At 38.2% G+C, this 143,524-nt stretch overlaps 14 protein-coding genes and 5 pseudogenes across 19 annotated transcripts in view; 13 read left to right on the top strand and 6 right to left on the bottom strand.

The window, feature by feature from the left end:
- LOC131786012 (unconventional myosin-X) overlaps positions 1-2,083 on the top strand; it is a 16,990-nt gene extending 14,907 nt beyond the window's left edge. For 2 of the 3 annotated variants that reach the window (XM_059102993.2, XM_066170870.1), the window contains exons 29-30: positions 655-719; positions 842-2,083. In XM_059102993.2, the coding sequence (XP_058958976.2) occupies positions 655-681 (27 nt within the window). In that variant the 3' untranslated portion in view covers positions 682-719; positions 842-2,083. The remainder of the gene's footprint in view (positions 1-654; positions 720-841) is intronic. The other variant, XM_059102992.2, reaches the window with a different exon arrangement.
- Positions 2,084-4,449: 2,366 nt separating this feature from the next.
- LOC131786010 (forkhead box protein L1) lies at positions 4,450-6,318 on the top strand. Its single transcript, XM_059102987.2, has one exon. The coding sequence runs from the start codon at positions 4,454-4,456 to the stop codon at positions 5,657-5,659; it is 1,206 nt and encodes a 401-aa protein (XP_058958970.2). The 5' UTR covers positions 4,450-4,453; the 3' UTR covers positions 5,660-6,318.
- Positions 6,319-17,720: 11,402 nt separating this feature from the next.
- Positions 17,721-19,456, bottom strand: LOC131786008 (forkhead box protein C2-like). Its single transcript, XM_059102986.2, has one exon. It carries the CDS (start codon positions 19,360-19,362, stop codon positions 18,556-18,558), a length of 807 nt encoding a protein of 268 aa, XP_058958969.1. The 5' UTR covers positions 19,363-19,456; the 3' UTR covers positions 17,721-18,555.
- Positions 19,457-23,036: 3,580 nt separating this feature from the next.
- LOC131786014 (uncharacterized) lies at positions 23,037-24,457 on the top strand. Its single transcript, XM_059102996.2, has 2 exons — positions 23,037-23,169; positions 23,649-24,457. The coding sequence occupies exons 1-2, from the start codon at positions 23,045-23,047 to the stop codon at positions 23,938-23,940; spliced, it is 417 nt and encodes a 138-aa protein (XP_058958979.2). The 5' UTR covers positions 23,037-23,044; the 3' UTR covers positions 23,941-24,457.
- A 1,781-nt stretch (positions 24,458-26,238) lies between these two features.
- On the top strand, positions 26,239-46,102 carry LOC131785993 (small G protein signaling modulator 3). Its single transcript, XM_059102964.2, has 31 exons — positions 26,239-26,397; positions 31,738-31,928; positions 32,473-32,536; positions 32,911-33,044; positions 33,214-33,291; positions 33,446-33,505; positions 33,800-33,856; positions 34,150-34,284; positions 34,597-34,713; positions 35,286-35,426; positions 35,711-35,794; positions 35,963-36,058; positions 36,540-36,671; positions 36,776-36,830; positions 37,265-37,315; positions 37,644-37,714; positions 38,022-38,089; positions 38,318-38,405; positions 38,712-38,766; positions 39,159-39,208; positions 39,298-39,356; positions 39,519-39,612; positions 40,117-40,187; positions 40,664-40,712; positions 40,793-40,849; positions 41,314-41,342; positions 41,498-41,560; positions 41,685-41,744; positions 42,158-42,221; positions 43,451-43,487; positions 44,415-46,102. The coding sequence occupies exons 1-31, from the start codon at positions 26,322-26,324 to the stop codon at positions 44,486-44,488; spliced, it is 2,460 nt and encodes an 819-aa protein (XP_058958947.1). The 5' UTR covers positions 26,239-26,321; the 3' UTR covers positions 44,489-46,102.
- Positions 46,103-47,163: 1,061 nt separating this feature from the next.
- Positions 47,164-59,198, top strand: LOC131786019 (gamma-aminobutyric acid receptor subunit gamma-3-like). Of its 3 annotated transcripts, none has more exons than XM_066171311.1 (10): positions 47,164-47,236; positions 52,751-52,890; positions 53,319-53,431; positions 54,154-54,221; positions 54,737-54,960; positions 55,190-55,272; positions 55,805-55,933; positions 56,468-56,682; positions 57,381-57,554; positions 57,778-59,198. In XM_066171311.1, exons 2-10 carry the CDS (start codon positions 52,826-52,828, stop codon positions 58,207-58,209), a joined length of 1,503 nt encoding a protein of 500 aa, XP_066027408.1. In that variant the 5' UTR covers positions 47,164-47,236; positions 52,751-52,825; the 3' UTR covers positions 58,210-59,198. The 3 variants fall into 3 exon arrangements, with proteins under 3 accessions (XP_066027408.1, XP_058958983.2, XP_066027409.1); XM_059103000.2 differs by lacking the exon at positions 47,164-47,236 and adding an exon at positions 49,703-49,813; XM_066171312.1 differs by lacking the exon at positions 47,164-47,236 and adding an exon at positions 51,488-51,512.
- Positions 59,199-60,258: 1,060 nt separating this feature from the next.
- On the top strand, positions 60,259-66,927 carry LOC131785998 (gamma-aminobutyric acid receptor subunit gamma-2). 2 transcript variants are annotated; one of them, XM_066171440.1, is made up of 10 exons: positions 60,259-60,356; positions 61,657-61,858; positions 62,307-62,386; positions 62,729-62,796; positions 63,202-63,422; positions 64,060-64,142; positions 64,780-64,908; positions 65,317-65,531; positions 66,087-66,236; positions 66,551-66,927. In XM_066171440.1, the coding sequence occupies exons 2-10, from the start codon at positions 61,806-61,808 to the stop codon at positions 66,920-66,922; spliced, it is 1,371 nt and encodes a 456-aa protein (XP_066027537.1). In that variant the 5' UTR covers positions 60,259-60,356; positions 61,657-61,805; the 3' UTR covers positions 66,923-66,927. The 2 variants fall into 2 exon arrangements, with proteins under 2 accessions (XP_066027537.1, XP_058958957.2); XM_059102974.2 differs by having other exon boundaries at positions 60,294-60,555.
- Positions 66,928-67,772: 845 nt separating this feature from the next.
- On the bottom strand, positions 67,773-70,144 carry LOC131785997 (uncharacterized). The gene has a single exon (XM_059102973.2). It carries the CDS (start codon positions 70,054-70,056, stop codon positions 68,446-68,448), a length of 1,611 nt encoding a protein of 536 aa, XP_058958956.2. The 5' UTR covers positions 70,057-70,144; the 3' UTR covers positions 67,773-68,445.
- Positions 70,145-76,120: 5,976 nt separating this feature from the next.
- Positions 76,121-78,781, top strand: LOC131788292 (uncharacterized; annotated as a pseudogene).
- A 2,453-nt stretch (positions 78,782-81,234) lies between these two features.
- LOC131788281 (uncharacterized) lies at positions 81,235-84,353 on the bottom strand. The gene has a single exon (XM_059105366.2). It carries the CDS (start codon positions 84,275-84,277, stop codon positions 82,667-82,669), a length of 1,611 nt encoding a protein of 536 aa, XP_058961349.2. The 5' UTR covers positions 84,278-84,353; the 3' UTR covers positions 81,235-82,666.
- A 6,042-nt stretch (positions 84,354-90,395) lies between these two features.
- Positions 90,396-92,000, top strand: LOC131788275 (uncharacterized; annotated as a pseudogene).
- Positions 92,001-96,337: 4,337 nt separating this feature from the next.
- LOC131788285 (uncharacterized) lies at positions 96,338-97,948 on the bottom strand (annotated as a pseudogene).
- A 7,055-nt stretch (positions 97,949-105,003) lies between these two features.
- Positions 105,004-111,130, top strand: LOC131788286 (uncharacterized). Its single transcript, XM_066171104.1, has 2 exons — positions 105,004-106,411; positions 110,359-111,130. The coding sequence occupies exons 1-2, from the start codon at positions 105,004-105,006 to the stop codon at positions 110,553-110,555; spliced, it is 1,605 nt and encodes a 534-aa protein (XP_066027201.1). The 3' UTR covers positions 110,556-111,130.
- A 3,405-nt stretch (positions 111,131-114,535) lies between these two features.
- Positions 114,536-116,140, top strand: LOC131788290 (uncharacterized; annotated as a pseudogene).
- A 2,098-nt stretch (positions 116,141-118,238) lies between these two features.
- LOC131788277 (uncharacterized) lies at positions 118,239-119,322 on the bottom strand (annotated as a pseudogene).
- Positions 119,323-121,545: 2,223 nt separating this feature from the next.
- On the top strand, positions 121,546-123,514 carry LOC131788284 (uncharacterized). The gene has a single exon (XM_059105370.2). It carries the CDS (start codon positions 121,583-121,585, stop codon positions 123,185-123,187), a length of 1,605 nt encoding a protein of 534 aa, XP_058961353.2. The 5' UTR covers positions 121,546-121,582; the 3' UTR covers positions 123,188-123,514.
- A 3,874-nt stretch (positions 123,515-127,388) lies between these two features.
- Positions 127,389-128,977, top strand: LOC131785171 (uncharacterized). Its single transcript, XM_066171227.1, has one exon. The coding sequence runs from the start codon at positions 127,562-127,564 to the stop codon at positions 128,975-128,977; it is 1,416 nt and encodes a 471-aa protein (XP_066027324.1). The 5' UTR covers positions 127,389-127,561.
- A 4,970-nt stretch (positions 128,978-133,947) lies between these two features.
- Positions 133,948-135,528, bottom strand: LOC131771868 (uncharacterized). Its single transcript, XM_059087736.2, has one exon. The coding sequence runs from the start codon at positions 135,526-135,528 to the stop codon at positions 133,948-133,950; it is 1,581 nt and encodes a 526-aa protein (XP_058943719.2).
- Positions 135,529-143,148: 7,620 nt separating this feature from the next.
- Positions 143,149-143,524, top strand: part of LOC131788287 (uncharacterized) — a 1,957-nt gene continuing 1,581 nt past the window's right edge. The window contains exon 1 of the mRNA XM_066171324.1: positions 143,149-143,524. This exon is cut by the window's right edge and continues 1,581 nt beyond it. Within this exon, the coding sequence (XP_066027421.1) occupies positions 143,342-143,524 (183 nt within the window). The 5' untranslated portion in view covers positions 143,149-143,341.

Genomic DNA, 143,524 nt, shown 5'->3' with positions numbered 1-143,524 from the left:
AATTTAACTCTTTCGTTATCCGTATTTTGCCTGCACTGTTATTTGTTTTGACACCTGAGTTGATTAAGACCTACTGGATATGTAGTTCTAACACTGACGCTAATATAACATGATTTTAAAATAGTGTTCAGCTTTGATGTGGGATCGAGCGTCTTTGGATAAGGTTTACAGATAGGACATTTATCGATCAAATGAAGATTAATTTAAAATAAAGAACTCAAAGGGGCATATGATTGGCAGGGAGGATGGCGTGAGATCCTTGGACCAATCAGTCTTAAGTTGAGGCAAACCACTGCTCTATTTAAACCAATCAAATGTAACGGAACATTGACCCTGAGCAAAGCTTGTTCCCACATTGCTGTGATCGTTTTCCGAACACAGTTCGAAAGTAAAGTTTGCGTGTCGTAGGTTCTGGGATTTTCCCCTTCAATTAGGGACAAATTAAAATTTTTTCTAAACTGATAGCACCTTATTAATAGAAATGTTTACTTGGGTCGAATAATTTACCTTTCTTCCCTAGAATTATAGTCGAATCATTCATGTTAAAGCAGTCAAATTCCCTCGATATTTCACCCAGGAATGATAGATAAGAATATTTTGACTCTTTTATTCGAGCTTTGAGGAACGAGTGACTCAAAGGGTAATTTTTTTTAGAATTCTCCGAACCCTTCACCGAGGTGACCAGGATACAGTGATAAGTTAAGACAAGTTAAGTTATGGTAAGTTTTTATTAACCTATTTTACTCCGCAAATACTACCGTATATTTTTTGACTCAGTGATAATCGCTGGAGTAAGTCTTTAAAAAAAAAAAGTTTTTCCGTTTTGTTTTGTCGTCTACAGGAAATGTGATTGAAGCTTGTTGGAGAGGGTTTAGCTTATTACGTCAGCTATCCGTTCTAATCTTAGAAAGCAGATAGGACTATGGCCCTCATAAGCAGAACACCGCAAAGTTACGAGCTTGAACTCTATTGAATAAAAGGAAACGCATCACTCGCAAAAACCTTGTCTTTTGAAAGCGCGTGAAGTAACACACGTGATGTGCACGTGGACATCGGCATTGTGTCGGGAGTTATTTACAATTGGCTAGTGCTGAAGATGGTTAATCTGTGTACCTATCTATCAGTTGAAAATCAACAGTTACAATGATGCAAGTACAGAAGTGGACATAGTGCAGCATTTCTTGTCAGATAAAATTTACGATAGCATCTTGCTGAAGATTTATATATGTATATAGGGTGACAATGTATTTTAAGCTCTGTGAGTTTTTACAACCATGGTGTAAACCTTGACGAATGATTTTGTGGAATGATTTTTCTTCCTAAGTGAAAATACTGTTGAAAAATAGGAATATTTTTGTAACGTATGAACAAAGCATTTAAAGCTACCTGTTGTATGGTTCTTTTCTGAGTGACTACGTGGGCGCGTGGACGTGTGGCGGTGTATCTGCCGACTCGCGTGGTTACGTGGTAGTTAACGAGTTACGTGGGAGTTTGTTGACTCCTTGTATTCAAATCTGTTTTTCCCGCACAAAACGCCAAGAGACTAGAAATCTTTCATTCGCGAAACGTCGTGTCGAAGAACACCAACTGAACTGAAGTTTGTTTAATTTTAGGGTGTCTTAGACAGATATCAGTTTTAAGCCCGGTAGCGATTAACCCCTTTACTCTTAATACCATTTCTCCTCACTGTTTTCCGTACGTTTCTTGTAGTAAGGCCTGAGAAATTGGTATTTGATCAAACACTTATTTCCTACTGATGTTTATATTTGTTCTCATCGCCTTTCTTTTTCGGTAATGTGTCGATATTGTGGGTAGAAACTTCTCAGTTTTTACTGCTGCGAATAATTTCAGCCAGTGGTAGTCTCTTTTTCGGTTTTGATAGCCTAAGAATTGACCATGCCCACTTTGAAATGTACTCGTGGCCTGTTATTCTCGCTTTCTCAAACAACTTGAAAATCTGTCATTTCTTGGAACTGGTGAGATTTATTGCGTAAGGTCGGTGCAGTTAGCTTGTGTTTAAGCTAATCACTTTTATTCTGATGTCAGTTTTGCGGAAATTCTATAGGATTTGTAAAGACAAAGTTGCAGACAGTTTTTCAGTTCACCTTTTGCTCTCCGGAGTTACGTCTTTGGAGTGAAAGTTTGCTTATTCTTGTGGTAATCCAGAAGCAAAAGCATATCAGGGGAAAACATTCCGAAACTATTAAAGTTATTAACTCCAAATGAAATGTTTCTCTGGTTGGAGACGAGTTAGTTCGTCTTAATTGGCGTGTAAACTCGCGGTGGGTTGGTAGTTTCACTTCGATAGCGGTTATCTGATTAAAAGTCGAGAAAGACGGTAAAAATGTTGAAGCACGGTTTAAATCTAATGATAAAATTTCAGTTGTTTATAGAAGATACCGCATTGTTTACAGATGGAAGCCATATTTTTGTATTTTCGTGCGGTTATCGTTCATATTATGGATAGTAGAAGTTTCGAGCCTTGATGTTAGAGAAGAAGAAACTTTTTCAGAAAAAAATTGGCTTCAGGCATAACTATTGAATACTGATAGCACTTTACAATTTCCCTTACTATGTTTTTCCTTCTTTGTCCTTCCTGGTGCCAAGTTCATCCCAGCAGGTGAATCATATTGATTTCACTCCCATATCTTTTCAACTCTTTGAGGACTAATTGTTTATAATGTTCAATTGCAGTTCTCGCATTGTGCTCTTTAAAGGCATCGTGATTTCTTTAAGCAGGCTTTAAGCTGCAAAGTCCACTGACATGTTGCTTGCGACTGAATAGAGCGAACGAGTACTTCTCAGTTAAGGAAGAAAATTGTATTGAGAGCCTTTAGTCAATTGTCAAATTCTTCTATCGCTTTTTCTGTACATCATCTTCCTTGGTGCTCTTAAGTGGGGTTCATTTTAAAGCTCTACGGGAGAGAAAAACTCTTCCAAGGAAAAATTCAAAAATAAGAGAAATGGACTCTGATCTCCGAGAGTGTTCTCAACTTGTGTTGCTAAATATTGCTAATCGTTTATGACACAACGTTACACCTGACTTCATTTTTAAATACCCACTAGCCATTCGGCTTAAAAATGCCTTTGTTTGCCATAAATTGCCCCATAAACAAAGAAATCACCATCTAATAGCGATAATTTCCCCTCCGGCTTAAGAAAGGCGCGCCTATTTTGTTTTGGGAACGAGAAGAATAGGCAAATGATCAAGCACAGTCCAGCTGAGATGTAACCTTTCAACTCTCTGTTGCGTTAGGTAATGTTTTCAGTTTTTCTTCTTCATCCATCTGAAAATAGCAGCGGTAAAGATTTCATCGCGGCTTGAATCCTGAGCGGGGACATTTTTTGAGGGGCTGGAATTTTAATTTTGTTTCTAAATTTCGAGTTTACCAGCTTCCTTGTCTTTTTAATATTTTGTTCTTTTTACCTTTTTATTCTTAAAGCTTGTCAGCAAACTATGTCCCCGATGCGGCCTCTCACTAAACTTTTCACCTCTTATATTGTAAATTACAAACACTGATTCCCGTTGAGAAAATGCATTAACGTTCAACTTTCAGTTTTTTTTTTTGCCCAGCAACGACAGGACGAGAAAATTAGCCGACAGTCCTAAAAAAAATCGATAAAATCAAAATCTTGTTATTATTGTTACTCTTCTTTAGTGGTGCGAAGGTTAACCGCTGTCATCCTTTTGAGACCAAAGCATTACGAAAGTAATTCTTTCACGTCTTGAAGAAATACTGTACTGAATTGATAAAGAGCTGCTCTTTGGGTTCTTAAACAAAAAAAAATATATTACCTTCAAGCTGCTTTTTTAGAGTCAATTGACATAGTCAAACACAAAAAGCCTTGTTTTGTTACTCTATACCATGGTTATTAATAAATGAAAGAAAAAACCTGGCGTCCCAAAGTCTCGTGAGCCGGCGCAAAAACAATCAGCTTGCCATTAAACTGTCCTTAGTTAACCCGTGAAAGCTTTCTTAACTTCAAACAAACCTAAACTGCTTTTCCAAACTGCATTAAACGCTGTGATGCCCCGGAAATACTGGGTCAGTTTGTCCTTAGCTCATGAATAAAATTCATTGGCTGACAGTAATCGAAAGACGCTGTTGTTCGAGATTGTTCCATTCCAAACGTGGCGTAAACAATCAAATGATAGTGTGGGTAAGTCATAAAGGCGTTGTTCTCGATTTTCTAAGTAAATATTTGCAGAAGCGATGCATGTGTCTTGTGACGCCGTGAAATGTTGTCTAATGAGTCATTAGTGCGTGAGATGAGTTTTCTGCCAAGCAACCTGTTTCCGCTCTAATCGGCCAATGTGTGGTCTAAATGCGGTTATGGATTGTTTGTAAATAAATAATTTGACACAAAAGCTCTACTTATCTTATAAACAAACAGTGCCGGTGGTCCATAAATAAAAGTCACAACCCCGTGCGACTTTTTCCCAGTGCCTCCAATGTTTCAAGCAGTCCTGACTGCTGCTCAAGATCTCCAGGCTTATCACTCCGTCCTTAAAGATCGCAAAGTGAACTCAAACGAGATGTTTCCGTCGCACCGTAGTTGTTACCCTACGCCGTACATGTGTCAGCCATCTTTTCACCCAGCTTTACCGAGCTATACTTCAGCATTTTATCCTCAATGGGGTCGAGCTGGCTTCGCTCTGAACTGCCATGGCGGAGGAATATTCTTCCGTGAACAAGAGCCACTCCCAAAACCTCCTTACTCATATGTGGCTCTCATCTCCATGGCCATCAAACAAGCGCCAAACGAAAAAATTACACTCAGTGGAATTTATCAGTTTATCACGGAGAACTTTCCGTATTATCGCCTTAACAAACGAGGCTGGCAAAATAGCATTCGACACAACTTGTCGTTAAACAAATGCTTCGTGAAAATACCTCGCGAGCGCTCCGATCCCGGAAAAGGATGCTACTGGAGTTTGGATCCGTCTTACGAGGAAATGTTCGAGGAAGGAAATTTCCGAAGAAGGCGAAGGAGACAGAGAAATTACCGCGGAAAGGAAGATGAAGATGACGAAGGAGATGAAGACAATGGAATTTCGACAGAGTTGGAGGCATGCTCAAAGGAGAACGACAGTTTGCAAGGACACGCCGCTAAAAACCCTCTAAAGCAAGATAGACGAGCCGTAAAGACGACTGCTCAAGACTTAATTCATTCACCTTCGGCAAAAAGTCCTTGTATGGAGGATTCTTCCACAGGCGATCAAAGCGAAGCGCAGAGAAACATACCTGTAAATCAGGTGAAGCAAGAGCCTTGGGCAATAGAGCCAATTCACCCTTTTAGTATTGCAAACATATTAGGGAATAAGCAAGCGAAAGAGAGGAGGGAACAGATAATGAACGAAACCACCTCGATAAACGAGAACACTGTCGGAGCGCAGACGGTTTCAGATTTGGTTAAGATTTCATCTTCACGCGTAGACGGGAATTTTCCTGCTCCAAGATTCAGCGTTCCCACAGACTACAGCAGTCCTGTGAAGGGATTCTGTAACAATTGCACAGCTTTAACCTGTAACAGCACAGGAATAAACTCTCATTCTCTCAACGTTTACAGTTCAGTTTGGACTGTTCCTGGTTCGCCGCGTTCGAGCGGATTGTGTAGTCAGTGTACCTGCCTGAACTGCCGCACTCTTGGTTACTAACACACGGTGACTATCTTAAGCATGTGTGAACCGACATGAACAAGAGCTGGACAGTTTTAGATTTTTTCTTGATTTGTGGTTATAAACGGTTTTAAAGCGATAGTGCACGAACGCGAGGCTAACAGGATCACGTCTGATCAGCCCTAGTTACTAAGCGTGGCTAATTGCAACTAAACGAAAAGTTACCGTTTGTGCCATTTTGCTGATAATTGGACAAATCTGTTGCCCACAACATTTAAAACTCGTAGATCACCCGAAAGATTTGTAACTAAACTTCCCAGGTATTGCGTCTTGAAGCGAAATTTGGGAAACACATAACTGCGGATGAATCTTCCTTGAAAATATGTTTTGATCAGAAAAATCGCATCAGTTCAAAATCGTAATAAAGTGATAAAATCTGAGACATTGATTTATCTTTTTATTTAATGGGTATTCTCCGCTCTTGAGTACTTAAATAACATACAGGAAAGCCCAAAAAATTACGGATGACAGAAAGATTTTGTACATCGATCGTTACAGGATGCTCTGTTCTAATTCAGGACGAGCAGGCGAAACACGAATTTGGCAAAGGATTAGGTATTCACTCGAAAAGTTTGCGGTAATTTTTTTTTCAAATTTGCTGAAAAACTATTCGAGGCGTGCCTTGAGACCTTTTACCCCAGGCGACCACAGTGGGTTACAGCTTTTCTATTAATAATATCTACCAATCCTTTCAAACGTATTTGTCTGTATTGCGCGATTTAGCTACTGAATAAACATTTTTCTTTCCTATTTGCGAACCTTTCGTGTGCGCTGTAAATATTGATACGATGAAGGATAAACAAATAACTTTCCCTGTTGTCAAGAAATATTGTTGAAGGGTAGTCAATTTAAGTAAATACGCCGACGACTCTCCTATTTTATTCTGACACTAGAAAAGAAAAACTTCAACAGATTTTAGCTTTACAAACACTAGTCCCGAGAAACACATTTCATTCATTATACATGCGGGCAGGGATCATTTGATGTTTACTCCTGACACTTCCGGTTCGCAGAATTGTTATTTCAGGGACTAAATTAGCGACTGAAATTGTCGTTTTACTGTTTATCCATCTTATTTCTCAAACACAGGTAAATAACTAAGTGGTTTCACGAAAAAAGGCTTTTTTCGATTTTTCCCATGCCACTCGATATGCAACCTAACTTGACACAGTCGTTTCGTAAACATTTTTAATTCACGTAACTATTGGAGAAAAGACAGCATTTAGCAAAGCGGTTTAGCTCGGTTTATAAAGACAGTAACCTTATTATAGATCTTGTTATTCTAGCTGCAGGTTGCTTTTACTAGCTTGGTCTTCTCTCTATGACAAACGCGGGTCCTCGGGGTCGTAGTGGTAAAAAAAAAAGATTTCACAGCAGGGATGAAGCCTGGAATAAAATGCGTTAGATGAGATTGTCGGCTGTGCCTTCAGAGGCCTTTGTTCATCCACTACACCTGTTTTCGAGGTATTTTATCAAAAATGTAAACCAAGAATCGAAGGCAGACAAAAGGGAACGTTTAAACATCGTGGTATGTCAAATTGACCTCATTAATTCTTAAACAAAACTATAGCAACTAATGGAAAAACTAAATCTTCAACAATCCGCTTATCGGACTAAAATCCTTGTGAAAACAAAGAATAAACTGTGTATTATCTGGGGGTTTGTAATAACATTATAACAGATTCATGAGACTACAGTGATCAGCAAGAGTTTCCTTAACGATAGCTTCTCATGGAAATGCAGCCGAGAAAAAATCTTTGACAAGCTTTTTTTTCTTTAACTTCGGCTGTTTGCCGCTCAAGCTTGCTTTGTCATCTTTCCCGAGGTCAAACAGAACTCTAGGCGTTTGTATATACTGTATTGTTTTTAATGTGTTTGTGGAAGAGTTATTTAAGATGTAAGCTTCTTAGAGATTACGAAATATTGTCTGAATTCAATTTTCCGTTTTTCAAATTTTATTTCAACCAATGTCACTGTCATTCTTTGTTCATAACTGGCGTGTCTAAGGGACAGTTGTTGATTTTTTTTCATGTTCTTGAGGGTTTGCGGCATTATCAGCAGTGATATGAACAAGATTCATGTTATTCACCGATGACAAAAAGAAACTTAACAGGGCGAGGGAAGAACGAAATCACGGCCGGCCGCCTCTCTCCTGAATCTCACAACACCGTTGCCTTTGGATTATCTGCGAGAGGGTTTTTTGTTTGACTCTTGATTCAAAAAGAATAGGAATAATTTGAAGTAGAATAATTCGCCATAGAGCTTCGCCCACAAGAGAAAAAAGTGACAGAGAGAGAGAGATATTGAGGTGAGAGGAAAGCACCCTGAATCATACTGAGAAGATGTCCGTTAAAACGCATTGATAGGAATTTTCTGAATTAACTACGCGTAATTGAATCATCGAAACAGAGAGTACGAAACTGGGAAGCTGGCAATGTTTCCCTTCAGCTCTAAATGAAACATTGAAAAAAATACACATCTGATGGCCGCGTTTAGAAATGAATATATATTGTTGTTTACTGGTTGTGGCAGTAATTCCGTTCGAGCCTGAACGGCAGATGAAAAAATCTTGTTGTTGCATCACAATTTTAATTGTATCAAATTTTCTGAAGAAGCCAAGATTCTCAATATCCAACATTTTTAAAACAACTGCGGTTTGAGGCAATCTTAAGTTGCACCCAAAATATGAAAAAGAGATCTCAAGTAAAGTACTGTTCTTCTTCAAGGAAGGTCTGAACTGCTCAAATGAGTCAATCGAGGATGCTTCGCCTCACAGCAGGCTTCACAGATTTTCCTTTCTCTTTCAGTGTAAGAGTTCCTGATCAACCTACATGAAACGTTCGCCCGTAAATCAGTGAGACAAAAACACGATCATAGAATAATCTATCTTAAGGAAACTTGTTTCTATTATTTTGCTTGACAAGATTTTCTGGTAAAGCTATTTAATACTAATGAAATACAACTATTTTCTACCATCCTGAACGGTTGCAGCGGTGACATCGGCCTTCTTCAGAGTCAAGTTGGCCTAGAAGCAATTTGTTTAAGCAACAAAACGGCGAATTTTTTTCACTCTTACCTCTGGAAAGGAATCAGTGTCCTCATAAACTCAGTTCGGCGTAAATTTCATGCAAATTCGTCGCTGAATTTTGTCCTACCTCAAAACTGATCCAACAGTTAAATGCAATCTGCGGACACAAAGGTTTCCGAATTTCCTTTACGAGTTAAGTTTCAAATTGCCAACGACGCTGTTATTTTTCCGTTTTCCTCGAATTTTCCGCTAGCTGGGTTACCGCAAAAAGTATCAATCTTTGAAAGTGAGCCAGTTGAATTTAAAGACTAAAAAAAATTAGCGAAAGAGCTACAATGTACGTAAAACTTGGTAGGAAAGTTGTTCAGCCAAGGGTACATGTTTACCGGTAATCATTGTAATTATCAGAGCTGAGTAACTTCGTAAATGAGTTTGTTCAATAAACTTGTGGTCTTATCATAGTTATACAGCAGAGCCAACTATATTTATTCTCCAAATACGCCGTTCAAATACATCTGTCCAACTCTATGTGCACATTTCTTCCGCTCTGTTTTGCGTTTGCTTTGGCGAGTGTAATGTGCGTGGTTTTTCGTGGCACATCTATAAGCGTGCCGGAAAGTCTTATTCTTGTATACGTTTCACTTTGTTCATTGATGCTTTCACGTATTAGTTTGTGGCTGAGACCACCCGTACATGAAGCTGGCGAAGAATCGATCAGTGAGCATTTACCAAGGGTCAAATAGGCCTTCCAATGGGTCAGGAAACTAGAAACACGGAATTTTCCTATCAAAAGAAAGCGATTAGAATGTGCCGCAAAAAAATCGAAGCTAACATTACTTTACTTTTGATGGAAAGGGACACCAACGCTTTCTGTGACGTATACCACATTCTAGTATTTTGTTAAGCATATCGATGTAAAAACTCCTGATTTTTTACTAAACGAGTTAGAGTTAATTACGCCAATGTAAATTTACCAAACAAAGTGTTATCAGAGCAATGAAGTTGGCGCAGTTTTTCAAAGGGCTTATATGAACATGAAAAATAAAAGGGCAACTTGTAGCGAGGGCGACATTTGCACAACCCTCAGAAAATGGCATTGATTTTATTCCGTCGGTTAGATATGGCGACACAAATATCGTTTTGATCATCGATCTACAACGATGAGGATTTAAAACTGCAGCAGTAATGCAAATAGTGAAAGGGTGAGGATTGTGTGCAGTCATAACTTCGAAATCGCGTAGCCTTTGTTTTAAATACGGATGTTTCTCCGCCCGCGACCGTTCGTCTCCCCATATATCGAAAACATTCAGCTTAGCCACAGATTGGTGTGTATTTTGCTATTGTACAGGGTGATCGGCTTGTAAGAACTTGCTGCGATCCCGGTACTAAGGTGGGGTTAGATTGTTTAACATAAACTGAACATGTTGGCTATAGCAATTTATTCTAGCGGAGATTTTTATTGGCGTACGTAAACCTATGCTTGAATTTACGAGTGACTGGGTTGTTTACATTGTAAACGGACGGAGACTTCTTTCAAATGTAGTCGACCCAATGTTTACAGAGAAACGGGCGTGGTTATGACTAATAACTCAATGGAACGGATCGTCCATAAAAACGAGATGTCTTGTTGAAAATGACGGTATGCAATACTTCAATCAATATTTTACTTGATGCCTTTATTTGCAAAAACTACATGGGCAATTTAGTTTTACATCCTCTTTAACATGCTGTTAGAATCTCCTCAAGACTCTTGGACGTAGAGGTTTACTTTAACAATTAAATAATCATTTCCATGGTTGTAAGAGAATGAAAAATCTTTCAGACGAGTTTTCAGCTTCTAGGCAAAACACGCGCGAATTATCACGTTAGACAAGCCACGCGTAACTCACGTGGGAGTATTAGGAACCGTTGTCCAGTTAAAGTTAGGGGGGGACCTTAATCATGCAATCACAAAAAATGGAACATTTCTGTACTATTTCACCTATTCAATGACTAATTCGATTTAATATACAATTTTTCCTACTTCCATCTTTGCTTGTTTGAGTCAGGTCCAAGAATTGCATGAGATAAATTTGCACACGTGGAAGCCATTTCACACCCACGTGGTAGATGAAAGCCAACAAAATTTCACAGCGGCACGCGATCTTTTCTTTTTTGCGAAGAACATCGCTTTAGCTTGATGATAGGAAAAAACACTCAAGATGTTTTCGATATCTTTTGTTTTCCAATACCATGAAAAAGACAATATAGGCAAGTTCCTATTATGAGTTCTTCCTGAAAGGTCGCCATTATGTCTCGAGCTTTTTTCAAAAAAAAAATACGAGAAAAAGCATTAGTCACGTTTATTCTCTTTTTGCTATTATACCAGATTCCTTTGTGAAATGATCACTTCACTTGACGCCACTATACGCTTACAAAGTCCATGGACAATTGCCAATCTGGCTTATTGTTGTAAATCTGTAGGAAGTTACGTTCCTGTGGTTATTTGAGCCGGAACAAAAGCTCTGTATGGTTCGACTCCACCTTGGCGCTTCGCAATCTATTCCTTCTGTCAAATTGGTGCCATCTGTGGGATTCGTCCCCTTCAAACTCATGCTCCTCTCAGCAGGACTCTCCATGTATTCTTCAAACATATCTACTCCAAAGATTTCATGTTATTTCATTTAAGCCGAGCTTAATCGTCGAAAATTTAGATAACTGCCTTTTCTTTTTAACTGTCAAAATGAGTAATGTTTTTCCTTGAGATTTGTTTTTCGTTATTTTATCTAGTACAGCCGATAATCCTTAAACAATTTTCGTGTTTTCTTTTACTCCATTATATTCCCAAGGTGATATAATTATTAGGAACTGCCTGTTGTGTTCAATTTTAATCAAACGAAAATGATTTCTTTGTATCAACTGTAAATGTTGATCTACGTCTTGAAAGTAGAAATAAAAGAAATATTTCCGCGTTTGAATTTAATCTGGAATTCTAATGAACGCTCCGATGTTTTGTATGATAACAGGACAAACTTGGGAGCAATGACGAAAAATAAATGGGTGCACTACATCGCATTATATTGCATGAATATAGCAACTCTCACTATTCTGAGGAAATTCTTTTTGCTTCTGATAAAAAAATAAAAGATTCTAGATAAAATAATGCTGAAAGGAAGCGTTGTTGTAACTTTTAAGTCTATGGATATTATCTGGTATTGTTGCCATTTGGAAGAAACCTAATAAACAGCAGTTTCTCGAGTTATTTTCAAGTATTTTCGAAAACGGAATTTTGGGGTTTTTTCTAAAATTTTCATATAAACCTGTCAGAAGTGAAAGAAATATGAATACTAGTGATTTTTGAAGAAAGGAACGTATATCTCATGACCTGTTACTTGTCGGTCAGACACGCAGTTAAGTCTTGAACTATTGCCAAACCAATTTAATTTTGAACCACTGAAGTTGTTTACGTAGAGATATGAAAGTATTTCAGGATTTTTAGTTTATACTGGATAAACCGCAAGGTAAACATATCTGGCTGCTAGCAAAAGCCCGTTAAGTTACTCCTCATGGGGAAAATAAGAGGATTAAAACAGGCGAGATGATCCCTTATTGACAGATTAAACGCTGTCTCTTCATTTCAAAATGAAGAAGTTAAGAAGGAAGGAAGGAAGGCAAGAGGTCTCGAATACTTTGAAAAAAAAAAAAAATGCTGTATCAAGCATTTGCAGGGTTAATCCGCTTCCTTCAACACTGACAGTGCTACCCTCATTCTACTCAGTTGGAAAGTTTCCTAATCGATTCCTGAACCTCCTATAGATTTGTTTACGATGTTTTTCGATGGTTTTGTCCTGAAGCGCCCTAGTTTTCCGCCAACACAGCAGAAAGAACAAACCTCCTCCTCGTGGTCAAAATATGAGCACGTTTTCACCGGCGAGACAATCGCTCTTCCTTTTTCTGTTGTGAAAACTACACCTTTCGCCTGATTAAGAAATTTCAATTCGACTTGGAATTAAGTGAAGGGAAAAAAAATCCTTCCAAATCATGGCGAATGGTGGACTTCAAACGCTATCCATCAGATGGTGTTTTTCGCGTTTGCAATGTATAATTCAATCAAATCAAGATCGTCTAGGTTACATATGTGTGAGCTCTCCACTTCATTGCGTTTTTTCATGCATCACATTGTAAATACGCATCTCGCTTTTTCGTTGTTTTCTACTGAAAATTCCTTTTTTTTTCTCCTGTTTTCCATAGTTCCACAGCCATAGCTTTTGCCAGTAATTTGGCAGTAAAGAATCCTAGGATTGTTTTGATTTTTAGTCAAGAATTACGAATTAAATTAAAAACGCATTGAGTCCAAGTGTCTTTTAAGGAAGAGCAGACACTCTTATTTAATTCTAATTTGGCCGTCTGATACGCGTATGTAATTATAAGGCGGTCGTGGTATTCAAGACATCCTATAGACCGTTCACCGAATTATTTCGCTTTGTCACGAAGAACCTTGCAATTCATTTGCTTTATTTGTCGGTAAAATGAGTTAATTCCTTTAGCCTCTTTTTTGTGAGTTCCGCGCCTAGCTTGCGATATTCGGTTTCACTAACCTCAGAATTCAAGAAAAAACTTAATATTGCATTCTTTCGTTTAGAGAGAAAGTAGACAAAATCGATTTAAAACTATATTAGACATTGATATGCTAGCTGTGAATTATGTTATTACCAAACTTGTTTTTATAGATTTCGCAGACAGTTACATTCTTTGAGTCTCAAAGGGCAGCATCACACTCTTACAAACACGGCCTTACTTCTGGCATGAATGAATAAAACTAAAACAATGTTTTGAATATCTGTCTTAAAAAGCTCTCGCGGTAGTTTGATTAGTTTAAGACACAATTCGAAACTTTATCGACATTGGCATCACACCCTTAACGAATCATCTGTTATAAATCCGTCCGGCGAGATCGAGTGCTTTTCTCACGCAGGAAAAGATTACTGTACTTAACAAGTGTTTTAAAACAGTTTATGCTCACGGTAATTCCGCCAAAAACGCAACCCTTAAAGGTATTAGGCGTATGTAGTTGCATTCAATATTGTTTTTGTCCTTCTCGGGGCGACATGAAGAGGCTAATACCCGTGTAAAGAGGTTGGGTCTTTATCTTTCAAACCAGCTTGTCCCATGTGCTGTCTGAACTGCTTTTTTTGAGAAGTCTCGCTTGATGAAACAAACGCTATTGGATTTCAGGATATCGACACATTTTGTCTGTATTTCAACCCTTCTCGTTAACCAGAGGTCACTCAATATATTGAAAATTCCATCGTGGCTAATTAAGACGTTTAAAAAGATACTCGAAGGCTCTCAATTTTGTGACCCTTTGCGCGGCTACGTCTAAAATCTAAACATATTTTAGTTGGCAAGCTCTTCCCACCAGTGAAACATGTCCTCATCAAACTCTTAACCGAAAAAAAAAAGGTATATAGAATTAATTCTACCAAATTGGGCCAAGAGGCTTTGCAGTCATTAAAAAAGAAAACCTCTGAAATAATTCCGACTTTCGCTCACGACAATTTGGACGATAAACATTTTTATTGGAAAAAAAAACGTCAAATTGGGAGCATACCATAGAAAATGCTGGGTTTCGTGGCAAAAAGGAAAAGGAAAGCTCCTTTAAACCGAGACAATGTAAACTGATTTCCTCAATATCAGAAATGTTAAATCATAATCACTGACCCCGTTTTCGTTGTCTATACACCCCCAGATGGGTATTATAATTCGTTTTCTTTGGCTCTTTTTCCATCGCTTTACTTAACCCCGAACCAGGCATTTTAAGTTATCATCTATGCTTTGTCAAAAGAGGCCCGCCGTACAAATCGAATTTGGAATAATTTGGAACAAGTCTACGTTTTGAACAATGATCGTGAAACACCAATGGGTCTTGAAAGGAGTTCTGTGATGCATTCTGAGCACTTTGAGGGATATTTAGTCTTAGAACTTTTAGTAAATCAGCGATGAGAATTACTTGGCAATATCAGTGTATTTTGTATTACCGCAAGTTGCAGGCGACCTTGAACACCTTTAATGTGGAAGCTTTGAACCGTTTTATGCCATTTACTGGTGAGGAATGTTCACTGGAAACCTTCCTCCCCAGGCCTTTTTATGCGCACATGAATAGTTTGAGGAGATTATCAGTTTATATTCTCTTGAAAAATTTCCAAGTGTTCTTGTCAAGGGAACGTATTATTTGTCTAATTTTATTTTCAAAATGTTTTTCCTAAATTTGTTTATGAATTTTTATCTGTGCGCCTGAAGAAAAAAACATTCATTTCTATTAAATAAAATACTCGTGACTTTAAAGGATTACTCAAAACTACTTAGGTTACTCGAAGAAAAAAAAAATATAAGATCATTGACATTATTAATTGATGGAATTTTTTTAAGTACAATGACCGACAAAATTACGAGCAGTGTGTGGTAAATTTTCAAATGCCGGAAAACGAATGGCACGCGAGCTTTCAGCTTATCTCGTTGCTGAGTAGATACGAATTTTATGGCATAGTCATCTATCACTGAAGAATCTTTTTCCAAGCTTGGGGACTGCAGACTAATTTTATTCCTAGGGGGGAAAATCTTTCTATAACCAGTCAAAATCGTTTGCGGATTGAGACTGGGACAAACAGATTACTTTTTTTTTTCAATAAATAGAACTCGAGATCAAAAATTAATGAAGCACGAGAAAGATTTAGTGTAAGCGCTTTATTAAACAATTGTTTGGTTCACGATAATAAAGCATTATTGCCCAGGCGACTAAGAGAATGCAGCTAGAAAGTCGTTTGTAATCTTCTTCAAAAGCATGAGAATATACACAGTTAATAATTTCTTGCTGGCAAGTAAATATACATTCAGGTTATACTCCACCGCAATCAAAAGCCACAGCGCTTTTTACAACCTGAATTGTTTGGTTATTTTTAAAAAAATAAAATGGATAAAGTCATCCCCTAAGTATATTATATAAATTAACAAACGCCAATAAAAATTTAGAGTCGGAACTCTTACAGATTTAATGAAGGCTGAAATTTTCATATGGCCACTCTACCTGACTGTCTCCAATCGAGAAAGACGTGTTGCTTCGGGGCTTAAAATAGTTGTAGCCGACATGGCCTTGATTTGTTTATCGATCGCTGTCGTTCAGTTTTTTTTTTTTCGACACCCATTTGACACTTTATTCATTACAGCAATGCCTACTAGGTAATTAGCAGAATTTAACTACTCTTCCATATCGCTGAGCTCAAAAGAAGCAGCAAGTCTTTCTATCGGGCATTAGATTTCTTGTCAAAAGAGGTACGTGAGTTGTCACATACACAATTTGAGATGTCAGTGTTTCGGCTCCAATGAACTGAAAAGTGCAGACTCCCTCAGCAAGCAAAGTTTTCCTGATTGTCATATAATCCTACCGAACAAAATGTCTTTCAAAATTTCGTGTTCATTTGTGGTTGGAGACCCTTTTTTCGGGTCAACAGAGATTGAGAAAATACCATATACTTTTATTTAAAAGCTGTACTCAGTTCACTGATAACGAGTGAAAACACAAGAAAATTGACGACAAAGAGTCTCATTTACGGAAGGAATTTTGAGAACATATCTTTAACTGATAGCACAGCGACTGTTTTGATTTCGTCCAAAATTGTTTCTCCGATCAGATGATTCCGATAAGGTTCGTAATGACGGAAATTGCCTAATTTTGTAGACGCATCTGGGAAGATAACTGCTTTTCCAGTTAGCGGCACGTCTCCGATCATTTTACTATATAAACAGTAATTTCCTCGGTTAAATAACATTGTTTACTAATTTGGCTTGGTATAACCTCACAGATTCTTGATGCTTTGCGGTCAAACTGATTCAATGAGTTATTTTTCATTTTCCGAGAGGAAATCTTTGCGAAGACTAAATTCTCCCAAATGGAAGTGTGAAAAATGTATAGCAATAGCCAGAAGATTTTTGATGTTGAGCTTACCTTGAGTTGTGACGGAGGTTTGATGATGTAGCGGGTTTCCTTTCAAAGCGTAGCCTAATGGAGCACCAAGTCAAAACAAGATAACAAGCTGAGTAAAATACTCCAAGTCCTCTATCAAACTCTAACTCTTGCTTGATAATTTGTTAGGATTTCGTGATAAAGTAAGCGCTTTCAGTTTAAAAAAAAAAAAATTGGATATATGTTATTATGATAACAAACTGGGATGCACTTAGAAAACAAGTCCTCTAAATTTGCTCCCGTGTTTGAGGAAATGTATCGGGATAGTTCTTTTTAAAAGCCACCTGATATTTGCTAAATATCAAATATTGTTGAACGTGACTGATTGAAATCAGTACAGTTTTCGAGCTTGTTCATGAAGGCCTTTTTTTTACCAATCATTTAATAAAACCAGATAGACGACACAATTCAGTGTTGAGTTTTGATTCTTTTATCTCAGGAAAACCGGCTGGAGATATTCAGCTCTTCCTTACAGCCTGACTCGTGGTTGTACAAATAAACTACGCAGCACGCTTATATAAACTTCATAGGCACGCTATCAAATAAACGTGGAAACCTTTCAGAGATAGGATTTGATAAATGTCAAAATAACCTCGCGTATACTGAGTAATTTCAGTAAGCCAAAATCCTACATACTGCTACGGATTGACGTTTGGTTTATAAGTATTTAACAAGAGATCGCGGTGTACAGGCGGAAGATTATCTCAGTTCTAGATAGCTGCTAATCCATGTCAGTCTCATCCTGCTCTCCTCAAAGGAATTGGTTTTGTTTTTGGATTATCATACGACGACAGATTTTTCTAGTTCTTACAATATTTTTGATACAATTTTTGATACAGAAAAGAGAAGTTATGACTGCACCAACTGAATCAACTGAGAACACTAAAAGAAAGGAAACATCAAAGATTTAGGTTTAGTTAGAATTGAAGATTTGTAAGCGATAGAGGGTTAGATTTGTCTCAAATACAATAGAAAAAAAATTACGCCATAAACAGACAGAAGTTTTTTTGCTATATATTTTTATTCGCTTGTTTATCATTTTACAGTACAGTGTAACGTAAACAACGAGTGTGTTTTGAAAATGTCTCCAGCGTGTGGTTGAATTTTGGTTTTGTTATGTCGCAATTTGCTCATGTATCGACATGTAGACATCTTGCTACAAATACGTTTTCGCCCTGGATCTCTTATGGTCTTAAGACCTTCTTAGTTGTTCGCTGGCTTGTTTACTTTTTCTTTTGGCAACCCATTATAGATAACTCATGAACAACGATTTGATCATAAAATATTTTGTCAACTTGACTTGAGAGAGAACGGTGTTGTCGAAACTATTATCAAGTGAACAACTTCCCATTTCACTGAGACTCTCGAAAACACTAGTACCTTGATGACAACTACTTGCCCGCAAACAAAACCGAAATCTCCTTTGATTGCCACAACTCCTACACATTAAATATAAACCAGGGACAACGGATATGAGACATTTTTTTTCCCTGATTTCTGCTTTGAAATAAAATGTTGTCTCGGCAGTCTGTACAGAGGCGAAAACATCAATACATTTCATTTGATTGACTTGAATTACAAACAACCGCGACGCGGCTTAAAAAGCTGGTTTAATTTTGATTTTGCAATTCTAGATGATAACACTTTTTCTGACCGAGATCAATTTAAATAGCCAGTGTTTGTTCGATTTTTCTTGACATCAGTTTCTGAAAGGTTATTCATTCAAACTCAAATTTTGGGTTTCTCGTAGAAACGTAATATTGAAACATTTCTACTTGTACTTCTGCTGTTCATTGTCTCTTAGAAGGAACTCTACAGTTCTACTTTTCAAGCTAATATATATGACAATCATCGATCACCAAGGAGTCTTTCGATGCTAAACTTCAAACCACAAGTTGAAGAGTCATCACATTTTGCATCCATAGCCATATTTTGTTCGTCAGGAAAGGTCGAGTGTCTTTGGTTTTGTAGTTGCGAAAAACAACGCTGTTTTTCGAACGAACTTTCATGACAAAGTTCATTGTCAGAAGTCTCCAATTTCTTGTCTTCTCTGTCGCGATCGTAACTCGAACTTGCACTGTTGACGGTTTTCTCGCTTTGCTCTTCTGTCTCTTCGACGTGCTCTTCTCTAGGAGAACTCGGGGAAGTGTCTTCTTCTCGTTGTCTCGCACTGACTATTTGTTTCGGCCTTCGTTTTCGCCTCCAAAATCGCCCCTCTTCAAACATCTCCTCAAAGGACGAATCCAGAGTCCAGTAGCAGCCTTTTCCAGGATCCGATTTGTCGCGGGGAACTTTCACAAAGCACTTGTTCAACGAGAGATTGTGCCGAATACTATTTTGCCAACCTCTTCTGCTCTGCTGGTAGTACGGAAAGTTCATCATAATAAACTGGTAAATCCCGCTTAGTGTCACTTTTTTCTCCGGCGAGTTCTTGATGGCCATGGATATGAGAGCAACGTAAGAGTATGGTGGTTTGGGGAGCATTTCCGCGCAACCATAAATCCCGAATCCTGAACCATAGCTCGAGTAGCTGCAACCTGAATTGTAATAGCAACAAGAACACAGGCCTTCGATCCCTTGTTGTCGAAATCTCTGCGTTGGTAGAGAGAGTTGTGTGTACGGTGAAAATCTCATTGCGGCGAATGTGTTGTACATGTTGGATTGTGTCCGATGAGCAGTGGGCTCACTGCTTATAAAGCCTTTGTTTGTAGTCGACGTAACGCCAATGCTCACCGTGGCATTCTCAGCCAACTTCAAAGCGGATATGGGTTTGGAGACGCCCTAGACCACCCAGGCTTGGATTGATTGTCCTGAGACTGGTGTCTCACTGTTTGTTTACAGTACAAGTTTAAGTGTTTTTGAGACCACACAGCTAAGTATTACTATTGTTTTAAACATGGACGGCAGTTTGAGCTCGGATTAGTGAATTTCTGATTATTTTGCTCGAATTCCAACAACTCATAGTGCTTAGAGTTTTATTTGAAAATTACGATTTCAGATAATGCAAATTATTGACATGCGATAACTTACGACGTTCAGAATAGAAAGGAAGAAACGTATGCGCGTTTGGAAGCGATCATCTGTTCGAAAACCCATTGCTCCATTATCTCTCGCCAGCAGATGGATAAATATTTACACGGGAAGTTTGTTTTAAGTCATTTGTAAGCATTTAAATTCCGTGTTTAGTTTGGCGCCGTCAAAAATGTAAACTGTAGTAAATCTTCTTAGGGCAATCACTAGATCCATGTCTAACCGTGTGAAGATTTTGACCTATTTATTACGCAACAAAATACCACAATCTTTTTTTCCTGCCATTGTTCTTTTTCGTTCTCGTCAGATTCTTTTGGTAGAAATGAGAAGTTAGGAAATGAAATCGACAATTAAATTAGCCCAATTTGCCATATTGTGATCTGTCTGATAGTATCAGTGGCCTTGTGGCGCCGCGGAGTATGCTAAAACACAGAGACATTTTTCGATGGTCACAAAGGCCTATGTTAGATGAGATTAGAATATTGCTATGTGTATTAGTTTAAGATCTTATTGAAGCTCTGATTATGATCCTGATAAGTCGGAAGTTAATATGGCTTTTGAAGGCGAGCCGAGTGTAGATTGCCAATGTTCTGGTTCTCGTCTTTCAAAAAAATCTTTCCTGTTATTTGGAGGTCAGGTCCACCAAAAAAAAAACATTACGTTTGTTTTTTCAACTGGATTGTATTGAAAACCGAGGAAAAGTGGACCGTGGGAACGAGGATGAGTTTAAAAAAAATCGCCTATGCTGAAAAGTAAAAAACTAGCCGGTGCGAGTCTTCAGTCAACACGTTTTCAAATCTTGCCTCGGATCTGGAGTAACACCGAATTGAAAAGCGTATAATTATTCATTTTCTGTCTAGTTGAACAGCTTTTTCGTGCTGATAATTAAGAAATTTGTTTTCATAAACTCGATTTTCTTTTTTGAGGTCACGCAAAAACACGACCTTTTCGAAGTCAAGTGTTTTAATTCAACAATAAATAAACTGTCGGCAACTTTGGTTTGACTTCGGTGAGGACAGCTTTTATTGAGCTTAACAGATCGGAGAACTTCAAACGACCTTTTTGCGCCATAAATAGGATTGATTGGATCTAGTGAAGAATAATTAATTGTAAGAGAGTGAGTAATGATCGTTGAGTTTGTTTTGATTTCTTAATGTCCTCAAAACGTGTTTGAACGTGTGAAAGATGATATACCGCTTGACGCCTTTTTTACAGGCGAGTTACTTGACACTTAAAATGAACTGGTAGAAATTGTTCTTTCTAAGTTTTCGCAGTTGTTTTACTCCGTTATTTTGTTCAACCAAATTTAGTGACTTTTTGTGTTACTTTTCATTAATATTCTGTGGTACATTTTTCAAACGACGGATACACTTTGCTAAATGTTAAAATTGTTCATAAAATAAGGTCACTTAAAAGTATCCTCAGAAAGGCCTATCTCATGTGCGCACCAAAAACAGCCCTCTTTGGCCCCTTCAGGCCCTTACTCAGTGATTGCGTGTGAAAAAACGGGCGAACGACAAACAGCCATCATGGTTATCAGGGGAACGACTACGGTTTACTTTTGTTCTTTGCCTGATTCCCGCCATTTTACATGAACCCGTTTTGGGCTCGTCTGCATATGCTCCCTTTGAGACTGTAGAAAAAGAGAGTAAGACTGGGGAAAGACTTGCGAAGCTAGTGCGACAGTCTGCGCGATTCGGCTGGAATTCACTCTTCTTTCTCTACGTGCCTCACATGTGGGCTTCACGGGCTTTTGGAAAAAAAGAACTCGTTCCCAGTAGCAGTCCAGTCATGCCCTTTTATGGGCAGAGGGAAATGATACGTTTACCTCGAAATGACTGAAAAAAAAATTTGGTTGTGTCATTCTAAAGCTGAAACAGAGTGATACTAAAGCTAAAGGAGGTAAGTATTGTTTTTTAAGCACGTCGATTGGCTGGTTCGGAAGTTGCGCATACGTAGTTACTGCTTATTGTTCATCTAGGAGTAGAAAGAGAGGCTCTACTACTGTGAATATATGAAAGACATATATTTGAACTGCGGATAAAGACGTGAATATGAAAGCAATCTTCGCAGTAATCAACACCACTTGAGTAGTTGTGAAAATAAGCCACTGATTTAGTTCACGAATTCTCCGTGGAAACAGCCCAACGATTACCTTGCATGTGAGATGTTTTTATTTTTCTTGTGCCTAGTTTTCTGCTTGGAGGTAACCAATCCGAAACCATGGCAGACTGCTGTTAACGAAAACGTTAAATAACCCAATTTGTTTCGGTAAACATGATTATTCTTCGTTTAGATCCCGTGCAGGCCTAAATTTTTTTTGAGGCCTTATTTTCACTACTGCTCAAGTAATGTTCATTACTGCGAAGATCGCTTTCATATTCAAGAGACTCTACTGTGCAACACTGAGAATGATCCAAACCCGATTGGAAGAAGAGAATGGTAAGGTGAAATGGTTATAAAAACTTTTTGGTATCGAGAAGTTCTTTTGTGAGAACAATTCAGCATTGCTCAATTGAAGGTTGCCACTCACTCTTCTGTCAGGTCTTTGAAATTTCGGAATTTTCTAAGACCTGACACTTAGGGCGTCCATTGCAGTTAGCCTGCATTTTTAGTTTTTGGCTCACATTCTTGTCCCCACTTGGTCTGTCTTTGTCCTGATACTGAACGAACAAAACTGTCAGTGGACTAGATGCCTTTTAAAAGGTTTCATTTTGATTCGTTTTTCTAATAGTTTATCTTGCAATTCTTCAGGTCGTAGAGGCTAATCCCAGCAGCGATTAGTTGTAACCAACTGAGCGCCTATCACAGGCCACTTAGACAGAGGAACAAGTCGGTAGGTTGGAGAGGAGTGGCCGGCTAAAGGCGTAAGGAGATGCAGAATGAGGGAAAAAGGATGGAAGCATGGGGAAAAACTAGAAGGAAAAATAAATGATGAGAGAAATGTTAAACGGGAACATGAGCAAGTACATTCAATGGTTTGCTACTCTGTCTACTGTTCGGTCAACAGTGCCTTGACTCTACCCTTAATTGGTTCCATTCAGCGGGCGAAATTAGAGGAATTCAGCGAAAGAACGCTGAAATCTAGCATTCCCTCTCCGTTCAGGCTCTCTCAGCATGGAGCTCTCGTTACACCCTGGTTATAATTCATCGCTACCAATTGTGTGAATTATTTTGCACAGAGCTTAAAAAGACAGCGAGGGAACCGAACCATCCATACGCGGTTTGCCTTGGAGCCTGGGGACAGATTTCTATAGAGGCTATATTTCGTTTAAGGTTACATGACCAATGTTAGGAAAGTGAAATCATGGCGGCTCTGGCGAGGTGTTCGTTTGGAAGGTTGCAGACAAAATGTTCCTTGATCTCGAGTTTAAGGTGTTCAAATTTACCAAAACGCTCTCAGATGGTTAAGCCAATCCTATCCCTTGGAAGGTGTGTTCCATCTTTTTTTATAAGATTGTTGATATTAACGAAATGGGATGACTATGCTGTATTATGTAATATTATTGGGGTGTTTGGGACGAAATGCGCATTTTTATCTCGTTTCTTCTTTGAATTCCGTTTCTGTTGTCTCTCGAAATGTTTGGCCTTGTAGAACCTTCGTATTGAATCTACGTGGAAGCTATTTTGAAGCATAGGCAATCACTATCCTTGTAATTCTCAACGTAAGAAGACATCTTATATTGTAATTACGCAGGATTACGCGAAGCATGAGCCGTAATTTTTTTAAATTTGGCCTGATAATAGAAATTTTGTTTGGCAAGATAATTTATTATGTATAGCTAATGGCTACCCCGCCTCTGTAGTTATCTGGATATTTCCATCACGTCTCTGTCTTTAACTCTCTAGTTACTTGAATTCCACTCTGTATGAGTTTACTTCATATCGGGTTGTTTGGTGTTTTTTTACAGCTTACAAGTGGCACATAGGGCATATTGTAGCCCTGCTAAGGAAACTTCAGATGAAGATTTAAAAAACCAGCCAATACGTTTTTCTACTTCAAGGGCACGGAGTATAACAGTTGGTCAAACACTAGGAGAAAGAAAAAAGAGCACATCTATGGTGACAGTCTATGTGAGTCTTACAATCATGGTCATATTGACGTACATTATCTTCTTCCTGCCACCCTCTAAACAAGATGAAGAAGTATTGGATGTTCTAAATGCCAGCATGGTGGCAAATGAGCAGGACAAAGGACAGTGATGTGTAAGACTAACATGGCAGGAACAATTTCAGAGCAAAATGCCTGCAATCCCTGGCAAATATGTTTCAAAGAAAGGTTCCCTTGGCATTGGAAATATAAATTTGTGGCAGATAAGGTCACTCTCTGAGAATTCCATTCCAATGTTCTTTTTTCAGATGGTCTGGAAAATAAGTCATTATTAACCTTAACCAGAGTTGAAATGTTCCTCTGGATCATGCAAGAGCCTCCAGGGCATTTGAGAATTTACACAATATGGAACAATAAACATATTGAAACGTTGTTGTTTGTAGAGAGAGGTTTTCTTGTCTCTCCCGGCTGATGTAATACATTTCATTGTTGTCTAGTGTTGAGAATTTGGTTTTACATTTATGCACCACTCCTAGTTGATGGTTTTCTAAATTTTCTTCACTTGTATTGCTCAGCCAAAGAAAAGGTTGCTATAAGAATCCAAACACACCTGAGTGGAATGGATAGCTCAAGCTTAAATTTGGTAGTAATAAATAATGTGCTGTCAAATCTGGTTTAACTCACCAAGAAAATACAGTAATAGTATTCAATTCCCAATTTAATTAAATACAAAACAGTATAGCTACTGTAGTTACATTTTCAACTCATATGACCTAAAGCTTTGCTGTCCCATTTATAAAAAATCGTCTATAGTACATCAGGCTCTTTTTATAATTTTTCTTAAAAATGAATTTTAAAATATTTATCTTGCATTGTTCTTTCAGTTAAAGGATTGTTTTCCAGAACACCATTATGTATGTAGAATAGAAACATCCTTAAAGATATTACATAACTCTCTCACTCTCATGTAACATGTAAATTCTCCTTATAATATCCATACATGAGCCAGCAAATGGGTAATGAGAATTATCAAATGTATCAGGCAGAGTTTGTTATCTTGATCTAACACCAAATTCTCATAACTCATTAAAACTCAAAGAAGTGGGTAGCAGCTGGAGGGGAGAATTGGCAATCAGATCTTGGGAGAGTTAAGGGATTATGGTAAATTGAGGTGAAAATGTCAACATAAATAAGGACATTTATACTAAAATAAATTGTTAGGATAACTGTTTCCTTTTTCAAACAGAGAAAAAAAAAAAAACGAGAAGCAACAAATAAATTATTTAAAAGATTTATGAATGAAAAAAGTTATTTTACACAATGGCATTTAAGGGCAAAGTGTAGTAAAAGTGTAGTAATAATTTGGAGCCAACCCTCTAGTTTTGGGTTATTTTAAAAGGATTTACAATAGAGCTGAAATTAATCTGCAAGGAATTGAGACTCAGCCTCGTAACTGTCTGGTTAATATACCAAATGGTTAGGGCAGGATTTTTACTGAATGGCGGGTGTGAGATGAAATCTGCAACAAGGTAAGAATTTACTGCCCATAACAACAAATGACTTTTTATGTTTAAAACTAAACTGAGTAGAACAGGGCAATTAAGTGATGTTAAATGAGTTGATAATGTTTATTGGCCACCATAAAGAGTTGAAAGCTGAATTTTTTAGCGTTAGCCCTTCGCTCTGACAAAGGGCTAGCACTCGAAACGTCAGCTTTTAAACTCTTTACAATGGCCAATTTACATTATCTACTCAGTTGATACCAATACTAAATTACTCTGTTCTACACTCCCACAGACACTGCACCACAGTTTCTTTATAAACTTGCCCCTTTATTCAACTGAGTATAATCTTGTAGTGACCAGGTGTATTGCAATTTTGAAGATTATGCTATATTTCGTTTATCATTGTTTATTTTTATGTAGAGTTTTTTCACCTTTAGAGTATGTTCTGAATATTTTCTCTTAAGCTAGAATCCCAAAAAGCAATGGAGAGTAACTGCAAGAAGGATCATCGCTTTCACACATTTTGAAGTTAGATTTATTTCTCCATATTTACCAAGAAAAGAAACTTAGATCTAACATGAGATATTTCATCAATGCGATTTTAGGAAATGTTGCATGACAAAGATCGCAGAAGAGATTATATTGCACCTGCCTGTTAACAATTTCCTCTTTTTTAGCACTAAACATATATTTTTAATTAGATCAAATCTTCTGAAAGAAAATTGTCTTCCATCTCGGAAAGATTGAACTAGTTTTTCTTAAATTTGAAAGGTTATTTTAAACCGGCATTTCACTGATCTATTACCGCTCGTGATTTTGTGTGTGCGTTGATCACTTTCGAACTTAGAATAGACAGAAGCCACGTAAACAGCGAGATGAAGTTGTTTTCTCCTGACGCAAAGCTGATTGGCTGAATCTACTGACGTCATGTTGGTGTTCCATTTAGCGCCGCCATTTTGAACATGGTAGTGTTTTGGTCCTGTGAGAGTTGTCATAATCCTGTCTTTTTCCGCGGTTTTACTTGAAATATGGAGTTGACCAGGCAGGTTTTTAGTAGCAGCGACAGGAAGTCGACCGATGGATACAGCATGTACAACATAAAAGGTAGGTGGGCAAGACTTGTTTGTATTCTGTAACGGTCGTAGCTTCCTTCAAATTCCAAGCGATACCTTTGTTCACTCGATCATATGGAGCGATAAATAAATTATGACTAAGCCAAGCGAAGATCAAAAAATCTTTCCAGGCGTGAAGTATGAATTTTACGAACTTTCCTAGATCGATAATATTGTAAAAATGCAGCTAAGGAGATAAATTATTGCGTAGACTGCTTGGGTGATTTTAATATTGACACTCGTTTGACAACACACACAGATTTAGCCGGACATTCGTTGTTGCCAGAGGCACCGTCAGTAATTGTTCTGTTTCACGAGAGTATTGTATTTTTTCAATAGCGGTTTCCTCAAAGTTAGGTTGTTTTGTTGTTCAACGGATTTGACTCTCGCAACAAGGAAGTACATACATGCACGTACTAAAGCACTGAGGTTTATCTCTTATTAAATTATAACTCTATTAACTAAATATTCAGTCGCTAGTTGAGAGCTCGTGTACATGAAGGAGGCAATCTAATATTTCACTCACTGATTGAGTCATGTTATTGAAATAAAAAATAGTTTTCAATCTTTTTTAAATCGGAAACACGTGTACACCAATTCTTAGCTCAATTATCCAACTTTCAGAATCAGTAGATATCAGTTAATGTAATTAACCACACAAATATTTGTTGAGGATTCACAAAAGAATTACTATGCCTCTCCAGTAACTTCTAACTACTAATGTAAATGCAATATCACACATTCTTAAGGATAGCACTTGACTGTCCAACGCGCCCAAAATATTGTCCCTCCTGACATTACATTTTCTTGTGTTATTATTGTACGATTTCACGATATGTATTAAAGTTAACATGGCAACCAGATGGATAATAAGACATGGTTTGATGCTACTCTGGTGTAAAGATTTAGTGAGTGTAATTGAATAGTTACAATTCATAGACCCAATGTTTCGACACTCCTGTTTAGTGCTGTCATGACTGTGATCATGAGTATATTGGACAGACCAAATGTCAGTTTGGTACACATTTGAAAGAGCGTAAAAAAGTGGTTTCCTTTTGCAAAAAAGAAAATACAGCTTTATCGGAGCACATATGCCCAACCAACCATACAATGGGGTGGGATAAGTCTAAAATTATCACCACTAACAGCGCCTTTGTTTGGAAGTGTGGCATATCAACTCCACCCACGCTCCTTTAAATCGTGATGATGGCAGCTTACTTCCTGACACCCATTTACACTTCATTGAAAAAAGGGCAGCTAATTAGTGAGTATAGAAAAGGACCTCTTGATGTAGCGTTTAGTTCATGAAATGTTTTTTTTTGTGAAGCAGACTAGAGTTTTTGGGGTTGATTAATAACAAAAATTTTGTTGTAATCATTTGTATAAATGTAAATGGAGCATCTGGATGCCTTGGTTATTAAATTTCACTAAATATACAAATATAAATTCATAGTAGAGCTGAACCCAGTGAGGGCTGGCACAATATACATGCAGCTGCTATACACTTGAAAACAATCACAAAGAATGTTACTCTTTTATTTGAAATATATCCTATCCAAAAGAAGAGCTTATTATGTAATAAAAAAAAAAAAAAAAAAGTCAAAGCAGTCATAGTTGGCCCCTTTACCTTTGTCTTGCTATGCCACGAGATACACATGACTTTTACATTCTTTTTCTATCCACTGCAATTTGTTGGGAGAGTTCTCACCCCTTTTACTCCCCAACACTTGTATGCAAGTTCTCTTTACTGTTCTCTACATCCATTTCCCATGATATTTACTCGAAAACTGCTTCTAATATGATTCTCAATCTGAAATTTGAATACTGTATGTACAATATTTGTTGTGATAGAAAGGTAAAGAAAAGGCTAGTGTGGACAACTTCTTATGTAATTAATCAGCTTTAAATACTAATAACTTTTCAAAACCCTTTGGTCTGAGACTGTCATCTTTCCATGTAGAGAGCAGATCAATTGAGATTCTTTAAATTCAATTCAGGTGTTTACAATTGCTAAATTTATTAGTTCTTGAAGAAATTGTTTAAATTTGTTTTTTTTTTTAATTGTTATGTTATATAGAGTAGTACCAGAACTTAGTTTGAGTTATATATTGTAGGAAACTGTTTTTTGTTTCCTAGCTTATGGATCTTATTTCAAACGAAATTTGTGTTGACTTGATATACTTAGATAAGTTGAAATACTGAAGGATATGTCTGTTGTTATAAATGAAAATCTCAATATCATTTTTCTCATCACTGGGTTTTCCTCTATGACACCCACAGACATTTCATAGGTATACAAAGTTGTTGATCCTTTTGGAGGCTGGTATAAATTTCACTCCTAGCAATGTTTTAAAATGTTGTTTTATTGAGAGTCTTGTAGATATGATCCTAGTTTAGTCTTCCTTCTAAAAGACCAAATGCTATTGTGTTATCTATGATTAGCATGTGGCTGGTTTTAATTTATTCACAATAATTTGCCCTTGGCCAGCAGTGTAACTGACAAATTCAAATGAAGCCATAGTGACTTTAAGTGTTGACTGAATTCTGTTTTTCTATATTGGAAAAGCTACAAGATCTGAAAATCCTGTTGTTGTTGATTGATATTTTCCATGTTAAAATTATTGCAACCATTCAACACGTGCTGTTTTGAGTATGATCTGCATTTAGATTTGAATGCAGTGCTTGCGAAAAGACGACGTAAGTAAACATACACATATCAGGATTGAATTTTAATGATATTTGGATTACCAGTTTTTAATTTTCTTTTTGATAAAAACTGTTTGATACAAATGCAAGCTTCTCTGAAAAATCCTTGATCTATGTGTTTTAATAACTGATAAATCTTAAGTCTGTGAGTAATAATAAATATTATTTTTCTCATTTTAGAAGTGAAAAAAATGTTTCAAAAGGATAGTGTTTAAGTTTATATGCTGTCAAATCAGGGGATGCATGGATTTTAATAGCATTGGTTGAAATATTTGATATAAATTCATGGGTGAATTATAAAAGAAAAAATTGTTGCTAACTTCCTTTAAGCCAGGGTAACACTCCTGCCAGTGGATCATTTGTGTATATATTAATTTGTTTGATTGTATTTTATTTAATATTTCATCTGTGAGTGAATTTAAGCTGCATTTTAAAATTGTGTGAGTTTTTAGATCGTACTTGAATTATAGGATTATAGGAGATGCTCTAAACATTTATGCTTTAAATGGTATAAAAATTGTTTGCCATAGTAACCAAAATTATTTCCTAGAATGCTTTTGTTTGGAAAACTTACCAGTTTATTGAGCACTGGCTATGGTTATATTTATTGTGTGGCTTTCTTTTCATCAAATAGGATTTAGGCACAACTATGTTCAAAGACTACTTAACTGAGATACAAAAAGATCAGCAGCGTTTTATTGGAAAGTTCTCTAAGTTTTTCTCGTACAGGTATCATAATTCATGGTTTCATAAATTAGAACTCTTTGCAGGGATCTACTGAACATGTATTTCATTGTGTGGGGGTCTCTGCATTTAGTACACTTCGAAAGTGTCTTCTAAGAGTGCGGTCTTATGTTTCAATGTTTCAGGAATGTCTATGAACTGAACATTTCATAGCTGCTCAAGGAAATAATATATTTTCTCTTCGTGGTACCTTTAGCTCCCTCTTGAGCCAATCAATCCGAGTTATAGGAAATTGTGGTAAAGGTAAAGAATCCGATCCCACCGACACATCACCGACACATCACCGACACACCACAGACACATCTTGTAAGTTAGAAGGATAAATGGTGGCCAAGATGACTGCTGACCATTGGCTGACGCGTGGGTTGAATTCTTTACCTTTACTGAAATTGTTTTTATTTTTTATTAATTTTATTAATTGTTTTCTGTGACTGAGTGTGGAATGCTTTGCTTTCTGTTAGTGTCCGTTTGGTGACAAAAATCTATTCCAAAGTCTCCACTTGGCAGACGGTTGAACACAATATGAATTGAAAATTAATTAAACTTGTGACTGAAATTGACTTGGAATCTTTTGTTGTAAGTTGCCTTTTATGGAAGTATTAGATAATTTTGCATTACCAGTTTTACAGTGTAGCCATTTTGTGAACTAAAACATTGTGTCTGCACATTGTTTGTCAATGATGGTGAAAAATCTGAAGAACAAAAGCTTGGTTTGTTTTGACAACAAATAGCAGCTGAGAGATGTTCCTTTTCTGTTTAAATAAAACAACACTATCAGGTATTGCCTTATCAATGATTTGAAAGATTAAAAGAGCAAATTGATAAGTAAAATAATAGCACAGTTTTGCTTTCCCTCAGTTCAGGAAAATAATTGTGTTTTATGAGAGATTTATGGATATTTTTTATCAGTTGCATGAATATGTGATGGTGAATGAACATGTAGGTCTCAGAATAATGCTCTTTAGTGTTCAATCATGGCTGGTCAATGTATATTTAGTTTTTGTCCCAGCTGGTTGGGAATCATTGCCTGGAGATCTGCAATCAAAGTTGAGATCTATGCGGCAAGCTGTAAGGGGAATTTTGAAATCTGTATGAAAAACATTCTCGGTAAGCATATATTAAACAAGTAATAATAATATCAAATACATACCTAAATCAATTTGTTTCCTCCAGATTTTACTGCTCCATTAGAAAGAATATGTTAATTTTTGTGAAGTGAAGGCTGGGATCAAAAGTTTAGATGGATGAATGCCAGAAAATACTAGAATTTGTCAAAGACTATGTACAAGTAAAATTTTTATTTAATAATGATTTACCTTCAAAAAGGTTTTAGGAATTAAGAATTTGCTCTTACACATGTTAACTTAATTAAGATGCACACATACAAAGTGTGACTTAGGAGGACAGTACAAAATTGATTTTTGTTAATTGTTGTTGTGTATTTTAATTAGACCATTATCAAAAGGGGAGATGATTGAATTTTTGTTGTCGTGAAAGACTTGTAATGGAACAGTGACATTCCTTGAATTTGCATTATAGCTCAGCAAGTAACCTTGAATTCAAACTCAGCTGCTGGAGTGTACCTTGTAATCTAGTTGTGTATGCTGATTATTTAAGTGGATGCAGTTAAGCACTAAACTGCTATGTTGAAAATGCCCTAAAAAAATTGGTTCAGTTGTCAGATTTGGGTTCATGGAGAGACGAAGCACTTGGAAAGCTAGAGTTTCTCTGACCTGTGTCTGGAGCAACTCTTGTTATCTCTCATGTTTTTATGAACCAATTTTTTTTAAAGGTAACCCCCTCCCCTCCCCCCCCAAAAAAAAAAAAAAAAAAAAAAAAAAAGACCTGAACTTCAGTGTATCCATTGTATTTTTGTACCTAGCTCCCACCCTGAGTGAAGATGAAGATGATGATGCTGTCCATGATAACACCCTTGCTTGGGATGACTCCTCCATCCATGTTGCCACTGGTGGTACTCCAATTACAGGCTCTTTTGTGCCAGCTATTGGTGGTCCATTCTCTGCTCTCACACCGAGTATGTGGCCACAGGACCTACTGTCAAGAATTCAGCAGGTAATTGTATCTCACAACTGCAACTGCAACTGCAACTGCAACTGCAACTTTCCTCTAAAACAAAAAATATGATTATTCTTATTAAATTAACTAGGTTCACATGATGAAAGTGTAATGCTTAAGGTGTTGCTGTCACTTTCTCTCTTTAATCAGCTCTTTTCTTCAACTCAACTGGAACATAAATTGATGATGGTGAACAGTTTAAACAAGAAATTATTACAAAAAAAAAGGATCCTTGCAAAAACATCAGATATAATTTTTTCCGCTTACGGAAGTACTTATTCAAAGCATGAAAGTTTTCATAAATCTTCCTATACTGATATATAGTTGTATTGATCCTGTAACATGCTACTGTGTAAGTGAATGGTACTTTACCTTTTTTTTAATATGATCAACCCATTTTTTCTCATTACCTTAAGTTTTCCAGGCTTAATGGTGCAGGTCATATTGAGAGGGTTCCAAAGCAGAAGTAACATCTTTTTTATATCATCTTGGTGTTTTGTTTTTGTTTTTGTTTTTGTTTTTTTTTTGGTGTACCTTACAGACAGAAGATGCAGGAGGTCGTCCAACTGGACATTATGATGAATTTGGGTTTATGGTTGATGGAGGTAAATTCTTCTAGTGGCATCATGGTTTACTTCTTTGTTCTTTAAAGCTCAGGGACAGAAGGAGACAAGTGGTTGGGACTTGCACTACTTAGGAAAAGATGACAGCCTCAATTTGCTTGTTTTAATATTGAATTTTTATGAAATTCTGTAACTCTACTGCAAGGTTTTGCTCTAAAAAAATTAACACTAGTTTAGATTAATGTAGTTATTGATGTGGCTTGTCTGAATGATATGGATGCAATAAAAATTGAACAGTTTGTTGCAGAAACCTGGTTTGCCAACATATGGCCCCACATTTAATGTCCAGGCAATCAATAATATATTTTTATTTGAAACATTGTGTTGATCATTTTTGATATAATGCTTTATTACAGATTTAGAATTTGAACACAAAGATCCAGATCCAGGTAGTTTTGTGACAAGTGAGGATGAGGGACTTAGACTTAAATGGACAGCTTTCTTGGAGTTCACACAAAATCAAGATGTTGGTGAAATGACTTGGGACAAGGTAAATGTTAATCAAATCTCATGTGGATTATTTAATTCTAATTATTAGACAATCATCTTTGTTGGTTGTATAAATTTAAAATGCATTCATAATGAAATTAGCACACATATGCTTCAATTTTTTTTTTCATCCTTGCACTTGTTATTTTCTCACTGTGAATTTTTACTAGGTTTCTCCAAGTTTTCCTCATTCAGACAAGTTACGAGAGCTTGTTTATCTTGGAATTCCCCACAGCATGAGAGCTCCAGTAAGTAAAAACTGAAAAATTAAAATTTGTATGCATTATAACTCTTCCATTGATTAACCAACTTCAGTTGTACAAGTCATTCACAGAAGTTGAAGATGAGTAAGTGGAATCTCTACTAATGTTGATAACATCAGTCACTGGTACTCTTTTCTAGATCTGGATGAGAATATCTGGAGCCTTACAGAAGAAAATTAGCAGTGATTTTACTTACAAGGTGAGTTTCTGAATTACCTGTTCTATATTTTTTTGTAAATTAAACTGTTTAAAGAATTCTTGATCTGTTGCTAAGTTGTTATAACATGCAGGTATGAACCTTCCCCATGTATCATTTACAGGTACATTGCATAGTAAACAATTTAGAATTCACAACTCATTGTACCTTTGCATGTACAAGTATATAATGTGCAGTGTATTGTTTAGTTTGTTTTTTTTCTTTTGTAAATATTTGCTACCATATTTGTAAGTTGCACAGTGCATGGTTGACTCTCTTTTTCCTGGATTCTCTCAGCAAATTGTAAGGGCAAGTGCAGATGAAAATTCTTTGACAGCCAAACAAATTGAAAAGGTGAGCTAGTGTGTTATATTTGACTTTCCTTTTTATCCCAGGTGTGAACTTTGAAGACAGTAATGGCCCTATACACTGTTTGTACATTGTACAAAAGCATAGTCCACTCTTGTCATTTTGTAGAATTAAGATGGCCCAATACATACTTGTGAGTTAATGAATACTATACATGTATGTTGATTACTAGAAGTATTATTCAGAACAAATTATTTGATCTAATCATCAAATAGGATATAAAATGTAACTTTTTATCTATTTTAAAAGTTAGTAAAGTTTAAATTGTGTCTGTGCAGGACTTGCTGCGAACCATGCCAAACAATGCATGTTTTTCAACACCAACCAGTACAGGACTTCTACGGCTCAGAAGGATTCTTAGGTCCCTGGCTTGGTTATACACTGACATTGGCTATTGTCAAGGAATGGGCATGGTAAGTTTTAGTTTGGCTGTCAAATATCTTCCTGCATGTACAATGTACTAGTTGCTATGATATGCATGTATTATAAGATAATTTTCCTAAGCAGCAAACCTAATGCTGTGGTCCTGTTTTGAAAACACCACAAATGCAGCATGATCCCCACACGATAAGCACCTTCCAACATTTCTTGACCACGCAAGTTATTTTTTGTTTCTGGAAATGGTAATTGGATAGTGGGATCATCACTGAAAAGGACTGTTGTTGGCAATATTCACTTTAACTTGCTATATATATATTTTTTGATGTACCTTTCTTTCTTTCTAGATTGTTGCATCCCTGTTACTCTTTGTGGAGGAAGAAGATGCCTTTTGGTTGATGTGCACTATAGTTGAGGATCTTGTACCTACATCGTATTATTCAAGCACTTTAATTGGCGTACAGGTGAAAATCTCTTTGAGAGAGCCATTATAAAATTGTAATACAATGTAAATCAAATTTAAGTGTAGCTTTGTCCAGATTATTAAGGACAAACTTTTGAAGGGCTTTTATCATTTAAAATACTGATTATGAAAGGCACTAGGGAACTATAAAATTATATCAAAATGATACCTGTAGTAAAATATTGGCCATTCAGAACAAACAGGAATATCACCAGCAGTCAATATGAACCAAAAGGAAATAAAGGAATGAACCTGCCTCAGGAAAAAAATGATTGACCTAGATTAGTTATTCATCAGATTGGTTGAGGAGTTGGCCAAGGTTTTCTTAAGGTTTTCTTCTGTTAAGTCAGTATGCACATACCACATGTAAATAAAACCTATGTAATCTCAGGTTTCTGACAATGGTCAGTTGAAAATTTCTCTAAGGCTCAAAAGTGACTTCATATTATCAAGGCTGGTATTGTGCACATAGTAAATTATTGCTACCATAAGTTTTGTCTTAACTATAAGAGTTGCAGAGCTGTAAGTTTGGGAATTAAACACAAGTCCTACAATTGTTATTAATGTATCTAGGCTGATCAGAGAGTTCTGCGGCAGCTGATTGTCAGTTACCTTCCACCAATGGATGAACAGTTAAAGGAGCACGACATTGAGTTGTCACTGATTACACTTCACTGGTTCTTGACAGCATTTGCTAGTGTTGTACACACTAAGGTACAGAAATGATATCATTAATCATTAAAAAATAGATGGCTATAAATAACCACTTCACCATTAAACTCCCATCAGTGACCAAGACATTAAATTGTTGATGTTGTGAAGTACTATTGTGCCATCCAGTTGTCTTGTTAAGTTACAATATAGGTCTCATTTTCCAAAAATTAAAAATTAAATGGTACATAGCTACATACAAGGTAATTATTATTGATAGTTGGATACATGTACAGCTGCAATTAGTTAATTGTTTGTTTATTTTTGCATCACCCATTTAATTGCAGATCCTGTTAAGGGTTTGGGATATTTTCTTGTATGAAGGCTCAGTGACATTGTTCAGAATCACTCTTGGTATGCTGAAAATGAAGGTATGATCTAACTCTAGACCAAAGTTGAATTTACTATGTTACTGTGCATGTAAGTCTGGTAAGGAATGAGAGATTTTAATGCAATTTCTGATCTGCTGTAAAAAAATAATTACTTCAGGTGCACTTAAAATCGAGTTTTAATGTCTTGATTAAATTATGTTTGTACAGGAAGATATCATTTTAAAGCTGGACAACTCAGCGCAGATCTTCAACACACTCTCTGATATACCAGGTGATGTCAAGGATGCAGATGAACTGTTAGAGGTACATGTGCTTGATTTCTGTTTCTAACGTCAAACTCGACAACAACATACGTGTGTGGCTCTATCATCTTGACCCTTTACACCCTAACATCAGTATGCATATTCTCCATACTGTTCTCTGTACATTTCCTAAGGTACTGACCAGGAGAACTTGCCTAAAAATCAAAGGCTTTATTAGGTGATCATTTCTTTTATTCTCGTGACCGTTTTGTGTCATTCAGGGGTGATATTGTAAAGAGAAATTAGATGCTGGTCACTCTCAGTTTGCCTTGTTTTAGTGGCCTAGTAGGCGCTCGTTCTAATTGATCTAGGCCGGCACCCGAGCGATGAGTCACGGGCGAGGGATGTGTCTTAGCCTATTTCGTGCGTGTGACTTGATTTCTCACTGAGTGCCTGATACGCTGGTTTTTAGTTTGCACATGATACGAAATGTTATTTTCACTTTGTATTATAAAAAGTAAGTCGTTGTTTTAAATTTTTAGGCAGCAAACAAAGCTTCTGCCTCGCTGACAGATGTCATCCTAGAGACACACAGAAAAAAGCACATGGCTTTCCTCATGGCTGACCTTGGGGTTCTGATGGATAAGGAGTCTGGAAAACAAATGTCCAGAGATGTAAGACAAGTTGTTTTAGTGGTGTAAGACATTGGATTGAAGTAGAATAACGTTGCAATTATGTTCACCCAGACAACAAACTGTATATTTTTCTTTATTTGCAGCGGCTTCAAAAACGCACCATAGCTCCGCCAAGAACTTTCTTTAGTCTGCTCTTTGGTGAGTTAACAAAGAGACAAAGGTTTGCCACTGTATATTTACGCTACGACTTGTATGTATTTTTGATGGGATGAGTCAGGAAATTTTGAAAATGAGTCTTGTCAGTGGCAGCCATGATTGGTGTCATGAGAACTTGTGAACTGCTGAAACATTATCGCAAAGTGTTTGAAGTAAGAAGGCTGAAAACCCAAGCATAGTTGAACCAGGATTGAAAGAATTATCACTCATCTAGAGAGGAGAGTACATGTTATTGTGATAATTTATTAGAGCGCGACGGACATATCAAGACTGTCGCGAAGCAAAATCATTGCAGTCCTAGTGAATTATGGACACTCAGTTCAAAACTACTTTATGAAACAAAACTTCTGTTTTCATATACCAAAACTGATATCTTTCTTAACTTAATGGAGCGTTCATTTTCGTGTTCCTTTCAGGAAGAGGTGGTGGTGTTAGCTTGCAGAAGGCTAAAAATATCAGACAGACAGGTAAGTAACTTCAAACAACCGAAACAGGAGACTCAGACTGTTAGATATGTTGCAACCATAAGTTGGTGATTTATTGTAGGATAATGACGGTAGTAAGTAAATCTTTGAAAGCTGACGTTTCAAAAGTAAGCTCTTTGCGAGAGCAAATTGTTATAATGCAGGTGGTGAGAGAGCCTTTTGTGGCTTGTTTTCATGTCTCATTTGAGACGTCTTTTGAAATCCTTCGCCTGATTTTAATTGGATGTATCTCACATCACCCTTCGTGTTATGCGAAATATATGAGGCAACCATTCGCTGATTTTTATGCGAAGCTGTTTTGTCTTTGCAGAATTAGTAGCAGATTTGAGAGAAGCTATTCTCCAAATAGCCAGACATTTCGATGCTATTGATCCCAAGAAGGTGAGGACTTTATGTTAGAATTCCTCTCGTTCAAGGCCGAAGAATTCAAGATTCACTCAGCGCGCAAAGAGATTTTCAGATTCAATCTCAGTTTTTCATGGAGCGTCTAAAGTAATCCGCGATTGCATTGGTTTTGTTTTTCTTGTCCTTTTGATTGGTTTAGAGGACTTACGCCACCTTTTCAGCCAATACCAATTGTGAACTGGTGAATTTCTTTTTTTTTCCCGTGGGGGGAGGGGGAGGGGGAGGGGGTTGAGGCGGTTTCGCTTCCATCTTCTCAACTTGGATTGTTTGTGATTGCTTCCAGGGCCTGGAAGTTGACTATTCAATGGAAAGTCACGCAAGAGACCATGAGAGGTTCATCAACGTAGCGAGGTATTCATAGCAATGTAGTGTCTTAACCATATTTGGGTAAAAGTCACGTGATATGGTTTTGTTAAAGATTGGTTACGAAACGATTAGAAAGAGTTGTAACCCGGAGTGTGTGATAAAGAATAGAAGGAAAGGTATATTGGCGACACAGATAAGATACTTTGGAAGAGATTTCTTTGTAAGTAGGGTGTCAAGGTATGGTAACATTCTTTGCACTTTTTTTTGTCGAAGGAATCGGCGCAGAAGAGCGAAAGCTCTATTGGACTTTGAAAGACATGATGACGACGAATTGGGATTCCGGAAAAATGACATCGTTACGGTACGTAGTGACACAACAATAAAATTTTTCCATAAGCTATATCCGATGATGTAAGAGGTGACTGTTCCTGGAAAAGGTGTTGTTATGCCCCTTTCCGCCAGGGGTCCATGGTTATGCTCCCATAGAAAAAAAATGAAATCTAGGAGTTTGGAAATGTAATTTCCAGTGTTCTGCGCATCAAAAGAGCGCTTGCAGACTAAACAGTTAGGTGTGAGAGGCCTTGGCAGTGGTTTGACTGCTACTTTAATAAAAAACCTTGCTTTACGCTGGATCGCTATTAAAATTGTTATCTTTTTTTCATTTTAGATAATTTCACAGAAAGACGAACACTGTTGGGTTGGTGAATTGAATGGTCTGAGAGGTGAGGCAAATGGTTGTGCAATTATACAAACAGAATGAAATCATTATTACAGTGGGGGATGGATTGCGAGAAGCTTTCTTCCTGCAAGTTCCAGTACAGCTAGACAGTGAGAGTGTCTTTTCGACCCTTTCACTCTTAAGATCTCAATATACATTCTCATCTCTGTCTTCAATACATTCCTTGTGATTGTAGCTGTGAGAATTTGTTGTCCAATCAAACAATATTTCCCTGTTGATAGTTTACTATATGTACTATCTTCTCATCACTTGTCTGGTTGATAATGTATCAAATATTTAAATATCGTCAAATATTTATCGCAGTTTGTTAAAAGTGTGTCAAGAAATACTGTATGTGCATTTGTGGATCCCCTGTCATATCTTTTGCTATTTCAGGTTGGTTCCCTGCCAAATTTGTTGAGATTTTGGACGAAAGAAGTAAAGAGGTAGGTGTCTTGATCTTTAGGTAAAGTTTAAACGTTGATAATTTTCCTCGAAGGTTTCAACTTTTTTCTTTCTCTATCTACCGATGTAGTACTCAACTGCCGGAGACGATTCGGTGTCTGAAACTGTAACAGATCTCGTCAGAGGCGGGTAAGTAAGTCATAAAAGGAAACGCCAAACTATTTCCAACTGCATGCATAAAAATTAGCCGTCTGTAACAAACGCAACTGAATGACACAATCAGGTAATCCTTACATACAATAAATCGATTCCGGAATTTCCAATACAATATTTTCTCTTCATACATGGCAGGTTATGTCCCGCAATGAAGTCGATATTCCTGCACGGCATGAGGAAGCCGTCCATTCTTGGGGGACCGTGTCATCCATGGCTCTTTGTTGAAGAGGTGAGTGGTGCCTTGACTCAGCTCCCTTTCTCTGCTTAGTCTTAGAATAACTTCCCCGCCTTTGTATGTTTTTTTTTCATGGGGATGGTGCCCTGATAAAGAGCGTTTGGATGTAGTGTCATGAACGGAAATTCTAAATGGTGTCAATGGCCAATTAGAGAAAGTAGGTTTAGTTTTGCACCTAATTTATTTAGATGGTGGCGGGAGTTCCTACTAATTCACAGAGTGAAGTAATGCAAAAGTAGTCCAATCACCCAAATGGTAATTCTTACGAGCTTCGAGAGTTTTTTTACCGTCAGGATTTGCGGTATATTTACAATACCCAAGAAATTCTTTGAGACTTGTTCCTGAGGAGTACAGATGGGAAAATGTGACAAAGTTTTGCCTCTCTGATACCTCGCCAAATGCCGAAGTTTTGCTGCGGTTATTTTGCGTTCTGGTGTTCACTAATTTTCTTTAAGATAATTTTGTATGGCCAAGCTAATCTTGTTATTTTTATATCAGGCCAGCCAGCGTGAAGTAGACCGAGATTTCCAATCTGTGTACTCCCGACTGGTGTTGTGTAAGACATTTAGGTTGGTGGAGAATGCTTGGAATGCTGCTTTTTGCCTTCACCCTTGAACCCCTAAGAGTGACTAGCATCCAATTTCTCCTTGTAATATCACTCCTGAATCACACATTTATGTTGCAAGAAGAAAGGAAATGATCCTCAACTAAAGGAACTGTACGTTTTTATGCAAATTCTCCTTGTCAGCACCTCAGGAAATGTGTGGTGAACAGTAAGGAGAATCTGCATGCTGATGTTAGGCTGTAAAGGGTTAATAATCAAATAAAGTTACGGATATTTTATCGAAAAGATAAACCCTAAATTGACTATCTTACTCTATATAAAAGAAGCATTGATGTACTTAGATTTTTTCATCTTCCACTATAAGTACATTGTCACAAATGCGATCACAATGCGGGTGATGAAAAACGTCAGTGTAAACACGAAGATCATGTAGTCCTGTTTTCTCGCTTTGAATAGTGTACTTGTTATATCTTATGGCAGATTAGACGAAGATGGAAAGGTTCTTTCACCTGAGGAAATTCTATACAGGGTAAGTGCTGATCGATACTTTATTATTTATTTTATGATCACTGTATGAACGATTATATGTTCTTTTTCATTGCAACGTAGGCTGTGCAGTCAATAAATATGAGTCATGATGCAGCAAATTCACAGATGGACATTAAGGTAGAGCAGTTTTGTTTTGAAATGCTCTATTAAAGATTAAAATGTTTCTTGTGCCTATAAAGGTACTGAAAACACGAGAACAGGATTTAGGTAGAATTCCTTAGATCACGCCGGAGCCACAGTTAAGGGCTCGAGCTACGGTCGACTCGATTGAAACAGAGCAAACGTTGTGGCTTTTTTCTTTTCTGTCAAGATTGTGAAAAAAAAAAAGAAAAAATATTAGTTTATTAATCGCGTTTCAGAACGTGGTATCTTTGCGCGCATGATCGGCGCAACTCAATAGAAAACTTGCTCGTAGTCTGTAAACTTTGCATAGAGCGTTTTATTAAACAGAATTAAACTAAAAAATGCTTCTCTCGTAGGTTTGTTTCACAATCCTTACTTGACAAACTAAGAAGGCCCTGAGTATTTTTATTGTTGAACTCACCTACATGTAGTTTTTTTCTCCTTTATTCTTATTGCAGTTCCGGTCTCTAATCTGCTATGGTCTGAAGTGAGTAATTCTTTCAACAATTATAATTTCCCTTTGGTTGTATTCCTCCTCCGCAGAACAGCTGTCGAGGAAATAGTTCAAATATTTTGTTTAAATAATTTATGAGGTGTTATGAAGACGGTGATATGAATTCAGTGTTTTTCTATTTATAACAGCGAACAATGTCTTCACCTGTGGCTAGAGACGCTGTGTGCCTGTGAAGAGGTCGTTGGAAAGTGGTACGTAAACTGCCTCTTAGTAACAGCCTGAATTTTTGGTTATCTTTAGGTGACAGTCATTGTTGTCACGCTCTTTGGTCAACGTTTTTGGTATCGTATTAACGTTTTTACCTTTTTTTTCCAGGTACCATCCTTGGTCATTTCTTCGGAGTCCAGGCTGGGTGCAAATCAAATGCGAACTAAGGTAATAGTAAATGATACTTTTATACGAGAAGTTATGACACCCTTTATTTTTTTCCACTCTCTGACCTTTAAACCTACCAACTAATCTGTATCGAGTATGTAGGCTCCAAGTATTACAAGTCTACAACACGTAGCATATTACTCGCGTTTATTCTCTCTCACAGTTAGTACGTGCGTTATTATTGGTCAAATTTCACTCTAAAACTTGCTAAATTTAAAAGTTTATTTGAATTGAAACCTTCCCCTCCCCCCTTTAGTTGAACCTTGAGATACAATGAATATGTTACTAACCTTGTTTTCTCGTTTTATCCGATCGCATTTATGACCCTCAACTCCTACGAGATCTAAAAGGAACATATCCGCACACTTTTCGTTACTGAGTGGTAATGAGTAGATTTGTTTTGTTTTCTTCAGAACACTTGCATCCTTCGCATTCAATCTGAATATTGATTGGGAGCTTACTAGTGAACGTAAAACTGTAAGTACTGTTTCCCTCTTGTTCCTTTTTTAGAACGTTTGTCAATTCAGTAGTCAAGTAATTCGGGATTATGCCGGTTCACTTCACACCGCGTTGGAATTTGCATCAAAAGCTTGTACCACCCTCACCACTGAGATTAAAAACTAAACCATTCTCTACTGGGCCGCATGTTTGCTTTGTGTTCATATCCATAAGTGCTTCTGCTGTTACTTATCGTCTAACCTTGCGCCTTAAAATCCTTTTACATCCTAGTGATTGTATTAACCTTTTAACTCTCATGAGTGACCAAGACAGAATTTCTCTTACAATATCAATATAATATCGAACAGACAAGTGACGAGAATAAAGAAAATCTTAATTAGGGGATTATTAGTTCTTCTAATACCAAATTCTCCAAATTAACATCACAAGAACTATATGGCAGACAGTAAGGAGAATTACTGATGAGATCTTGGGAATTAAATGATTAATACTGTTCGATGTGTTGATTATATTTCACATTGTGATTTAGGTGAGATAATTTTCTTCTAAACCACGCAGTTTCTCGTAGTTTTTAGAGTCACAGAGTTTCCTATCGATCTTTTCTTGCAATTGTTGCAACTTTTGTTTCTGCTAACTTCAGTTTGGGACCCGATTTTATTTGTGTTTGTCTTCGTCTGCATGCCAGTGGTCACTAGAACTCGATGTCACTAAAACTAAATGTGGATTGGTGGACCCTCTCTTTCACCTTGTAGGGTAACAAGTTAGCATCGTACCTTTAAGAGCTTTTGTTGCAAGGGGAGAGAAGGTGGGGGGTGGGGGGTGGGGGGGGGGGAGAGGGGTTGAGGGCGAGGAGGTAGGGAACTCCCACAAAAGAAGGTGAAGGGGATTTTCGTACTTTTCAGGGATTTTTGATTGGGGACTTTAGTCAGTGCCTCAGGTGTTATGGTACCCCATAGGATATTATGCCGGACAAAATATCCACAAGAATTGCATGTCGCTCTGGAATTGGTACCTCTTTGAATATGTAGGACTTCCCTTACAACAGCACGATTTACTGCTTCACTAAAAATTACAAAGTCCTTAAGGGGCATGTACAATTGAGTTATCCCTCTCCTTGTGGCGCCTGTATCACCGTGCGATAGGGATTTCCGAAGAAATTAATATTATGGCAATCCTTTGGTTTACCTAATGAAACTATTGCTTTGAACCTCAAGGATACATGTATTAAACTGTGTGTTTCATACCAGGTTGTGGAGGGGTACGCGCAGCAAAAGAAATTGCAGGTTAGATGTTTTGGTTCTGATTGACGATGTCTTGGTGTTGCCTATTTGACGTGGTTCCTTTCAATATGATGTATGGGAACACTGGCTTCATCTGTCTGCAGACATGCTCTTTTTCCTAATTAGGACCAAATTTGGTCCGCCTCGGGTCCACGCCATGTTTTTATCATGGCTCTTACAATCCCTGCTCTTTTTCCTTTTAACTTGGACTTTCCTCTTTATTGTAATCGCTGAGTTTGCCATTCAAGTCATTTTCATTGTTGTTTGTATGCTTAGTGACCTCTACTTTTACTACTTTAATAGCTAGGCTCTTGTGCTAGAGAGAGTTGGGACTGATTTATGCAATTAAATTAGTTGATGTTATTTCTGTGTGGGATTCATTATGCGTTTAGAGGCGAGCATAACAACTTGAAGGCTCTACCTTCTATTTGAAGGCACGATATCGGCAAAAGGTACCCTTTAGATTGTGATCATGTGATCGACCAGAACCTTCATTCCAATTGTTTTTCTTTTTTCCAACGATTCTAATCATGTTTTCTCACAAAGTGCTTTTCTCTTTTTCATTTCTCTTTGTTTCGATGCATCGGGAATCTGTAGGAGGTGAGTACTTTTCCTTATTCTGCCTTTAAGATTGAATTTCATCCTGTATTTCGTGAAAAGGTCTGTTGTGGAAGGGGAGCGGAAGTGATCAAAACAGCAAACTGGGAAACAATGACGGAAGTAGAAATAAAGCAAAACAAAAGTAAAACAATCATGTTGTGTGGTCCTGAGGTTAGAGAACGAATGAACGCTCAGGTTGTCAAAGTCTCGGTCACTGTCAATGACAACAGCCATTTTCAGTAATACTCTCAACCGGACGATTTTTATACATTTAACCGGGGCCTGTCACTCACGGGTTTAAACATTTTATTGATATGTAATACTTGCCCGCAGGTAACCCAGCCCATGAAGGATGGAGTACGAGACATGTTGGTTAAACATCATTTGTTTAGCTGGGATCTTTGAAGGTGTTCGCCAAGTACATCAGCAGAAAATAAGTCTCGCGCCAGGAGAACGTGTTCAAGCGAAGTTAGTTACTCAAAATGTTTTTCTTTTGTGATTGTGGCTCAGATTTTACGGACTAAGGCATGGTATTTATTTTACAAGCAAGTTGTGAATTGTTTCTTTTGTTGTACATAGTCTGCTTGTGTTAACCCTTTAAGTTCATAGATCTGATGAGCAATTCTCATTTTTAATTGCCTTAAATTTTGTTATCAGTTCAGAGAATTTGGTGTTATATTATGGCAACATACATACGTTTGCCGAATCTCATCGCCTGTTCAGGTTGATAATGAATTGGTATCGTGAGAAGAAATTGTATATTGATCACTTTTGTGAGTTAATGGGTAAACAACACTAGAGAATTAACAGGATAGCTCAGTCATGTTCAAATATAAGGTCATTATACTCGCTTCGATGGCGCTCTCTTGGCAAGAGATGAATGAAGTAAGCCTGATGGTTAAAGAACTGTCCCGCTCTATTCTGGTGGGAAGGTGGTGTTAGTTGTGACACGGTCGCAAAAATTGTTTAAGTTAAAAAAACACACAAGAGAAAATATTGTAAAAGATGTTTGTAAATTAAGGCTATAGTATACACACTCTCATTTAAATGAGTTTGAAGGTTACGTGTTACAAGATGCGTTTCGTGACGACCTTAATGAAGCTCCTAGAGCGCTGCATAATAGTGATGTTAATTTTATTTATGGCACCAGTAATCTTAGGAAAAACTATCAAAGGAGATTTATTGTTATATAGTTTTGGACGGCTTCGGCGTACTTCAATGCTCTCGTATAGTGGGCGGAAGCCTTTTGCGTACAAGAGTGCTGGTTGCATATTTGCTTCAGTTTAATTGCACCTAAAAAGGTGTCGAAGTAACACAGTAAGTTTTGTTATTTTGAATCCATGAAATCGCAGGATGGTATTCAAAGTTTCGTAACTTAATTCAAAGGAAATTGGATTCCCGGTGGTTATGAAATTGATATTCTTAGCGTGAATGCTGAGGTGATAAATTCTCGTTTGAGGATCAAATCTTCTGTTGAATTACGACAGAGCGTATGTGATATTAACGGTGCAGTTTGAATGTCACAACGTGCTCTCATCAAGGGGGCATATTTTTTGATTACATTTTTATGTTAATGTAAACGAAAGAAGTAAGGTTGAAAGGAAGTTAATTATTAAAACCAGTGGTTGATAGCCTGTAAATGTCAGAGAACTGGTCACTTAATTATCTGCTTCAAAGTTCGGGTTTTACCTGCAGGAAATTTACCCACTGTTTTAATTTGCCTGCCTTTGACAAATAGGTTTGTGTCTCCGGTCCATGTGTAATCTCGAGGTAAAGTTCTGAAACTGCTGGAATATTAGACAAACAACACAGTTGACTAGAATCCGTTCTTAGTGCTTATTTTTTTAATAATTAGTAATCCAACAACATAACGACGAATCTCTAAGGAACTACGGTTAGCATTCTCTTTTTTGAGACTTTATTTATGTGTGATATTCAGTATTTTGCGTACGTGTGAAGGGACCACCATTTATCGCCTGGGGGGAAGGGGGGGAAAAATTGACAGCCAATGAGGCAGGTGCGGGGTGGCTCTTAAGAATATTACGGAGCCTTGTCGGGGGGGAGGGGGGGACCAGTCGTCGCTAACAGAGCATAAAGGAAGATCTATAGAAAATTGACAGCCAATGAGGCAGGTGGGGGTGGCTCTTAAGAATATTAAAGAGCCTTGTCGGGGGGGGGGGGGGGGAAGGAGAAATCAGGTAAATATTACCGTGACAAAACCGAAATCCTACGAGCCCCCACCCCCCTCCCCGGCGACAAATAATGAGCGGCCTCTAACCAGAATAGTATGAAACCCGTCTACTGTACTGAGTATATTCAAGTAAATATTAGTATGAGATCTGAAAAAGAAATCTAGGTAATTTGATGACGAAGAATGATAAGAAAAGCAATTATTTTGAATTATAGAAATAACTTTATTTAACTGCAATGCTAAGTAATTAAGTAATTCTTTAGAGACACATTGTGTTAGGATGTGGAATCCCATTAAAGGAACGTCGAACGGTTACATGTTTTACTGTGATGATTTTAGTGTGTGAATGTCAGGTACACGGAATCATTGTTGCTACTTGAAATCCTAAGAATACTGTTTGTTTGGCAACCAGAATGGCTGTGTAGCTAAAAGAACAGGCGTAATTTTCTTTTGTTTCCTCCAATAGCGTAGCTCCGTCTTTCAGTGTGTAAACCACATAAGACCAACAAAACCTTTATTCCCCCTGACGAAGGGCTCACGCTCGAAACGTCAGATTTAGAAACTCTTTACGGCTGCCAATTTACAATCAAATCGTCTTGTCATACCTCCTCCCTCCCCCTACTACGTACTCGTTTCTTACTCACGGACATTTCGTAAGATTGGGAAACTATTTCTTGTTTCTTAAGATGCCATGAAGACTTTGACTACACAGAAATCGATTGTATGGTCAGAATTGAAATATGTTTGAGTAACGACTTTAAAAGCGTTGTTCGTTTCTATAACAACAAATGCATGGATGCAGCGTAACATACAAGTAAAGTCCTGATGTGTCTATTTGTGACTTTCTTAACAATAACAGATGAAAACACCTGGTAAACGAATGTCGATTGTCGCGTTCAACAAGGCGGTAAAAGGTAAAGCGAGTAACATACAAATAAAATTAACTTGTTTCCTTGCGTAAGGTAAGTGTGATATTTTTAAGATAACAGTCTATTGTTTATGCTTGTGACTTTTTTCACAGTAGCAGTCTGATAGCATCATTTCCCTTAGGATCAGAATAGGCAAAAATTATGTAGTTGTGTTCTGTTTCCTCTGGTGGTCGCATGTGTATTTTGATCCGATCAAAGTATATATGAAGAGGGCAAAGCTAGCTACAATACGAATACGAACTGATCAAAATGAGCATTCATCCTTGCATTGAGTGTGATCATGAAGTTAGACCACGTCAACAAGCCCTACAGTGCGACGGTTACGGTCGATCATATGGCCTTTCTGACCATATGATCGATTTCTGTGTAGTCAAAGTCTCCATGGCTTGGTTAGAAACCAAGAAAAAGTTTCTCAAGCTCACGAAATGTCCGTGTACGTACCAAACGAACAACGCTTCATTTTTTTGTTTTAAACGGAGAACGCTTTCCTTTGTTGTTAGAAACGAAGCACGCTTTTAGAATCGTTACTCAAACATATTTCAATTCCGAACACATGACCGATTTCTGTGTAGTCAAGTCTTCATGGTATTGTTAGAAACCAAGAAAAAGTTTCTCAAGCTTACGAAACGTCTGTGAGTAAGAAACGATTACATACCAAACGAACAACGCTTTATTTTGTTGTTGGAAAGAATTTAAACTTTAAGAATCTTCAGGGTATTGTCGGAAACAAAGAGCGCTGTAGTGATAAACATTTCTCAACGTTATTGCCTATTAACAGTCTGAAATTCAGATCTTTTTAGTATTTGTTTCTTCAGGCGACTTGACTTTTTTTTCGGGCGACATTACTAAAATTTCGGGCAACATGACTTAGGTTTCGGGCGACATGACTTCGGGCGAGATGACTGTCAGGCGACTTGACTGTAAACCTAAGCAAATACGAGGGAGGGCGCGGCGAAACAAAAGATTTAAGGGGCAGAACAATGGCTAAGCACGTGCGTTTTAAAACTTTGTACATTTCTTAGCCTTCCTCTACAAAACAACAACGTGAAATCACCAAGTTTTCCAAGTTTAGGACAGAGACTCAGACGGCGAATTATTTAAGGTTCTATCAGGAACTCCACAATGCGCTCCCGTGTTATGCTGTAGTTTAGGTGTGATGCCAAGAGAAGGCAAGTACATCTTGCCATTCGAGAAATTCTAAACAAAAGAGTTAATTCATTTTTCAATAGACCTTTTCCTCAACGTTGCCGTACTTACTGCCTAAAGTTTCTGTTGTATTTTTGACAGTACTGAACACAAAGCTGTAAGCTGCACGGGTTTACGTTATAGTTACCCAACATTGCGTAGCTTCATCATTAAGAAAAATCGATGGCGATGATCGAGATTACAACTGCACATGAAATGTATGAGCCTAAGAGATAGAATAGTTTATGTTGTCAGATGTTTCTTACCGGGATCCTTCAAGGCCTAGGAAAAATTATGCTGAAAAACGACATTTTCTGTCTAAAGCCGTGACCTGAGGGCTATTTGGGCTAAAAGACATATCAAAAAGGCTCTCAAATCAATTAAACTTGGTAAAGAATTAGACATTTTTACATGGAATCTGCATTAATAGTAATTTCTCAAAGGCAATCAATCAAGAGTGACGCCTTAGAATTTTTACACTTTTTAAGTTACGCCTTACCTTCTATTCAATTTCTGGTGTTAAGAAAGTTGTTCGTTTGCATTTAAAAAACACTTTGCTTTTAGAATGCCCTCCACATATGTTTATGAAACTGTCTAGATATTCGGCGTCATTTGAGAAAAAAAAAAAGAAGCAAAACAATTGGATAACCCCGTACACAAGGAGCAGTATCGACGTTTTTATCAATGCCTTTGTCGCCACGGACATGTTGGTCAGAAGTTATGTATAAATAGGATGTCTGACTGAAATCGTTTACAAACATAACGGTGTTATTTTAAATAATTTATCAGCGCAAAGGATGACAACCATGAATAAATAATTGCCAAGCAGTAACTTGAAAATTTTAAAACCACGATTTGAAATGGTAAGATTACAAAAAACACTTTAAAGGTTGACAGTTCCTCTGCACAAATTACACTCATAGCAGTTGATACATCGTTTTTCACTAGAGAGACGTCGATGAAACACAAACTGTCAGAGGCGTGAAAAATAATTCGAACTGTCATTGTAATGTTACAGGTGAATCCACTTAGATTCAAGTCGATATGAAATAAGTAGGCGTGATATTAATTTTAACTTAGGAGTAAGAATTTCGAGTACTTAACTACATCTTAATTTTCGTGCAATGGACTTCATATATAATTTTTTTGGTGTTAATGAAGGCTATGTAACTTTTCTCTTTATTCACATATGTGCTTTTCGTGGCTTAAGTTTCCATTTGAGTGTTTTGCTAGCATTTTATTTAATTGTATTAAAGTATAAAACATGTGTTAACGAGGTCATAATTTGCATCACAAACCCATCCTGAGACCACCTGAAATTCCGTAATTTGTATCCATGAGTTCACATTCAGGTAACATCGCGTATTTTCCAAAGAACTGGTTGCTGACTTCAGAATATCGCGTTTAATTTTATAGACTTGCCAGGTAGGTTAAGCCATCATGATTCTTTTAAGCGATTGAAGTTCCATCTGATAGAATTGTCTCCAGTCAGAATCGAAAGTAAATCGAACTTAGCAGTGTCGATGTCATTTCAGTTGAAATTGATATTAAGCCTCTAGTGGAAGGAGTACTGTTAACTGAACCTGTGGAAAATCAATAGGCAAGTGAAAACGCACTGTATATTAACTAAGGAAAAACAGACTCTCGAAAAAAAGGAAGAAAAAAAATCTTTATATTTTCCATACTCGAATATTTATTAAACAGCAACTCACGCCCTTATTACATTAAGTTTCGAGGGGCGACGTACCAAGGAAATACAACAAAGCTTTTGAATACTGCTCGAAGTATACTCTTCAATCCAAATCTGCCTGTCAGTTCAATAATAAAGCTGTGCTGTACTTTTATCAATCTCCCATGTTCTGTAAAACCCTTTTCCTAGAAGAGTTAAGCTCCTGCTTTAACGCGACTAAGGTGCCATCGTCTTAGAAAAGTTTTCCGTCAAAAAGTTTTCATCCACCCAAGTTATGCCATGAGAAATGATTACGTGTTATGATATAACAGACCCTGCTCCTTCGCAACAACTTTTTATTTAATATGTTGAAACATTAACGGGAGAATTTACTTTAATGTGCTTCAACATGAGATGGGCCTTAAACTAAACTTCAGTTAACAAAGGTTTCAAACAATGTTATCTTTGATAAATTTATTTTCGTGCTATGGCTTCAGGCAAAAAAAAACGCTTTTTTATAATCAGGATTATAATTTCACCTTAAGATACATGTAATTTCATTACTTTTTTTAATTACAACCCATTTTGGCAACTGAAAAGTTTTCTCCTTCGAAGGAAGTCGGTCAGCCAATTTTTTTGTTTTTTTGTTTACGTCATCAACAACTCATTCCGAATTGGATTCAATTTCTCTCTGAGCCGAGGAAATAGGGAGGGCATATGCTGAGTGCTTAAGAGAAACGCAACATGGTTTTTGTAATTATAACGATGATTGCTAGATAAAACGGATCGTGTATCACGGACAGAAAATCTCCAAACTCTATTCACTTCGTTACGTTGAACTTTTTATCGTATGGTAATTATCAGTTATACAATTTCCCTCCGTTTTCCATGAAAGAGGTCATAAATCAACTTTCACTATAACATGTTTAGGTTATTGAATCGGCAAAAAAAACGGCCCTTAATCAAACTAAAAGAGAAGAAAAAATATGAGCCTTGTCCTGGGCCAGTCCAAACTGATCATGCTTTTTTCATGAAAATAATCGAGACACGTGCAATTTCATTTTGTTACGGATGGATTTTTTTAGTAGCATCAACACTTTTCTGGTTTCGTGTGGTAGGCAATCAAACGATGTATTCGCAAACAGTTTAAATGCTGCGCTTATCACGTTATGCCAGAGTAAAGGTTAATGTGGCAAGCCAATATATATGTGCAGATAGACAAACGAATTGGGGTTAACAAAATGTCAAACTGCGTACTGGGCAGAATTAACACACGTCGAGGAAAGAATTTCACGACATGATTCCCATTTTCATATGGAAACAAGTTGAGCAAGCGCGAAATGAGGTTTTTGATGAATGTTGTGAGGCAATTAATAATTAATGGGATTTCATGGAAATTGTGATAACATCTATTGCTTCTTACATTAACAGTTTTTCTTACCTCATAAAGACAAGGTAACGTCTTTTGTGTGGTATTTGCCAAAGTTTTCAGAAATGACTAATTGCTTTCTAGAGTTCGGTGTACATTCAAGAAGGTTGTTCGATTTCAGTACCGAAATGGTTTCCTCGCATTATCAGGCAAGTTTAAACTTTTTTCGATAAGTTAACTAACAAATAACCCAGCAAATAGGCCGTCGCTTGTATTTTGAAAGAAAGAAGCAACTAGATCTTGAAAATGCCGAGCTTTAGCTGATTTAGAGCATTTGTCCTTTTGTCCTTTTTTGTTCCTTTGAAAACGAGCTTGTGGGCTGCGACGCTGCGACAGAAGCGAAAAAAATATTCCGCTAGGGCTTGTCTTTCCTCAAGAGGAAAATATTTTACCACGATAAAAAGCAAAACTAACGGTGTTTGGTTTTACATTTTATTAGAAACAAAAGCATTGTGTTCCATATTCTAGAAGAGAATTCGAGAAACTACTCGTTGCTACAAACAGTACATTTTTTAATACAAATTGACCAAACAGCGTGACATGAATTGAAATTAAAATCGAGAACAGAGCACAAGGTCTGAGTCATAAAACACAACAGCGATGAAAAATGACATTTTAAATTTGAGCAATACGTAACATTCAAGGTTCTATTTTCGTGCTGATATATACTTACTGCATATCTGATAATTGCAGTAAGTATTTCACAATAATGGGAGTTATACCTGTAGGCCATTAAAATCCAAGTTTTATTTCGTAATTCTCCTCTCCAGGTGCATTACATTTCGTAATAAACTAGTTAAGAGAAATTTGGTGATATCTCAAGAAATTGCTGCATAGTTGATGACTTTTTCCCTTCTCCTCATCAGTTTGTTGGAAAATGCACTAAGAACAAGTTACGAGTCAATCTCTTGGAGAGCTAAACGATTAATTGTTACCTTACACCTGTCTCAATGCTTGGCAGCATCAGTCTTGATTGAAAGCTCGCTATACTGCATTAGACGGAACATTTATAGTTCTCATTCATCGACGGACAGATCAAAATTAAACTTTGAATTAGGTTTTAAGTTTTACTTTTCCATATATGCAAATCTGGGGTTATATCACTGATTTGCATGTAATGCAGTGATGTAAATGATTAAGCCTCGATTGCAGAAACAACTATTCATTGTCTGGCGTTAGCTCATGAATTTCAATATTTATACTCGTAGCTTTTTTAAACTTTATTTAGAACTGAAAGCAGTATGACCTTTCTCTTTTTTAACAGAAATAGAGAATATTAGTGCTGGAGAGGAAGAACTGCGTAGTTATCCTTGAAAACTAAACGATACAAAAGAGAATCATGGCCCCGTGTTGGATTAGAAATGTCGTTATTTTCTCCGTAATTGCTGTTAATGTTGCTGGACGGTAAGACATCTGTCTAATATGAATAATATATGAGTATTGTGAGTGTCGGAAATAGACAGTCCGAATTTTGTTTTACTCCGTCTCGTTTTTTGTTTTACTCCGTCTCGTTAACTTTGCCAAGTGACTACTCTAGATACAATGTCAAGAGAGGAAACACACCAGACAAAAGAATCTCAAATAGTGACCGACAGTCCCAGTTTGTAGATTGGCTCCTCGTGATATTTTCCCTTCTATGATTGGCTGTTGTGATGAATTTGGTTTTACGACACTAAATCAAAGTACGCTGAAAAAAAAAATGAGGTTTCAAAGTAGTAGCGCGTGCGATTACTGGTTTCACAAAGAGGGGCTGAACTTCACAAGACCATACGTCACTTTTACCAATCTTATTGCATGATTATCATTACGTTTTTGCCTTTAATGGATTGTAGTGAGGAAAATAAATCTGAGCCAGCGTTGAATGGAACAGGAAATATTCCCATAAGTTTGGTGGAATATCTAACTACAAAGTACGACAAGACAGTCAGGCCAAATGCTACATCAGGTGATTACTCAGTGACAAAGTCACTCGATTATGAGAACACATTTTACTTGATAATGAACTTGATAAGCTACAGTAAAATTCACATTTGAAAATGGAAAAACACGGACAAATCCCTTTTCACACAATGTTGTATCACAAACTAGTGTATGCTACGTTTTAAGATTAATTGTATTTTGCCGGGTTACTACATAAGAGGATGAAGCTCAACCTTTTCTGTTACTCTATCTTTGAAGGGGAAGTGAGGGTGGGAGGGGGGAGGGGAGATGGAGTGATTGGGGAAGGAGGAATGGTTAAGGAGGGTGGGGGGAAAGGAATGAGGGGGGGAAATGGGGAAGGGAGAGTGTGGGGGGGTGGGGAAGGGAGAAGAGGGAAAGGGGAACCCCTCCCCGATAAGCTGGTTTTACTATTTTGACCTAAAAAGGAAATGAATGCGGTCAATTGATTAAGAGTTCAGGTGATGGGCTGTTGTATAAATGTCATTTCCAAGAAATGTCTTGGAAATGAATAAGGTGAGCCTGGATATTTCCACATCGTGAACTTCATCAGAGAATGAAAAGATGGTGTTAAATAAGAAGAGTGTACGACGCTTCGAGCGCTGTTCCCTCTGATTCAGAACCATCCGCTTTTGTTTATTTCTTGTAATCATTTGACAGATTTCCCAATATGTAAAATGAAACAATAAATCAAAACATATTGTTTTACAAGCAATTTATTATTTGTAGGTAAACCTACTGAGGTTTTCTTAGATATTTATGTGGAGTCGTTTGGAAACATAAAAGAAGTAAACATGGTAAGATCATTATTCAACAATTATCCTTAAAATTGGAGTTGATTTTTTTTCCTCAAACCACTAAACAATGCTAAGGTTTGACTTTATATTAAATGTGCTTTTTGCTTGTTTTGTTTTCACGTTCCATGAGCCTCAGGTTTAGTCGAGCCCTCTTGAGGGGAATGGCGCCTAGTTTAAATTAAAAGTGAAATACCGAGCACAACATTTATTATCCTTCTTCATCACGCCGTTCGTTAAAACACTCTTTCGTCATTGGTGATGGCAACATTAATATTGAACCTGCTCGACGCTCCACCTCTCCACGACTATTATCAGTTATCACCTGTGGGGGGAGGGGGGGGAAGGGGGGGAGTTCGACAGAATTTGGTTGTGTCACTGTAAAATTTACCCAATTCCCTCGTAAGGTTCTGTACTATTCTAACGATCCCTCCCTTCCCTCCCTCCCCCCCCCCCCCTCCCCATGATGAATAATTACTGATCCCTAAACATTTTCCCTTCAATTCTCTGTTTTTTAGGAATTTCCAGGTTTTATGTATTTCCGTCAGATGTGGTTCGAGGATCGTATCGCTAAGTTCATAACCTCTGACAATCAGGTGCTGCAACGAGACTATATTTCTCGCCTATGGTTACCAGACTCCTACTGCTACAACGCAAAAACCTCGGACCTGATGCTGCCCGACACTGAGGTTCATAGCGTCATCAGAATCGATCGGAGAGGCTTCATTATGTACAGCAGAAGGTAAGTGCACTGTAAATGATAATGAGCGAGAACTGAGTTTCGAAGCGGTTACACACTCAGAAAGGATCATTCATCAAATATCTTAGGGGTTCTATCGCTCAGATGATATTTAAGATCAAATTTATCCGTAAAATAAGAAATAATTTGTTACATGCTTTTATACGTCAACACGATGAAAAGCAACATACATTTAGTCCTCATATCAGAGATCTTTTTTTTTTCCTTTTAGTACACACATTATCGCTTCATGTGAAATGGATTTGCATGATTTTCCTATGGACACACAGCAGTGTAAATTATCATTTGGAAGCTGTGAGTATTTATTTTTCTTGATTTTGTTTGTTATTGTTTGTTTTTTGGTAGCATTCATTCTGTGTTTAGTGGGAAGATCCTTCGCCCTGACGAAAGGCTAACGCTCGCACGTCAGCCTTATAATCTCTTATGATGACCAATTTTATTTATTTATCAAGCCAGTTAACCCTTTAAACTCTAAGAGTGACCAGCATCTAATTTCTCTTTACAGTAATATGGCTGAATCAATCCTTAAGATCATGAGAATAAAGGAAATGATCGCCACCCAAAGGAGCTTTGATTGTTCAACAAATTCTCCTTGTCAGTACTAAAGGAAACGTATATAGAAGAGTATGGAGAATGTTGATACTGATGTTAGGGTGTAAAGGGTTAATAAAACCAAATTATACATGAAGAAATGCCGAGGGAAAGTTTCCTACTATATTATTCAGTTGACTTTCCGAAATGTCCACGAATAGAAGTCGATCCTCTCGTGTTTTTTTGTTCTTTACTTTGTTTTTGTTTTTGTTTTTTAATTTTTACCTGTCATTAGATGGCCATACAGACGATGATATTCTCTTAAAATGGAGGAACCCCACGATTTCAATTGCTAACAAAGAAATGGCACAATTTTCCGTCGGTGACCCGACGTTGTCCACTGAAGTCAACGAGTTTTCCACCGGTAAGAGTGCGAGATAAATATGATTAGCATGCATATCCAACTGAACCTGCTTGACTGTAACTTACGTCGGCTCGAACACGAGGCGAACTCTCACTGACAATGATTAGGTGGTCCAAGGAACTTTCAGAATTTCAAGGAATGGTTAATGAAGTCCCTTCAATTGATATCCTGAGGACATGTTGCCTTTGTGGTAAAGACACTGAATCTAGTACACGAATTTAGACACATATCCTTTAAATTTCTTCAAATTCAATTGGTAATTTTTTCTGGCGCAAGGAGGCATTCGAGGTTAATCCTAAGTGTTTGTTGCTTCTGTGATTTCTTTCATCTGAGTCAAAACCACTCCTTACTAGGGGTGGAAAGGGGGAGGTAGGAAGGAAGATGGGGGAGGGGGAAAGGGGGGCTCGCTTTTGAGGCAATCTGTCTCTTTGAATAGTTAGACACAGGCAGGGTCCGATCAAACGATGTGTCGAGAAGTGACTGGCTGCCCTTTCTCAAAACAGTCCTGACTCCTCGTCTTTCATTTTTCCTAAGGGAACTTCACAGTGTTAACAGTGACATTTCCATTCAAGAGACGCATGGGTTATTACATTATTCAGGTGTACATCCCTTGTATATTTCTGGTCATGCTCAGTTGGATCGTGTTCTGGATGAGGCCTGATGACAGCGCTAGTAGACTGACTGTGGGTATCACCACTATCCTGACCATCGTGTTTTTGCTCGGCTATACCAACGGAATGCTTCCCAAGGTAAGGGAGCAGTCTTTATTTACCACTAGGAGTTTGGGGCGATCAAAAGGACATTCTTCTGGAAAGAGGTTGGGTTATGGTATTTCGGTGGTGGTGAATGCAATTTGACATCCCCTTGCATTATCATATACTATCAAGCCAAACGTTGCAAGGAATGACACGCCTGTCACCTAGTACTGACGTATTTGTATATCCATCTGATGATGGATTTACAAAGATGAGAATGTTAGGGAGAAGGGGAATTTCTAAGCATGCATATCGTGGAATTTAAATGAATAATGGATACAGACTTTTATTCGGGCCTGCTTAAATCGGAATCATAGGGTGTGAATCTGTCCCGTACAGTGTGCGGTTAGACGGCAACTGTCATTACTGAGAATAATTGTTGCTGTTTAAGCACTTCGTTTGTTATTAATAAGTATCAGATCATTTCCAAAACAAGATGTTAATTATGTTCCGCCGATTTTCTTACTGCCAATGCCTGAAACGATGTATCAAAATAAATACATATAATTAATCTTATTTTAATTGAAAAATACTAATCTCAACACAATGTACCACGTGAGAGAAAACAGTTGAAATTTAGCTGCAATTACACCTAGCCATTCATAGAAACTTATAGATGTATGCAGTTCATACTGGCTGTGTGGATTAGCGACTTCTGCTACGACAACGTTCCTGTAATATTTTTGTCACAGGTCAGCTATGTCAAAGGAATGGACTGGTACCTGATGGTGTGTTTCACGATCATTTTTCTGAGTCTGTTGGAATGCATCGTCGTGGACAGGTTGTGGAGGGCAAATGCCAGGAAAATAGAAGACGAGCAAAAAAACAGAAGGACGAGGAATTCTGGGGACAAGGAACCAAGGAAGGTAAAAAATAATCGAGGAGGGGGATTAAGCTTTGTTAATGAGTTCTTAATTTTTGCTGAGTTTGTGAGGTACTCCAACGTAGTATATAGTACTGAAATCTGATTTGTTATGCCTCATATTACCCCGTATACTAGTATGCTACGCCGTTCATATTGTGCTATGATTAGATTTTTTTTCCAATTTCCCACCTGGTATAGTTCTAATTGCATTTTCTCCCGAATAGAATTCGGTGAAGGACAAAGGAGGGTTAAACTGCCGTTACGTGTCTGGTGTGCAAATTCTGAGGCCACGAAAAGCAGATACTGGCACACAGACAAACAACGAGGGAGGAAATCGCCTGAATCACTGGGAATCAAATGAACATAATGAACTTTTTCATATGATAAGAGATGAATACAGGCACTTGAGTCTTGGGGAGATGCGCCCGCCTTTGCCCGACGAAGCTTGGGTCGAAATGGATAAGGAAAACACACAGGCGCATTACGACACAGTTGTTCGCTGCTTCTTCAACAAAAGAAACTCTCGCCCAATGGAACTCTCGGCTAAGGTGGACAAAGCAAGCCGCGTCTTATTTCCTTTAACGTTTTTGCTGTATAACGTTGCATATTGGGTGACTTACTTTCACGGCACTAATGTTTTACCCTACAGAATATAAAATACCGGAGTTTAAGTCACAGGTTCAAATCCTGTCGAAGGAGTTCTGATTTTTTGCGGGCGTTTTCGACTCAGTTTATATTCGCATACTACATTAGTATGATAATTACAATATTTGACAAAATCGTAATTTTTCTCCCGCACCGAAACCTACCTTTTTTTTTTTTTTTTTTCGAAATAACACTCTTTCTGTCGATTGAATGTAAATCACTTTCGATGTCGGCAGAAGACTTTTAACCCTTCCATGGCCAAGATCTGAAAGCTAATTATCTTTACTAGAGAACATACTCTTTTTTGTAGCCTTTCTTAAGACAATATCTGAACAATTTCCCCCGTAGTTAACATTTCTCTAAATTCTCATTACGTGTCCTCTACACAATGTATTAAAATTGTAAATGGATCATATCTACGCATACTGATCATTGGTTTGAGTGAAAGAGTGAAAGCAAGCTGTTAATATAAACACAATAATAATGTTAGGATTTTCTGAACCTCTGAAGTATATGCGTGCCTTACGAAAGAAATAAAGAGTATGCCATTTAGGTTATTCACAAGAGTAAGCATAATTTATTGTGCGTGTAAACCTTTTATCTCTGTCTATATTGAATTCAATTCACTATTCGCCTATTATAATCTTGATGCTTTGAGCTAAGGCGGAGTAAAGACTCTGCCTCAATGATAATCCTTGTGTCAAGTATAGTCAAGTATTTGTTCAAAAAGGCTGAATGTTTCTAGATCTCTCTTTCTAACTTAACTAGCCCAAGGTTGCTTTCTTTGTTTCATTGTTCTCTCAAAAGTTGTTGGAGACCTTTGTTTATAAATGTTGTGTAATTTTACGTTAGACTAATGTAATTATTTCTCCCACGATAATTTTTTCTTGGGCCTGTCAAATTACTGCTATTTTTTTAAAATATTTGTAAGTCTTGTGTGTTGCAGTATTTAGCCTGGCAACTCGATAAAATGAGTTATTCTTCCATGTTGCCATTTTAAGTTGACTGAAAAAATAAAGTATATCCTTTTAGTTCAAACATCAAGCTTGAGTGAAAGTGGTTCGTATTTTCGTTCATACATTTCCCAAGGAAAGTCGGGTGTTCTTGCAGTTTTGTCTATACCGAGATATTGAAAAGTTTTTCAACTCGAAACTTCTCCCAGGATTAACACTTTTAGGAAGTGTGCTGTCTCCGCTCTAAGACCTCCAGGAATCATCATGATGAGTTCATATACGTGTTTTCTGCTTTGTTCAGCGGAACTACAATGACGCAAACCCGCTTTTGACCCAGATGGGATTTCAAACTCTCCCGTTATTAAAGCAATGGCAAGAGTGAGAAACCTTTTTTTATAAGTATTCCGCCAAGGGATAGGGTAATTGATAGTATATGAATAAGTAGTCTGCTTTATTCATTGACTTGCGTCGTAGAAGTTCATATTTATTTAGAACCTCGCGTGACTTGAAGATCCTTCCAAGTTATTTAATGCACGTGCTGCGTGTGCGTTAACGGAAAGCATGCTGCCACAGCATGTTCGTAAAATAAAAGGGATTATCTAAAGCTCTCAGCTGATGATAATAAAGAGTAACAGGCGCACACAACAATAATATTTAACTACAATGGGAGTGATACCTAGTTTGCCAATGGAGCACAGGTGATAATGAACCAAGTAACCTAGGGTTCAATACAATGGCTTCCCACCTGACAGCAACCGTTCAGATGTTTCCCTGTGGCCAATCACCATCAAGAATTTTGAAAACAATATAGAAATTACCTACAGAGCCCCCTGGTGTTACTTAAGAAGCTTTTAAAACACGGATATCTGCTCTTGCAAAGACAAATATTTTCTAAGTTACCACCAACAAATTGTTTTTAATGTTACCAAATAGCTATCAAAAATTATGTCGCTCTGTTTCGTGAAATTTAGGTATGTCATTACCTTTGTCGCAAAGCCTTGTGTATAATTTTACATTAGCGAGAAATAAAACAAATTTGAAGTCTATTGTTCAATCGCAAGCTCAAAGTTTATCACAAACGACTTAGTTATGCCGCGCTATCAGGAGCGAACACCTGCTCAGGCGTCCTACGGGAAAGCTCTAATCTGGAAGATCGTTTCATACATAAATCCACGATACTTCAAACTTCTAGCAGCACTGGAGTGGTAAATCAATTCATTGCATTGAGTATTACAAAGACCTTTTAGAGAACTATCTCTGTAAAGATCAATCGGTTTCCCGCGTAGTTGATACTTTTTTTTTCACCTCTTTGTGGAATATTATTATTCCATATTACCTTACCAAAACTAAGAGTTATTGGAACGAAGGTGTCTCTAAACTGTATTTCGTCACTGTTTTAACACGGTAAGTACTTTTATGGGTGTGTGTGATAAACAGGTTTTGAGTCAGTTTGTCCGTAGAAAAGTAAAGGTTTGGTTGAGAGCGACATAAACAAGACGAGCCTACAGCCATCTCAGAATAATTTTTATTATAATACGGAATATCGCATTTACTTTCAAACCTCTGGAATATGTAAACAGACTCTTCTACGCTGTTTGCTTTACAAACTTTTTTTCCCACAGAACTGGTATAGAGGTGTTCGGTAGTGACATTGAATCTTCGTTTATTTTCAATGATCTGAACTTTAACCAAAGTTTTTGAAGAGTCGAATTTGCATTTCATCAATTCATCAATTCTTTCACTGTACATATTTTTCTAGAAAATTCTTTCAATTCAACTTCGCGTTTTTAGAATGACAAAACTACTCAGTAAGATATTTTAAGGAAAATACCTCTGTAAAGAGTAAAAATGCGCTTGTGTGACATACCGGGATAGTCTTGTGGACGAAGAGAATATTTTCAATTGACAAAAAAGCTGCAAAAATCATAACCATTTGAAACAAAAGCTAGGAAGAAACGACGAGACGTGCTTGATGTTAATTATTAAGCTGGGTTAATAACTTTGAAAGCAAGCTGAAAAATAACATCTATTGTATATTCCATCACAAAACATGTCGGCTGACGAGGAACAATAATCAAGATAAATTATCAATTTGACCTGTGAATCAAGGCTGCATCGACTCAGGGAAGAACCATTGGAAATGAGAAAGATTAAATTCTACCTACAGTGTTGGCAATGATAGAGGCTTTCATTTAGGGTGTTTCCATGGAAACAAATCAAAGTACTCAGTACAAAGTTGATTAGGACAAAAAAAAAAAAAAACGATGAGAGCTGACGAAAGTAACTCTACAAGTGAACGACCAAAGGTGCGGGAAAGCGTGAGTGACCAAGTCATCTGATTGGCTGGGACGGGGTGATGCGTATACGTACTTTCCACAACCAATTATCGAGAATAGGAACGCAATACCAAGACAGTCTCATGGACAACTTTCCACACCCAGCTTTGAATTACTCGAATAATCAATATCTTTGAAAAGATTTCCCTTTCCTCTCATTTTTTTGTAGCAAGAGGCTGTACTCTTCTCAAACCGCTGGAACCATTTGCATACATATGGCGGGCAAGATATAAGGAGACCTAGATTGAGAATACTCTCTGACTTTATCGTTCCTTACTCTTATATAAACAAAAAGGTTGTTGGCGGACCCTTGCTGGGATGGCGTTGCTCCTTTTGATTGTGTATCAAACATTCCTTCTTACTGTAACCAGGTAACGTCTTATTTAAAATTTTTCCTCAAGTCTAAACTGCTAGTCTTAACATCTATAGAATAATCAATTTAAATGATAATTGACAAAAGTCAACCTTAGTGTTGAAAAACTAAATACTGATTCTTGCACCAAAACGTTACATCTAATAACTGAATTCCTACGTAAATGATAACTAATGAATATGATCAATCCAAATCAAGACTGGCCAATATTTATGTTGTGTTGGTATCTGGTTAATTTGCTTGTCTCCTATGATGGTTTCAAAGTAGAAGGAATCTTGTGTAGTTCATAAATTAAAGTTACTCATGAGGTCCTTGACAAGAATCATGGTCGAGACGGCACGCAGGTAGTGCACACAAGGACATTCTTTGTTTAATTTCCAGCTTGATATAATATTTGATATTGTAATTATCTGTGACCACTCGCTTACTTGCTCTCGTCATTTCAGTGCGGGTTCATCACTCCAAGTGCTTAAAGAACATTTGACCAACTCCGGTTACGACAGAGGATCACATCCCAACGATGGAGGTATGACCTGTAGTTTAAAAATGACCATCAGTTGGTCAGATAATCGATTATTGATGGCAAATCAATGCTTAATTTTGTAACTTTCATTTCCCTTGCGTGTGAAACGCCTTGAAAACGATCCATACCCAGTACACATCGATACCAAATCCTGCCGGACCCATTCGCACCCACATTGAGTGTCGTTAAGCTTCTTCCAACGCTATCACTAAGACCAATCATAACAAAGGAACTGAGAGCAAAAATAAAAAAAAAACAGCCAGTTGAAATCGTAGGGAAAATATTTGACAAAATTAACAATTCATATACCCGAAATTAACCATTTCGTTTGTGGCGCTTTTTTAGTTAATTACACGTTGATATTGGTGGATCTTTATGTGGAATCGTTTGGGAAAATAGAAGAGGTCAACATGGTAGGATATTTTCAACTATTACTAATGTTTGCAGTCAAACATTTTCTGCAATTAAAATTAGGGAAGGCAAGTTCATTAATTTTTATCTTAAACTGCAAGTTACAAAGCAGCTCATGATTAACAGACGGTAGGGTGGAAAAATAAATCCAGCGATTTAATCTCAGTCGATGGCATGAATTTAAGAATCAAATCAAGGAATAATTTTCAGTTTCGTTTCCTGGATTCTTGAGACAAATACAAGGTTATTCAGTGTAATTTAGTGAATGTCACAGGTATACTCGAAAAAAAAAAAAGAGAACTCCGTGCGCAGGCAATAGCTCCGTTAAGTACTTCAAATGCTCTACCACTGTGCTATAGGAGACTTGTGGTAGGATAAGTCGTAAAGATTTCTCTTATCCCGTACAGGAACTAGATGCGTACATGTACTTTCGTCAGGAATGGTACGACCCTCGATTAGCAAACGTCGTGAACAAAACTGTGCATCTGGCTAGAGATGACATCAACTTAATATGGAGGCCTGATACTTTTTCATATAATTCTCGCGCAACAGATCTGGATAAAGAAGACAAAAGCTTACATTCCTCTATGAATGTGGAACCCTCTGGGCGCGTATTCTACTCAAGAAAGTAAGTTTGCTGTTCACAAGAATATCATTTGCTTGCAGATAAAACTTCTACGGCTACCACCCGCTAATTCGACTTAAATATGAATTCTTCATTAATATCTGATGAAGACTGAAAGTCACTTGGGAAAGGCAACGGTTAAGTGTCAGACTCAGAACCAAGAGATCCTGAGAGATATTACTTCTTTAATTTTCCCTAAAGGGTATGTGTCGCCCGACAGGGTTTGATACTCGGGGTCTTGGGTATAAAACGAGGCAGATTAGTCCTCAGTATAGAGTGTGAGCGTTGGCGATTCATGTGCTGCATCTGTGGTATCAGCTTTATGGCAAGTTTATCCTTCTGACTCCCAGTAGTGATTAACATTTAACTTCTCCCTATGAAATACACACATTATCCAACAAACGGGTAATAAGTTTACTCCAGCTTATCGGGTAAAATTTTTCAACTTGATCCAGCACCAAATTCTCATAACTTATTTACGATGAAATGTGCAGCAGCCAGAAGTGAAACCCGAAGTAGTTTCCCTTATGGTCCCCATGAAAGTTTTTGGGACTAATTTTATCCCAAAATTGTCTAATAAACACTTGATCTTGACTGAATCTCAAGTGTTCTATTATAGTTTTATATTGTTTATCTTTAGTACTCACTTAGTGTCCGCCTGTAATATGGATCTTCACAACTTTCCAATCGACACACAGAACTGTTCGCTCACATTTGGGAGCTGTAAGTACATAGTGGGAGATGTTACATGCATATTGGCAATAATTTTCACCATTTACTCTCTTCTTGAATCCATTAAAGGAAAAAAAAGGAAAAAAAATCATTCTTAGCTTAAATACTGTTACATGCACTCATTTCTTTAAAATCTTGGATGCCTGAAACTGAAAGTTTCTGAGTGCATGTCAAGCGACTTTTATATAGTAGAGCAGGGTGCAGAGGCGGATAAGTAAATCAAGGAGAAGGCAAATAAACGATCAAATTAGTTGAAAAAGTGTGAGCGTATGAACCACAATCAAGGTGGTGTTCAACAACGTAAAGTCAGAAAATAAAGTGCGAAGCGCGTCAGGAGGAAATAAGGTCTGATAAAAAGGGCAGCGGGAATTAAATTAGTACACTGATAAAAACATTGCGATCTGTAGGTATGACAATCGATGTACACTACAGTTGTAGCCTCATCGCAACTTAGCCGCTGAAGTGTTTTATATAGAGTAAGATGCAGCGTTTCAATTAAGGGTTTTCTCATAGTTTTCCAAGTAGTCCGTAACTAGGCACTGGTCATGGTACATTTGATTGATCATTGTTTAGGCAGACGAAGAATGTTCAATCCTCCTTAATACACATTGTGCTGTATTTGTCTCAGACGGGTTTTCTACGCGCGATGTTGATTACATGTGGAAGCGAGACCTTATCACTGTCGAACAAACTACGATGGCGCAGTTTTCAATCATATCTGCAAAACCCTCACGCCGAGTTGGAGTATACATCGGAGGTAAATTATTTATGACAAGATTTAGCAAGATTTAGAAAGCTTCCGCGCCCTGAAAGACGAACTGTAATTAAGTTACTAAACTAATTTTGACAAGTAGCTTTCAAGGTTATAAGTCTTTGTGTGGTTATTTAAGGAGACATACGGTATATTTACAGGTAATTCTCTTGTGATAGTAGATGGCCTGTCGAAAGTTTTCTTTCGTATCCATTTTCAGTTTTGTTGCAACAGATTTCATTTAGATCATCACTGCAGAGCTATATCATATGAATGAGAACAGGAAAAAGTCTAGGCGACAAAGAGTTGTTAAATTGAAGTTGAGTCTTCTACAAAACTAACGTGGTCGTCCTCACCTAGTGTAATGCAACTACATATGCAATGATGACAAATTTTCTTGGCTATCATACACAGGTAACTATACCATCGTAGGAGCATACTTCTTGCTGCAAAGGCGTCTGGGATATTACATGATCCAGCTGTACCTTCCATGCATCTTCCTCGTTATGCTGAGCTGGATCGTGTTCTGGATGAGTCCTGATAATGGAGGTGACAGGCTCACTGTCGGCATCACTTGCATTCTCACAATTGTTTTCTTATTGGGTTACATTAACGGCATGCTGCCTAAGGTTAGAGAACTCTCATGACTAAAACATGACATGCATTTAACAGACGGTGGTATGCAGGGATTCGCGAAAATTCGTTATGGTTTAGGCTGTCAACAGTCAAGAAAACCATCATAAGAAAGACACGTTTTCTTTTCCAAAAATAGTTATAAAAATTTCACTCTCTGCAAAAATTAGACGTAGGCCGTATAAATATTGGCCGTATGTATTTAAAATTAATTTAGAAAAGAATAAATGTATTTTTGCCCTTGTTGACAACCAAGGCTCGTTGCAAACCCTTCTGCTATTTACTAGTGAGGAACTCTATATCGTAGCGTTACCAAAAATGCAACACCCGTGCCTCTCCCACCCCAAAATACTTATATCTGTGGATAACACTTCACAATATGTAATAAAAGTGTATCTCTGGTTCAGTGTCACGTTTGCGTAACTCACGCCAAACAAAATAAAAAAAAAACAAGAAAATTGGATACAATTCTATAAAGTTATATAGAGATATTTACATTGCATAACTTTCAGAGAATTATTTGATACCCGATACATGTAACTTCATTGCAGGTGAGCTATGTGAAAGGAGTGGACTGGTATTTAATGACGTCATTCCTTTTTATCTTTCTGTCCCTGGTTGAGTGTGTACTGGTAGAGAGACTCGCAAATGAAAAGCAAAATAAAGAAAACAGGGAGGAAGGAATACACAACGAAGGACTGGTAATGAGGTTTCCACTTTTTTTTCCAGATGTGAAATTATCTCCTTTTGACCTAGAGAGACTAAACAGCCTCCCTCCTTAAAAAGATATTGCACTGACAGTGCGTGGGATATTTAGATTGAGATTAATATCAGTATCTGAGAAACTGCGCACTTACCCCTCCCCCAAGTCCAACAGCTGTCAACTGATAGCAAGTTAAAGTTAATGTTAGGCCAGGGGAAGGGTAGATACTGACATTGATCCGAGGTTTCAATCCCCGTATGGTCGTGACAGTGAATCAAATCGGAAAGATAATTTTTTTTAATTATTTTGTAGAACACTTCTCGACTATCCTTGAGCAAACTGGACCTACGTCATCGCAGGAGCTCCAAAACTTTGAACATATCAGGTGATTCCGTCAAATCCCCAGCTAAGGGAAGAGTTCATGTCCTACCAGTGACAGCCACAGCCCCTCATAACGACACTGGCCCGAATGACGAGACATCAGAGCTATCGCAGAAGAATGGCAGTTTCTTAGAGTGTCTTGAAGGAAACCCAAAGTCACCCAGAACTAAATGTGGGATGAAAAAAAGAACTCTCCCAGAAAAAATAGATTTTGCGTGTCGACTTCTGTTTCCTCTTTCATATGCCCTGTACAATTTGGGCTACTGGTATGTTTATTTGCAGGGCATTGATATAATAACATAAGATTTTCGCCTTTAATCATAAAACAAATAATAATATCTACCCCATCCTATAAATGGAGGTTATCACACAATTCTCTAGATTTGTTGCGTGATGAATCAGGGTATGACTGCCTAAACAAGTTTTTGTTCCTGTTGTGGTATAATTAGTTTTTTTTCAAAGTTATATATCTTCTCGTATTTAAATATTAAATACTTTCCCAGGAAGTACCTGTAACGGAGGTAATTGGTGTACATAGAATCCTTTTCCTGTGTATATGCTAAGTAAGTTGTAAAAAGTTATATTACGCGCGCGTATTAATTGCTTCTAACTTATGATCTATCGGAGGACAGACGCATAGGTGACGTCACCATCAAACAATATAACATATTGCTGTGGGTCTCTCCAGTAACAGATCTCAGATTACTTCAAAATGTGGCGCAGCTGAGCCATCAAAACAGTTTTTTTTCTTTATCATATAAAGCAAACATGTTCCATGTTGTCGTGCGTTTGTTCAGTAATAGATCACATATGGCGTCAAAATGTGGTAAGAACAAAAAGTAGCACAATACTAAGGGTAGCCGAGCGCGTCAGTGATGTTCTCACCAAATTTTGAATCTCCTGCGGCAACATTGAATCTATTTATTGGATAGAAACCAGACTGAGCATTTAGAATTCAGTAAACCAACAACGTAAAAATACTGTACAACAAACTTCTAACGCAAATGTCTGCGCAACCATTGCACTGAGAAACAAATCTAAACCAGTATATAAATTACAGAGTTAACTGTAAATTTATAGTAACCTACAAGCATTGTCCATGTAATTTAAGTTAACGAATTTATATGAAGTGTTTAAGTCTAAGTTATTTTGGTTTTCACCTCGTGACCATTAAAGCTATAGGGTATTGCAACTTTCAGTTTGTAAAAGTATCCACATGCTCTGTATTTTTAGGAGTTATTCTAAAGAATTTCTACCGACATGATTCAAAGAATTCGAAGACAAGTTTCAAGCTATAAATGCGTAGCAGTCTTATGTTATATGTCTCTAAGATACGAAATCGAACCTTTGCACTCTTTTTAAAATAATGTGCATGCGTATATCATTGAACCCAAAGAAGTGCTAAGCAGACCCATACGAGCGCGATACTGGTGTTCTGTTCGGTTTGCGTCATGCTCAAACAAAAGATTGTCATTGACTGTTTCATTACGGCAATGTTCGTAGCCCATAAGAGCTGTGATTAATTCAATTTGTAGGCTGAAGCTCTCCATATTTAATTGCCTCAAAGCGCTAGATCGAATGGCGTTTATTTTAGTGACACACAATCTCTGCTATTCTTTCCAATGAAATCCTCGCAGGTCTTTTAGAAATAATCATCGTGGTCAGAGTTTCCTTTCTCTGTACAAGCAGACGGAACATGGATTCTTTCTTCATAAAGTTCGTTTCCGCTACGAACCGAATAATGTAAGGCGGTATCGAAGAGAAGCTTACAAGACCGTCACCCGTGGAAAGGCTGAACGGACGCCAGCGTAATGATTTCCAAGTCTCTAAGCGAAGGGCATTTTGCACGGGTGGCTTTGAAACTCATAAAAGCGCCCATGTACAATTTCCAAGAGGTTGGGTGTCGTCCAAATTGCCAATGGAACGAGATTTGCTATAGCAACCAAAATGTGTCTTTTCCATCTTTTTCGCCAAACGGCCATAACTGCGATGTTCTGATAATGAGTCTCGATGGCCAATGATGCGCCGGTGAAAAACCATTCAATAACCAGTGCAACTGAGGTATGAATTGCAAATTTATGCAGCAGCTTTAAAAGTGGAATATTTTGTAAGTAAATATATTGATACAAGTACAAAACACTGTTAACAGAAACAATAGCAGTTGATTCATAAAGCATGCTTAAAATAGCGACATCAGCCATTAGTCGCTCACGCCGAGGAGTGCGGAAACTTCCCCAAGGAGCTGATTGTCTTTCTAAAATTACATGACAAACGTGATCAATGATAACCATGGTGCTTCTCTCTATGACTTCTGCAGCGCCGTGGACTATTCCAAGGATAGCTATGGATTTAAGGCTGTCAAGCTCTGCTTGCAACACTCGAAACATAACTGCTGTTCCAAAATACAACGGCGCTAACAAGACGAACGAACGTCCTGGATGAGTTATGCGCCATAACCGCTGAACGCATATTCGAGAGATCACCTTAAGAACGACCCCGATGAGAGGCGAGAAGATTGCTATAAGTAGCTTTCCTTTCCCATCTTGCCTGCTGTACATTGGGTAAATATAAGACGCTACGAAGATGCCGATTGCGAAAGGGAAACAACTTGGCGTCAGCATTTTGAAAAATAAATTCAGCCTTTTTGATAGCGAGCGAAACGCATTTGTTAAGACATAAATTTGCCAACATATACTGGAGAGGAAAAGTACGTTCAATGGAATCTTTTTTAACACAGAAAGTTTAGAATGAGATATTCCAAGAAGTTGAAGCGCCACGCGATAAAGTGTATCCAAAGAAAACAGGAGAAAAGCTGCTAAGAACAGTTTCCCCTTCAACCCCATGATCTGATATGGTCGAAAAAGTAAAAGCACACCTCCAAAGAACCACAAGTACAGGAAAACACAACTTGTGATGTCAGACAATGTTCTGATCCATTGTACTTTCTCAGGAATTGTCTCCTTGTCATGAAATTGACAGTTGTATATGGTTTGATAGCAGACGTAGGTTATCATTATATATAGGACACCGATAATAGCAGCAGTCAACAATGAAATCAAAGCACCGGTACACAGTGCTTTCCACACTGTGGAAAGAGCGGATGGTCTGAGCCGCTTCCAAGCCATTGCTCGATCTTCATCTTGTTGGCCGCCTAACGTCTCTTCATTTTCCTCTGGTGCACACGCGTTTATACATCTCACATTAAGACTTGATGAAGGAAGATAAGAAAAAGCTGTATTCCTTCTATCGCTGTATTCTTGAAATATAAACTCATCTACGGGATGATAATACCATTCTCGACCGGTGCTTTCTAAAGGATCGTAGCCAAACATCTCCGGTGTCAATACAGGTTCTTCTGGATTGTAATGCTCTGACACACCACGAGTGAAACTGAACACAATGTGACCAAACACCTCTATCAGTGTATTGCTGCTCATTATTCACCCGTCAAATGACCGACTTTAACTGCACAGTCTATAACTTAGATACAAAATGCAATCTTTCCCAATAGCTGCTATCTTTTAGGTAAATATATACTTGGAAAGTGAAAGTACATCCGTATTGAAAGTGCTTACGAGGCAAACTCAAGCTGAGTAAATTTTTGTATACCCAGCGTTTTCAGCGAACTCAGTGCACTTAATGTCCATTTTTTCCGCGTTTAATGCTCAGTCGAGTGAAAAGGGAAAAATTTCAAAACAAGGGGTACGAGTAAAACTGAACACAACGTGACCAAACACCTCTATCAGTGTATTGCTGCTCATTATTCACCCGTCAAATGACCGACTTTAACTGCACAGGTTAAAATTTAGATACAAAACGCAATCTTTCCCAATATCTGCGATCTTTTAGGTGGATATATACTTAGGAAGTGAAAGTACATCCATACTGAAAGTGCTTACGAAGCAAACTCTCAGCGTTTTCAGCGAATTTAATACAGTTAATATCCATTTTTTATGCCTTTGATGCTCAGTCGAGTGAAAAGGAATAAGTTTCAAAACAAGGGGTACGAGTAAAACTGAACACAACGTGACCAAACACCTCTATCAGTGTATTGCTGCTCATTATTCACCCGTCAAATGACCGACTTTAACTGCACAGGTTAAAATTTAGATACAAAACGCAATCTCAAACTCTCAGCGTTTTCAGCGAACTCATTGCAGTTAATATCCATTTTTTCTGCCTTTGATGCTCAGTCGAGTGAAAAGGAAAAAGTTTCGAGACAGAGTGGCTGAAAGTGGTTTAGGTCGTTCTAAACCTGTCAAATTATAACCAAACGACGAAAAAGCTACACTTGCATTGCATAGCGACAAATAGTCTGTGAGTGAGACAGCGCCTAGAATTACGTGAAGGTGCACACTTGCATACACAGGAAACATAAAATGTATTGATTGAGGATGGCGCGAGCGCAGACTTTCTCTGATTCTTTGAATGAAATGAAAGCAGGAACATGCAGTTTTTGTTTAGGCAACAGAACAAACTGGAAGAGAATAAATTTGCCCACGTTGTTAAACACGTAGTCAATTTTCAAAAGCCCTTACGGCCACTTCGCTTGGAAGCACAGCTTATGACACGAACCAACTCATAAAACAAGTAACTAAATGTTTTTGTATGTAATTGAATTGTATGGCAGTCTGTACACAGGCAGGTTTAACAACTATGACAATAACTCTTGGAAAGAATAAGTAGTGAAAAAAACATATATCTATTCATATCTTGATATTTCTGCGTCTCTGAATTCTCAAGAGCTAGATTTAAAGAGGACGACTCGTTGAAGAGAAAGTGTGTCCCCTTTTACTAGTCTTTCTATACAGTGCATGTATGGAAAACGGAAGGAGAAACTATCACGCCTCTAAACCCTGCCAAGTACTGCGGATCATTGCAAACCGTATTCATGGATAAAAGCTCGTAGAGAAGCAATTGATCGAAAGCTCATTTTCGATTCGGGTTTTTTGCCTGAGGGTTTTTCCATTAAACAGTTACACAAAAGAACTGCGTGCTCGTTGGGAAAAGGTATCGAACTGTTTAATTGCCATTGAAAATTATACAACTATTATCAAACAAATGAAGTCCTGTCATCGTGAGAGCATCTACATCTGAAAGGATGTTTTGAAATAAGTGGTTAAAGATTGTCGCGTAAGTTTCGAAAATACTGTCAACTTACTCTACGTATAATTTCATATCGAGCTAATCTCTGATGTCTCACATCCGTAGAACACGATTTTATCTACATACAGGGCACTCCAAATACACTTTCTTGAAAAGTTTAGAATGATAAATTTACTACAATTCCGGTATCTATATCTATATCTATATCGGAATTAAGTATTAGGACCTACCATTTTTTTATTAAGAAGAAAGGCGCATGCATGAGCGAATCATCCGTGTAAACGGAAAACGATGGCATTCTTGCAAGCTCTTTTTTTTAACCGTGCCAAGCAACTCGCAGGCTCGCCTGTTAGAGTTTCCTCGCTGTCTAAATGCTTTCCGTCGTCGCCTGGCGCAAATATACCTAGGATTCAGAAAAGAATGAAAGACTTCTTGCCTTCCACAAGCTGAGCGGATCAATTTTGTTTTCAATCCTTTCTGTCACGTTTCGGTGAATGCAACAAGTCAACAATCTTGAGCAATACACGCCATTAACCCAAGGAAGGCTGAAAGCCTGTCAGGATTAAGTTTTTAGAAGTTCTGCTTGCGAAGGGCATTTTTCACGGATGACCTTTATACTAATCAAAGCGCCCATCTACAACTTCCAAGAGATTTGCTGTCGTCTAGGGAGCCATTGGAACCAGATCTGCCATCGCAAACAAAATGTGTCTTTTCCATCTTTTGCGCCAAAAGGCCATAACTGCGATATTCTGAAAGCGAGCCTCGATGGCTAAGGATGCGCCGGGGAAACACCATTCAATAACCAGCAGAACTGTGGTATGTGAAAAGTCTTGGCTGGAATGACGCGGTGTTTCGTCTCGGCCAAGAGACTCATAAGATACCTTTCGTAAAGAGAACTCGTCGAGCATCACGCTCAAAGTCCCATTCGCGAAGTCAAGATGTTAGCAGTCTGGCCCTCAATCGCAGAAGGATTTGCAGCCGCGTGTTCACGAGTTACAATATATACAATGAAAAATTGTCAAACGGGAACGGTACTTTGAGCGCGATGCTCGACGGGTTCGCTTTGTATTTACGGAAGGTATCTGATGAGTCTCTTGGCCGAGACAAAACGCCGCGTCATGCCAGGTACTAATTTTGCACAAGTATTTGACAATTTTTCATTGTATAAACTGTGGTATGAACTGCAAATTCCTGAAGCAGCTTTAAAAGTGGAATGTTTTGTAAATAAGTAGACTGATATAAATACGCCGTTAACAGACATCATAGCAGTTGATTCCCATTGAACATGCCTAAAATGGTAATATCAGCATTAGTCTCTCACGGCAAGGAGTGCGTAGACTTCCCCGAGGAGCTGATTTTCTTTCAAGATCACATGACAAATATGAACCAATGAAGACCGTGGTGTTTCGTTCTACACTTGAACTTCTACCGCGCCCTGGATTACTCCAAGAACAGCAATGAATTCGAGGCTATCAAGTTCTGCCTGCATTACTTGGAACACGATCGCTGATCCAAAATACAACGGCACTAACAAGATGTACGAGTATCCCGGATGAGTAATTTTCTTCAAGCGTTGAGTGCAAAGTCGTAAGACTACCTTAAAGATAACTCCAAAGAGAGGTGAAAAGAGTGCAATAAGGAGTTTTCTATTTTCAGTTTGTTTGTTCTACATTGGATAAATAAACGATGTCATAAAGATGGCATTAAAGAAAGGATGCGGTAGGGTGTTATAAATAAAAACTCGCTCTACTCGACAGGTTCCGGAAGTGATTTGTTAAAAGATAAACTCTGCAATATATGCTAACTAGAAATATAACATAGAGAGGAATCTTCTGAATCACAAAAAACTTGGAATTAGATATTCCAAAGACTTGAAGGACAACACGATACACTGTATCCACACAGGAAAAGACAAAAGCAACTAGAATGAGTTTTCTATTCACGCCCTTTAACTGGAACGGTCGAAAAATGCTCTGTCACGCCGCTTGTGAAGCTGAATAAATCACGGGAAAAAACTCCAATCAGCAAACTTTTTCCTTTATCCGCGTTAGAGAGTCTTGAGATCTTCGATACCAAATGAACGTGTTTCGAATAAGCTACAGGTTTTTTTTGCATAATGTTTTGAAAGTGGAAATGCCAACAAAGGAGAAACAATACTCCGGCCATCTGCATGTTAGAAAAGGTATTGACTTCTTCACTTGTTCTCTGAAAATTGAAGAAAAAAAAATGAAATGCTGACGTCAATGATATAAATTTTATATATTTCTATCGTTTGAAATTTAAACAAATCCTTATAGAGAGGTACTCATTGCTATATCAGGCGTAACGTAATATTTTGTTTTCCCCGAGGTTTAGCTCATCGTTTTTTAATATCCATCACTGATTGTGGTTCTGAAAGTGGAAATACTACACCTTATTGAACAAATGAAGTACTCAGGAATCAGTTCTACGTCAGTTTTAAGCTGGGAAGGTTGTCCTTAACTTCTTCAATGACTTCAAGATACGGTCCGTAGAATCAGTCTCGTAAAATGTCTGTTCGAATCCTTTCATCTTCACGGAGCTTCACTTAAAACAGATTCCCATTTGTCCACGATTGAAAACGGTTAGAGAGTTTTTGCCAAATAGGCTCGAAAGCCAAATGATATCAAATTACCGTGACTCTTTTGCGTGGATAAAAAACTTCCTTAGCAGAAACATCGTGTCGAAAATAGGCTTTAGGTTAATATTTTGAAGCAAATTAAATACCTCTTACTGACCGAGTTAGAGATCCGTACTTAAAGCTATGCAACATTTTTTTTCTCTGGATGTATATATAGACCAAGTGCTGAAAGGCATGGACTGTCTATTTGCCGTGGAAAATTAGAAAACTATAAGCAAACGCAGACATTATTTATTAAGGAAGCGAAGTCCTGTCATCATGAAAGCACATAAAGAGATATTTTGATATATCAAGTGGTTACTTTTTGAACAAAGCTGAAAGAAATATGACTAGGGTCTTAATAGGCTCTATGAATTGTAAAATTTTGGCTATGCTGGCTCAATCAGTATTGGATATTGATGCACAATGCATAAATAAAATATTATATCTCGACATATTACCAAAGAGAGCGATCATTATTGAAAAAACCTTATGGCAGCTTATTCAGAAATAATAAATGGACATTGGGAAGCTTCAATTAAAGTTGGCCGATCGTTTTTATTTTGAATTACTTCGTAAATGTTCACTGAACATCACTAAAGCAGTGAAATCTTGTTACCCTGGAATGCAATGGAAGTTTTTAACTCCGCCCCAAGATTCCACCAACAATTCTCCTACTTACTTTATCAAGCTTTCAGCTCTGACAATTTTTTGTTGAATCAAACAAGTTCCTTCATTAACATTCTTCAAATTATTGACCGAAAGCTTATTTTCGATACGGTCTTTGCGCCAACAACCTACACAAAAGCATTAAGAGCTCATTTGGCAAATACTGTCGGGTCGTTTCAATCATCGTGGACAAATGGAAAACGATTTGCATGTAAGCACCGTGCAACGAGGAAGTAAAGTTTGGTCATACACGACAATTATCTCTTTGCCAAAGAAATCAGTATTTTTTGAGACTGGTTGTTAAAGAATAGGTCTTTGATGAAATGTTTGCCTTAAAGAAGAAAGTTCTAAAGCTAAAATTGGCGTAGATGGGATTAATATTTTATTTGTTCAATGAGGTGTAGTAATTTACTTTCAGAGCAACACTCAATCATAGCTATTAAAGAACAATTTCTTATTTTGCGCCCAATTTCAGAGAAAACAAAAGAATACGTCCTGCTTGATACAATACCGAGTGAAATGTCCATTGCTGAAATTACGTCTCACAATCTCTAGAAAAACATCAATATTTATCACTGACTAATCGTTGTCATGTCACATCTTGAATTTTCACGCAGCACAGTATAGAGTTGGATTCTTCTGGTCGACACTTGGCCTGTTTCCGCGGAACAGAAATGAAGCTTTTATACCAGATCCTCTGACAGGGCTAAATGGCTTTTGCTTTGTTAGCACTCTCACTAAAATTTCATACTTCAGAAACTTGAGCTTATTCGAAACATGTTCATTAGATGCCAAAGAGCTGAAGTATTCACTCTGACTACCTCTTTATAAGGATATATTTAAAATTCAAACGATAGAAATACATATAATTAATAATATCGAACATCAACATATTTTTCCTCAGATTTTCAGTGAACAAGTGGAGTATTGAATACTTTCGCTAACATTCAGATGGCCGAAGTATTGTTTCTGCTTTGTTAGCACTTTCACTTTAAAAACATCATAGTAAAAAACCTGCAGCTTATTCGAAACATGTTCATTCGGTATCGAAGATCCCAAGTGTTCACTCGAAGACTGTAGTGCGGATAATGAATAACAGTTTGTTGATTGAATTTTTTGCCCGTGTTTTATTCAGCTTCACACGCGGCGTGACAGAGCATTACGACCCTGATGAGCCTGAAGTGGAGATCTTTGGATATGACGATAGCTTAAGCAGTGAGGGTCGAGAGTGGAATTGTCAGCCCGTTGATAAACCTATTTATCAGGAATATTCACCGCCATCGGACGACGATTATGATCTCTTGTCAATAGGGAACTCTCGAGTTAGATGTCGGGTCATTGACACGAGCTCACCAGAGGAATATGAAGACGAACAGCAAGATGAAAATGACGAAATGGCTTGGAAGCGATTCAGACCATCCGTTCTTCGCACAGTTTGTCAATCAATGTACATCGGTGCATTAATTTCACTTTTAACACCTGCCATCATTGGCCTTTTTTACATCATGATCTGTTACGTCTCTTACGAAACGATAGGCAACTGCCAACTTCACCAAGGGGAGACAATCCCAGTTAAAATACAGTGGATCAGAACATTGTCTGACGTGATAGGTGTTGCCTTTCTTTACATGTGGTTCTTTGTCGGAATGCTTTTTCTTTTTCGACCGTATCAGTTAAAGGGCGTGAAAAGAAAACTTATTCTTGTTGCTTTTGTCTTTTTTGTATGGATACAGTGTATCGTGTTGTCCTTCAAGTCTTTGGAAAATCTCATTCCAAGCTTTCTGTGACTCAGAGGATTCCTCTTAACATTCTTTTTCTAATAAGCGCATGTTGCCAAGTTTATCCCCTAACATATCACTTCCGGAACCTGTCGAGTAGAACGAGTTTATTTATAAAATTGACTACACCAGGCTGTTTCACTTTTTTTATTGGCATCTTTATAGCATCGCTTATTTATCCAATGTACAACAAGCAAAATGAACATGGAAAACTCCTTATTGCACTCTTCTCACCTCTCTTTGGAGTTATCTTTAAGGTAATCTTACGACTTTGCACTCAACGCTTGAAGAAAATTGCTCATCCAGGATATTCGTACATCCTGTTAGTGCCGTTGTATTTTGGATCAGCGATCATGTTTCGAGTAATGCAGGCAGAACTTGAAAACATCAAACTCATCGCTGTTCTTGGAATAATCCACGGCGCGGTAGAAGTTTTAGAACGAAGCACCATGGTCTTCATTGATCATATTTGTCATGTGATGTTGAAAAGAAGATCAGCTCCATGGGGAAGTTTTCGCACTCCTCGCCGTGAGAGACTGATGGTTGATATTGTCATTTTAGGCATATTATGTGAATCAAATGCTATTGTGTGTGTTAACGGATTGTTGTACGTATACCGATTCATTTACTTACAAAACATTTCATTGTTGAAGCTGCTTCAGGAATTTGCAATTCATACGTCAGTTCCGCTGGTTATTGAATGGTTTTTAACCGGCGTTTCCTTGGCCATCGAGACTCACTTTCAGAATATGGCAGTTATGGCTGTTTGGCGCAAAAGATGGAAAAGACACATATTGGTTGCGATAACTAACCTGGTTCCACTGGCTATTTGGACGACAGCAAATCTCTGGGAAGTTGTGCGTGGGCGCTTTGACAAGTCTAAAGATCACCCTTGCAAAATGCCCTTCACCTAGAGAACTACCGAAAACTAAATGCCGGCAGTCTTTCAGCCTTTCTTGTGTCAACTGACTTGTGGTGGTGCTAGAGATTGATGACATATTACACTTACCAGTTATTATTATCCAACTGCACAAAGTAGAGTACAAATATCCTACGATATTGTTCCGTTATTTGTACAGTTGGTTATTATAAAAACCAGTCGGCTGGGCGCGCCACGCTTCTCTATCCGCTTTGCTTTTCCCGCCTTATGAGAAATGAGCAGAAAGACTTAGCAGAAAAAAATAGCAGTTGCATAGATAATGAATAACTTATTAGATGTTTTGGTGTGTAATATCGATGAGCATTTTTACTCGTTGTACTTTTGTTTTACGTGTCAGCGGTACTACACACCAAAGCGTCTGTTAAGATATATGTATTAGTACTAACATGATCCCGAGTCCAATTCGGAGTTAATAAGCACGAGTAAATTGCAAGCGAAATCATGTTATTACTTGTTAATAATGTACGTGAACAAACATCACAGAAAGTCAAGACACACAAAATTTTCAAAGCGTGCGGGCGCTGTTTGTAATGTGCACTCGTTTTATAAGGATCTTACCTTGAAGCTTTCAAGAACATCACCTTTCTTGTCGGTATAAAAAAATGCCTCATATCTCCTTTAACATGGACATGCCATGTACATACGGTCATTGAAGTACATTTATAGTTCTAAACTTTTCCAGACAGAGCATTTGGACCGGACTGTGTCTAAGTGAAATAATTTACTGTCCAGCAGTCACGCACTCAACAAGATGATTGGTAGATTGGAAAAACAGAGTTAACTCTCACGAGACTCTTCAAATCAATCTACTGAACTTCACGCTTGAGTACAAAGGCACTCAAGCACGAATTCAACGCTTCAGAGTTTTAAGATCAAAAATAATTTTTATTACGATTCACTATCAGTAAAAGCGACCTTCAATATTCCGCTAAAAATAGACGTAAACCAATCTGTTCTAAAGTTTTAAGCTATGCGCTTAATTAGATGCAATATTGGTAAACTTTTGCCCTTTAACTTGAAGTTCAACTGCTAGTGCGTAACTGAAACGTCCCATTCTTCATCCTGAGGGGTGGGGTGAGGGTTAAGAAACGAGGTTGCTTGCAATATTGACTATTATGTCTCACTTTCCAATTTTATTTACTTAATGACTGAGTGGAAGAGCCAGACGGGAGAATATTTGACTCGAGATCATGACCGAGAGCCAAACAATTTCCTGTCTTTAATATTATGTAAAAAAATTGATTAAGTAATAATTTTATCATACATTTTTTGAAACAATCTGCCAAGGAAGACACTTCTCTGTGAGTTTGCAAAAGTTTGAGAAACTCAACATAGTAACCCAATATCTGCTGCAGATATTGGGTTATCATGTCAACTTCACACGCCTATGTATAATGACTGAATTCTCTCAAACAAATCAGAGTTTTCATAGTTACTGTAATATATAATAATATTCCTTATCATTTTGTTTGTGTCAGAGAAGCATTGATAGTTTTATATTAACAGAGATTTACATCGGCGATATAAACGTTTGAACGTCCACAAAGATCAACAATTACTTTGCAAAAACTCGTTCTGTAACTATGGAATTTTACACTCGACAAAATTAAGCCAACTAAGAACTGACTTTTACATATGATCCACCTCAGGTGGTAAACAGATATCATGTTTCATTCATTTTTGAACAAGGTTTGTTCTTGTCACTTCGTAGTTTCATTTCATTAACCGTAATGAAGCAGATTCTATTTGTTTACCAAGGGTTAGACATACAATTATGTAGATATTGTTGTAAGAGTGCATTTTTTTTGCTGATGGTTTGTATTTTTTTGTTAAATATTAGATTTCGAGGTTTTCTGTGTTGTGAATATCTGTAAACATTGTTTAATTAAGAATGACAAACATGATCCAGCTGTACCTTTCATTTACCTTCCTCGTTATGCCGAGCTGGATTGTGTTGAAAGGCTCACTGTCGGCATCACTTGCATTCTCACAGTTGTTTTCTTATTGGGTTACATCAACGGCATGCTGCCTAAGGTCAGAGAACTCTCATGACTAAAACATGACATGCATTTAACAGACGGTGGTATGCAGGGATTCGTGAAAATTCGTTATGGTTTAGGCTATCAACAGTCAAGAAAACCATCACAAGAAGGACACCTTTTTAAAAAAAAAAATAGTTAAACAAATTTCGCTCTCTGCAAAAATTAGACGTACGCCGTATAAATATTGGCCGTACATATCTAAAATTAATTTAGAAAAGAATAAATGTATTTTTGCCCTTGTTGATAACCAAGGCTCGTTGCAAACCCATTTACTAGTGAGGAACTTTAAATCATGGCGTTACCAAAAATGCAACATCCGTGCCTCTCACACCCCAAAATACTTCTATCTGTGGATAATACTTCTCAACAATATATAATCAAAGTGTATTTCTGGCTCAGTGTCACGTTTGCGTAACTCACGCCAAACAAAATAAAAAAAAAACAGGAAAATTGGATTAAGTTCTATAAATTTATATAGAGATATTTATATCGTATAACTTTGAGCGTTATTTGATACCCGATACATGTAACTTCATTGCAGGTGAGCTATGTGAAAGGAGTGGACTGGTTTCTAATGACGTTATTTCTTTTTATCTTTCTGTCCCTGGTTGAGTGTGTACTGGCAGATAGACTCGCAAATGAGAAGCAAAATGAAGAAAACAAGGAGGAAGGAATACACAACAAAGGACTGGTAATGAGGTTTCCACTTTTTTTCCAATTGTGAAATTATCTCCTTTTGACCTAGAGAGACTAAACAGCCTCCCTCCTTAAAAAGATATTGCAGGGACAGTGCGTGGTTTTTTTAGATTGAGATTAATATCAGTATCTGAGAAACTGCGCAGTTACCCCTCCCCAAGTCCAACAACAGTCAACTGATAGCAAGTTAAAGTTAATGTTAGGCCAGGGGAAGGGTAGATACTGACATTGATCCGAGGTTTCAATCCCCGTATGGTCGTGACAGTGAATCAAATCGAAAAGATAATTTTTTTTAATTATTTTGTAGAACACTTCTCGATTATCCTTGAGCAAACTGGACCTACGTCATCGCAGGAGCTCCAAACCTTTGAACATATCAGGTGATTCCGTCAAATCCCTAGCTAAGGGAAGAGTTCATGTCCTACTAGTGACAGCCACAGCCCCTCATAACGACACTGGCCCGAATGACGAGACATCAGAGCTATCGCAGAAGAATGGCAGTTTCTTACAGTGTCTTGAAGGAAACCCAAAGTCACCCAGAACTAAATGTGGGATGAAAAAAAGAACTCTCCCTGAAAAAATTGATTTTGCGTGTCGAATTCTGTTTCCTCTTTCATATGCCCTGTACAATTTGGGCTACTGGTATGTTTATTTGCAGGGCATTGATATAATAACATAAGATTTTCGCCTTTAATCATAAAACTTCAAATAATCATATCTATCCCATCCTATAAATGGAGGTTGTCACATAATTCTCTAGATTTGTTGCGTGATGAATCAGGGTATGACTGCCTAAACAAGTTTTTGTTCCTGTTATTGTATAATTAGTTTTTTCTTCAAAGTTATATATCTACTCGTACTTAAATATTAAATACTTTCCCAGGAAGTACCTGAGAGGGTGGTAATTGGTGTACATAAAATCCTTTTCCTGTGTATATGCTAAGTACGTTGTAAAAAGTTATATTACGCGCGCGTTTTAATTGCCTCTTACTTATGATCTATCGGAGGACAGACGCATGGGTAACGTCACCATCAAACAGTTTTGCTTCTCTATTGTTTAGAACAAACATATACCATATTGATGTGGGTCTGTCCAGTAACAGATCACAGATTACGTCAAAATGTGGCGCAGCTGAGTCATCAAAACGGTTTGGCTTCTTTATCATATAAAGCAAACATGTTCCATGTTGTCGTGCGTTTGTTCAGTAATAGATCACATATGGCGTCAAAATGTGATAAAAACAAATTTTGAATCTCCTGCGGCAACATTGAATCTATTTATTGGATAGAAACCAGACTGAGCATTAAGAATTCAGTAAACCAACAACGTAAAAATACTGTACAACAAACTTCTAACGCAAATGTCTGTGCAACCATTATGCTGAGAAACAACCAGTATATAAATTACAGAGTTAACTGTATGTTGGATGACTTACTAATTGGTTAAGTATAGTAACCGACAAGCATTGTCCATGTAATTTTAGTTAACCAATTTACATGGAGTGTTTAAGTCTAAGTTATTTTGGTTTTCACCTCGTGACCATTAAAGCTATAGGGTATTGCAACTTTCAGTTTGTTAAGGTATCCATATGCTCTGTATTTTTATGAGTTTTTCTAAAGAATTTCTACCTACATGATTCAAAGAATTCGAAGGCAAGTTTCAAGCTATAAATGCGTAGCAGTCTTATCTTATATGTCTCTAAGATACCAAATCGAGCCTTTGCACTATTTTTCAAATAATGTGCATGCGTATGTCATTGAACCCAAACCCAAAGAGGTGCTAAGCAGACCCATACGAGCTCAAACAAAATATTGTCACTGACTGTTTCATTACGGCAATGTTCGTAGCCCATAAGAGCTGTGATTAATTCAATTTGTAGGCTGAAGCTCTCCATATTTAATTGCCTCAAAGCGCTAGATCGAATGGCGTTTATTTTAGTGACACACAATCTCTGCTATTCTTTCCAATGAAATCTTCATCCTCGCAGGTCTTTTAGAAATAATCATTGTGGTCAGAGTTTCCTTTCTCTGTACAAGCAGACGGAACATGGATTCTTTCTTCATAAAATTTCGTTTCCGCTACGAACCGAATAATATAAGGCGGTATCGAAGAGAAGCTTACAAGACCGTCACCCGTGGAAAGGCTGAACGGACGCCAGCGAAATGATTTCCAAGTCTCTAAGCGAAGGGCATTTTGCACGGGTGGCTTTGAAACTCATAAAAGCGCCCATGTACAATTTCCAAGAGGTTGGGTGTCGTCCAAATTGCCAATGGAACGAGATTTGCTATAGCAACCAAAATGTGTCTTTTCCATCTTTTTCGCCAAACGGCCATAACTGCGATGTTCTGATAACGAGTCTCGATGGCCAATGATGCGCCGGTGAAAAACCATTCAATAACCAGTGCAACTGAGGTATGAATTGCAAATTTCTGCAGCAGCTTTAAAAGTGGAATATTTTGTAAGTAAATATATTGATACAAGTACAAAACACTGTTAACAGAAACAATAGCAGTTGATTCATAAAGCATGCTTAAAATAGCGACATCAGCCATTAGTCGCTCACGCCGAGGAGTGCGGAAACTTCCCCAAGGAGCTGATTTTCTTTCTAAAATTACATAACAAACGTGATCAATGATAACCATGGTGCTTCTCTCTATGACTTCTGCAGCGCCGTGGACTATTCCAAGGATAGCTATGGATTTAAGGCTGTCAAGCTCTGCTTGCAACACTCGAAACATAACTGCTGTTCCAAAATACAACGGCGCTAACAAGACGAACGAACGTCCTGGATGAGTTATACGCCATAACCGCTGAACGCATATTCGAGAGATCGCCTTAAGAACGACCCCGATGAGAGGCGAGAAGATTGCTATAAGTAGCTTTCCTTTCCCATCTTGCTTGCTGTACATCGGGTAAATATAAGACGCTACGAAGATGCCGATTGCGAAAGGGAAAAAACTTGGCATTAGAATTTTGAAAAATAAATTCAGCCTTTTTGATAGCGAGCGAAACGCATTTGTTAAGAGATAAATTTGCCAACATATACTGGAGAGGAAAAGTACGTTCAATGGAATCTTTTTTAACACAGAAAGTTTAGAATGAGATATTTTAAGAAGTTGAAGCGCCACGCGATAAAGTGTATCCAAATAAAACAGGAGGAAAGCTACTAAGAACAGTTTCCCCTTCAACCCCATTATCTGATATGGTCGAAAAAGTAAAAGCACACCTCCAAAGAACCACAAGTACAAGAAAACACAACCTGTGATGTCAGACAATGTTCTGATCCATTGTACTTTCTCAGGAATTGTCTCCGTGTCATGAAATTGACAGTTGTATATGGTTTGATAGCAGACGTAGGTTATCATTATATATAGGACACCGAGAATAGCAGCAGTCAACAATGAAATCAAAGCACCGGTACACAGTGCTTTCCACACTGTGGAAAGAGTGGAGGGTCTGAGCCGCTTCCAAGCCATTGCTCGATCTTCATCTTGTTGGCTGCCTAACGTCTCTTCATTTTCCTCTGGTGCACACGCGTTTATACATCTCACATTAAGACTTGATGAAGGAAGATAAGAAAAAGCTGTATCCCTTCTATCGCTGTATTCTTGAAATATAAACTCATCTACGGGATGATAATACCATTCTCGACCGGTGCTTTCTAAAGGATCGTAGCCAAACGTCTCCGGTGTCAATACAGGTTCTTCTGGATTGTAATGCTCTGACACACCACGAGTGAAACTGAACACAATGTGACCAAACACCTCTATCAGTGTATTGCTGCTCATTATTCACCCGTCAAATGACCGACTTTAACTGCACAGTTTATAACTTAGATACAAAATGCAATCTTTCCCAATAGCTGCTATCTTTTAGGTAAATATATACTTGGAAAGTGAAAGTACATCCGTATTGAAAGTGCTTACGAGGCAAACTCTAGCTGAGTAAATTTTTGTATACTCAGCGTTTTCAGCGAACTCAATACAGTTAATATCCATTTTTTCTGCCTTTGATGCTCAGTCGAGTGAAAAGGAAAAAGTTTCGAAACAATGGGTACGAGTAAAACTGAACACAACGTGACCAAACACCTCTATCAGTGTATTGCTGCTCATTATTCACCCGTCAAATGACCGACTTTAACTGCACAGGTTAAAGTTTCGATACAAAACGCAATCTTTCCCAACAGCTGCGATCTTTTAGGTGGATATATACTTGGGAAGTGAAAGTACATCCATACTGAAGTGCTTACGAAGCAAACTCAAAGCGTTTTCAGCGAACTCAATACAGTTAATATCCTTTTTTTCTGCCTTTGATGCTCAGTCGAGTGAAAAGGAAAAAGTTTCGAGACAATGGGCTCTTTGCTTTTTTAATCCTAAAAGCCTCAGAGTGGCTGAAAATGGTTTCGGTCGATCTAAACCTGTCAAATTATAACCAAACGACGAAAAAGCTACACTTGCATTGCATAGCGACAAATAGTCTGTGAGTGAGACAGCGCTTAGAATTACGTGAAGGTGCACACTTGCATACACAGGAAACATAAAATGTATTGATTGAGGATGGCGCGAGCGCAGACTTTCTCTGATTCTTTGAATGAAATGAAAGCAGGAACATGCAGTTTTTGTTTAGGCAACAGAACAAACTGGAAGAGAATAAATTTGCTCACGTTGTTAAACACGTAGTCAATTTTCAAAAGCCCTTAAGGCCACTTAGCTTGGAAGCACAGCTTATGACACAAACCAACTCTTAAAATAAGTAACTAAATGTTTTTGTATGTAATTGAATTGTATGGCGGTCTGTATTTCAAGTCTGAATTTTTATAAACACAGGCAGGTTTAAAAACTATGACAATAACTCTTGGAAAAAATAAGTAGTGAAAAAAACATATATTCTATACATATAATTCTATTCATATCTTGATATTTCTGCATCTCTGAATTCTCAAGAGCTAGATTTAAAGAGGACGACTCGTTGAAGAGAAAGTGTGTCCCCTTTTACTAGTCTTTCTATACAGTGCATGTATGGAAAACAGAAGGAGAAAATATCACGCCTCTAAACCCTGCCAAGTACTGCGGATCATTGCAAACCGTATTCATGGATAAAACTGAGAGCTTTTAGACCAACAAAAGCTCGTAGAGAAGCAATTGATCGAAAGCTCATTTTCGATTCGGGTTTTTTGCCTGAGGGTTTTTCCATTAAACAGTTACACAAAAGAACTGAGTGCTCGTTAGGAAAAGGTATCGAACTGTTTAATTGCCGTGGAAAATTATAGAACTATTATCAAACAAATGAAGTCATGTCATCGTGAGAGCATCTACATCTGAAAGGATGTTTTGAAATAAGTGGTTAAAGATTGTCGCGTAAGTTTCGAAAATACTGTCAACTTACTCTACGTATAATTTCATATCGAGCTAATCTCTGATGTCTCACATCCGTAGAACACGATTTTATCTACATACAGGGCACTCCAAATACACTTTCTTGAAAAGTTTAGAATGATAAATTTACTTCAATTCCGGTATCTATATCTATATGGGAATTAAGTATTAGGACCTGCCATTTTTTTATTAAGAAGAAAGGCGCGTGCATGAGCGAATCATCCGTGTAAACGGAAAACGATGGCGTTCTTGCAAGCTCTTTTTTTTAACCGTGCCAAGCAACTCGCAGGCTCGCCTGTTAGAGTTTCCTCGCTGTCTAAATGTTTTCCGTCGTCGCCTGGCGCAAATATACCTAGGATTCAGAAAAGAATGAAAGACTTCTTGCCTTCCACAAGCTGAGCGGATCAATTTTGTTTTCAATCCTTTATGTCACGTTTCGGTGAATGCAACAAGTCAACAATCTTGAGCAATACACGCCCATTAACCCAAGGAAGGCTGAAAGCCTGCCAGGATTTAGTTTTTAGAAGTTCTGCTTGCGAAGGGCATTTTTCACGGATGACCTTTATACTCATCAAAGCGCCCACGCACAACTTCCAAGAGATTTGCTGTCGTCTAGGGAGCCACTGGAACCAGATCTGCCATCGCAAACAAAATGTGTCTTTTCCATCTTTTGCGCCAAAAAGCCATAACTGCGATATTCTGAAAGCGAATCTCGATGGCCAAGGATGCGCCAGTGAAAAACCATTCAATAACCAGTACAACTGTGGTATGTGAAAAATTCGTTGCTGGTATGACGCGGTGTTTCGTCTCGGCCAAGAGACTCATAAGATACCTTTCGTAAAGAGAACTCGTCGAGCATCGCGCTCAAAGTCCCATTCGCGAAGTCAAGATGTTAGCAGTCTGGCGCTCTATCGCAGAAGGATTTGCAGCCGCGTGTTCACGAGTTACAATATATACAATGAAAAATTGTCAAACGGGAACGGTACTTTGAGCGCGATGCTCGACGAGTTCGCTTTGTATTTACGGAAGGTATCTAATGAGTATCTTGGCCGAGACGAAACGCCGCGTCATGCCAGCCACTAATTTTTCACTAGTATTCAGTTGACAATTTTTCATTGTATAAACTGTGGTATGAACTGCAAATTCCTGAAGCAGCTTCAAAAGTGGAACGTTTTGTAAGAAAGTAGACTAATACAAATACAAGGTAATTTAGTGTTAACAACTGGGTTGAAAACGTAAATTAGCCACCGTAAAGGGTAAAAAAGCTGACGTTTCGAGCGTTAGCCCTTCGATTAGAATCTAATCGCTCTGACGAAGGGCTGACGCTCGAAACGTCAGCTTTTTTACCCTTTACGGTGGCTAATTTACGTTTTCAACCCAGTTGTTAACACTAAATTACCTGCTATACTCTCCCACCGACGCAGCACCACAGTTTCTTTAGAAACTTACCCCTTTATTTATTTGATACAAATACAAGACGCCGTTAACAGACACAATAGCAGTTGATTCACATAACATGCCTAAAATGGTAATATCAGCATTAGTCTCTCGCGGCAAGGAGTGCGTAGACTTCCCCAAGGAGCTGATTTTCTTTTCAAGAGCATATGACAAATATGAACAATGAAGTTTATGGTGTTTCGCTTCTATAACTTCTACCGCGCCCTGGATTACTCCAAGAACAGCAATGAATTTGAGGCTTCCAAGTTCTGCCTGCATTACTTGGAACATGATCGCTGATCCCAAATACAACGGCACGATGTACGAGTATCCCGGATGAGTAATTTTCTTCATGCGTTGAGCACAAAGTCGTAAGATTACCTTAAAGACAACTACAAAGAGAGGTGAAAAGAGTGCAATAAGGAGTTTTCCATGTTCAGTTTGTTTGTTGTACATTGGATAAATAAACGATGTCATAAAGACGCCAGCGGTAGGGTGTTGTCATTGTCAAGGCAACAAGAAAGAGTTTTCTTTTCCCGCCCTTTAACTGGAACGGTCGAAAAATGCTCTGTCACGTCGCGTGTGAAGTTGAATAAATCACGGGAAAAAACTTCAATCAGCAAACTATTTTTCATTATCCGCCGCGTTAGAGAGTCTTGACATCTTCGATACTGAATGAACATGTTTCGAATAAGCTACAGGTTTTTTTTGTATAATTTTTGAAAGCGGAAATGCCAACAAAGGAGAAACAATACTCCGGCCATCTGCATGTTAGCGAAAGTACTAACTATTCCATTTGTTCTCTGAAAATTGAAGAAAAAAAATTAAATGTTGACGTCAATTTTATAAATTTTAGATATTTTTATCGTTTGAATTTTAAACAAATCCTTATAGAGAGGTAGTCAGCCTTTATCTTAGTAATAGTCTCTGTACTCATTGCTATATCAGGCGTGACGTAATATTTTGTTTTCGCCGAGGGTTAGCTCAATGTTTTTTAACATTCATCACTGATTGTAACTCTAAGAGTGGAAATACTACACCTTATTGAACAAATAAAATACCTAGGAATCAGATCTACCTCAGTTTTAAGCTGAGAAGGTTGTCCTTAAGGCAAACACTTCTTCAATGACTTCAAGATACGTTCCTTTAGAATCAGTCCCGTAAAATATCTTTTGAATTCTTTCATCATCACGGAACTTCACTTAAAACAGATTCCCATTTGTCCACGATTGAGAACGGTTAGAAAGTTTTTGCCAAATAGGCTCGAAAGCCAAATGATATCAAATTACCGTGACTCTTTTGCATGGATAAAAAACTTCCTTAACAGAAACATCGTGTCAAAAATAGGCTTTCGGTTAATATTTGAAGCTAATTAAATACCTCTTACTGACCAAGTTAGAGGTCCGTACTTAAAGCTAGGGACCAAATTTTTTCTGCTTCGATTTATATATAGACCAAGGGCGAAGCTTACACAAAGGAACTGAATGCTTGTTAACTGAAAGGCATGAAACAGTTTAATTGCCGTGGAAAATTAGAAAACTATGAGAAAACGCAGACATAATTATTAAGGAAGCGAAGTCCTGTCATCATGAAAACACATAAAGAGATATTTTGATATATCTAGTGATTACTTTTTGAAAAAAACTGAAAGAAATATGATTAGGGTCTTAATAGGCTCTATGCCTTGAAAATATTAAGCTATTCTGGCTTAATCGGTATTGGATATTGATGCACATTGCAACTGAAATCAGGAAAAATAAAATATTATATCTCGACACATTACCAAAGAAAGCGATAATCATTGAAAAAAACTTATGGAAGCTTATCTAGAAATAATAAATGGACATTGGGAAGCTTCAGTTTAAGTTGACCGATCATTGTTATTTTGAATTACTTCGTAAATGTTCACTGAACATCACTGAGGGCTGAAATCTCGAAACTTCAGAACTGTCACCCTGAAATGCAATGGAGGCGTTTTTACTCCGCCCTCAAGATTCCGGCAACAATTCTCCTAACTGTCTGCTATTTTCTTCATCAAACTTTCAGCTCTGACAATTTTTTGTTGAATCAAACAAGTTCCTTTTTTAATATTCTTTAAATTATTGACAGAAAGCTTATTTTCGATAAGGTGTTTGCGCCAACAACCGACACAAAAGCACTAAGAGCTCATTTGGCAAATATTGTCGACCCATTTCAATCATCGTGGACAAATGGAAAACGATTTGCATACGTAAGCATTGTGCAATGAGGAAGTGAAGTTCCGTCATACACGAAAATTATCTCTTTGCTAAAGAAATCAGTATTTTTCGAGACTGGCTGTTAAATAAGAGGTCTTTGGTGAAATGTTTGCCCTAAAGAACAAAGTTCTTAAGTTAAAATTGGCGTAGAAGTGATTGATATTCTATATGTTCAATGAGGTGTGGTAATTTACTTTCAGAGCAACACTCAATCATGGATATTAAAGAACAATGCGCCTAATTTCAGAGAAAAAAAAGAATATGTCCCGCTTGATACAATACCGAGTAAAATGTTCATTGCTGAAATTACGTCTCACAATTTCTAGAAAAACATCAATATTTATTACTGACCAATCGTTGTCATGTTTCATCTTGAATTTTCATGCAGCACAGTATAGTGGTGGATTCTTCTGGTCGACACTTGGCCTGTTTCCGCGGAACGGAAATGAAGCCTTTATACCAGATCCTCTGACAGGGCTAAATGGCTTTTACTTTGCTCTCTCACTGAAATTTCATACTTAAAAAACTTGAGCTTATTCGAAACATGTTCATTAGATACCAACGAGCTGAAGTATTCAATCTGACTACCTCTTTATAAGGATTTGTTTAAAATTCAAACGATAGAAATACATATAATTAATAATATCGAACATCAACATATTTTTCCTCAGATTTTCAGTGAACAAGTGGAGTAGTCAATACTTTCGCTAACATTCAGATGGCCGGAGTATTGTTTCTGCTTTGTTAGCACTTTCACTTTCAAAACATCATACTAAAAATTCTGGAGCTCATTCGAAACATGTTCATTCGGTATCGAAGATTTCAAGTGTTCTCTCGAAGAATATCTAACGCGGATAATGAATGACAGTTTGTTGATTGAAGTTTTTGCCCGTGTTTTATTCAGCTTCACACGCGGCGTGACAGAGCATTACGACCCTGATGAGCCTGAAGTGGAGATCTTTGGATACGACGATAGCTTGAGCAGTGAGTGTCGAGAGTGGAATTGTCAGCCCGTTGATAAACCTATTTATCAGGAATATTCACCGCCATCGGACGAAGATTATAATCTCTTGTCAGTTGGTAATTCTCGAGTTAGATATCGGGTCATTGACGCGAGCTCACCAGAGGAAGATGAAGACGAACAGCAAGATGAAAATGACGAAATGGCTTGGAAGCGATTCAGACCATCCGTTCTTCACACAGTTTGTCAATCAATGTACATCGGTGCATTAATTTCACTTTTAACACCTGCCATCATTGGCCTTTTTTATATCATGATCTGTTACGTCTCTTACGAAACGATAGGCAACTGCCAACTTCACCAAGGGGAGACAATCCCAGTTAAAATACAGTGGATCAGAACATTGTCTGACGTGATAGGTGTTGCCTTTCTATACATGTGGTTCTTTGTCGGAATCCTTTTTCTTTTTCGACCGTATCAGTTAAAGGGCGTGAAAAGAAAACTTATTCTTGTTGCTTTTGTCTTCTATTGTATGGATACAGTGTATCGTGTTGTCCTTCAAGTCTTTGGAAAATCTCATTCCAAGCTTTCTGTGACTCAGAGGATTCCTCTTAACATTCTTTTTCTAATAAGCGCATGTTGCCAAGTTAATCCCCTAACAAATCACTTCCGGAACCTGTCGAGTAGAACGAGTTTATTTATAAAATTGACAACACCAGGCTGTTTCACTTTTTTTATTGGCATCTTTATAGCATCGCTTATTTATCCAATGTACAACAAGCAAAATGAACATGGAAAACTCCTTATTGCACTCTTCTCACCTCTCTGTGCAGTTATCTTTAAGGTAATCTTACGACTTTGCACTCAACGCTTGAAGAAAATTGTTCATCCGGGATACTCGTACGTCTTGTTAGTGCCGTTGTATTTTGGATCAGCGATCATGTTTCGAGTAATGCAGGCAGAACTTGATAACCTCAAACTCATCGCTGTTCTTGGAATAATCCACGGCGCGGTAGAAGTCCTAGAACGAAGCACCATGGTCTTCATTGATCATATTTGTCACGTGATCTTGAAAAGACAATTAGCTCCTTGGGGAACTTTTCGCACTCCTCGCCGTGAGAGACTAATGGCTGATATTACCATTTTAGGCATGTTATGTGAATCAACTGCTATTGTATCTGTTAACGGATTGTTGTAATTATATCAATTCATTTACTCACAAAACATTTCATTGTTAAAGCTGCTTCAGGAATTTGCAATTCATACGTCAGTTCCGCTGGTTATTGAATGGTTTTTCACCGGCGTATCCTTGGCCATCGAGACTCACTTTCAGAATATAGCAGTTATGGCTGTTTGGCGCAAAAGATGGAAAAGACACATATTGGTTGCGATAACTAACCTGGTTCCACTGGCTATTTGGACGACAGCAAATCTGTGGGAAGTTGTGCGTGGGCGCTTTGACAAGTCTAAAGATCACCCTTGCAAAATGCCCTTCACATAGAGAACTTCTAAAACCTAATTGCCGGTAGTCTTTCAGTCTTCCTTGTGTTAATTGACTTGTGTAGGTGCTAGAGATTGATAACATATTGCATTTACCCGTTATTATTATCCAACTTGACAAAGTAGAGTACAAATATCCATCGATATTGTTCGGTTATTTGTACAGTTGGTCATTATAAAAACTAGTCGGCTGCGCGCGCTACGCTTCTCTATCCGCTTTGCTTTTCCCGCCTTATGAGAAATGAACAAAAAGACCTGGCAGAAAAACACGCAGTTGCATGGATAATAATAAACTTATTAGATGTTTTGGTGTGCAATATCGATGAGCATTTTTACTCGTTGTACTTTTGTTTTACTTGTCAGCGGTACTACACACCAAAACGTCTGTTAAGGTATATGTTTTAGTACTAACATGATTCCGAGTCCAATTCGGAGTTAATAAGCACGAGTAAATTGCAAGAGAAATCATGTTATTATCTGTTAATAATGTATGTGAACAAACATCACAAAAAGTCAAGACACACGGAATTTTCAAAGCGTACGGGTGCTGTTTGTACACTCGTTTTCTAAGGATCTTACCATGAAGCTTTCAAGAACATCACCTTTCTTGTCGGTATAAAAAAATTCCTCATATCTCCTTTAATATAGACATACCGTGTACATACAGACATTGAGGTAAATTTATATTTTTAAACTTTTCTAGACAGTGTATTCGGACTGTACTGTGTCTAAGTGAAATAATTTACTATATTTACTAACAAGATGATTGGTAGATTGGAAAAACCAGTGTTAAATCCGGCTCACGAGACTCTTAAAATCAATCTACTGAACTTCACACTTGAGTGTAAATGCACTCAACCACGAATTCAACGCTTCAGAGTTTTAGGATCGGAAAGAATTTTTACTACGATTCGCTATCAGTAATAGTGACCTTCAATATTCCGCTAAAAATAGACTTAGACCAATCTGTTGTATGACCGAGAGCAAAACAATTTTCGCTCTCTGCAAAAATTAGACGTACACCGTATAAATATTGGCCGTACATATCTAAAATGAATTTTGAAAATAACAAATGTATTTCTGCCCTTATTGACAACCAAGGCTCGTTGTAAAACCTCCTTCTATTTACCATTGAGGAACTTTAAATCATAGCGTTACCAAAAATGCAACACCCGTATGTTACGCCGCAAAATGTAACAATTGACGCAAAATGTAACATTAACGTGAAATGTAACAACTTTTGACGCGAAATGTAACATTAACCCGAAATGTAACAACTTTTGACGCAAAATGAAACAACTTTTTAACGCGAAATGTAAAAACTTTTTGACGCAAAATGAACAAAATTTTTAACGCGAAATGTAACAAGCAAAATGTTACAGCTTTGAAATAACTGAGACTTGGACATGAGCCTTGTAGGTAAAGTGTAAATTGTCTGGTGGTTGCAAAAGCAGTTTATTTATAAAGTTTTCTTATTATGTCAAATAAACTTACAAAACGTTTTTCGATAATAGTAACTAAATCCTGAAACAGTCGAACGAATTATTGTTTAGTATATCTTTATGTACGTATGTGTGACACTGAATAGAAAGTTGGCGTTACAACATCCGGGACGTATTAGATGGGTTAGGATGGTACATTTTTAGCATACTCCCTTTAGGGAGTTGAGCCAGTATGAAATCGAGGCGAGTATCGATTACTGATTATTCTTTTCACACTTTAATCGAGTGAAGACACTTTCTGTTTCCATCCGACGCTGTCTGTTTTTACTCACCTCCTCCCCTTTTCCCTACCTCTCTGATACGTATTATTGTTGAGTTTATACATAAATTTATATAATTTTGTTTTGGCGTTTTTTGTGCCCTATCCTTTACTGGGCTGATATTTGAAGTATGTTTTTCAGACAATAGAATGTTGATATTTAAATAAAGGCGGCTTTGGGCTTTTGCCCTCAGCCGTTTTACTCCATTTGGTGTATTTCTTTGATAATGAGCCCAGCAAACGAGCTCAGGCCGCAATGCATCTCTTTAATTAATATGTTTGAGAGGGAAGGAAGGCATAAAAAGACAAAGCAACATAAAAACAAAATAGAATACACGTTAGGATCTTACACTGATTTTCCTTGCAGAATTTAAAGCTGAAGCAGGTAATTTTCTTCAGTCCTGATATTAAACATGGACAATAAACGTAAGCAGACACTACATAAGTACAGAAAAAAAAAAGACAACCGAGGGTTTAAAAAATAAAACAGTCTACGAATGTAAATTGATGCAAACGTGGTATATGTAATAAAAGCTAAGTTTTTTCGTTTGTCTCACGATGTAGTCACGTGTGATGTAGATCGCGACGTTTCGACTGCATACTGCTAGTCTTCTTCAGGCGATGAGGTCGACTGGTCATGCATGATGCTCTGCTATGATTAGTTTTTTTTTCAACAGCTCTGATTGGTGCATTTCGATCCTTGCTGTTCACTCAGTGATTTGCTCCCTCGGTGATCCGAGGTTTCAATCCCCGTATGGTCGTGACAGTGAATCAAATGGAAAAAGATAATTTTTTTAAAAGATTTTATAGAACACTTCTCGATTATCCTTGAGCAAACTGGACTTACGTCATCGTAGGAGCTCCAAAACTTTGAACATATCAGGTGATTCCGTCAAATCCCCAGCTAAGGGAAGAGTTCATGTCCTACCAGTGACGGCCACACTGGCTCGAAGGACGAGACACCAGAGCTATCGCAGAAGAATGGCAGTTTCTTACAGTGTCTTGAAGGAAACCCAAAGTCACCCAGAACTAAATGTGGGATGAAAAAAAAGAACTCTCCCCGAAAAAATTGATTTTGTGTGTCGAATTCTGTTTCCTCTTTCATATGCCTTGTACAATTTGGACTACTGGTATGTTTATTTGCTGGGCATTGATATAATAACATAAGATTTTCGCCTTTAGTCGGGAAACTTCAAATAATCATATCTACCCTATCCTATAAATGGAGGTTGTCGAACAGTTCTCTAGATTTGTTGCGTGATGAATGAGGTTATTACTGCCAAAACGAGTTTTTGTGCCTTTTATAGTTAATTTAGTTTTTATTTTCGAAGTTATATGTCTACTCGTACTTAAACATTAAATACTTTCCCAGGAAGTACCTGAGAGGGAGTTAATTGGTGTACATAAAATCCTTTTCCTGTGTATATGTTAAGTAAGTTGTAAAAAGTTATATTACGCGCGCGTTTTAATTGCCTCTTACTTATGATCTATTGGAGGACAGACGCATAGGTAACGTCACCATCAAACAGTTTTGCTTCTCTATTGTTTAGAACAAACATATACCATATTGCTGTGGGTCTGTCCAGTAACAGATCACAGATTACGTCAAAATATGGCGCAGCTGAGCCATCAAAACGGTATTGCTTCTTTATCATATAAAGCAAACATGTCCCATGTTGTCGTGCGTCTGTTCAGGAATAGATCATATATGGCGTCAAACTGTATAAGAACAAAAAGTGTCACAATACCAAGGGCAGCCAAGCGTGTCAGTGATGATCTCACCAAATTTTGAATCTCCTGCGGCAACATTGAATTTATAACTGTGTGTTGGGTGACTTACTAACTGGTCAAGTATAGTGACCGACAAGTATTGTCAATTTAATTTAGCTAACGAATTTATATGAAGTGTTTAAAATTAAATCTATAAGGTATTGCAACTTTCAGTTTGTAAAAGTATCCATATGCTCTGTATTTTTATGAGTTTTTCTAAAGAATTTGAATCTACATGATTCAAAGAATTCGAAGGCAAGTTTCAAGCTATAAATGCATAGCAATCTTATCTTATGTCCCTCTAAGATACGAAATCGAACCCTTGCACCTTTTTTCAAATAATGTGCATGCGTATATCGTTGAACCTAGAGAGGTGCTAAGCAGACCCATACGAGCGCGATACTGGTGTTGTGTGCGGTTTGCGCAATGCTCAAACAAAAGATTGTCATTGACTGTTTCATTACGATAATGTTCCCAGCCCATAAGAGCTGTGATTAATTCAATTTGTAGGCTGAAGCTCTCCATATTTAATTGCCTCAAAGCGCTCAATCGAATGCAGTTTATTTTAGTGACACACAATCTCTGCTATTCTTTCCAATGAAATCTTCATCCTCGCTGGTCTTTTAGAAATAATCATTGTGGTCAGAGTTTCCTTTCTCTGTATAAGCAGATGGAACACGAATTCTTTCGTCATGAAGTTCGTTTCCACTATGAACCGAATAATTTAAGGTGGTATCGAAGAGAAGCTTACAAGACGGTCACTCGTGGAAAGGCTACATTGACGCCAGCGAAATGATTTCCAAGTCTCTAAGCGAAGGGCATTTTACACGGGTGGCTTTGAAACCCATGAAAGCGCCCATGTACAATTTCCAAGAGGTTGGGTGTCGTCCAAATTGCCAATGGAACGAGATTTGCCATAGCAACCAAAATGTGTCTTTTCCATTTTTTTTCGCCAAACGGCCATAACTGCGATGTTCTGATAACGAGTCTGGATGGCCAATGATGCGCCCGTGAAAAACCATTCAATAACCAGTGCAACTGAGGTATGATGGCAAATTTCTGCAGCAGTTTTAAAAGTGGAATATTTTGTATGTAAATAAATTGATACAAGTACAAAACACTGTTAACAGAAATAATAGCAGTTGATTCATAAAGCATACTTAAAATAGCGACATCAGCCATTAGTCGCTCACGCCGAGGAGTGCGGAAACTTCCCCAAGGAGCTGATTTTATTTTTAAAATGAAATGACAAACGTGATCAATGATAACCATGGTGCTTCTCTCTATGACTTCTGCAGCACCGTGGACTATTCCAAGGATAGCGATGGATTTAAGGCTGTCAAGCTCTGCTTGCAACACTCGAAACATAACCGCTGCTCCAAAATACAACGGCGCTAACAAGACGAACGAACGTCCTGGATGAGTTATGCGCCATAACCGCTGAACGCATATTCGAGAGATCACCTTAAGAACGACCGCGATGAGAGGCGAGAAGATTGCTATAAGTAGCTTTCCTTTCCCATCTTGCTTGCTGTACATCGGGTAAATATAAGACGCTACGAAGATGCCGATTGCGAAAGGGAAACAACTTGGCATTAGCATTTTGAAAAATAAATTCAGCCTTTTTGATAACGAGCGAAACGCATTTGTTAAGAGATAAATTTGCCAACATACACTTGAGAGAAAAAAAACGTTCAATGGAATCTTTTTTAACACAGAAAGTCTAGAATGAGATATTCCAAGAAGTTGAAGCGCCACGCGATAAAGTGTATCCAAAGAAAACAGGAGAAGAGCTACTAAGAACAGTTTCCCCTTCAACCCCATTATCTGATATGGTCGGAAAAGTAAAAGCACACCTCCAAAGAACCACAAGTACAGGAAAACACAACTTGTGATATCAGACAATGTTCTGATCCATTGTACTTTCTCAGGAATTGTCTCCGTGTCATGAAATTGACAGTTGTATATGGTTTGATAGCAGACGTAGGTTATCATTATATATAGGACACCGATAATAGCAGCAGTCAACAATGAAATCAAAGCACCGGTACACAGTGCTTTCCACACTGTGGAAAGAGTGGATGGTCTGAGCCGCTTCCAAGCCATTGCTCGATCTTCATCTTGTTGGCCGCTTAACGTCTCTTCATTTTCCTCTGGTGTGCACGCGTTTATACATCTCACATTAAGACTTGATGAAGGGAGATAGGAAAAAGCTGTATCCCTTCTATCGCTGTATTCTTGAAATATAAACTCATCTACAGGATGATAATACCATTCTCGACCAGTGCTTTCCAATGGATCATAGCCAAATAATTCCGCTGTAAATTCAGGTTCTTCAGGATTGTAATGCTCTGTGACACCTCGTGTGAAACTGAACACGATGTGACCAAAAACTTCTATCAATGTACTGCTACTCATTTTGGAATGATTTACTTTTACAACGAACGTTGAGATACAACAGGAAGATTTCAACTTTGGACTTTCGATATCAACTTGAACATCGATATTTTCCGTTAATTTTCCAATTTTAATTGATTTTTCTAATGTGCATGGTGTCATTCCTAAAAATTGGACATAGATGCGCATGAATATGGAAACTTTCGATAGTGCTTTGGACTTTCGATATTTTCTTAACTTTTTCCTCGGGAGTAAATATTTGGTGTCGTGGGCGACGTATCCTTAATCACTGACTTAATATCAGACATGCACATAAATTATGCCGAAGAGCGATTGATATACGAATTAAAGTGAAAAGGCTTACGCAGTTCATCCCAGTGTGTAGTTTTTGCAGACAACTAGTAAATGTTTTTTGCATTACAGAAGAAAATCACTGAAACTCATTTGACTCATTACTCTCAGCTATTTTTGGAAGAAAACGAAATATCTAGATTTTAACGGAAGTTTTCACACAGATGTAGCTGGAGGGAATTCTTCAGCATTAGCTTTCTGACTAAGAGATCAAGGTTCGTTTGGGAACAATCCTATTCTTAATGATTACCGGTAGATTGCAATTAAAATAAAATCAGACCGTAATCCAGACAATAACCGTAAATTTTCAGGTTTCATTCGAAACTAAAAATTAGTCAATACTAAAAGAGCATTTATTGTATTCTTCGCGAGCTTATTCATCTCACGGTGGGGGCTGAATCAGACCATCCGAGATTCTTCTCAGATACAATACGTATGTCAGAACAATAATTATATCGATCAAATTTACTTAAATGCTTACACAGTTCCGTGATCTTGCCACTTTTGATCTCAAAGCCTTTTTAAATATACCTCATACGGAAGCAAGTTGTACGATGATGACATTAGCCAGTTCGGCACACTCCATTCTATCAGAGAGCCGAACAATTTCCCGTCCTTAATATTATGTAAAAAAATTGATTAAGTAATTGACTCAGTCAACTCAACTGATAGCAAATTAAAGTTAATGTTAGATCAGGGGAAGGGTAGATACTGACATTGATCCGAGGTTTCAATCCCCGTATGGTCGTGACAGTGAATCAAATAGAAAAAGATAATTTTTTAAAATGATTTTGTAGAACACTTCTCGATTATCCTTGAGCAAACTGGACCTACGTCATCGCAGGAGCTCAAAACCTTTGAACATATCAGGTGATTCCGTCAAATCCCCAGCTAAAGGAAGAGTTCATGTCCTACCAGTGACGGCCACAGCCCCTCATAACGACACTGGCCCGAATGACGAGACACCAGAGCTATCGCAGAAGAATGGCAGCTTCTTACAGTGTCTTGAAGGAAACCCAAAGTCACCCAGAACTAAATGTGGGATGAAAAAAAGAACTCTCCCTGAAAAAATTGATTTTGCGTGTCGAATTCCGTTTCCTCTTATATATGCCCTATACAATTTGGGCTACTGGTATGTTTATTTGCAGGGAATTGATATAATAACTTAAGATTTTCGCCTTTAATCATAAAACTTCAAATAATCATATCTACCCCTCCTATAAATGGAGGTTGTCACATAATTCTCTAGACATGTTGCGTGATGAATCAGGGTATGACTGCCAAAACGAGTTTTTGTTCCTGTTATTGTATAATTAGTTTTTTTTTTCGAAGTTAAACATCTATTTGTACTTAAACATTAAATAATTTCCCAGGAAGTACCTGTAACGGAGGTAATTGTTGTACATAGAATCCTTTTCCTGTGTATATGCTAAGTAAGTTGTAAAAAGCTATATTACGCGCGCGTTTTAATTACTTCTAACTTATGATCTATCGGAAGACAGACGCATGGGTGACGTCACCGTCAAACAACTTTGCTTCTCTATTGTTTAGAACAAACACATACCATGTTGCTGTGGGTATCTTCGATAATAGGTTATAGATTACGTCAAAATGTGGCGCGGCTGAGCCATCAAAACAGTTTTGCTTCTTTATCATATAAAGCAAACATGTTCCATGTTGTCGTACGTTTGTTCAGTAATAGATCACATATGGCATCAAAATGTGGTTAGAACAAAAAGTAGCACAATACTAAGGGTAGCCGAGCGTGTCAGTGATGTTCTCACCAAATTTTGAATCTCCTGTGGCAACAATCTATTTATTGGATAGAAACCAGACTGAGCACTGAGAATTCAGTAAAGCAACAACGTAAAAATACTGTACAACAAACTTCTAATACAAGTATCTGCGCGACCATTGTACTAAGAAACAAATTTAAACCAGTATATAAATTACAGAGTTAACTGTGTGTTGGGTGGCTTGTAAAAGTATCCACATGCTCTGTATTTTTATGAGTTTTTCTAAAGAATTTCTACCTACAAGATTCAAAGAATTCGAAGGCAAGTTTCAAGCTATAAATGCGTAGCAGTCTTATCTTATATGTCTCTAAGATACCAAATCAAACCCTTGCACTATTTTTCAAATAGTGTGCATGCGTATATTATTGAACCCAAAGAGGTGCGAAGCAGACTCATACGAGCGCGATACTGGTGTTGCGTGCGGTTTGCGTAATGCTCAAATAAAAGATTGTCATTGACTGTTTCATTACGATAATGTTCCCAGTTCATAAGAGCTTCGATGAATTTAATTTGCAGGCTGAATTGCCTCAAAGCCGGCGCTAAATCGAGTGGAGTTTATTTTAGTGACACACAATCTCTGCTATTCTTTCCAATGAAATCGTCATCCTTGCAGGTCTTTTAGAAATAATCATTGTGGTCAGAGTTTCTTTCTCTGTACAAGCAGATTGAACTTGGATTATTTCTTCATAAAGCTCGTTTCCGCTATGAACCGAATAATGTAAGACGGTATCAGTGGCTTTGAAAGTCATAAAAGCGCCCATGTACAATTTCCAAGAGGTGGGGTGTCGTCCAAATTGCCAATGGAACGAGATTTGCTATAGCAACCAAAATGTGTCTTTTCCATTTTTCCTATTTTTTTCCATTTTTTCATTTTTCCTTTTTCCAAACGGCCATAACTGCGATGTTCTGATGAGTCTCGATGGCCAATAATGCGCCCGTGAAAAACCATTTAGTAACCAGTGCAACTGAGGTATGGACTGCAAATTTCTGCAGCAGCTTTAAAAGTGGAATATTTTGTAGGTAAATAAATTGATACAAGTACAAAACACTGTTAACAGAAACAATAGCAGTTGATTCATAAAGCATGCTTAAAATAGCGACATCAGCCATTAGTCGCTCACGCCGAGGAGTGCGGAAACTTCCCCAAGGAGCTGATTTTCTTTTTAAAATGAAATGACAAACGTGATCAGTGATAACCATGGTGCTTCTCTCTATGACTTCTGCAGCGCCGTGGACTATTCCAGGGATAGCGATGGATTTAAGGCTGACGAGCTCTGCTTGCAACACTCGAAACATAACCGCTGAACGACCCCGATGAGAGGCGACAAGATTGCTGTAAGAAGCTTTCCTTTCCCATCTTGCTTGCTGTACATCGGGTAAATATAAGACGCTACGAAGATGCCGATTGCGAAAAGGGAAACAGCTCGGCGTTAGCATTTTGAAAAATGAATTCAGCCTTTTTGATAGCGAGCGAAACGCAATTGTTAAGAGATAAATTTGCCAACATACACTGGATAGAAAAAAACGTTCAATGGAATCTTTTTTAACAAAAAAAGTTTAGAAAGAGATATTCTAAGGAGTTGAAGAGCCACGCGATAAAGTGCATCCAAATAAAACAGGAGGAAAGCTACTAAGAACAGTTTCCCCTTCAACCCCATGATCTGATATGGTCGAAAAAGTAAAAGCACACCTCCAAAGAACCACAAGTACAGGAAAACGCAACTTATGATGTCAGACAATTTTCTGATCCATGCACTTTCTCAGGAATTGTCTCTGTGTCATGCAAGTGGCAGTTGTATATGGTTTGATAATAGACGTAGGTTATCATTATATAGAGGACACCGATAATAGCAGCAGTCAACAATGAAATCAAAGCACTGGTGCACAGTGCTTTCCACACTGTGGGAAGAGTGGATGGTCTGAGCCGCTTCCAAGCCATTGCTCGATCTTCATCTTGTTGGCCGCCTAACGTCTCTTCATTTTCCTCTGGTGTGCACGCGTCTATACATCTCACATCAAGACTTGATGAAGGGAGATAGGAAAAAGCTGTATCCCTTCGATCGCTGTATTCTTGAAATATAAACTCATCTACAATACCATTCTACAATACCATTCTCGACCAATGCTTTCCGATGGATCGTAGCCAAATGATTCCGCTGTAAATTCAGGTTCTTCAGGATTGTAATGCTCTGTTACGTCTCGTGTGAAACTGAACACGATGTGACCAAAAACTTTTATCAATGTTCTGCTACTCATTTTGGAATGATTTACTTTTATAACGAAAGTTGAGATACAGCAGGAAGATTTCAATTTTCGACTTTCGATATCAATTTCAATATTGATGTTTTCTGTTAATTTTCCAATTTTAAATGATCTTTCTAATGTGCATTGTGTCATTCCCTAAAAATTGGACATAGATGCGCATGAATATGGAAACTTTCGATGGTGCTTTGGACTTTCGATATTTCCTTAACTTTTTTCTCGGGAGTTAATATTTGGTATCGTGGGCGACATATCCTTAATCACTGACTTAATATCAAAGACATGCACATAAATTATGCCAAAGAGCGATTGATATACGAATTAAAGTGAAAAGGCTTACGCAGTTTATCCCAGTGTGTAGTTTTTGCAGACAACTAGTAAATGTTTTTTCCATTACAGAAAAAAATCACTGAAACTCATTTGACTCATTACTCTCAGCTATTTTTGGAAGAAAACGAAATATCTAGATTTTAACGGATGCTTTCACACAAATGTAGCTGGAGGGTATTCTTCAACATTAGCTTCCTGACTAAGAGATCAAGGTTCGTTTGGGAACAATCGTCTTCTTAATAATTACCGGTAGATTGCAATTAAATTAAAATCAGACCGTAATCCAGACAATAACCGTAAATTTTCAGGTTTCATTCGAAACTAAAAATTAGTTGATACTGAAAGAGCATTTTTGTATTCTTCGTGAGCTTATTCATCTCACGGTGGGGGCTGAATCAGACCATCCGAGATTCTTTTCAGGTATAATACGTATGTCAGAACAAATAATTATATCGATCATATTTACTTAAATGCTCACAATTCTGAGATTCGTTCAAAGCTGTATGATACATCAACAACTGAAAGTTGGTTAATAAAGAGCATTTATTGTTTCCTTCGCGAGCTAATTTATCTCACAGCGGGAGCTGAATCAGACCATCCAAGATTCTTCTTAAATATAATACGCATGTCAGGACAAATAATTATATCGATTAAATTTACTTTCATGCTCACATAGTTCCGTGATCTTGCCGCTTTTGACCTCAAAGCCTTTTTAAATATACTTCATACGGAAGCAATTTGTACGATGATGACATTAGCCAGTTCGGCACATTCTATTCTATCAGCATTGCCATAACGTCAACCGTGCCAGTTTCAGTCTAAATTCTCCAACCAACAAAGACAACTTATTTTGGGTCTTTGAAACTTCCAGAGGAAATTACATTGTTACATCTTGGTAAGGAAATTATTATTTGATGTAAATATTCAAACAAGGATAATTTTGTAAAAAGAGATTCAAATATAAAGTCAGCTATAATTATTCCTTTAATAGGAAAAGATTATAAAGTCAGCTACATACATTATGTTGCGGTTAAGGGAGAGTAATTTCGTTTCATTACGATATTATGATGCCACGCTGAACTCAAATGTATTGGTGAACCTGGTGCATTAATTTGTGCTCTGATGGTTGTGTCTATATCAAGAAGGGTTACTCCTTTACGTTTCAGCTACAAACGTGTTTACCGCTGAATACCATTTGATTGAGTTAAAAGGCTATGGCTAAAAGGCATCTTGTAAGGTTGAGTATTATTAACGAAGGGAACATGAAAAACTTTCTTAACTTATGCACTCAACCATAGTGCCAATGCCACCGCATTGACAAATGCCACAAGAGTGTGTCTCTTCCATCTTTCTCTCTAAACAGCCATGACAGCCATGTTCTGATAACTGATAAGTCTCGATCGCAAGAGACACGCTTGTGAAAACCACTCAATCACTACTAGAACTGACGTTTGGGACTTTTCATAGAGTTGTTCCGATACGCTAATAAATATTTTATCTCGACACATTACCGAAGAGAGCGACCATCATTGAAAAAAACTTATGGCAGCTTATCTAGATATAATAAATGGACACTGGGAAGCTTCAGTTTAAGTTGGCCGATCGTCGTTACTTTTAATTACTTGATAAATGTGCACTGAACATCACTGAAACAGTGAAATCGAGAAATTTCAGAGGCTGTTTCCTTGAAATGCAATGGAGGTGTTTTCATTCCGCCCCCAAGATTCCAGCAACAACTCTCCTAACTTTCTTCTATTTAACTTATTCAACCTTTCAGTCTGTTTGTCGAATCCAACAAGGTCCTTCATTGATGTTCTTCAAATGATTGACCAAAAGCTCAATTCGATACGGTGTTTGCGCTAACAACCTACACAAAAGAATTAAGTCTCATCTCGCGAATATTGTCGAGCCGCTTCAATCATCGTGAACAGATGGAAATCGATTTGCATGATTAGATTGCAGATTACTTGACAGGGCTAGATGATTTTTGCTTTATTGGCACTTGCACTTTCAAAACGTCATACTAAAATTACTGGAGCTTATTCATAACATGTTCATTATATGTCTACGAGCTGAAGTATTCATTCTGACTACCTCTTTATGAGGATTTGTTTAAAATTCAAACGATAGAAATATATAATTCATAATGTTGATCGTCAACATCCTTTTTCTTCAACTTTCATTAGACAAGTCAAAACTTTCGCTGCATGCAGATGGCGGGAGTATTGTTTCTTCTTTGTGAGCACCTTCACTTTCAAAACATTATAATAAAAAACTGGAGCTTGTTCGAAACATGTTCATTCGGTATCGAAGATCTCAAGTGTGCACTCGCGGACAATGACTAACAGTTTGCTGATTGAAGTTTTTGCCCGTGTTTTATTCAGCTTCACACGCGGCGTGACAGAGCATTACGACCCTGATGAGCCTGAAGTGGAGATCTTTGGATATAACGATAGCTTAAGCAGTGAGGGTCGAGAGTGGAATTGTCAGCCCGTTGATAAATTTATTTATCAGGAATATTCACCGCCATCGGACGACGATCATGATCTCTTGTCAGTAGGGAACTCTCGAGTTAGATATCGGGTCATTGACGCGAGCTCACCGGATGAAGATGGAGACGATCAGCAAAATGAAGATGACGAAATGGCATGGAAGCGATTCAGACCATCTGTTCTTCACACAGTTTGTCAATCAATGTACATCGGTGCATTGATTTCACTTTTAACACCTGCCATCATTGGCCTTTTTTACATCATGATCTCTTACGTCTCGTACGAAACGATACGCAACTGCCAATTTCGACCGAAGGAGACAATCCCAGTTAAAATACAGTGGATCAGAACATTGTCTGAGGTGATAGGTGATGCCTTTCTTTACATGTGGTTCTTTGCAGGAATGCTTTTTCTTTTTCGACCGTATCAGTTAAAGGGCGTGAAAAGAAAACTCATTCTTGTTGCTTTTTTCCTGTTCTGTGTTGATATAGTGTATCATGTTGTCCTTCAAATGTTTGGAATATCTCATTCCAAGCTTTCTGCGACTCAGAAGATTCCTCTCTACGTTATATTTCAAATTAGCATATGTTGGCAAGGTTATCTTCTGACAAATCACTTCCGGAACCTGTCGAGGAGAACGAGTTTATTTATAAAATTGACGACACCCTACTGCTCAACTTTTCTTTTTGGCTTCTTTATAGCAAGGTTTATTTATCCAATGTACAACAAACAAACTGAAGATGGAAAACTCCTTATTGCACTCTTCTCACCTCTCTTTGGAGTTATCCTCAAGGTAATCTTACGACTTTGCACTCAACGCTTGAAGAAAGTTGTTCATCCGGGATACTCCTACATCCTGTTAGTGCCGTTGTATTTTGGATCAGCGGTCATGTTTCGAGTAATGCAGGCAGAACTTGATAACCTTAAATTCATCGCTGTTCTTGGAATAATTCACGGCGCGGTAGAAGTTTTAGAACGAAGTGGCATGGTCTTCATTGATCATATTTGTCATGTAATCTTCAAAAGAAAATCAGCTCCATGGGGAAGTTTTCGCACTCCTCGCCGCGAGAGACTAATGGCTGATATCGTTATCACAAGCATGTTGTCCGAATCAACTGGTATTGTGTGTGTTAACGGATTGTTGTACGTATACCAATTCATTTACTTACAAAACACATCATTGTTGAAGCTGCTTCAGGAATTTGTCATTCCTACCTCAGTTCCGCTGGTTATTGAATGGTTTTTCACCGGCGTATCCTTGGCCTTTTTGACACCTTTGGCAAGTGTTTACAGCCCCGCAGCCACCCCTGCTAGGGTTACAGCACAGGGCAGGTAGAGCTCGCTAGCCTGGAAAGGCAGTTTACCTAGGGGAAGGAAAACCCTTATCCCAAACCTCTGCTGCCTTGCGGCTATATCCACACATGGAAAAGGCTTCAGGAGTAAACCTCGAGGAAAAATCCGGAGTTGGAGTCCCTAAGGCAGCTCGAAGTTGAATTCAACCCGTGCTGGCAGCTCCTGCGACGGCACTGGTCCCAAATTGTAACGACCTTGTTGTTCCTTTGGCCCCATCAGTGACGTGGAGAGGGGGAACATGTTACATGGGCAACAGCTTGTTCTCCATAAAACACTGCCCAGGCTAGCATCCGCCTACACTACACACCAACACACCTCGCACTACACCTGGAGAGGACACTCCAGCTACGCCCATGGCGTAGACACAACACGGAGAATGGCAGTTTACCGGTGATAAGCTACTGCTCGATTGGCGTAGAGTGAAGCGCCAGGGGTCGTTCTCGTCGGTGGGAGGGATCTTCGAATCCCACTGGACAGCTACCGCCCGCCTCAAGCTGGGCAGCCCCCAGCCAATAAGGTGCTGTCCCGCCACGGTTTGCTTTCTTCATTGGGTGCATGGAGATTAGGAGATATCCAACAGGCAGACTGCAAACTTTGCACCAGGCAATAACAAAAATCATCAAAAGAAACCAGTCCTGAAACTAGGCTGCTGGAACGTTAGAACAATGCTGACGGGCCTCTCAGAAGACCTTCAGGACGTCAGCGACTCCAGGAAAACAGCCATCATTAACGACGAACTTAGGAGGCTTAATGTGGACATTGCCACCTTACAAGAAACACGACTTGCAGACTCTGGAAGACTGAAGGAGAAAGACTACACCTTCTTCTGGCAGGGGAAAAGCCCCAATGTACTGCGTCAGCATGGGGTGGGCTTTGCAGTGAAGAACAACCTGCTGAACATGGTAAAGCCAGGCAACAGCGGCTCAGAGCGACTCCTCACTCTCTGCCTGAACACCACGGCAGGCCCTGTAACTCTCGTCAGCGTGTATGCTCTAACACTCTCTGCTACACCTGAAATTAAAGACGAGTTTTATGATCAGCTCACAGCCACGATCAGCAACATCCCAAACAAAGAACAACTTATCCTTCTGGGCGACTTCAACGCCAGAGTAGGAGCTGATCAAAGATCATGGCCTTCTTGCCTTGGAAAGTTTGGCATAGGCAAGATGAACGACAATGGCCAGAGACTGCTCGAGCTATGCACCTATCACAAACTCTGCATAGCCAACTCTTTCTTCAAGACCAAACCTCAGCACAAGGTCTCTTGGAGACACCCGCGCTCAAAGCAGTGGCATCAGCTGGACCTTATCCTTGTCAGACGAACCGCTATTAAGAACGTCCTCCACACACGCTCTTACCACAGCGCGGACTGTGACACAGACCACTCCTTGGTGTGTTGCAAGGTCAGGCTCCATCCGAAAAGGTTCCACCGTGGCAAGAAGAAAGGGAGCCCTCGTATTGATGTCATTAAGTTGAGCCAGCCTGATCTTAAAGAGCAATTTGCTGAGAGGTTTGAGAATCATCTAGCAACATTACAGTCAGGGGACTCCGCAACTGAGAAGTGGACCACCTTACGGGATACAATGCATCGCACTGCCTTGGCCACCTTTGGAAAAAGTACCTCGAAATCGCATGACTGGTTCAAAGCTAAATCCGCTGTGATGACCCCCATCATAGAAGCAAAGCGTGCCGCTCTAACGGAATACAAGCGATTACCCAGCGAGAAAAATCTTCAGATTCTCCGAGCTATAAGGAACAAAGTCAAACACACTGCAAGACGCTGTGCCAACGACTACTGGACCGAACTCAGCGAAGCCATCCAGACTGCAGCAATTACTGGGAACATAAGAGGGATGTATGAAGGCATCAAAACATCAATAGGTCCAATCCAGAACAAGACAGCTCCCCTTAAATCCACCTCAGGGGAAGCCATCACAGACAAGGGACAACAGATGGAGAGATGGGTGGAACACTACTCTGATCTCTATTCAAGACAGAATGTAGTAACATCATCAGCCCTTGATGCCATAAAATGCTTACCTGTAATGGAAGAGCTTGACAACGAACCCACTAATGACGAACTCAGCAAGGCTATCAACAGCTTGGCCTCAAGGAAAGCTCCAGGCAGTGACGGGATCCCCCCTGACCTGATCAAACACTGCAAGACTACACTATTACAGCCTTTACATAATGTCCTATGTGCGTGCTGGAAAGAAGGGGCCGTACCACAAGACATGAGGGATGCTAAGATCGTTACCCTCTACAAAAACAAGGGAGATCGCAGTGACTGCAACAACTACAGGGGCATCTCCTTACTCAGCGTTGTGGGCAAAGTCTTTGCTCGGGTTATTTTGGTAAGACTTCAGAAACTGGCTGAACGTATCTATCCAGAGTCACAGTGCGGCTTTCGAGCAGAAAGATCAACGATAGACATGGTATTCTCCCTCCGCCAGCTTCAGGAGAAATGCAGAGAGCAGCAGATGCCTTTGTACATTGCCTTCATCGATCTGACCAAGGCGTTTGATCTTGTAAGCAGAGAGGGTCTCTTCAGAATTCTATCTAAAATTGGCTGCCCCCCTAAACTACACAGCCTGATTGAGTCCTTCCATGCCAACATGCAGGGGACTGTGCAGTTCAACGGCAGAACCTCTGAGTCATTCAACATCAACAGCGGTGTCAAACAGGGCTGCGTACTTGCCCCAACCCTTTTCGGAATCTTCTTTGCCTTCCTTCTGAAACATGCATTTGGCGCATCGAAAGAAGGGATCTACCTGCATACAAGATCAGATGGCAGGCTTTTCAATCTTGCCCGTCTCCGAGCAAAGACCAAAGTGCGTGAAGCCCTGATAAGAGACATGCTATTTGCTGACGATGCAGCAGTAGCCTGCCATACTCAGCAAGCACTTCAGTCACTCATGGACCATTTCTCTCAGGCCTGCAAAGACTTTGGGCTTACCATCAGCCTGAAAAAGACTAAAGTCCTGGAACAAGGAACAGAAACACCACCATCCATTACCATCGACGATTACGAGCTCGAAGTGGTCCATCATTTTACGTATCTAGGCTCCACTGTCACTGACAATCTCTCCTTAGACTTCGAGCTCGACCAGAGAATTGGAAAGGCGGCTGCCACACTTGCACGCCTCACTACACGTGTGTGGTCCAACCCCATGCTCACAGAGAAGACCAAGATGGCAGTATACAGCGCTTGTGTCATCAGTACACTGCTATACGGCAGCGAGACATGGACGATGTACGCCAGACAAGAAAAACGCCTGAACACCTTCCACATGAGAAGCCTCCGCCGCATCCTGGGAATTTCGTGGCAAGACAAAGTCCCAAACACAGAGGTCTTGTCTCGTGCGGGCCTGCCAAGCATGTCAACCTTACTCAGGCAACGTAGACTCCGCTGGCTGGGCCACGTTCATCGCATGCCAGACGGCCGCATCCCCAAAGACTTACTGTATGGTGAGCTAGCCACTGGAAGTAGACGCAGAGGACGCCCACAGCTGCGATACCGAGATGCTTTGAAGCGTGACATGAAGGCTGTAGGAATTGACACAGAGACCTGGGAAAATCTCGCAGCTGATCGGTCACAATGGAGAGGAGCCGTTACAAGGCACCTCAAAACAGGAGAAGAGAAGCTGACACAAGCTGCCACAAGGAGGCGGAACCGCAGAAAACTTCGTATCAGCAACGTCCAACAAACAGCATACACGTGCAGCACTTGCGGCAGGGACTGCCATTCACGCATTGGCCTTCACAGTCATAGCCGCAGATGCTCCAGCCAAACACACAATTAGGATGCTATACCCATGGTCGACCCTGACCGATGGAGGCCTACTACTATCCTTGGCCATCGAGACTCGCTTTCAGAATATCGCGGTTATGGCTGTTTGGCGTAAAAGATGGAAAAGACACATTTTGTTTGCTATAACTAACCTGGTTCCGCTAGCTATTTGGACGACAGGAAATCTCTTGGAAGTTGTGCATGGGCGCTTTGATGAGTCTGAAGGTCACCATTGCAAAATGCCCTTTTCATAGAGAACTTCTAAAAACTTGCCGCTATTTTGCTTATCGCTATTTTGCTCGAGTTGAAGTCAACGTCACGATCGACCGATACGGAGGTTTCACTTAAGGCAGTACTTTCAGGCTCAGGGATATCGCATGTTAAACCGGCAACGCCAGTCGATAGACGTACCAGTTTAAACTGCGTCTCGGTATTCGAACTGTGATTGCTGCAAACGGAGGCAGCCATCACACTGGAGGCCTTCTTGACGGGATCGAACTGGTTGCTGACAAGAAATACATATCGTAAGGAAGATCGAAGAGATCGTAACGTAGATCGCGATTTGATTCACTTGTTAGAGTTGCTGTCTCACCTCAAATTAAAATTCGCACGATGCCATGTGATATCTTCACACCTTCACACCCCAACAAGATCGAAATATCCTTTACGCCATTGGAAAATTAGTATCCTCCGATCAGCTTCTTTATTCAACACAGAATCAGAAACCTTACGCTGGCACAAGCACGCTATACGAAGGATCAAATTTCTGTTTCCGAAACCGGTATTGCACTTAAAGCTTGACAAACAGTTCTCTACCAGGCTGCCAACAAAGGGGTGTTGGTCGAGCGAATTGTCTCGAATAGCGCGAATAGTCTCGAATGGTGCGACTAGTGGCGAACAGTAGAGAATACTCCCGAATTGTGGATTCGTTGATCAATTGGAGCAATAGACACAGATAAATTCGACCAAGAAAGCTCTGTTAAAAAAAAAAAAACTAAAAACAATAAGCTATGTCCTGCGTTAGTTATCCAAATAAGCAACAAAATTCCTTTCCTATACCACGTTGCTGCGAGGTTGACTGCGACGAATTGGCTACCAAATTTCTGTCATTTGTCATTATTCTCACACCTATTTGCCTTTACTCAATGAGCATTCAGTTCTTTTGTGTACCTGTTAAGTAGAAAAACCCTCGGGTTAAAACCCGAATCGAAAATGAGCTCAGTGTCCCTTCTATCACTGTATTCTTGAAATATAAACTCGTCTACAGGATGATAATACCATTCTCGACTGGTGCTTTTCATATCCACTTTTCCTGCTTTTGATGCTCAGTCGAGTGAAAAGGGAAAAGTTTAGAGACAATGGCCACTTTGTTTTCTTAATCCTAACAGCCTCAGGGTGGCTGAAAGTGGTGTCCATCGCTCTAAACCTGTCAAATTATAACCCAACGACACACATCAAAAGCCACTCACTGCATAAGGACCAATAGTCCGTGAGAGAAATAGCGCTTAGGACTATATGAAGGTGCACACTTGCATACACTGGAAGAGAATCATTTTTCCTACTTTGTTAAACACGTGGTCAATTCTCAAAAGCCCTTAAGGCCACTTCGCTTGAAAGCACAGCTTATGACACGAACCAACGCTGGAAACAAATAATTAAATGTTTTTTGTCCATAATTGAATAGTATGGCTGTCTGTATTTAAAGTCTAAATTTTAAATGAAAACAGGCAGGTTTAACAACTATGACAATAACTCATAGAAAAATAACTAGTGACAAAAACATATATCCATTCATGTCTCGATGTTTCTGCATCTCTGAATTCTCAGGAACTAGATTTAAAGTGGACGATTCGTTTTAGGTAAAGTGTGCCCCCTTTCCAGCCTCTCTATACAGTGCATGTATGAAAAGCAGAAGAAGAAACTATCACGCCACTAAACTCTTCCGAGTTCTGCGGATCATAGCAAACTGTATTCATGAATAAAACTGACAGTCTTTCGAGTCAACAGAACCTCGTAGAGAAGAAAATGATCGAAAGCTCATTTTCGATTCGGGTTTTAACCCGAGGGTTTTTCTACTTAACAGGTCCACAAAACTGAACTGAACTGAATGCTCATTGAGTAAAGGTATCGAGCTGTTTAATTGCCGTAGAACAAATGAAGTCCTGTCATCGTGAAAGCATCTGAAAGGATGTGTTGAAATAAGTGGTTAAAGATGATCGCGTAAGTTTCGAAAATACTGTCAACTTACTCTACGTATAAATTCATATCCAGCTAATCTCTGATGTCTCACATCCGTAGTACACGATTTTATCTACATACAGCGCACTCCAAATACACTTTCTTGAAAGGTTTCGAATGATAAATTTTCTAAAATTCCTGCATCAATACGCATATCAGAATACACTTTCTATATGCATATCAGAATTAAGAGTTAGGACTTGCCATTTTCTTATTAAGAAGAAAGGCGCGTGCATGAGTGAACGCCGTGTAAACGGAAAACAACGACGTCCTTGCAAGCTCTTTTTTTTATCATGCCCAGGACCTCGCATGCTTGTTGTCTAAAAGTTTTCTGTCGTCGCCTGTCGCAAATATACCTTGGATTCAGAAAAGACTAAAAGACTGCTTGCCTTCCACAAGCTGAGCGGGTCGATTTTGTTCTCCTCGTTGCCAGGTTTCGGTGACTGCAACGTGTCAATAATCTTGAGCAGTACACGCCCACTTCAGGCTCATCAGGGTCGTAATGCATGAAACTGTTTAATTACGGCGGAAAATTAGAAAACTATAAGCAAACGCAGAAATTATTTATTAGGGAAGCGAAGTCCTGTCTTTATGAAAGCACATGAAAGGATATTTTGACATATCAAGTGGTTACTTTTTAAACAAAACTAAAAAAAAAAATTACTAGGGTCTTCATAGGCTCTTTGTATTGAAAATCTTCGCTATACTGGCTCAATCAGTATTGGATATTGATGCACAATGCATCTGAAATCAGGAAGAATAAAATATTTTATTCGACACATTACTAAAGAGAGCAATCATCATTGAAAAAAACTTATGGCAGCTTACCTAGAAATAATAAATGGATATTGGGAAGCTTCAGTTTAAGTTGGCCGATCGTCGTTATTTTGAATTACTTCGTAAATGTTCACTGAACATCACTGAAGCAGTGAAATCTAGAAACTTCAGTTTCTTGTTACCCTGAAATGCAATGGAAGCTTTTTCACTCCACCCTCAAGATTCCAACAACAATTCTCCTAACGGTCTGCTATTTACTTTATCAAGCTTTCAGCTCTGACAATTTTTTTGCAGAATCAAACAAGTTACTTTATCAATATTCTTAAAATTATTGATCAAAAGCCGACTTTCGATACGGTTTTTGCGCCAACAACTCACACAAAAGCATCAAGAGTTCATTTTGCAAATACTTTCGAGCCGTTTCAATCATCGTGGCTAAATGGAAAACGACTTGCATACGTAAGCATTGTGCAACGAGGAAGTGAAGTTCCGTCATACACGGCAATCATCTCTTTGCTAAAGAAATCAGTATTTTTCGCGACTGAATGTTACAGAAGAGGTCTTTGATGACATGTTTGCCTTACAGTACAAAGCTCATAGGCTAAAATTGGTGTAGAAGTGATTGATATTCTATTTGTTCAATGAGGTGTAGTAATTTACTTTCAGATCTACTCTGTCGTCTCACAATCTCAGTACATTTATTACCGACTAATCGTCGTCATCTTGTCTCTTGGATTTTCACGCAGTACAGTATAGTGGTGGATTCTTCTGGTCGACACTTGGCCTGTTTCCGTGTAATGCAAATGAGGCTTTATACCAGATCCCTTGACAGAGCTAGATGGCTTTTGCTTTGTTAGCGCTCTCACTAAACTTTCATACTAAAAAAACCAGAGCTTATTCGAAACACGTTCATTAGATGTCAAAGAGCTGAAGTATTCATTCTGACTACCTCTTTATAAGGATATATTTAAAATTCAAACGATAGAAATACATATCATTGGTAAATTTGACCGTCAACATCTCTTTTTCTAAAATTTTCAGTGAACAAGTAGAGTAGTCAATACTTTCGCTGACATTCAGATGGCCGGAGTATTGTTTCTTCTTTGTTAGTACTTTTACTTTCAAAACATCATAATAAAAAACCTGCAGCTTATTCGAAACATGTTCATTCGGTATTGAAGACCTCAAGTGTGCACTCGAAGACTCTGTAACGCGGACAATGACCAACAGTTTGGTCATTTAAGTTTTTGCCCGTGTTTTATTCAGCTTCACGCGCGGCGTGACAGAGCATTACGACCCTGATGAGCCTGAAGTGGAGATCTTTGGTTACGACGGTAGCTTAAGCAGTGAGGGCCGAGAGTGGAATTGTCAGCCCGTTGATAAACCTATATATCAGGAATATTCACCGCTATCGGACGACGATTATGATCTCTTGTCAGTCGGTAATTCTCGAGTTAGATATCGGGTCATTGACGCGAGCTCACCTGACCAAGATGGAGACGAACAGCAGGATGAAGTTAATGAAATGGCTTGGAAGCGGTTCAGACCATCCATTCTTCGCACAGTTAGTCAATCGATGTACATCGGCGCATTAATTTCATTTTTAACTCCAGCCATCTTTGGCCTTTTACACGTCATGATCTGTTACGTCTCTTATGAAATAGTACTCATCTGCCAATTTCACCCGAATGAGACAATCCCAGTTAAAATACAGTGGATCAGAACATTGTCTGACGTAATAGGTGTTGCCTTTCTTTACATGTGGTTCTTTGTAGAAATGCTTTTTCTTTTTCGACCGTATCAGTTAAAGGGCGTGAAAAGGAAACTTATTCTTGTTGATTTTGTCTTGTTCTGTGTAGATACAGTGTGTCGTGTTGTCCTTCAAGTCTTTGGAATATCTCATTTCAAGTTTTCTGTGACTCAGAAGATTCCTCTCTACGTTATATTTCTAATAAGCATATGTTGGAAAGTTTATCTTCTAACAAATCACTTCCGGAACCTGTCGAGGAGGGCGACTTTATTTATAAAATTGACGACACCCTACTGCTCCGTTCTCTTTCTTGCCGTCTTAGTAGCAACGCTTATTTATCCAATGTACAACAAACAAACTGAAAGTGGAAAACTCCTCATTGCACTCTTCTCGCCTCTCTTTGGAGTAATCTTTAAGGTAGTCTCACGACTTTGCACTCAACGCTTGAAGAAAATTGTTCATCCAGGATACTCCTACATCTTGTTAGCGCCGTTGTATTTTGGATCAGCGACCATGTTTCGAGTAATGCAAGCAGAGCTTAACAACCCCAAACTCATCGCTGCTCTTGGAATAATCCACGGCGCGATAGAAGTTTTAGAACGAAGTGCCATGGTCTTCATTGATCATATTTGTCATGTAATCTTGAAAAGAAAATCAGCTCCCTGGGGAAGTTATCGCACTCCTCGCCGTGAGAGACTAATGGCTGATATCGTTATCATAAGCATGTTGTCTGAATCAACTGCTATTGTGTGTGTTAACGGATTGTTTTACGTATACCAATTCATTTACTTACAAAACACATCATTGTTGAAACTGCTTCAGAAATTTGTTATTCATACATCAGTTCCACTGGTTATTGAATGGTTTTTCACCGGCGTGTCCCTGGCCATCGAGACTCGCTTTCAGAATATCGCGGTTATGGCTGTTTGGCGCATAAGATGGAAAAGACACATTTTGGTTGCGATAACTAACCTGGTTCCCTTAGCTATTTGGACAACAACAAATCTCGTGGAAGTTGTGCATGGGCGCTTTGATGAGTCTAAAAATCACCCTTGCAAAATGCCCTTTTCATAGAGAGCTTCTCAAAACTAAGTGCCGGCAGTCTTTCAGCCTTCCTTGTGTTAATTGAATTGTGTTGGTGTCAGAGACTGTTGACATATTACGCTTACTGGTTATTATCATCCAACTGCTCAAAGTAGAGTACAAATAACGGGCGATTAGAGAACAAATATCCCGCGATATTGTACGGTTATTTGGACAATTTGTTGTTTTGTGCTATAAAAAAACCTGTTTAACCAGTCGACTGCGCGCGCTACGCTTCTCTATCCGTTTTGCTTTTCCTGCCTCAAAGGAAATGAGCAGAAAGACTTAGCAGAAAGTAGTTGGATAATAAATAACTTATTAGACGTTTTAGTGTGTAGTATCGTTGAGTATTTTTAAATCTCGTGAGATTTTAAAATTAATGGACTGAACTTCACACTTGAATATAATTTCTCATGTAATCATGCTAGAATTCAATGCAGTGAACCAAACCCCTTCTTCAGAGTTCTGAAAATAGACTTAAACCAATCTGTTCTAAAGTTTCAAACTATTCGCCAAACTTAATTAGATGCAGTGTTGGTAAACTTTTGCTCTTTAAGTACAACTGCTGGTGCGCAACTGAAAAGTCCCATACTTCATCCTGAGGGGTGGGGTGAGAATTAAGAAAAGAGGTTGCACTATTGACTGTAATGTCTCATCTTTCAATTTACTAAATGTCTGAGTGGAAGAGCCAGATGGGAGAATATTTGACTCGAGATCATGACCTAGAGCCAAACATTTTCCCGTCCTTAATATTATGTGAAAACTTAATTAAGTAATTGTTTTATTACACGTTTTTTGAAACAATTTGCCAAAGGAGACACTTCTCACTTAGTTTGCAAAAGTTTAAGAGTAGACTTTGGACTCAACATGATAACCTAATATCTGTTGCCGATGCCGGGTTATCATGTCAACTTCATACGCCTATGTATATTGACTGAATTCTCTCCAACAAATCAGAGTTTTCATAGTTACTCTATTGTATAAGAATATTCCTTTTTACTTTGTTAATGTCAGAAAAGCAATGATAGTTGTATATTAACAGGGAATTGCATTGGCGACATAAACGTTTGAACGTCCACAAAATCAATAATAAGTTTGAAATCACTCGTTCTGTAACTACGGAATTTTACACTCAACAAAATTAAAGCAATTAAGAACTGATTTACTCTTCTCATTTCAAGTATCAACGATACTCCAGGCTTATATAGTACTGATATAACAATTCGATCGGTTCTCGGTCCTTGGTGAACGGAACAACATTTTTCTCCCGAGTATAGGCTGAGTGATTTGAAAACTCTTTGCGTGTTTTATTAGCCTTTATAGTGAGTTATCAAGCCTCTATACCCCTAGAGAGTACAGTTTATACCTTTATTCAATAGCTGTTGGTCAATCGATACAATAAAAGTTATGATTAACCGATTATGTGTGTGGTACCTCAGTCATTTTATTCTAGGAAATGACAAACACTTGCACAATTCTTTGAAAGAATAACAAAGTCATGTCTCGAGATAAATTGCGTGAACCTGTCTATTTTCCATTCAGTTTGAGCTCTTATCTATCAGATCCAGGTAAATATAACTCAGTAAAATCAGTATAAAGTATAAATCAGTAAAATTTCTATGTTAGACCTGCTGAACCACAATGCTAAGGGAACTGCATTAACAATTGCTACAAGTACATGTCTTTCCATCTTTTCCGCCAAACGGCCATGACGGCCATGTTCTGATAGTGAGTTTCTATCACAAGAGATACGTTGGTGAAAAACTCCTCAATCAGCAGTAAGATTGATGTTTGGATGATCAACAATTTAAGCAAGTTTGCAAAGGTTTCGTTTTCCACGTAAATAAGTTGATAGAAGAAGAAAACGCCATTGGCAGACACGAGGCCGATTGACTCATACAACTTACTTACAATAGAAGTATCAGCCATTAGTCTCTCGCGGCGAGGAGTGCGAAAACTTCCTCAAGGAGCTGATTTTCTTTTCCAAAGCACGTGGCAGAAGTGATTAATGATAACCATCATGCTTCTTTCTAAAACTTTATGCAACACTGTGAATTATTCCAAGAGTAGCCATGGATTGTTAACTGTCTTACTCGGCTTGCAATACTCGAAACAAAACAGCTGAGCCAAAATACACCGGCACCAATAACACATACGAATATCCCGGATGTATAAATTTCCACAACCGCTGAACGGAAATCCTTGAAATTACTTTCAGAACAACTCCAACAAGCGGAGCGGAAATAGCGATCAGAAGTTTACCTTCCTTGTTTAGTTCGATGTAAGCTGGGTATAAAGAAAAAGCTGGGACGAAAGCCAGAATGTCGCTAAAACAGGTCGGAAGAATCATTTGAAAGAAAAATTTGCCCGTTGTTTTCTCGAGCGTCCACTTAAAAAAATGCTTCATTAAAATATAAACTTGCACGGATATGCTCATAAGAAACATAAGATGGAAAGGGATCTTTTGCTTTGTGAAAGACTTTGACTGATTTATTCGTAACGCTTGTAGAACAACGCGATAAAGTGTGTCCAAGCCATACAATAGAAAAGTTGCTAGGACAAGCTTTCTCTTCATCCCGATCACCTGAAATGGGCGAAATAACAAAACCACAGTTACAAAGAACCACATGTATATAAAAGCATAGGAGAGGATACCAGATATTGAACTGATCCATTGAACTTAAACTGGAATTGACTGGTAGGAGTGAAACTGACAGTTGAGTTCAGTCTTATACGGGAGATAAATGACCGACATAAATAATGAGCCTATGACATTGGACGTTATCACTGAAATCAGTGCTCCAATATACATTACTTTACCCATTGTGAAGAAAGCAGATGGTCTGAGCCGCTTCCAAGCCATTGATTACTCTTCATCTTGTTTGCTGCTGAGTGTCTTTTCATTTTCTTCTGGTGCGCACGCATCTTTACATCTCACATTAAGACTTGATGAAGGACGATAAGTAAAAGCTGTGTCCCTTCTATCTGAATTCTTGGAATATAAACTCGTCTACAGGATGATAATACCATTCTCGACCGTTGCTTTCCAATGGATCTAAGCCAAAGGATTCCGCTGTAAATTCAGGTTCTTCAGGATTGTAATGCTCTGTTACGCCTCGTGTGAAACTATACACGATGTGACCAAAAACTTCTATCAATGTACTGCTACTCATTTTGGAATGATTTACTTTTGAGATTTACTTTTGAGATACAACAGGAAGATTTCAACTGACTTTCGATTTCAATTTTAACATTCACATTTTCACGATTATTTTCCAATTTTGATTGTTCTTTTTAATGTGTGTTATGTCATTCCTAGAAGTTGGACGTAGATGCGCATGAATATGGAAACTTTCAATGGTGCTTTGGACATTCGATATTTTCTAAACTTTTTCCTCGGGTATTAAAATTTGGTGTCGTGGGCGACAATCCTTAATCACAGACATGCACAAAAAATATGCCGAGGAGCGGTTGATATACGAATTAAAGTGAAAAGGCTTACCCAGTTTTGATCCCAATGCGCAGTTTCTGCAGACAACTGGTGGATGTTGTTACATTACAGAAGAAAATCACTGAAACTCATTTGACTCATTATTCTCAGCTATTTTTAGCAGGAAAGGAAATATCTAGATTCGAATGGATGCTTTCACACAGATGTAGCTGGAGGGCATTCTTCAACATTAGTTTCCTGACTAAGAGATCAAGTTTGGGAACAATCATATTCTTAATGATTACCGGTAGATTGCAATTAAAATAAAATCAGACCTGCGTAACCCAGAGAATAACCGTAAATTTTCAGATTTCATTCGAAACTAAAAATTAGTTAATACTGAAAGAGCATTTATTGTATTCTTCGCGAGCTTATTCATCTCACGGTGGGGGCTGAATCAGACCATCCAAGATTCTTCTCAGATATAATACGTATGTCAAAACAAATGATTATATCGATCATAATTACTAAAATCTCACAATTTTGAGATTCATTCAAAACTGCATGATACATCAACAACTGAAAGTTAATATAGAGCATTTATTGTATCCTTCGCAAGCTAATTTATCTCACGGCGGGAGCTGAATCAGACCATCCAAGATTCTTCTTAGATATAATACGTATGTCAGGACAAATAATTATATCGATCAAATTTACTCTAATGCTCACATATATATATAGTTCCGTGATCTTGCCGCTTTTGATTTCAAAGCCTTTTAAAATATACCTCATACGGAAGCAAGTTGTACTATGATGATATTAGCCAGTTCGGCACATTCTATTCTGGTTAAGAATATATGAAAGTCATATATTTGAACTGCGGATAAAGACGTGAATGAAAGTGATCCTCGCAGTGATGTGCACTACTTAGGCAGTAGTGAAAAATAAGGCCTGAAAAAATTTCAGGCCTGTACGGGATTTGAACCCATGACCTCTGCGATACCGGTGCAGCGCTCTACCAACTGAGCTAACAAGCCAACTGGGAGCTGGTCATGATGGCGGTTCTAAATAAACCCGTGAAGTGATGTCATATATTTGAACTGCGGATAAAGACGTGAATGAAAGTGATCCTCGCAGTGATGTGCACTATTTAGGCAGTAGTGAAAAATAAGGCCTGAAAAAAAAAAAATTCAGGCCTGTACGGGATTTGAACCCATGAAACAGGACGGACAAGTGACAAGACAAGACAAGTGTCTTTATCCGCAGTTCAAATATATGACTTTCATATATTCTTAACCGTCTATTCATCACTTCACGGGTTTATTTAGAACCGCCATCATGACCAGCTCCCAGTTGGCTTGTGAATTTTTTTTTTCAGGCCTTATTTTCACTACTGCCTAAGTAGTGCACATCACTGCGAGGATCACTTTCATTCACATTCTATTCTATTAGCATTGCCATGGCAGCCATGCATGTTCTGATAACTTTTTGCCAAAGAAATAACCATTTTTCGAGACTGATTGTTAAATAAGAGTTCTTTAGTGAAATGTTTGCTTTAAAGAACAAAGTTCTTAGGCTAAAATTGGCCTAGAAGTGATTGATATTCTCAGTGATCAATGAGGTGTAGTATTTACTTTCAGAGCTACACTCAATCATGGATTTTAGAGAACAATGCACCTAATATCAGACAAAAGAAAAGAATACTTCCCGCCTAATACAATACCGAGTGCAATGTCCATTGGTGAAATTACATCTGATAATCTCCAGAGAAACATCAATATTTATCACTGAATAATCGTTGTCATCTTGTCTTTTCAACTTTCATTGGACAAGTGGAGTAGTCAATACTTTCACTAATATGCAGATGTCCAGAGTATTGTTTCTGCTTTATAAGCACTTTTACTTTCAAAACGTCATAGTAAAAAACCTGGAGCTTACTCGAAACATGTTCAGTCGGTATCGAAGATCTCGAGTGTGCACTCGAAGACTCTGGGACGCGGACAATGACCAACAGTTTGGTGATTGAATTTTTTGCCCGTGTTTTATTTAGCTTCACACGCGGCGTGACAGAGCATTACGACCCTGATGAGCCTGAAGTGGAGATCTTTGGATATATCGATAGCTTAAGCAGTGAGAGTCGAGAGTGGAATTGTCAGCCCGTTGATAAACCCATTTATCAAGAATATTCACCGCCTTCAAACGAGGATAATGATCTCATGTCAGTTGGTAATCCTCGAGTTAGATATCGGGTCATTGACGCGAGCTCACCGGATGAAGATGGAGACGATCAACAAAATGAAGATGATGAAATGGCTTGGAAGCGATTCAGACCATCCGTTCTTCGCACAATTTGTCAATCAATGTACATTGGCGCATTAATTTCAATTGTAACACCTGCCATCATTAGCGTTTTTTACATCATGATCGGTTACCTCTCGTACGAAACGACACGCAAGTGCCAATTTCAACCGAAGGAGACAATCCCAGTTAAAATACAGTGGATCAGAACATTGTCTGACGTGATAGGTGATGCCTTTCTTTACGTGTGGTTCTTTGTAGGAATGGTTTTTCTTTTTCGACCGTATCAGTTAAAGGGAGTGAAAAGAAAACTCGTTCTTGTTGCTTTTGTCGTGTTCTGTGTGGATACAGTGTATCACGTTGTCCTTCAAGTCTGTGGAATATCTCATTCCAAGCTTTCTGTGACTCAGAAGATTCCTCTCTACGTTATATTTCTAATTAGCATATGTTGGCAAGTTTATCTTCTAACAAATCACTTCCGGAACCTGTCGAGTAGAGCGACTTTATTCATAAAATTGACGACACCCTACTGCTCCACCTTCTTTCTTGCCATCTTTATAGCAACGCTTATTTATCCAATGTACAACAAACAAACTGAACGTGGAAAACTCCTCATTGCACTCTTCTCACCTCTCTTTGGAGTTATCTTTAAGGTATTCTCACGACTTTGCACTCAACGCTTGAAGAAAATTGTTCATCCAGGATACTCCTACGTCTTGTTAGTGACGTTGTATCTTGGATCAGCGATCATGTTTCGAGTGATGCAGGCAGAACTTGACAATCTCAATTTCATCGCTGTTCTTGGAATAATCCACGGCGCGATAGAAGTTTTAGAACGGAGTGCCATGGTCTTCATTGATCATATTTGTCATGTAATCTTGAAAAGAAGATCAGCTCCGTGGGGAAGTTATCGCACTCCTCGCCGCGAGAGACTAATGGCTGATATCGTTATCATAAGCATGTTGTCTGAATCAACTGCTATTATGTGTGTTAACGGATTGTTGTACGTATACCAATTCATTTACTTACAAAACACATCATTGTTAAAGCTACTTCAAGAATTTGTTATTCATACCTCAGTTCCGCTAGTTATTGAATGGTTTTTCACCGGCGTGTCCCTGGCCATCGAGACTCGCTTTCAGAATATCGCGGTTATGGCTGTTTGGCGCAAAAGATGGAAAAGACACATTTTGGTTGCGATAACTAACCTGGTTCCCTTGGCTATTTGGACAACAACAAATCTCTTGGAAGTTGTGCATGGGCTCGTTGATGAGTCTAAAAGTCACCCTTGCAGAATGCCCTTTGCGTAAAGAATTTCTGAAAACTAGATGCCGGCAGTCGTTCAGCCTTCATTGTGTTAATTGGCTCGTGTTGGTGCTAGAGTTTGATGACATATTACACTTACCGGTTATTATCATCTAACTGCTCAAAGCACAGTACAAATAACGCGTGAATAGAGCACAAATATCCCGCGATATTGTACGGTTACTTAGACAGTTAATTATTTTGTGCTGTAAAAAAACCTGTTTAACCAGTCGAATGCGCGCGCTACGCTTCTCTATCCGCTTTGCTTTTCCCGCCTTATAAGAAATGAGCAGAAAGACTTAGCAGAAAGTAGTTGGATAATAAATAACTCATTAGACGTCTTAGTGTGTAGTATCGCTGAGTGTTTTATTTTTAGATTCTTAAAATTTATATACTGATTTTTACACTTGAATATAATTCTCATGCACTCATGTTAGAATTCAACGCAGTGAACCAAACCCCTACTTCTGAGTTCTAAAAATAGACTTAAACCAATCTGTTCTAAAATTTTTAAATATTCGCCAGACTTTGTTAGATGCAGTGTTGATAAACTTTTGCCCTTTAAGGACAACTGCTGGTGTGCAACTAAGAAGTCCCATACCTCATCCTGAGGGGTGGGGTTAGGGTTAAGAAACGAGGATGCACTATTGTCTGCAATGTCTCATCTTCCACTTTTATTAACTTAATGACTGAGTGGAAGTGCCGGACGGGGGAACATTTGACTCGAGATCGTGTCCGAGAACCAAACATTTTCCCTTCTCTAATATTATGTGAAAATTTAATTAAGTAATTGTTTTATTATACATTTTTTGGAACAATCTGCCAATGGAGTCACTTCTCTCTCAGTTTGCAAAAGTTTGAGAGCACTTCACGGACAAGGGGCTTGGAAACAAGGCAAACTTTGAACTCAACATGATAACCCAATATCTGCTACAGATATTGGGTTATTATGGCGACTTCACACGCCTTTGTATACTGACTGAATTCTCTTTAAAAAATTATAGTTTTCATAGTTACTTTAATGTATAACAATATTCCTTATTACTTTGTTAATGCCAGGAAATCAAGGATCGTTGTATATTGACATACTTTAACATCGGCCATAAAAAGATTTGAACCTCCACAAAATCAATAATTACTTTGAAATCACTCGTTCTGTAACGATGGAATTTTACACTCAACAAACTTAAAGTAACTAAGATCTTATTTACACTTCTCACTTCAAGCATTAACAATACTCCAGGCTTATATATTATATATAACATTTTGATCGATTCTCGATGCTTGGTAAACGGTACAACAGTTTCTCCTGAGTATAGGCTGAGTGATTTGAAAACTCTTTGCGTGTTTTATTAGCCATAGTGAGTTATTAAGCCTCTATACCACTAGAGAATGCAGTTCATACCTTTATTTAATAACTATTGGTTACCCTACATATAAAGTTATTATTAATCATTATGTGTTTGGTACATTTTATTCTAGGAAATAACAGACACTTGTACAATTCTTTGAAAGAATAATAACAAAGTCATGGCTCGAGATAAATTGCGTGAACCTGTCCATTTCCCACCCAGTTTGAGCTCTTATTTATCAGATCCAGATAATAGTGCGTACAGACAAAGGAACTCTGATTTAGTCCACATTCCTCACTTGTTGCGCACTCTCAAGAAAACGGCATTTTGCTAGGATGGTTAGTTTCACTGAACCGCCCGCGTAAAATTTCTATGATACACCCGCTGGACCACAATGCTAAGGAAACTACATTAAGAATTGCTGCAAGCATACGTCTTTTTCATCTTTTCCGCCGAACAGCCCCGACAGCCATGTTCTGTTAGTTTCTATCGCAAGGGATACGCTGGTGAAAAACCACCCAATCACCAATAAAATGGATGTTTGGATGGCAAATGATTTAAGCAAATTTGCAAAGGATTCGTTTTCGTAAATAAGTTGATACACGAAGAAGACGCCATTAACAGACACGAGGCCGATTGACTCATACAATATGCATATAATGGAAATATTAGCCATTAGTCTCTCGCGTCGAGGGGTGCGAAAACTTCCCCAAGGAGCTGATTTTCTTTTCCAAAGCACGTGGCAGAAGTGATTAATGACAACCATCATACTTCTTTCGAGTACTTCTGCAACGCCGTGAATTATTCCAAGAGTAGCCATGGATTGTAAACTGTCTTAGTCGGCTTGCAATACTCGAAACATAACAGCTGAACCAAAATACACCGGCACCAATAACACATACGAATATCCCGGATGTATAAATTTCCACAACCGCTGAACGGAGATCCTTGAAATTACTTTCAGAACAACTCCACCAAGCGGAGCGGAAATAGCGATCAGAAGTTTACCTTCGTTGTTTTGTTTGATGTAAGCTGGGTATATAGAAAAAGCTAAGACGAAAGCCAGAATGTCGCTAAAACAGGTCGGGAGAATCATTTGAAAGAAAAATGCAGTCGCGTAGTAGTATTTACATCTTCACTGATTCGCTTTGTTTTCTTTTGTGTTTATTCTCATTCATTAACTTTTGTGTTCATTAAGCCATTTTCCGTGAGGTTCGCTCACTTAAATGGCCGGTACAATCGAGAATGTCGCTCTCGGCTTATAGCCGATGGCTTTGCTTTTTCTTTTGGACAACACGAGTCTGTTGGAAGGTCTCTAGCTTTTAGGGTTTCGGCTTATAGCCAAAATCAGCTTGTAGGTAGAGAAATACAGTAGATTGAAATTAAAATAAAATCAGACCTGCGTAACCTAGACAATATCCGTAAATTTTCAGATTTCATTCGAAACTAAAAATTAGTTAATACTAAAAGAGAATTTACTGTATTCTTCGCGAGCTTATTCATCTCACGGTGGGGGCTGAATCAGGCCATCCAAGATTCTTCTCAGATATTATACGTACGTCAGACCAAATGATTATATCGATCATAATTACTAAAATCTCACAATTTTGAGATTCGTTCAAAACTGTATGATATATCAACAACTGACAGTTAATATAGAGCATTTATTGTATCCTTCGCAAGCTAATTTATCTCACGGCGGGAGCTGAATCAGACCATCCAAGATTCTTCTTAGATATAATACTTATGTCAAGACAGATAATTATATCGATCAAATTTACTCTAATGCTCACATAGTTCCGTGATCTTGCCGCTTTTGATCTCAAAGCCTTTTTAAATATACCTCATACGGAAGCAAGTTGTGCTATGATGATATTAGCCAGTTCGGCACATTCTATTCAATCAGCATTGCCATAACGTCAATCGTGCCAATGTCGGGCTTAATTCTCTAACCAACAAAACAACTTATTTTGGGTCTTTGAAACTTCAAGAGGAAATTATATTGTTACATTTTTGGAAGGATATTATTATTTGATGTAATTATCCAAACAAGGATAATTTTGTACAAAAAGATTCACATGTAAAATCAGCTATAGTTATTCCTTTAATAGCAAAAGATTAAGTGAGCTACATACATTATGTTGCAGTTAAAGGAGAGTAATTTCGTTCCATTACAATATTATGATGCCACACTGAATTCGAATGTATTGGTGAACCTGGTGCATTAATTTGTGTTCTGATGGTGGTGTCTGTATCAAGAAGGGTTACTCCTTTACATTTCGGCTACTAACATGTTTACCGCTGAATACCAGTTGATTGAGTTGAAAGGCTGTGGTCCAAAAGGCATCTTGTAAGGTTGGGTATTATCACCAAAGCGAACATGAAAAACTTTTATGAAGTATGAAGTATGCATTCAACCACAGTGCCAATGGCACCGCATTGACAATAGCCACAAGTGTGTGTCTCTTCCATTTTCTTTCCAAACAGCCATAGCAGCCATGCATGTCCTGATAACTCTTTGCCAAAAAAATCAGTATTTTTAGAGAGTGATTGTTAGATAAGAGGTTTTTGGTGAAATGTTTGGCTTAAAGAACAAAGGTCTTAGGCTAAAATTGGCGTAGAAGTGATTGATATTCTCAGTGATCGATGAGGAGTAGTATTTACTTTCAGAGCTACACTCAATCTTAGAGAACAGTGCGCCTAATATCAGACAAAACAAAGGAATACGTCCCGCCTGATACAATACCGAGTGCAATGTCCATTGGTGAAATTACATCTGATAATCTCCAGAGAAACATCAGTATTTAGCACTGAATAATCGTTGTCATCTTGTCTTTTCAGCTTTCATTGGACAAGTGGAGTAGCCAATACTTTTCCTAACATGCAGATGTCCGGAGTATTGTTTCTGCTTTGCGAGCACTTTTGCTTTAAAAATTCATACTAAAAAAAACCTGGAGCTTACTCGAAACATGTTCAGTCGGTATCGAAGACCTCAAGTGTGCACTCGAAGACTCTGTAACGCGGACAATGACCAACAGTTTGGTGATTGAATTTTTTGCCCGTGTTTTATTCAGCTTCACACGCGGCGTGACAGAGCATTACGACCCTGATGAGCCTGAAATGGAGACCTTTGGATGTAACGATAGCTTAAGCAGTGAGGGTCGAGAGTGGAATTGTCAGCCCGTTGATAAACCCATTTATCAGGAATATTCGCCGCCTTCAGACGACGATTATGAGCTCATGTCAGTTGGTAATTCTCGAGTTAGATATCGGCTCATTGACGCGAGCTCACCGGATGAAGATGAAGACGATCAGCAAAATGAAGATGATGAAATGGCTTGGAAGCGATTCAGACCATCCGTTCTTCGCACAATTTGTCAATCAATGTACATCGGCGCATTAATTTCACTTCTATCCGCTGTTATCCTCGGCCTTTTTTACATCACGATCGCTTACCTCTCGTACGAAACGGCACGCAAGTGTCATTTTCAACCAAAGGAGACAATCCCAGTTAAAATACAGTGGATCAGAACAATGTCTGAGGTGATAGGTGATGCCTTTCTTTACATGTGGTTCTTTGTAGGAATGGTTTTTCTTTTTCGACCGTATCAGTTAAAGGGAGTGAAAAGAAAACTCGTTCTTGTTGCTTTTGTCTTGTTCTGTGTGGATACAGTGTATCACGTTGTCCTTCAAGTCTGTGGAATATCTCATTCCAAGCTTTCTGTGACTCAGAAGATTCCTCTCTACGTTATATTTCTAATTAGCATATGTTGGCAAGTTTATCTTCTAACAAATCACTTCCGGAACCTGTCGAGTAGAGCGACTTTATTCATAAAATTGACGACACCCTACTGCTCCACTTTCTTTCTTGCCATCTTTGTAGAAACGTTTATTTATCCAATGTACAACAAACAAACTGAAGATGGAAAACTCCTTATTGCACTCTTCTCACCTCTCTGTGCAGTTATCTTTAAGGTAGCCTCACGACTTTGCACTCAACGCTTGAAGAAAATTGCTCATCCGGGATACTCCTACATCGTGTTAGTAACGTTGTATTTTGGATCTGCGATCATGTTTCGAGTAATGCAGGCAGAACTTGATAACCTCAAACTCATCGCTGTTCTTGGAATAATTCACGGCGCGGTAGAAGTTTTAGAACGAAGTGCCATGGTCTTCATTGATCATATTTGTCATGTAATCTTGAAAAGAAAATCAGCTCCCTGGGGAAGTTATCGCACTCCTCGCCGTGAGAGACTAATGGCTGATATCGTTATCATAAGCATGTTGTCTGAATCAACTGGTATTGTGTGTGTTAACGGATTGTTGTACTTATACCAATTCATTTACTTACAAAACATCTCATTGTTGAAGCTAGTTCAGAAATTTGTTATTAATACCTCGGTTCCGCTGGTTATTGAATGGTTATACGCACTCTTTAATTGACAGGTGTCAGATGTTGACAGATACTTGTAAAGATAATGTTTGAAAGTTTGTTTTGAAGCCTTTTAAATCACCTTTATCATTACGCAAATGAAAATGTGTCAGTGAAGTATCTCTCTTTAATTTGGATCACCTCTATTTTAACCACCATTTACTCGCTCAAAAACTGTTCTGTTTATGGAAGATCTTGTCGTATTTACAACCCTAAATCATTCGGGTTCTTGAAAAAACTCGTTCTGTAACTATGGAATTTTATACTCAGCAAAATTATAGCGACTAAGAACTTATTTGCTCTTCTAATTTTAAGTATTAACAATACTCCAGGCTTATATCGTATTGATATAACATTTTGATCAGGCTCGATGCTAAAGGTAAACGGAGCAAAAGTTTTCTCCCAAGTATAGGCTAAGTGATTTGAAAACTCTTTGCGTGTTTTACTAGCCTTTATAGTGAGTTATCCAACCTCTATACCCTGATAAGGTGCAGTTCATACCTTTATTTAATAGCTATTGGTTAATTGATACAATAGAAGTTATGATTCTGATTGAACATTATGCGCGTGATACCTCAGTCATTTCATTCCAGAAAATAACAAACACTTGTACAATTCTTTGAAAGAATAACAAAGTCATGTCTCGAGATAAATTGCGCGAACTTGTAAATAAGTATTGCTCAGAGACAAAGGAACTCTGATTTAGTCCACATTCCTCAGTTATTGCGCACTCTCAAGAAAACGGCATTTTGCAAGGATTGTTTAGTTTCACTAAACCGCCCGTGTTAAGTTTCTATGATACACACGCTGGACCACAATGATAAGGGAACTGCATTAATAATTGCTACAAGTATATGTATTTTTCATCTTTTCCACCAAACAATCCCAGGCAAAATACAGTGGATCAGAACATTGTCTGAAGTGATAGGTGATGCCTTTCTTTACATGTGGTTCTTTGTATGAATGCTTTTTCTTTTTCGACCGTATCAGTTAAAGAGTGTGAAAAGAAAACTCATTCTTGTTGCTTTTGTCCTGTTCTGTGTGAGTGCAGTGTATCGTGTTATCCTTCAAGTCTTTGGAATATCTCATTCCAAGCTTTCTGTGACTCAGAAGATTTCTCTCAACATTATATCTCTAAGCAGTATATGTTGGAAAGTTTATCTTCTAAAAAATTACATCCAGAACCTGTCGAAGAGAGCGACTTTATGAAATTAACGACACCATACAGCTTCTTTTTCTTTGTTGGCATCTTTATAGCGTCGTTTATTTTATTCAATGTACAGCAAACAAACTGAACATGGAAAACTCCTTATTGCACTCTTCTCACCTCTCTTCGGAGTTATCTTTGAGGTAGTCTTACGACTTTGCATCCGGGATACTCCTATATCTTGTTAGTGCCGTTGTACTTTGGATCAGCGGTCATGTTTTGAGTAATGCAGGCAGAGCTTGAAAACCTCAAATTTATCGCTGTTCTTGGAATAATCCATGGCGCGTTAGAAGACCTAGTATCATATATTTCATGTAATCTTGAAAAGAAAATCAGCTTCTTTGGGAAGTTTTCGCACTCCTCGCCCCGATAGACTAATGGCTGATATCGTTATCATAAGCATGTTTTCTGAATCAATTGGTATTGTGTGTGTTAACGGATTGTTGTACGTATACCAATTCATTTACTTACAAAACATTTCATTGTTGAAGCTAGTTCAGAAATTTGTTATTAATACCTCGGTTCCGCTGGTTATTGAATGGTTATACGCACTCTTTAATTGACAGGTGTCAGATGTTGACAGATACTTGTAAAGATAATGTTTGAAAGTTTGTTTTGAAGCCTTTTAAATCACCTTTATCATTACGCAAATGAAAATGTGTCAGTGAAGTATCTCTCTTTAATTTGGATCACCTCTATTTTAACCACCATTTACTCGCTCAAAAACTGTTCTGTTTATGGAAGATCTTGTCGTATTTACAACCCTAAATCATTCGGGTTCTTTCGGAAAGAATTTCGTTTAGTTAGAAAAATAAATAAATATATTATTTACCGCCTAAGGGTCGGTCCTTATGGTGAAAAATTGTGACCTCGATCTTGAAAATGCTGCATTTTCGAGACCTCGGTCTCAGTTTTCCACCATACGAAACCTCCCAGCCGGCAAATAACATATACATCTTTTTGTTAAATATTAGATTTCTAGGTTTTCTGTGTTGTGAATATTTTGTAAAAATTGTTTAATTAAGAACTGATGTAACTAGGCGATGTAACTACTTTGGTTAATTGGTAATAAAATGGCTTGAAAAAAAATGTAATGTAAAGGTTTTTATTACTTGCGTCATGTAAATAATGGTAATTGAACTGAGTGGAGTGCAATTTGGGTTGAAATCATAGGCATGATTTCAAAATCGAACGAGCTCGTAGCGCGAGTTCGATTTAAAATCACAAGTATGACCAAAATTGCACGATATAAGGTTCAATTACCACTTTATTACATCCATTTTGAAATTGCCCAAATACAGAACTTAGTCAGTTCAAATATTTTATTGATGCAGTACTAAGCCGGTTTGAAATTAAATTCATCCACTGTTTGGGGGGGGAATAAGCGATTGATGGAACCTCTTCGAAATCGTTCAAAGGCAAGGGAGCTTAGAGCCAAGGAAATTGTAAGGAGCTAGAAAAATAAATGTATTTATTGACGTCCAAATGGTTAACAGTGTTAAACACCGATGAATATAGGAATACATGACATTTTCCACAAGATAATCGAACGGCAAATACGAAAAAATGCATGGGAATAACCGCATTCAAGTGGTGAATCGCCGATAACAACGCGTTTTCTCAACGCAAACAGCCACAAACGCTAAAAAACATCGTATTTCATCATGTTGACCGGCCCATGAACGTTGGACGACACGTGGTTTTCAAGCGTTTTCTACGCATTTACTGTCCTAGAAAATGGAAGAAAACGCATTGTATTCGTCGTAAAACTTTTGTGAAAACAATGTTTTGTTACTGGAAAACAACAGTAAACAACAAAATACAAACCGTTTTCCCATCTTTTAACCGCGCTCTTAACACCAGGAAAACAGTTGTTTTCGTAGAGTTAACTTCGAGGGAAAACTGCACGATAATGGAACGAATACCCGATTCGCTGACTCGACAACAACGGGAAACTCTGGATTTTCGTTTTCGGAAAATGTCAGAAAATGCGTGAATAATGCCGTGTTTTCAAATAGTCACAACTTGTTTTCTGGAAACACCAGTAAACAACCGCGCTCTTAAAACCAGGAAAACAGTTGCTTTCGTAGAGTTAACTGTGAACGAAAACTGCCCGATAATGGAACGAATACTCCAATTCGCCGATTAGACAACAACGGGAAAACTCTGGATTTTCGTTTTCGGAAAATGTCAGAAAATGCGTGAATAATGCCGTGTTTTCAAATAGTCACAACTTGTTTTCCGAACGGGTGAACACCATATTTTTTGCAGTGTTCTCAGTTTAGGTATTAACAATACTCCAGGCTTATATCGTAGTGATATAACATTTTGATCGTTTCACGTTACCTATTGGTTAATCGATACAATAGAAGCTAGAAAACGCCAAGAAGAAAACGCCATTGACAGACACGAGGCCGATTGACTCTTACAATATACTTATGATGGAAGTATCATCCATTAGTTTCTCGCTGCGAGGAGTGTGAAAACTTCCCCAAGGAGCTGATTTTCTTTTCTAGACCACGTGAAGGTGCACGCTTGCATACACTGGAAGAGAATCATTTTGCTTACCTTGCTAAACACGTGGTCAATTCTCAAAAGCCCTTAAGGCCACTTCGCTTGAAAGCTCAGCTTATGACACGAACCAACTCATTAAACAAATAATTAAATGTTTTTGTCTATAACTGAATAATATAGCGGTCTGTATTTTAAGTCTGAGTTTTAATGAACACAGGCAGGTTTAAAATTTAGCAACTATGACATTAACTCTTGGAAAAGTAAATAGTGACCAAAAGCATATATCCATTCATATCTCGATGTTTCTGCATCTCTAAATTCTCAGGGACTAGGTTTAAAGTGGACGATTCGTTTTAGGTAAAGTGTGCCCCCTTACCAGCCCCTCTATACAGCGCATGTATGAAGAACAGAAGAAGAAACTATCACGCCACTAAACTCCTCCAAGTTCTGCGGATCATAGCAAACTATATTCATGAATAAAACTGACAGTCTCTCTCGAAGCTCGTAGAGAAGCAAATGATCGAAAGCTCATTTTCGATTCGGGTTTTAGCCTGAGGGTTTTTCTACTTAACAGTTACACAAAAGAACTGAATGCTCATTAAGTAAAGGTAGCGAACTGCTTAATTTTCGTAGAAAACTAGAAAGCTATCACCAATCAAATGAAGTCCTATCATCGTGAAAGCATCTGAGAGGATGTGTTGAAATAAGCGGTTAAAGATGATCGCGCAACTTTCCAAAATACGTTCTACTTACTCTACATAGAAATTCATATCGAGCTAATCTCTGATGTCTCACATCCGTAGAACACGATTTTATCTACATACAGCGCACTCCAAATACACTTTCTTGAAAGGTTTAGAATGATAAATTTATTACAATTCCAGTATCTATATGCATATCAGAATTATATATGCCATTTTTTTTAACTAAGAAGAAAGGCGCGTGCATGAGCGAACGCCGTTTAAACGGAAAACAATGGCGTCCTTACAAGCTCTTTTTTTATCGTGCCAAGGACCTCGAAGGCTCACCCATAAGAGTTTGCTTACTGTCTAAAAGTTTTCTGTCGTTGCCTGTCGCAAATAGACCTCGGATTTAGAAAAGACTGAAAGACTGCTTGCCTTCCACAGGCTGAGCGGGTGGATTTTGTTTTCCTGGTTGCCACATTTCGGTAAATGCAACATGTCAAAAATCTTGATCAATACACGCCCATCAACCCAGGGAAGGCCGAAAGACTGCCGGCATTTAGTTTTTAGAGGTTCTCTATGTGAAAGGCATTTCGTACGGATGACCTTTACCCTCATCAAAGCGCCCATGCACTACTTCCAAGAAAGTTGCTGTCTTCGAGAGAGCCATTATAAACAGATTGGCCATTGCAACAAAAATGTGTCTTTTCCATCTTTTGCGCCAAACAGCCATAACTGCGATATTCTGAAAGCGAGTCTCGATGGCCAAGGATACGCCAGTGAAAAACCATTGAATCATCAACGCAACAGCGGTATGAATAACAAATTCCTGAAGAAGCTTTAAAAATGGAATTTTTTGTAAGTAGGTGAACTGATACAGATACGAGACGCCGTTAACAGACACAATAGCAGTTGATTCACATAACATGCTTAAAATGGCAATGTCAGCCATTAGTCTCTCACGGCGAGGAGTGCGTAAACTTCCCCAAGGAGCTAATTTTCTTTTCAAGATTACATGGCAAATATGATCAACAAAGACCACGGTGCTTCGCTCTAGAACTTCTACCGCGCCGTGGATTATTCCAAGAACAGCGATGAATGTGAGGTTAGGAATTTCTGCCTGCGTTACTCGAAACATCATCGCTGATCCAAAATACAACGGCACTAGCAAGGTGTACGAGTAGCCCGGATGAACAATTTTCTTCAAGCGTTGAGCGCAAAGTCGTAAGATTACCTTAAAGACAACTACAAAGAGAGGTGAGAAGAGTGCAACAAGGAGTTTTCCACGTTCATTTTGTTTGTTGTAAACTGGATAAATAAACACTTTTACAAAGATGGCAAAAAAGAGAGTGAAGCAGTAGGGTGTTGTCAATTTAATAAATAAAGTCGCTCTACTCGACAAGTTCCCGAAGTGATTTGTTAGAAGAAAAATTTGGCAGCATATGCTGATTAGAAATATAACATAGAGAGGAATTACAGAAAACTTGTAATGAGATATTCCAACACGATACACTGTATCCACACAGGAAAAGACAAAAGCAACAAGAATGAGTTTTCTCTTCACGCCCTTTAACTGATACGGTCGAAAAAGAAAAAGCATTCCTGCAGAGAACCACATATAAAGAAAGGCAACACCTATTACCCTACGCAAAATACCGATCCACTGTATTTTAACTGGGATTGTCTCCTTCGGGTGAAATTGCCAGTTCTGCACCGGTTCGGACGAGACGTAAGAGATCATGATATAAAAAAGGCCGAGGATAACAGCGGCTAGAAGTGAAATCAATGCGCCGATGTACATTGATTGACAAACTGTGCGAAGAACGGATGGTCTGAATCGCTTCCAAGCCATTTCATCATCTTCATTTTGCTGTTCGTCTCCATCTTCATCTGGTGAGCTCGCGTCAATAACCCGATATCTAACTCGAGAATTATCGACTGACAAGAGATCATAATTGTCGTCCGATGGCGGTGAATATTCCTGGTAAATAGGTTTATCAACGGGCTGACAATTCCACTCGCGACCCTCACTGCTTAAGCTTTCGTTATATCCAAACGTCTCCACTTCAGGCTCATCAGGGTCGTAATGCTCCGTCACGCCGCGTGTGAAGCTGAATAAAACACGGGAAAAAACTTCAATCAGCAAACTGTTAGCCATTATCCGCGTTAGAGAGTCTTTGAGTGAACACTCGAGATCTTCAATACCGAATGAACATATTTTTAATAAGCTCCAGGGTTTTAATTATAATGTTTAGAAAGCGGAAATGCTAACAAAGGAGAAACAATACTCCGACCATCTGCAGGGTAGCGAAAGTATTGACTTTTCCACTTGTTTACTAAATATTGAAGAAAAAAAATGTTGACGATTAATGTCATTTATTTATATATTTCTATCGTTTGAATTTAAACAAATGCTTATAAAGAGGTAGTCAGACTTTATTTCAGTTATAGTCCCTGTACTCTTTCTTATATCAGGCGTGACGTAATATATTGTTTTCTCTGAGGTTTAGCACATTGTTCTTTAATATCCATCACTGAATGTAGCTCTGAAAGTGGAAATACTACACCTTATTGAACAAATGAAGCACCTAGAAATCAGTTCTACGTCAATTTTAAGCTGAGAAGGTTGTCCTTAAGGCAAACACTTCTTCAATGACTTCAAGATACGTTGCGTAGAATCAGTCCCGTAAAATATCTGTCGAATTCTTTCATCATCACGGAACTTCACTTAAAACAGATTCCCATTTGTCTACCATTGAAAACGGTTAGAAAGTTTTTGCCAAATAGGCTCGAAAGCCAGATGATATCAAATGACCGTGACTCCTTTGCATGGATAACAAACTTCCTTAGCAGAAACATCCTGTCGGAAATAGGCTTTCGGTTAATATATAGATTTAGCCAAGCCTAAAAGCGGAGCTCTTGTTAGTTTATTTTCCAGCCCTTCGTTACACTGAATAAAAACTGTGATAAAACTCTTCAGCACTGGCTGTAGAAGAATTTCTTCAATGGATTGAAAGACCAGTTCGGGGGGTGGGGAGGTGGGGAAGAATTGACGAAGTCTGGAACCTGGGGACGATGTTCTCACAACTACACACATGCTAGTCAGCGGTATCTCTAGACAGCTTACGACCTTTGTCGCTGTTCTTGATGTTGTGACCAAATGTTCGAAGACAGGAAGTATTTTCGTCTTCAGATGAAGTGCATGATGTCAGCATCGGTTCAAATTATATTTTATTGAGCGTGACTTATAATTTCGGTTTGGGAAAATGAGCCAAAATTGAAAGAAATGACAGTAAAACACTTTGCGTCAAGACATTACTGGTGGATTGAGGTGTATAGGTGCAGTGAACACAGTAAGTCAGTAAAACAATACGCCAGAATCGTATGGGCTTCTCCTATATCTTCTCTTGAAGTTGCCAGGTATGACTGCTTACCCCACTGTTTTTCCCCAACGTTTCAACCTCCTGTTTAACGTAGAAAATTTTTATTTTAATTTTATTTTCATTCATTAATGAAGTCGGCTTTTCTTCCCAGTAAAGGGCTATTGTGTTTATATGATAAACAAAATAATACATGGTTGCTTGTAGATATGGAATTTCTCTTCTCGTGTTCAACTCGACATCTCACTAGTTCGCTGCGCTCACTCGAGAGCTATCGAGTTAAACACTCCAAGAGAAATTCCATATCTACGCGCGCCCATGTATTATTCTCTATTTCTCATGTTTGCAAATAATTGAATTTACTGGGAGTTGGAGTTGTTGCAACATTTTAACATGAAACGCAACAATACATTTTATTGATATGTAAAAAGTTTTCATCTGACTATCTACTGGCAAGTTTTTGTATTATATTTCAACTCAACCATTTCCCTCAACATATAAACACTATCACAAAATAATTAGTCAGGGAAATGGAAAACTTGTGGCATAAACACCATGTTTGAAATGCCATGACCATAGTAAGCTAACAGGATTGAGTAGGATGTATGTGGGAATAGGCCCTCTTGTCCGTATCAATAATTTGCTAATCACTCCTGTTGGCAATGTTTTGATGAGGCTGGGCTGTCAGGGCAAAGGAACTGAGGATTTTAGCAGGCAATGACTTTTTTACAAACCCGGAAACTATCATCGTGAAAGCCATACTTGAACTCATTCTTATTCTGATAAACTAGTTTTAAAAAAGATACTTTAATTTGACTATACTTTTATGGTCAATACCAGTCCCTTCACATGGTAAAATGTTAGGAGGATTAGAGGAAATATAATGTGTCATACATCTGCAAGATTTGATGAAATTATTTTAATTACAAGAATATTAACTGATACTAGGAGATCTAATATTAAAAAAATGTAAAAATTTGGTTGAAAAATTAGAATTCAGCACAGGCTAGATAGACAAAATTCATAGAAAAAGAAAAGTGTACTAATGAAAAAGCTGAGCAAACTTTTTTTACAACACCTGCCTGTACCTATACGGCATGTAGTAAAGTCTTTTGAAGTAGTCATAATCCCAGTTTCATATGTTGAAAACACATGCACATGCAGATTTCCTGTAAACCTATAATTTAAGCCTGTGATGACTTTGAAATTTTGATGCACTCCTCAAAAGGAGAACAAATAAATTTCATTTTTCTATTTATTCAGTTTAGGTTAGTGAGGTAAAACTGAGTCAAACATTCAAGACGTACAACGACAGGTTCAAGAAATTTTCACAACTAATTTTTAAGGTTAGCCAGTACCTGGAACAATCACTTTCACGTAAAAATTAGACCAGGTTTGTACTGATAATGCCCAACAGAACTATCTGTGATAAGAGGGCAGGTTTTCCTTTCTTTATTTAAAGAAATAATGATGTTATCATCTTTCCACAAGCTCGGTGGAAAGTGAGAGTGAATGAGACTGATGGTGACTATGTTATTTGAATAAACATCCAGAGCCAGGATAAACAGTCAGACATGGTCTGCAAAACTCTCTCATTTTAATTTTTTAACCTATTAAGCTAAAGCTTTACATTCTTGCTTTGTGATTATGTGGATACCAATTACTGGTAATTTAACTTTCATTCATCAAAATACAAAAAAATGTTCTCTTCATCTGTGTGCCCTAAACATTACAGGAAAGGAGGCAGGTCAAATCAAAAACATGAATTAAAATAAGAGGGCCCCCATTAATTTCAGTCCTAATTAAAGGAGGATCCTTGTTTTTCCAGATTCCCACCCTTTTAAACTCATATATCTTGTGACCAATTCCTTATTTCCGATGTTCAGTCTGGGTAGGACCATTGATAAGAAACACCATGCATTAATGAAAGCCTGAGCTGGTGTATTTAATGCAATCTAAATAATAATATTACATGTTACAGTATGGTAACTTACACAGCAAAATTATATAATCACACAATTCCAAACAAAGGAAGTCAGGTTATTGACTTGCCTGCTTCAACTTTTGAGGGCTTAAGGTACAGAGAATAGATATGGTAAACAGCTACAATTAATACAAAGTTGAAAGTTTGAAAGCTAAAAGATATATATTACAATCATCAGACCCTATGCATCCTAGCAAAAGAAGGGTTATTTACCACCATAACTTCTCCCAAATGTTCATGCTCACAGTAAATCAATGATTTTTGTCTCTAGGTGGTACTGTATTTACAATAGTTCTGCCGGTGTGACAGAGCATTACGACCCTGATGAGCCTGAAGTGGAGATCTTTGGATATAACGATAGCTTAAGCAGTGAGGGTCGAGAGTGGAATTGTCAGCCCGTTGATAAACCTATTTATCAGGAATATTCAATGCCATCGGACGACGATTATGATCTCTTGTCAATAAGGAATTCTCGAGCTAGATATCGGGTCATTGATGCGAGCTTACCAGTGGAAGATGAAGACGAACAGCAAGATGAAAATGACGAAATGACTTGGAAGCGATTCAGACCATCCGTTCTTCGCACAGTTTGTCAATCAATGTACATCGGCGCATTAATTTCACTTTTAACACCTGCCATCATTGGCCTTTTGTACATCATGATCTGTTACGTCTCCAACGAAACGATAAGCAACTGCCAACTTCACCCAAAGGAGACGATCCCAGTTACAATACGGTGGATCAGAACACTGTCTGACTTAATAAGTGTTGCTTTTCTTTACATGTGGTTCTTTGTAGGAATGCTTTTTCTTTTTCTTTTTCGGCCGTATCAGTTAAAGGGCGTGAAAAGAAAACTCATTCTCGTTGCTTTTGTCTTGTATTGGAATATCTCATTCCAAGCTTTCTGTGACTCAGAGGATTCCTCTCTATGTTATATTTCTAATTAGCATATGTTGGCAAGTTTATCTTCTAACAAATCACTTCCGGAACCTGTCGAGGAGAGGGACTTTATTTATAAAATTGACGACACCCTACTGCTTCACTTCCTCTCTTGCCATCTTTGTAGCAACGCTTATTTATCCAATGTACAACAAACAAACTGAGCGTGGAAAACTCCTTATTGCACTCTTCTCACCTCTCTTTGGAGTTATCTTTAAGGTAGCCTCACGAATTTGCACTCAAGGCCTGAAGAAAATTGTTCATCCGGGATACTCGTACATCTTATTGGCGCCGTTGTATTTTGGATCAGCGGTCATATTTCGCGCGATTAGAGCACAAATATCCCGCGATATTGTACGGTTATTTGGACAATTTGTTGTTTTGTGCCGTAAAAAAACCTGTTTAACCAGTCGATTGCGCGCTATCCGTTTTGCTTTTCCTGCCTTATAGGAAATGAGCAGAAAGACCTAGCAGAAAGTACTTGGATAATAAATAACTTATTAAAAGTTTTAGTGTGTAGTATCGTTGAGTATTTTTAATGGACTGAACTTCACACTTGAATATAATTTCTCATGTACTCATGCTAGAATTCAATGCAGTGAACCAAACCCCTGCTTCAGAGTTCTAAAAATAGACGTAAACCAATCTGTTCTAAAGTTTTAAACTATTCGCCAAACTTAATTAGATGCAGTGTTGGTAAACTTTTGCTCTTTTAGTACAACTGCTGGTACGCAACTGAAAAGTCCCATACTTCATCCTGAGGGGTGGGGTGAGAATTAAGAAAAGAGGTTGCACTATTGACTGTAATGTCTCATCTTTCAATTTACTTAATGTCTGAGTGGTAGAGCCAGATGGGAGAATATCTGACTCGAGATCATGACCGAGAGCCAAACATTTTCCCGTCCTTAATATTATGTGAAAACTTAATTAACTAATTGTTTTATTACACGTTTTTTGAAACAATTTGCCAAAGGAGACACTACTCACTTAGTTTGCAAAAGTTTAAGAGCAGACTTTGAACTCAACATGATAATCCAATATGTGTTGCAGATGCCGGGTTATCATTTCAACTTCATACGCCTATGTATACTGACTGAATTCTCTCCAACAAATCAGAGTTTTCATAGTTACTCTATTGTATAAAAATATTCCTTTTTACTTTGTTAATGTCAGAAAAGCAATGATAGTTGTATATTAACAGAGAATTACATTGGCGACATAAACGTTTGAACGTCCACAAAATCAGTAATTAGTTTGAAATCACTCGTTCTGTAACTACAGAATTTTACACTCAGCAAAATTAAAGCAATTAAGAACTGATTTGCTCTTCTCATTTCAAGTATTAACGATACTCCAGGCTTACATAGTATTGATATAACAATTCGATCGGTTCTCGATGCTTGGTAAACGGAACAAAATGACAACCATCACGCTTCTTTCTAGTACTTCTGCAACGCCGTGAATTATTCCAAGAGTAGCCATGGATTGTAAGCTGTCTAAGTCGGCTTGCAATACTCGAAACATAACAGCTGAACCAAAATACACCGGCACCAATAACACACACGAATATTCCGGATGTATAAACTTAACCGCTGAACGGAAATCCTTGATATTACTTTCAGAACAACTCCACCAAGCGGAGCGGAAGTAGCGATCAGAAGTTTACCTTCGTTGTTTTGTTTGATGTAAGCTGGGTATACAGAAAAAGCTGAGACGAAAGCCAGAATGTCGCTAATAAAAAAAGGTCGGGAGAATAATTTGAAAGAAAATGCAGTCGCGTAGTAGTATTTACATCTTCACTGATTCGCTTTGTTTTCTTTTGTGTTTATTCTCATTCATTAGCTTTTGTGTTCATTGAGCCATTTCCCAATGTTTCCGTGAGGTTCGCTCACTCAAATGGCCGGTACAATCAAGAATGTCGCTCTCGGCTTATAGCCGATGGTTTTGCTTTTTCTTTTGGACAATACGAGTCTGTTGGAAGGTCTCTAGCTTTTAGGGTTTCGGCTTATAGCCAAAATCGGCTTGTAGGTGGAGAAATACAATAGATTGAAATTAAAATAAAATCAGACCTGCGTAACCTAGACAATATCCTTAAATTTTCAGATTTCATTCGAAACTAAAAATTAGTTAATACTAAAAGAGAATTTATTGTATTCTTCGCGAGCTTATTCATCTCACGGTGGGGGCTGAAGCAGACCATCCAAGATTCTTCTCACATATTATACGTACGTCAGACCAAATGATTATATCGATCATATTTACTTAAATGCTCATAATTTTGAGATTCATTCGAAACTGTATGATATATCAACAACTGAAAGTTAATATAGAGCATTTATTGTATCCTTCGCAAGCTAATTTATCTCACGGCGGGAGCTGAATCAGACCATCCAAGATTCTTCTTAGATATAATACGTATGTCAGGACAAATAATTATATCGATCAAATTTACTCTAATGCTCACATAGTTCCGTGATCTTGCCGCTTTTGATCTTAAAGCCTTTTTAAATATACCTCATACGGAAGCAAGTTATACTATGATGATATTAGCCAGTTCGGCACATTCTATTCTATCAGCATTGCCATAACGTCAATCGTGCCAATGTCGGGCTAAATTCTCTAACCAACAAAACAACTTATTTTGGGTCTTTGAAACTTCTAGAGGAAATTATATTGTTACATCTTTGAAAGGAAATTATTATTTGATGTAAATATCCGAACAAGGATAATTTTGTACAAAAAGATTCACATGTAAAATCAGCTATAGTTATTCCTTTCATAGGAAAAGATTATTAAGTGAGCTACATACATAATGTTGCAGTCAAAGGAGAGTAATTTCGTTCCATTACGATATTATGGTGAACCTGGTGCACTAATTTGTGCTCTGATGGTGGTGTCTGTATCAAGAAGGGTTACTTCTTTACATTTCGGCTACATAAACGTGTTTACCGCTGAATACCAGTTGATTGAGTTGAAAGGCTGTGGCCCAAAAGGCATCATGTAAGGTTGGGTATTATCACCAAAGCGAACATGAAAAACGTTTATGAAGTATGAAATATGCATTCAACCACAGTGCCAATGACACCGCATTGACAATAGCCACAAGTGTGTGTCTCTTCCATTTTCTTTCCAAACAGCCATGGTAGCCATGCATGTCCTGATAACTCTTTGCCGAAAAAAATCAGTATTTTTAGAGAGTGATTTTTAGATAAGAGGTTTTTAGTGAAATGTTTGGCTTAAAGAACAAAGTTCTTAGGCTAAAATTGGCGTAGAAGTGATTGATATTCTCAGTGATCATGAGGAGTAGTATTTACTTTCAGAGCTACACTCAGAACAATGCGCCTAATATCAGACAAACAAAGGAATACGTCCCGCCTGATATAATACCGAGTGCAACGTCCATTGGTGAAATTACATCTGATAATCTCCAGAGTAACATCAGTATTTATCACTGACTAATCGTTGTCATCTTGTCTCTTCAGCTTTCATTGGACAAGTGGAGTAGTCAATACTTTCGCTAACATGCAGATGTCCGGAGTATTGTTTCTGCTTTGTGAGCACTTTTGCTTTCAAAAAATCATACTAAAAAAACCTGGAGCTTACTCGAAACATGTTCATTCGGTATCGAAGACCTCAAGTGTGCACTCGAAGACTCTGTAACGCGGACAATGACCAACAGTTTGGTGATTGAAGTTTTTGCCCGTGTTTTATTCAGCTTCACGCGCGGCGTGACAGAGCATTACGACCCTGATGAGCCTGAAATGGAGACCTTTGGATATAACGATAGCTTAAGCAGTGAGGGTCGAGAGTGGAATTGTCAGCCCGTTGATAAACTTATTTATCAGGAATAT

Source organism: Pocillopora verrucosa, chromosome 8 (assembly GCF_036669915.1).
Source record: "Pocillopora verrucosa isolate sample1 chromosome 8, ASM3666991v2, whole genome shotgun sequence".
Classification (NCBI taxonomy): Eukaryota; Metazoa; Cnidaria; class Anthozoa; order Scleractinia; family Pocilloporidae; genus Pocillopora; species Pocillopora verrucosa.
Note: the sequence above shows the minus strand (reverse complement) of the source record. Positions and strands in the feature narration are given on the sequence as shown.

Coding starts and splice junctions, on each gene's coding strand:
- LOC131786010 (XM_059102987.2), top strand. CDS start 4,454: ATGTTTCAAGCAGTCCTGACTGCTGCTCAAGATCTCCAGGCTTATCAC.
- LOC131786008 (XM_059102986.2), bottom strand. CDS start 19,362: ATGTACAACACATTCGCCGCAATGAGATTTTCACCGTACACACAACTC.
- LOC131786014 (XM_059102996.2), top strand. CDS start 23,045: ATGGCGGCTCTGGCGAGGTGTTCGTTTGGAAGGTTGCAGACAAAATGT. Junction 23,170..23,648: donor CCAATCCTATCCCTTGGAAG/GTGTGTTCCATC, acceptor GTTTTTTTACAG/CTTACAAGTGGCACATAGGG.
- LOC131785993 (XM_059102964.2), top strand. CDS start 26,322: ATGGAGTTGACCAGGCAGGTTTTTAGTAGCAGCGACAGGAAGTCGACC. Junction 39,613..40,116: donor CATGGCTCTTTGTTGAAGAG/GTGAGTGGTGCC, acceptor TTTTTATATCAG/GCCAGCCAGCGTGAAGTAGA. Junction 42,222..43,450: donor TTACTAGTGAACGTAAAACT/GTAAGTACTGTT, acceptor GTTTCATACCAG/GTTGTGGAGGGGTACGCGCA.
- LOC131786019 (XM_066171311.1), top strand. CDS start 52,826: ATGGCCCCGTGTTGGATTAGAAATGTCGTTATTTTCTCCGTAATTGCT. Junction 54,222..54,736: donor ACATAAAAGAAGTAAACATG/GTAAGATCATTA, acceptor TCTGTTTTTTAG/GAATTTCCAGGTTTTATGTA. Junction 54,961..55,189: donor TTCATTATGTACAGCAGAAG/GTAAGTGCACTG, acceptor TTTTCCTTTTAG/TACACACATTATCGCTTCAT.
- LOC131785998 (XM_066171440.1), top strand. CDS start 61,806: ATGGCGTTGCTCCTTTTGATTGTGTATCAAACATTCCTTCTTACTGTA. Junction 61,859..62,306: donor TTCCTTCTTACTGTAACCAG/GTAACGTCTTAT, acceptor TCGTCATTTCAG/TGCGGGTTCATCACTCCAAG. Junction 62,797..63,201: donor AAATAGAAGAGGTCAACATG/GTAGGATATTTT, acceptor TATCCCGTACAG/GAACTAGATGCGTACATGTA.
- LOC131785997 (XM_059102973.2), bottom strand. CDS start 70,056: ATGAGCAGCAATACACTGATAGAGGTGTTTGGTCACATTGTGTTCAGT.
- LOC131788281 (XM_059105366.2), bottom strand. CDS start 84,277: ATGAGCAGCAATACACTGATAGAGGTGTTTGGTCACATTGTGTTCAGT.
- LOC131788286 (XM_066171104.1), top strand. CDS start 105,004: ATGACTAACAGTTTGCTGATTGAAGTTTTTGCCCGTGTTTTATTCAGC. Junction 106,412..110,358: donor TGAATGGTTTTTCACCGGCG/TATCCTTGGCCT, acceptor GAGGCCTACTAC/TATCCTTGGCCATCGAGACT.
- LOC131788284 (XM_059105370.2), top strand. CDS start 121,583: ATGACCAACAGTTTGGTGATTGAATTTTTTGCCCGTGTTTTATTTAGC.
- LOC131785171 (XM_066171227.1), top strand. CDS start 127,562: ATGACCAACAGTTTGGTGATTGAATTTTTTGCCCGTGTTTTATTCAGC.
- LOC131771868 (XM_059087736.2), bottom strand. CDS start 135,528: ATGGCTAACAGTTTGCTGATTGAAGTTTTTTCCCGTGTTTTATTCAGC.